The sequence below is a fragment of the Equus quagga genome, chromosome 1, assembly GCF_021613505.1.
Source record: "Equus quagga isolate Etosha38 chromosome 1, UCLA_HA_Equagga_1.0, whole genome shotgun sequence".
NCBI lineage: Eukaryota > Metazoa > Chordata > Mammalia > Perissodactyla > Equidae > Equus > Equus quagga.
In genome coordinates this window covers 28,337,940-28,482,118 of record NC_060267.1, presented here as the reverse complement: position 1 = coordinate 28,482,118, position 144,179 = coordinate 28,337,940, and the positions used below count along the sequence as shown (strand labels likewise).

Genomic DNA, 144,179 nt, shown 5'->3' with positions numbered 1-144,179 from the left:
TTAGGAGCATGCCTCTGAGTTGTAACGCAAAGCTTCTAGAAGAATTTAAGTAATTCAGGATGCACTACATCTGAAGTTGTCCAATTATTTCCTTGTTCTTTCAAGTGCTGTCATCCCTTCTTTGCCTTTCTGTTCACTGTGAACTGCCCACATAAAAGAGAAATTCTTTACAAGTGGGGGTGGGGAGGAGAAGCAGATAGGAGAATTTTGGCAACGAGCCTGAAGAGAACTCCGACACACTGCCATGTTAGAGACCCTCAGATAAGGTCCATTTCTTTGTAATCTGCTTTGCTGGCTTTGCTCATTGTATTGGTTAGAATACATGAGACTATTCTGCAGTAACAATTAAATACCCCAGATTTCAATGGCTGAACACAACAAAGATTTATTTCTTGCTGATAGCACAGTTCAGTGAAGACTGGCCTTCACCTTTAGACCAAATTTTCCTGGCATGTCCTGGTTTTGAACATTGCCTGAAGCTGCTTTTAAAATTTACCATCGTTTGCCACCTGGAGAGGCTGAGAAATTTCATCACCAGCATATAACATTGGGTACATTTTCTACCTTTCACATGACGGAAAGTGACAGTGTTCCTAAACTTTTTGCCACAGCAGAAATCTTCTTTTCTCCAATATCCAATAACATCCCTTTAAGCCCTTACCCAGAGCCTCCTCAAAGTCCATTGATATGTCCTAATAGTTTCTTTAAAGCTTTTCAGTCTTTCACTAACTCTTTCTTCAAAGTCCTTCTATCTTCTACTCACTGCCTGATTCCAAAGCCCACTCCCAAATTTTAAGTTTTTCTTGTAGCAGGAACCTCCTTCTAGGTATCAAAATCTGCATTAATTTTCTATCCTCGCACAGCAAGTTACCTGAAAACTTGAAATAGCAATGGGTAGTTCCTGTGTGTCAGGAATTTGGGAGGGGTTGTTCTGGCTTGGGGTCTCTCATGAGGTTGCAGTCAAGACGTTGGTTAGTGCTACTGTCATCTGAAGGCTTGGCTAGGGTTGCAGAATACACTTCCATCCAATTAGGTCCACTCATATGGCTGGCAAGTCATGTGACTGTCAGTAGGAGACCTTAGTTTGTTGCCACATAGTCTTCTCTGTACAATTGATTGTCTTCACAAAATGGAAGCTGGATTATTACAGAGCAAGTGGTGTAAGAGAGTAAGATGGAAGTCACAATGTCTTTTATAACCTTGTCTCACCATCTCACTCTGTCGTTTCTGCAATATATCCTACTGGTCACATAGGTCAGCTCTATTCACTGTGGGAGAGGACTACACAGAGACTTACAATGAAGTCAAGAATCCATGGGGCCCATCTTGAAAGATGGCTACTATGGAGGAGAGAAACATTATGATAATGTAATCATCTATAAATGCTACAGAAGAAGTTTGTCCAAAGATCTGTAGTGCTATGGAAGATGGAGTATGCAACTACCATGATGTAGATGAAGATCAGGAAATTCTTCTAAGAGAAGGTTAACATTTGAGGTGAATCATTGCAAATGAGTGGGAATCCAGTAGCCAGAGAGAAAGAAAATGACTTCAAGGAGAAGAAGGAGATGTTGTAATACTTGGCTTTTAAGTATTAAAATATAACAGGGAAATCCATGGAGAAAGAGTAGGTGAAAACAATAATTACTCCTATCTATAAAGTTCTGTGCATTTTACAAAAAGAATCATAATCTTTAGAATAAACAATCTTATGTATAGCAAAAATTCTGAATTATTTTTATGTACTAAAAAGTTGTGGGAAGAACTGGCCATAATGACTAAACACAGATTATATAAAATATGCAGATAAATTAGCAAAAATTATTTTTTAAGTTATTTATCATACAAATGTATGTTGTGATGGCTTAGAAAATAGGATCGAATCTCATCTATTATCCAAAGAGCCATCGTTATTTCTACCTAGATTTAAAAAATTTTGATCTCAAAACTTTTCTAGATTTTATTCTCTATATATTTTTACATCTTCCTATAAGAATATACCAACGTTATTAAAACTCTTTGTGACGAAAGTAACATTTACCCAATAGTTCATTACGTAGATACACTAAAATTTAACTATATCTGTATCCCAACTTATATATATATAGTATATGTGGTCTCCACATAGTCTCTCCCAACTTCAGAACAAAAATGAAGAAAGAAAATCATCAATAATGAAAATAATAAAGACTTCAATCCAAGATTTCATTTATAATATATTGACTTTCCTTCATGAAAAGACAAAAAAACCTCCAAGTAAAAGGCAAGAAAATGTTCATTTTAGATCAGAATCCTGAGAAGCAGATCCTAAGACGGTGCAGTGGGTCATGTGATTGCTGACAGAGTGTTCTCGGGGGAAAGGGAATGAGGAATGCCGGATATTACAGATAGAACACGGGAGAAGAAGTTCATCAAGGCATTAGCCCAGCGAGAGAGTAACTTCAGCCTGAGCCAGTGGGGAGCTCTAGAGGATGCAGTGCACCATTGAGCTGGTCCCACAGAGGCAAGGGCGCCAGACTTCTGTACTTCAGATGCCCTTAGGGTGGAGGTGAAATGTCACCTCCAGGGCAAGAGGGGTTTTCTTCCCCTTCGTTCTAATATTTCTGTAGGCCTAGGTGGCTGACTTTGTTTTGTGCTGTAAAGCCTCATTCCTGAGGGTTGTGCGTCTTGATAACTATAAATTTATTAGTCTGTAGTCAAAACTGTAATATAAGTAATATAAGAAACAACCTAGTAGATTATTTGAGCGTTAAATATATTCCTACCTACCCCTGTATTTAGTAGCAGCCTTTCATCATGATGATCAAGATCAATTATCCCTGCCAGTGCCTACTAGTGAATTAGAGACTAGGTGGCCCAAATTAATGCTGATGCCTAGGAAACAAATTGCCATTATGGCCTCCTCTGTTAGAGAAGAGGCTTTTGGGGGTCAAGTTATAGACGAGATCCATCTCACAGTGGGTCCGCAGATACACCCAGTCGTCATTTCCACAATTCCCAAACTTATAACTGGAATGGTCATACTTAGAAGTTGGCAGAACCCTCACATCGGATTCATAACTTCTAGAGTAAGAGCTATTATAATAGGAAAGGCCAAATGGAAGCCTTTGAAACTCAGCCCACTTCCCCAGATCAATGTAAATCAAAAACATCCTGGAAGAAAAGGCAGAGGGTTTTAAGTGACATCACCAAAAACTTGAGGGATGAGGGATGACGAATGGTGGTCTCTGTTATATCTCCTTTTAATTCACTGGACTGACCCCTACAAAAACCATATGTCTCATAACATATGACAGTGGACTCCTGCATACTTAGTTATATAGTAGCTCCAAGTGCTAGATTGAAATAAGATGCTCATATCTCATTTACTCACGAACCCTAGACAATCTCTAACTCCCTGCTATGAAAGGGGAAATTTATCTCACCTACACCTTCTCCCTTTTCCTCCCTCAAATGTTTGTCATAATTTTGTTTGGGTTCTTCTTTTGGATACTTCTATAATTTTAAATAATAGATGTACCCCTATTTTGTATTTAGTCAACATTTCCCAATATTTTGCCTCAACTCACTCTAAAATGAGAATGATCAATTCTATGCTTCATGACATCTTTCCTTGGTTTTACCCCCTACCTTCTGTCAGCTGTGCTTTCATTTTCATGTTGCAAAGGCTCCCAATATTTATATTCTGTTCTGCAACCCCAACCAAGTGTTTGTGCACTGTCCACAGGTTGAGTTTAGATGTTGAAAACCGATAAACAGAATTTACTTTATTGTGATACCAGATATGGTTTACAGTCAGGCCAAGAAGTACACAGTGTTTATTCAACATTTACTAAGAATCAGGTACTGTTTTAGGCCCTGGAGATATTACAGTAAACAGAATAGGCAAAAATTCTATGCCCCTAGAATGCTTGTATTCTTCTGAGTTTTATACTTACCCAATTTCACTGTCACTTGCTTACTTGAAGGAGAATATTTCTAACATGAAGGTCTAAAAAATTTCTTCTAATTACACCCCATCAATTGCCTAGACTCATGCCATGTGTTATTTGTTTACTGTCTTACAGTAACACTGTACTGTTTTACAGTATGATGGAACTGATTGGTAACTCTAATTTGGCACTTAATGTGTGACAAGCATTCTGCTAAATATTTCACATATATTATGTCATTTTTCTTACAACATCTCTGTGAGATAGGTATTGATATCATTATTCTGTAGATAAGGAAAAGGGTATTTAGAAAGGCTAAATATGCCACAGAAGGGACTATGACTCTGTAGTTACCAAACAGAATCACACTCAAATACATAAAAGAAGAATATTTTCAGAATGCAATTATATGGAACACTTTTTCAAGCTTTAAAAATAAATCAATCAAAAATAATTACAGAAAACAGAGGAGTGAAATGATAAGGCTTATTTGAAATCTATAAAGAATAAACTCTTGTAATTTATAGATAGAGAATATAACCTTTTCCAAGTGGCAATGGAATGATTATAAATATTTTATGCAGTTTAAATAGTGATTTAAAATTGCAGAACTCACAAGAAATTTTTAAGTTCCCCAAATTCAGGAATTATTGAGACTATAGTGGTTGGCCTTTTTCTCGTTTTGCCTCCTTTCCTGCTGCTTCCTTCCTGGAATATTTAAATGATGACCAGTACTGCAACATCCGTGTTGGAACGTGAGGCAACCTTGAAGGTGAAAGTCATGCACTTAGAAGGGCTGAGTAGAAACACAAACACTGATGACAAAGGAACAGCAATACTAGCCCTGGACTCTCTGTTTCAGGAATTCTTTTAACTGAGAGGAAAAATAATTCCGCGTGCATCTAGCCAGTAGTATTGCTGGACTCTATTATTTCTGTGATGGGCAATGCACCTCATTCTCACTGATAGACAACGTTGCTGTCATTTTGACTCTATTTCCCAGCTCTGACTAAAATGGTCTAAAGATACATGGGCTATATCTAAAGATGATATTGTCTATTAAACAAGGTCTTGATATAGAAGATGAAAGACTATGCCGTCTACTACGTAACCACAGCCCCGGGTAGATTCACAAGGCAGATCACTTAGATACGTAATCCTTCATTTTCGCCCCAGTTGCAATCTCTTCCCACAGCTGTTGAAATGGCCCAACTTAACTTAGGCATTACCACTTCTTCCCGGCGACCTATTTGAAGTAAAAAGACTATAAATCAATTTTAAGGGATAGGAGGTGTAAGGAATCTCTGTGACTGTAAGTTATCTGATGTTTAAGGAGTTTCATAACATAACTTCAATTTAACTTGAAATAACTGTTTGGATTTCTATTGGAAGTTGCAGTCAATAGAAAAATATTTTTAAGAGGTAAATGGAAAAGAAATATATACTTATTTAGAACCCATTTTGGGGAAGGTCTATGTTGCCATCTGACTTAACAATGGGTATTTTGTTAGTCATTCAAATAGTCTCAGTATTTATGAGAGTTTAAATCTTCTGTTCTGTCCACACACAGCGCTCTTGAGTTTGACTGTCATAAAAACAAATATTACATGGATTACTCATGCATTTGATAAAAATATGCATTTTATATAATCTCTCTTACTTAACAAACTCAAACTACTGCAAGACAGATTTGAATGAGAATGATGAGAAATGAATAGATTTTTTGCTGTGATTTTTTTGACAGTGTTGCAATTAAGCTGCCAAAAGCTGAGAGAGAAAGAACCCATGTGCATACCGTATGTGACTGAAGAATGGCTGCTCAGGCAGAGAACATCATGTTCAACAGATTCCAGGAAGCGTCAGCTTATCTGACATAGAATAGCTGGGTGACGGGCAGTGAGATGTTAGTCACTGGAAACAGCTGTAATATACTCAGCTCACATGGTCTGCAGTCTTAGGCCTTTGTGTCTGAAAAGAATGAAAATACAAACACATCTCAAAATTAATACTGTAGTGAATACTGCTTTGGAGAGAGTGAAGATTTAAGCATTTGAACGATCTCCCTCTCAAATCTCGTGCACCTCGAGGTGTGTGGATAGGCACCAGAAGACTGAATCTCAGTTGACCCCTCTGGGTTGTTGAAGCAGCCATCTTTACTGGGGGTTAACTGTTCTCATGCTTCCGTGTTAGCATCTCTGTAGGCTCAGAGCCCAGCATAAGTTATAAAAAAAAGGGAATTTTAATGGTGGTGTTATCAGTTTTTATTATGTGAGAAGGATGCTTGATCTATATAGCTTATGTTCTGCAAATGCTCCTTCGCTTTGTCTAAGTCATAGATGTTTTTTAATGAATATAAAATTTCATGGACACTTGTGCCTAGTTTTTAATGCTAGAAGGGGAACTAAACTCACAAAGAAAATTCAGTGATCTAAGGAATGATAATATAGACAAAAGCACATGTTTTCACAAGTTTCTACCACTTTTGAAAAGATATAGATATAATTGTCAGCAAGTTGCAGCATCAAGAGATTCCTCTAACTTGTCGGAGAGAGGCAGAGGAACTGCAGGGGTTTGAATTACTTTAAAGTGGACCACAGCTCAATTTAACTGAGGTAGACTACTCTCATGTTCTCAGGAGTAATTCCTAAAATCTCTCCCCCAAAACAGATTTAAATAGATGATTGATTAAAATCCATGCCAGCGTCTTTTCAGAACATAGCAGAATACTTTAGCCTGGTTTTACCAATTCTTCTCACTCGTGTCTTAGCTCCGTTACAGCTCTAACAATACAGAAATGGTATCTGCAAATTTGGAAGCAACTAGCCTTAGCCGTTTTTAGCTTTTTAAATTTTTGACTAGATAATAAATAAGAATATGAAAAGATGTTCAATATCATCAGTCATCAGGGAAATTCAAATTGAAAATGCAGTGGGCTGTTACTACACACCTATAAAAATGTCTAAACATTTGAATATTAATAATAAAACTGACGATACCAAGTACTAGAGAGGATGGGGAGCAACTGAAACTCTGATCTATTGCTGGTGAAAATGCAACATGGTAGAGCCAAGAGCCAGTTTTAAAAACAGTTTGGCAACCTCTTTTAAAGTTAAATATTCACTTACCTTATAGTTTGGCAATCTCATTCCTAGGTATTTATCCCTCCCAAAATGAAAGCTTATATTCATGAAATAACCTATATGTAAGAATTTATAGTCACATTATTCATAATTGCCCCAAAGTAGGCACAACCCAGATGTTCTTCAACTGGTGAATGGTTAAAAACAACTGTAGTCGATCCATACAATAACATGGAGTATGTGTATATATATATTATAGAGAGAGAAAGAGAGAGAGAGAGGGAGGGAGGGGAGAGGGAGAGAATGAGAGGCAGTTCTTGTAATTAGTACCTAAGCCACGAATCCACTGAGATTTCAGATATTTACAAAAAATGTTAAAAGAGCAAGCAAAATAGGGCTGCTGAGATTTTTTTTGCACAGGGAACCTAAGATATTGGCACTGTAAGAGATGGTGACTAAAGCAGAAGTTACTATCAGAAGTCAAGACAGCAATTGGATTGTTATAAATCAGGATTAACAGAAAATGTGGGTAAAGGTAATCATAGGTCTTCATGAACTCACGTGAAACATAGTATCTCTTGAACTAGAGGGTGGAATTTGGGGATGAAATTTCCCTGAATTTTCTGGCAAGAGCTAAGCCAGGGGAAGCTACTTTATTCATTCATTCATTTATTCACTTGCTCATTGATTTATTCTCTCACATATTCATTCATTCTCTGCTTTGATGCACAAAAGGCTTGAAGTGGTTCTCAAAAATAGAAGTGCTGTACAAAATAAAAATTTTTAAAAAGTGAAATTGGAGAGTAGAGATGAGATAGCAGGGTTGGGGGAAAGTAAGAATGATTTTTATAATAGAATTATAAGTATATCTCTGACCTTTCCAGTTGCCAAAGCAAAAAAAGAACAAAACCAGTTACATAATTTGCATTGTCTGCCAAAGGAGGATGCTAATATTTCAGGAGAAGCAAAATGTTTTCTTGCCTTAAGAACTGAAAATAAATTTTTTTGGAGAATAGTTACATGAGATGTACCGAGTGATGTAATTCATTTCATACTTAAGTATAATCCAACAGTAAATAGAGCTGTCTGTTTCACACAGCAAGCTCTAATACCATTCTGCAACTTAAGCTAACTGCATAGCAAAGACTAAGTGAGAGAAAGGAAATCTGGGAGTGGCAAAGGATAAGTGGTTTCAGGTTACCTCTTTCTGATATTCTGGGTGTATCAGTTCAGACATCTTGGTTTAATCACTGGAAACCAAGTCAATGTAGAGTGACCAACTAAAAAATATATAACAAACAGAAGTAGGGAACTGATTATCATGATGCTGGACCTCTCAGCATTTCCTGGACAATCCAGGCCTTTTCAAACTCTGAGCCTTCATGCTTTTCCATCTGTCTGGAAAGATATGACTTTCCCAATTAACTTGGCAAACTTCTGATTGTCCTATTGTACAGCGTGGTGGTTTAGAGTGCTGAATTTCAACAAATAAACCTGGGTTTGGGTCCTGGCCCTGTAATTTACCAGTTTGTGACCTTTCGTAAGTAACTTCCCTAAGCCTCTGTTTTCTCATCTGGCAGATGGTCATAATAATAGCACCTGTCTCAATGCCCCCCAGAACACTTTGCATAGTGCTTAGTACACAGTAAGGCTCAATAAATGCTGGTTATTAATAATATTTGAGAATTTGGAGGATAAAATAGATCTTACAGAAAACTAGGAATAAAATCAATCTACCAAAAAGTCTGTCTTCAGTAAAACTTAGTCTTCTTTTTAAGTTTTTGTATTTTTCTGGATGACACGCCATTGCTCACCTTGTTTTGGCAGCCTGTGATTGACTCAATTTGAATAAATATGTGCAATGCCTTATTTTAGAAAGGTGTCAGCAAAGTAATTAAAAGACGTAGGTTCTCTTATTTCATAAAAGATGATCTTCAATTTTAAAGGTCTTGAGTTTAAAATATTTAAAAACTTTCTTAAGGCAACTTTGCTGTGAGAGGCTTTGGAAAAGGGGCAAGTGATGGTTAGTTTTATGTGTCAACCTGACTGTACCACGAGATGCCCAGATACTTGGTCAAACATTCTGGGTGTTTCTGTGAAGGTGATTCGGATGAGACTAGCATTTAAATTGATGGACTGAGTAAAGCAGATTGCCCTCCCTAATGTGGTGAGTCTCATCCAGTCAACTGAAGGCCTAAATAGAACAAAAGGCTGCCCCTCCCCCAAGTAAGAGAGAATCTTTTCTCCCCAACTGGGAGTTTGGTCTTCGAATTGGGACATCAGCTTTTTTCCCGCCTTTGGACTCAAACTGAAACATTGGCTCTTCCTGGGTCTTAAGCATATTGGTCTTCAGATTGAAACTACAGCACTGGCTTTCCTGGGTCTCTAACTTCTCAGTTCATGCTGCAGACTTTGGGACTTGGCAATCTCTATAACCGCACGAGCCAATTCCTGATTACAGTTTTCTTTGTATCATCCTATTGGTTGTATCTCTGGAGAACTCTGACTAATGCAGGGCACTTCATCCTTTTTCATGTTTGATTTCAGAATTGTTCTTGATCGCAGGTGGTCTGCATATACGTGAACTGAAGCAGTCATCGTGTATGGGGACTTCATTTAATCGGTTTGAACAAAGCTGAAGAGTTGCAACTCTTTTAGGTATGACCTTTTCCCCAATATTATCAGCTTCTATTCTGGATTTAGCCTTGAAACACTGCTTATACTGTCTCCAACCTTCTGCATCTGGTCTTGCACACACTCTGAAGTCTAAGCAAGACAAGAGTGTTCTGTTCATAAGAAGACTAGAAACCTGAATGTTGTGTGGCACCATGAGGGTCAAACCTCTTTTTTTGTTTTTGTTTTTTTTTTTAAGATTTTATTTTTTCCTTTTTCTCCCCAAAGCTCCCCCGGTACGTAGTTGTGTATTCTTCGTTGTGGGTTCTTCTAGTTGTGGCATGTGGGACGCTGCCTCAGCGTGGTCTGATGAGCAGTGCCATGTCCGCGCCCAGGATTCGAACTAACGAAACACTGGGCCGCCTGCAGCAGAGCGCGCGAACTTAACCACTCGGCCACGGGGCCAGCCCCCAAACCTCTTTTTTTGTCCAGTTCCATTTGTTCTCTGGACCAACGTCATATTCTCAGGCTTGTGGTTAATCTGGCTGCATGTTTGGAGTCTAGCAAGTGGGAAAAGGAGATCTTTTCTGCACCCACAATTCATTTTTGGACCCGCCTTCTTATATTCTTCCTCCCATTACCTAGGAACTGAGCCATATTCCCTACTTTTCCTATGCTTTTTTAGCTCTTGTAATTTGGTTAATCCTTAGAGTGCTCTTTTTTTCTATCAGACCAGGGACCAGAAATGTTAAAGGCACTTATTTCAAAGAAATCTTCACGAATTAAAATTAAATTCCTTAGTACATCAGGATATTATTACTCACAGATAATACATTCCAGTTCACATTGATGTCTCCTTTGAACTTCAAAAGAATTTATCTCTGCTATAGATTTTGGCATTAATGGGAATATGTTTTCATATTGTTTATTCAACAAACTCTTATTTTGATGAGAGGGATTATAATGCTTCTTTGGATTCTAATATAGCACAGATGATGACAAAATATGACATGCTTAATAAATACAATGTTGTTGGATTCAATTAGAGTGTTTTTTTTAATTGCCTTGTCTCTGCCGATCCTTTGCGAACAAAAGTTTATCAGAGGAATTTAGAAGGAGTTTTAAATATTGCTAATCTCTGCCTGGATTATGACCATATGTTGTTGCAAAATATCTAGAAGAAATTTTCTATGCTCACTCATAATGGAGAGTAAAATCACTACTGCCTGCCAAGAAAGATGAGTCATATTCAATAAGACTGTTTGCACCACCCTCATGGGTTTTACATATGGGCGGGAGGGCCTGAGCCTAGTTTAGGGGTGGGCTGGAGAGAACTGAATTACTCTGTAAAAAAAGAGTAAGAAACAGTACAAATTCTCTAGACCATCCAAGAGAGAAGGGGTGACGTGGGGATTTGAGTTACAGAAAGGGAAAAATAAGATGATGTGAGATTGGAGCAGTCCATGGAGTAAGTCGTCAGAGAAAAATATCTGCCGCAGTGGAATGGTGAATTGAAGATATTTTGAGTAGAGATATCTACTCTTCAATTTAATTCTCTTGAGCAAAAAAATGTCTTCTACACATATTGACACCTTATGTAAGTGTGGAAATTGAGGCATAGACTGCATTTCATGACTTGGTACAAATGATGCGGGAAAAACATTGTTCATGTGGGCAATGAAATAACTCATAACCTGAACTGAGTAAATGGAAGAAGAACTTAGGAAAGACGTAACTTTGGACATATGAGCCCTCTAAGAAACTGCAGAAGTCTTGGGAAGAGTTCTAGGCTTCCAGATATCAAGCATTGGGAGTTTGAGTCAATTTTATTTATATCCCAGGAAGCATGAGCCCTGATTTCTGGGTCATATACATTTAAAGAAGTATGGGCCCTCTCTCCCTTATCTATTATTTTTGCTGATTTTTGAGCTTTTAGTATTTTATCCCAATGGCCACCGTTGTGTCTACAACAAAGAGCAAAGGTATTAATAAAATAACACATGTTGGCCTAAAATGAAACATATAAAAATATTTTCCATGTGTAGGGGAGGAAGACTTTTCGTCTACCTAAATGTGGGTTCGTCTGGCTGGAGAACGAATTAAATTCACATGAGACAGAATAGCAAGAGAAAATTAAACAAAGCTTTATGAGGACCATGGCCCGGGGCCTTTCTTCCTGAAGGAAGAAAGGGCACTGAAGAAGTGGGGTGCACAGAGTGGTTATATAACCCCAAATAGGATATGTCACATATGATTGAAATATCCCTCCCACAATAGTCACAAGATTGCCCTGTTGGCACAGCACTTGATGGACACAGCAGATAGTGGGTCTGCTATCTCCGTGGGCATAGCAGGACGCAATTCTATTGTCTGGAGCTGGGTGGTCACAGGTGAGCACAGCAATCAGTTCCTAGCCTAAGGAAAGATGCTTAATCCTTAAATAAAAGCCAACAGTGGGAGGGGGAGGGATTCGGTTACAGGAGGTTACCAGACTAGCACAATAAAATGCAGATTTAAGTCATTGCCTTTGGCATTGATGAAGAGTTTCTAGAGAGAAGGTCATCTCCCCTTCCTGGTACAGAGAGGGAGATATCTTTACAGATGGAGAGTTCCTTTACAATGTAAATGTACCCTAACAAAGGGCAAGCAAGTTCTACTTTTCAGTTGCTTTCCTGTCTGCAAAGAAACCAGCCTCAAATAATCATGCTAAAGAGATGTATCTTGGGGTGGCCATTTCCAGGTCCCCACACATGTTATATGGGAAAAGTAGATCCTATACCCACAGCCATGCATTTATTTTTCAGCAATAATTTATTCAGTGGAGGTAATGGAATTTCAGACATTGTCTTGTACTAATGTGACAACAACAGGAACATCAGGTAAATTCCATTGGAAAGAGTCATTACCTTAAGCTAACAGATATTTATTATGACCTTAGATTACTCTTGGATTTTCTGCGGACAGATAAAATTGATGGGGTTCAGGGCACACTACCCCAAAATATGACACTTTGGCATATTGAATATCTTAAACTGGAGGAATTTGAGACTTTCTGACTTTCCCCTGAAGCAGGTCATGAGACCCATGTGAGAGATGCCTTCCCTATGCCCAGAAGAAAGGAGCATCCTTATCTCCAAAGATGAAGGGACACCAAGAGGAATCTGAACAAACAGCCCTTGCTAAGTTTACCACACTTGGTTCATGCCCTTTGTTCTATCATATTTCCCCACGACTTTCTACTCTTCATCAAGCCTAGTATAAAAATACTCAGGTTTAACCTTTACTTCAGGTCTTTATTTCCATATGAATGCTCCCATGTCGCATAAAACTTAAATTAAAAAGTTGTATGCTTTTCTCTTGTTAATCTGTCCTTTGTTACAGAGACCCAGCTGAGAATTTAGAAGGGTAGAGGAAATTATATTTTCTCTCCCCTACAAAATGTATAGGTCAGTGTTTGAGGGCCGTAGCTTTAACCTTTGCAGAAAATAAAGCATATGTTTATAAATTCTGTTAAATTTGGTCTCATTTTAAAATTTTCTTAAATTAGAATGCTTACAACAAGAATATCAAGGAAAGGAGAACTTACATTCACAAGAAAATTGCTTTTTGATGTTAATAATAGGTTCATAGTGCATAGATGATTGGTTGAAAAAAAACAAACTGCCAGTAAATGTGTAAAGCAATGAAAGTTTCCCTACTCACTCTCAGATTATGTAGGTGAGAGATAGCAGAATGTGCCACCCCAAAATATGCCTCTTTGGTGTAAAGATTATTTTGAGAAACAGTGGATACTGGAGAAGCTCTGGAAACACAGTGGAAGTGACCCTTTTGTAAGGCGAATTTACACTTATAAAGGAAATCTCCATTTGTAAGACTATGTCCTTCTCTGTGCCAGGAAGAGAAGGATGAGTAAATCACAAGAGAATATTATCAATGGACAAAGAAACAACTTAAGTCTTCAAAGCAAACTTTATCCTTGATTACCAAGCTTTTCCTGGTAACTTCCCCATAACTGCACCCCCACTCCCCGACGCCTTTATTCTCTTGTCTTTAGTTGAAGATGGTATTTAGACTGGAGTTCTAAGCCACCTCCTTGAATTATTCAGTTTTTCCTGGATTTCTCCCATGTATGCATAAAGAATACAGGTTATGAAATTCTGTTTGTTTTTCTCTTATTCATATCACAGGAGTCTTAGCTAAGAACTCAGGTTAGAGGGAAAATTATTTTTCCTCTACTATAATATGGTAGTTCTAGCTTTAATTTTTTGAGGTGCCTCCATACTGTTTTCCTTAGCAGCTACACCATTTTGCATTCCCACCAACAATGTACAAAGTTTTCAATTTCTCCAGGTGCCTGCCGACACTTGTTATCTTTTGTTTGTTTGGTAACAGCCATCTTAATTGGTGTGAAGTGACAGCTCACTGTGGTTTTGATTTACATTTCCTGAATGATTAGCAAGGTTGAGCATCTTTTTATATACCTCTTGCCCATTGTAAGTTTTCTTTGGAGAAATGTCTATTCAAGTCCTGTACCTTTTTCTTTTTTTTTACTGAGGTTATGATAGTTTACAATATTGTGAAATTTCAGTTGTCCTGTAGCATTTTTAAATCAGATTATTTGAGCATTTTTTTTTGCTTTTGAGTTGTAGGAGTTCAGTGTCACATTTTAAGCAGTCAGCTATACCTTCTGCAAAAAGGCATATGGTGCTTTTGATTTGTTTTGAAATCAAGAGGTTAATTTTTAGTTTATACTTTCACACCAAGGTTCATTGTCTCCATGATTTTAAATGGCAGTTTACTCTAGGGTGAAACTAACCCGAATTATATTTTTTGTTTTTCCAAGTAATTTTATTGCACTTATAATGGTTTATAACATTGTGTAATTTCTGGTGTACATTACTGTTTATCAATTCCTGAGTACACTTCATCATGTTCATCTGGAGTAGTCCAATTTTTATCCATCACCATACATATGTGCCCCTTTATCCCTTTCACCCACTCCCCAACCCCCTCCCATGTAGTAACCACTAATCTGTTCTCTTTATCCATGTATTTGTTATCTTCCACATATGAGGAAAGTCATGCTGTATCTGTCTTTCTCTGTCTGACTTATTTCACTTAACCTCATACCCTCAAGTTCCATGTTGCTGCAAACGGGATGGTTTTGTCTTTTTTCATGGCTGAGTAGTATTCCATTGTATATATATATACACCACATCTTCTTTATCTATTCATCTGTAGAAGGACACTTGGGTTGTTTCCACATCTTGGCTATGGTGAATAATGCTGCAATGAACATAGGGGTGCATAAATCTCTCTGGATCATTGATTTCAAGTTCTTTGGATAAATACCCAGTAATGGGAGAGCTGATCGTAGAGTATTTCTAATTTTTTGAGAAAGCTCCATACTGTTTTCTATAGTGGCTGTGCCAGTTTGCATTCCCACCAGCAGTGTATGAGTGTTCCTTTTTGTCCGCATCCTCTCCAACATTTGTTGTTTTTGTCTTGCTAATTATAGACATTCTGAGGTATAAGGTGATATCTCATTGTAGTTTTGATTTGCCTTTCTCTAATAATTAGTAATGTTGAGCTTCGTTTCATGTGTCTGTTGACCGTCTGTATATCTTCCTTGGAAAAATGTCTGCTCATGTCCTCTGCCCATTTTTTGATCGAGTTGTTTGGTTTTTTTGTTGAATTATGTGAGTCTTTATACATTTTGGAGATCAACCCCTTAACTGATAAATGATTTGCAAACATTTTGTCCCAGTTGGTGGGTTGTCTTTCTATTTTGTTCATGGTTTCCTTTGCCTTGCAGAAGGTTTTTAGTCTGATGTAGTCCCATTTGTTAACTTTTTCTTTTGTTTCCCTTACCTGAGTCGACATGGTATTCAAAAGATGTGGCTAAGACCAATGCCAAAGAGTATACTGCCTATGTTTTCTTGTAGAAGTTTTATGGTTTCAGGTCTTACATTCAAATCTTTAATCGATTTGGAGTTAATTTTTGTGTATGGTTCAAGATAATGATCTACTTTCATTCTTTTGCATGTAGCTGTCCAGTTTTCCTAACACCATTTATTGAAGAGACTTTCCTTTCTCCGTTGTATGTTCTTGGCTCCTTTGTCAAAGATTAACTGTCCATAGATGTGTGGTTTTATTTCTGGGCTTTCAATTCTAATCCACTGATCTGTGTGTCTGTTTTTGTGCCAGTAGCCAGTTGTTTTGATTACTATAGCTTTGTAGTATGCTTTGAAGTCAGGGATTGTGATGCCTCCAGCTTTGTTCTTTTTTCTCAGGATTGCTTTGGCTATTCAGTGTCTTTTGTTGTTCCATATACATTTTTGGATTCTTTGTTCTATTTCTATGAAGAATGTCATTGGGATTTTGATTGGGATTGCATTGAACCTGCAGATTGCTTTAGGTAGTATGGACATTTTAACTATGTTTATTCTTCCGACCCATGAACATGGAATATCTCTCCATTTCTTTATGTCTTCTTCAGTTTCTTTCAATAATGTCTTATAGTTTTCAGTGTACAGGTCTTTCAACTCTTTGGTTAAGTTTATTCCTAGGTATTTTTTTCTTTTTGTTGTGATTGTAAACGGGATTGTATTCTTGATTTCTCTTTCTGCTAGTTCATTGTTAGTATATAGGAATGCAACTGATTTTTTAAATTGGTTTGTACCCTGAAACTTTGCTGTAGTTATTATTTCTAATAGTTTTCTGTTGGATTCTTTAGGGTTTTCTATATATATAGAATCGTGTCATCTGCAAATAGTGAAAGTTTCACTTCTTCCTTTCCCATTTGGATTCCTTTTATTTCTTTTTCTTGCCTAATTGCTCTGGTGAATACCTCCAGTACTATGTTGAATAGGAGTGGCAAGAGTGGGCACCCTTGTCTTGTTCCTGGTCTCAGAGGGATGGCTTTCAGTTTTTCGCCATTAAGTATGATATTGTCTGTGAGTTTGTTGTATATGGTCTTTATTATGTTGAGGTACTTTCCTTCTATACCCATGTTTTGAGAGTTTTTATCATAAATGGATGTTGGGTCTTGTCAAATGCTTTCTCTGCATCTATTGAGATGATCATGTGATTCTTATTGCTCCTTTTGTTAATGTGGTATATCACGTTGATTTGCGGATGTTGAGCCACGCCTGTATCCCTGGAATGAATCCCCACTTGACTTGTGGTGTATGATCCTTAATGTATTGCTGTATTCAGTTTTCCAATGTTTTGTTGAGGATATTTACATTTAAGTTCATCAGTGATATTTGCCTGCAGTTTTCCTTCTTTTCGTTGTCCTTGTCTGGTTTTGGTATCAGGGTAATGTTGGCCTCATAGAATGTGTTAGGAAGCATTCCATCTTCTTCAATTTTTTGGAATAGTTTGAGAAGGATAGGTAATAAATCTTTGAATGTTCGGTAAAATTCTCCGGAGAAGCCATCTGGTCCTGGGCTTTTGTTTTTTGGGAGGTTTTTGATTACTGTTTTAATCTTTGTACTTGTGGTTTGTCTATTCAGATTTGCTATTTCTTTTTGATTCAGTTTTGGGTGGTTGTATGGGTCTAGGAATTCATCCATTTCTTCTAGGTTATCGAATTTGTGGGCATGTAGTTTTTCATAGTATTCTCTTATAATCCTTTGTATTTCTGCAGTATCTGTTGTAATTTCTCCTCTTTCATTTCTAATTTTATTTATTTGAGATTTATCTCTTTTTTCTTGGTGAGTCTGGCTGAGGGTTTGTCAATTTTGTTTATCTTCTCAAAGAACCAGTTCTTAGCTTCATTAATCCTTTCTACTGTTTTTTTTAAGTCTCTATTTCATTTATTTCTGCTCTGATTTTTATTATTTTTCTCCTTCTGCTTACTTTGGGTTTTGTCTGTTCTTCTTTTTGTAGCTCTGTTAGGTGCATTTTAAGATTATTTATTTGAGATTTTTCTTGGTGGTTGTGGTGGGCCTGTATTGCTATCAATTTCCCTCTTATGACTGCTTTTGCTGCATTCCATAAGAGTTGGTATGTTGTATTTTCATTTTCACTTGTCTCCAGGTATTTTTTAATTTCCCCTTTGATTTCTTCAATGATCCAATGGTTGTTCAATAGCATGTTATTTAGTCTCCACATATTTCTAACTATCCCAGTTTTGTTCTTGTGATTGATTTCTAGCTCCATGGCATTGTGGTCAGAAAAGATGATTGGGATGATTTCAATCTTCTTAAATTTATTGAGGCTTACCTTGTTTCCAAACATATGGTCTATCTTTCAGAATGATCCATGTGCACTTGAGAAGAATGTATATTCTGCTCTTTTTGGGTGGAATGCTCTCTATATATCTATTAAGTCGATCTGATCATGTGTTTCATTTAAATTGACTATTTCCTTGTTGACTTTTTGTCTGGATGATCTGTCCATTGATGTGAGTGGGGTGTTGAGGTCCCCTACTATTGTTGTGTTGCTGTTAATTTCTCCCTTTAGATCTGTTAATAATTGCTTTATGTACTTTCGTGCCCCTGTGTTAGGTGCATATATATTAATAAGTGTTATGTCTTCTTGGTGGAAAGTCCTTTTTATCATTATATACCGCCCCCCTTTGTCTGTCATTGTCTTTTTTAACTTGAAGTCTTCTTTGCCTAATAAAAGTATGGCAACGCCTGCTTTCTTTTGTTGACAATTAGCTTGGAGTATTGTCTTCATCCCTTCACTCTAAGCCTATGTTTGTCTTTGGAGTTGAGGTGCATTTCCTGGAGGCAGCATTTTATTGTGTCTTCTTTTTTAATCCATCCAGCTACTCCATGTCTTTTTATTGGAGAATTCAATCCATTTACATTTAGAGTGATTATTGATATATGAGGACTTAAAGCTGCCATTTTATGTCTTTTTTTCTGGTTCTATGTTTCCATTGTTTCTCTTCCTTTGTATTTCTGAGTGCCATTTCATTTTGGTGGTTTTCTGAGGGGGATTTCTCAGTTTCCTCTCTTTTTCTAAATTGTGGCTCTGCTCTGATTTTTTGTTTAGTGGTTACCATGAGGATTGTATGAAAGATATTGGAGATGAGATGGTCCATTTTCTCATAGCCTCTTATCTCCATTAACCTAAGCAGTTTACTTCCCTTTCCTCTCCCTTTCTGAGTAATTGCTGTTATGAATTGTTCTGTTTTTAATTTTGTGAGTTTAATTTTGTGGCTAAGTTGAAGTGTTTATCATTACTTTTGATGCTTTCTTTCCCTTTCTCTTTTAAGTTGTAACTGAGTCTTTGCCTCCCTATTCTAGTAGAGAGCTGCAGGTTTCTGATCATGGCTGTCTATTTATCTCCTTGCTCAGAGCTTTGTAGACTTTTGCCTTTTTATTGCTGATGTGAGGGCATCTTTATTTCTTGTTGGGGAGATCTAGTGACAATGAACTCCCTCAGCTTCTGTTTATCTGGGAGAGCTTTTATTTCTCCATCATATCTGAAGGAAAGTTTCACTGAATAGAGTATTCTTGGCTGAAAGTTTTTGTCTTTCAGTATTTTGAATATGTCATTCCATTCTCTTCAGGTTGTAGGGTTTCTGCTGAGAAATCTGCTGAAAGTCTGATAGGGTTTCCTTTGTAGATTACTTTCTTCTGCCTTGCTGCTCCTAATATTTTTTCTTTATCATTAACTTTTGCCATTTTTACTATTATATGCCTTGGAGAAGGTCTTTTGGCATTGATGAAGTTGGGTGTTCTATTATCTTCATTTATCTGTAAATCTGGAACCATCCCCAGGTTTGGGAAGTTCTCAGCAATTATTTCTTTGAACAAGGTCTCTGCTCCTTTCTTCCTCTCTTCTCCCTCTGGAATGCCTGTAATCCTTATGTTGTTTTTTCCCAATTGAGTTGGATATTTCTTGAAGAATTCCTTCATTTTTTAAAATCTTAGTTCTGTCTCCTCCTCCACCTGTAGAATTTCTACATTTTTATCCTCTGGAAGGCTAATTTTTTCCTTCATAAGATCAGTTCTATTTTTTAATGATTCTAGATTATTTTTTGTTTCATTAACTATGTTTTTTTAAAGATTTTTATTTTTTCCTTTTTCTCCCCAAAGCCCCCCGGTACATAGTTGTGTATTCTTCGTTGTGGGTCCTTCTAGTTGTGGCATGTGGGACGCCGCCTCAGCGTGGTTTGACGAGCAGTGCCATGTCCGTGCCCAGGATTCGAACCAACGAAACACTGGGCTGCGTGCAGCGGAGCGCGCGAACTTAACCACTCGGCCACGGGGCCAGCCCCTAACTATGTTTTTTTATGTCCAGAATTTCTGCTTGATTTTTTTTATAGTTTCAATCTCTTTGGTGAAAAGATTCTTTTATTGCTGAGCTCCTTGAGTTATCTTTCTGTGTTTTCTTGTAAGTTGTTGAGTTTCCTTATGATGGTTATTTTGAATTCTCTGTTATTTAGGTTTTAAATTTCTGTGTGTTCAGTGTTGGTTTCTGGAGAATTGTCATTTTCCTTCTGGTAGGAATTGTTGCTGCAGTTTCTTATGGTGTTTGACAAGCTAATCTTTTGTCAGGGCATTTGTGGTATTCTTAGGATGCAGATTCCCCCTGTTATTGCTAGGGGGAAGCAGGAGCAGAGTTTTTGGCCCCACCTTGTCAGCTGGAAGCTATGGGGGTATTATGAGTGCTTGCCCTGGCCTGGGGTGTGCTCAGGCACTTGTGTGGACTGTCCTTGCTGGGTGGGGCTTCCTTTCTGGTCTGAGTTAGGGCCACTCTTTGGTGCCTCAGGGTCACCCTGAGCTCCCCCTCCCCACCAGAAAGTGATTGATAGTGGGCTAAAAACTGCTGCTGCCTCTTCCCACAGCTGCCCAAGACATGTTCTCTCTTTGGGGGCTCAGCAGCACTACAAGCACTTGTGTGCAGGCCTGAGCTGTGTTTGCCATAGCTGTAGATCTGCTGCAGTCTCTGTTTACAGTCCACAGGTCTGCTGTGCTTGGTGGGCAAGGTTTCCTTGCTGGACTGAGATAGGGCCACACCTTGGTGGCACAGGGGCAGAGTGGGCTCCCCCTTCCTGCCGGAAGAGTGGTCACAAGCATAGGCTAAGGGTTACTGCCGTCTCTTATGGTCACCCTGGTGCATGTTCCCACTTTTCCAGGCACTTGCACCAGGCTGGAAAGCATTCATGTGTGTTCACAAGGGTACCAGGGGAGAGCAGGGCATGCTCACCTATCTCTGCCACTTCCCAGGGGGCCAGTCCATCCACCCTCAGATGTATAGCTGTGTGTGTCTCTCAGGCATCCTGTTGTGCTGTGTGGGCTTCCTCCATTGGTCAGTGAACGCCCATTTAGTTGTAGATCAAAATGGGGAGAGACAAAGGGAACAGTTCACTCCACCCTGTTGCTGACGTCCTATACTTCGTTTTGAAAAAAAAAAGTTTCCTTGTTTTCTCCAGTCTTGCTGGCACTCTTCTGGAAGACCTCGCATGGCAAGAACAATGCTGCATGTTTATCAAGTCTCATTTCATTTTCTTCTTTCTGGGTAAATAGGAATACAACATTTTCCAGGCTCCCTTGTAGTTAAATTTGGGCCAAATAACTGGGTCCTGGCCCATTGCCAAGGTAAGTCACACCTAAACCTGTCCCTTAAAACCAGTTGTTGAAATAATTCTTCTATTCTCTTTTCTGAGGTGGGGACTTTGGAAGCCATACATTACAGAGACAGCTGCAAGATGGAGGAGGCGTTGTGAACTCACATTGGACTTAATGTGAACAAGAAATAATCTTTCTTGGATTAAACCATTAAGATTTCAGGTTTCTTTTTTTTCTTTTTACTAAAGTATACCCTAGCTTATCATGGCTAATTGAACTCTCAATAAACATTGTGCTAAACCTCTACAAAAATTGATGCAAAAACGATTTATTAAAAGTTAAAAAAAGTTTTTATAAAGTCATTTCACAATATAAATCAAAATTTCTCCAGTAGTCTTATATCTTTAAAAAAATGATACTTTCTCAGATAAATGATAATGAATTAATGCCAGGAAAAAAAAAATTGTTTTTGAAATTCCAAAATGCAGATTGGAGAAGCTAAATATATTTAAGAACATTGAATAAGGCAACATTAGCTGTAATTGTATTTAATTATATGGTAACGATTTTTGGGTTAATGAATTTAAGAAAATAAATCTTTGACAGTTGGAGCATTGTTTCTTCTTTTTTTAAAAAAAATCTCTTTAACCAGAGGATGAAAAGAATAATACTGTTATATTAGACAGTTAAATTCAAAGTTCTAATAGGCTGAGGCAGGAATCTGAGGAATACCCCTAAACCTAGTAAAACTAAATGAATCTATCGGCAATGAAGTTCATGATAAGTAAATTGATGACATTTTGTAATTTTTTTCCTTCATAAAAGTCATCTGCAGAGCCTGTAAACTGAAAAAATTGAGGAAGCAATAAGGCAGCCATCAACTTTAGTACACAGATCATTCTGACATTAAAAAGCAAGGAGCTACAAGCCATTAGAGTGTGTAAAGATCAGTGAAGGGTACCAGAATATGCTACCCCAGTGAATTATTTGGCATATGGATTATTTTGAGTCAAAGGACATGGAGAACCAGCAGGTGCAAGAAGAGCTCTAAAAAATAGGGCAGAAGTTTTCCTTTTGAAAGGAAATTTACAATTATAAAGGAAATTTCCATTTTTAGAGATGTCTCCCTCTCTTACCAGGAAGAGAAGGACTCAACTCAGCAATGGAAAAGGCATGAACTTAATTCTGCACAATAAACCTTACTAAAAAATTCTTGTTTACCACCCTTTTTCTGGTCACCTTCCCGTAATTTGTCTCCTCCACCTAGAAGCCCAAAATCCCTTTTCCTTTGTTTTAGCCTTAAGCTATAAAGACGGTTTATAAGCCCAAGTTCTAACTACCCCTTGGAGTTACTCATCTCTGGGTGCTCTCATCTGTAAGTGCAATGCACATGCTAATAAACTTCTCTTTGTTTTTATCTTGTTAATCTGCCTTTGGCCAGTCTAATTTATAGGTCTCCAGGTGGAAAACCTGGGAGGTAGTATGAAAAAGAATTTTTCTTCACCTATATCAGTATCACCATTATGGTCATCTTCAAATATGTAAAATATACATTTTAAGGTCTATGAATAATTTGCTCCATTTAAAGGACTACAGACATGTTTTCCTACAGAAAAATGAATGCCAGTCTATTGTAGGAGACAAGAATATGCCAGCCCAGAATATGCCTCTTTGGAATAAGGATTATGTATATGAGATATACATGTTAATAAACTTCTGTTTGTTTTATTCCTGCCAATCTATCTTTTGTTACAGGGGCCTCAGCTGAGAACTTATAAGGATAGATAGAAAAAATTATTATTTCCTCCCCTACATTGACAAGTTCATCCTTGTCAATTTGTAGGGACTGTACACCATGTATATTTCTATGTTCGTATAGTTTTATGTAACACACGTACACACACGACTCATCAATTTTCAATGAACCAGATCAACTTTGGTTATGTTCTTATTCTGCTATCACCAATTATATTCAGCCAACCTTGATTTTTGGCAGCTGGTCTTAGAACAATGTGTACTTTACCATAATTAAATAAAGATTGCTCAATTATATGACCTATCTTCCCACTATAGTGACATTTATAGTTTTTTGAGTTAAAAATTTTTAAAGAGAAGGCTGACATAATTATAGACAAAATATTGAAGAATCAATATTATATGAGCATTATTCTCTAAGTTTTCATTCCTAAAAAATCACAGAGAATTAACTTATTCTCTGCTGGGAAATTTTTCCTACACATGAATAAATGAGTGATACATAGAATATGCTTGGCATAGTATATTGTGGCTACATGGTATGGGTATAAAGAGATGTCAGTATCTTAAATGATAAGTCACAAATTAGAAATCATTAGAATTCAAGTACTATATTTTCCTCATAACTAAATGTTATTGACAAACATCAATACTACAATGATAGGAGTCAGACATTTGTAAAATAGGTCTCCTCTTTGCCCTTCTAATCCTTATGAAGGTATGTATTTTGCATTGTTTTATATTATGTAAAGAGCTAGAGACGAAACAAGTATGACCAACTAAAACCAAAAATGTTAAGACATTTGCCATGAAGACCTTTGCTATGTCATGCAAGACAAAACATAGAATAATTCAATTTTTAGAACTGGAAAATATCTTTGAAATCAGCAAATTTTTGTCTTGGCTATCCCTTCTCAGCAATCTGATTCTCATCTTTTTCCCGTTGATAGATTGAGATAGTCAGTGGTGTGCTTGGTGATGGAGGCTGCCCACACAGCCTGTACAATTGCATTACAAAAAGGTGCCTAGGTGCTGGAGAGCAGAAGGTGGGCCCTGCCAACCCAGGCTGGGTGGCCAGAATTATAAACTCTTGCTTTTGCTCAACCTGTACCAGTCAATCTCTAGATAGCCATCAAACTTTCCTTAATTTCCCCTCAGAATTAATGTCCTCTTTCTTTAAATGAGCTAATGAATATGCCAAAGTCATACAGAGAGACGGGTAAATAGTAGAAGCTTTTAAAATGTTTTTACCAGAAATGATTGCACTTTGTACTTCTGATAAACCCCATAGGATATTCTACTTAGTATTAGTACCAGTAGGAAGTTAGTCTCTGCCAGGAAATCATAAACTTTTCTGGAGTGAGACTTCATTTCATCATCTCACAACTCCGTGATTATACTGTAGGGGATGAAGAACATTTCCTCTACCCACTCTAGGTTCTTCTGGCTGGGCTACGAATTAAATTGACATGAGACAGAATAACAGGAGAAAATCAAACAAAGCTTTATAACATGTACACCTGGGAGACATCAGGAAAACTGAGCAACTTGCCAAAATGGCGGATGTTCTCATCTTAAATACCATCTTCAGCTTAAGACAAAGGAGGATGTTGGGAGTGGGGAGGGTCAGTTATGGGCAATTAACAGAAAAGTACAGTAAACAAGAGTAAGGTTATTATGCAGATTTAAGTCCTTGCTTTCCATGTTGATAAGAGTTTCTACAGACAAGGTCATCCCCCCTTCTTCCTGGTACAGAGAGGTTGTACATTTAAGATGGAGATTTCCCTTACAAATGTTGATGTCTCTTAAAAAGGGTAACTTCTATTTTTACTTGGTTTTCAGAGCTTCTCCCATGTCTGAAGTTTTAAAAGTAATCAGCCCAAAATAAACCTTATGCCAAAGAAACACCTTTTGGGGTGGCCTATTCTGATCCCCCACAGTACCTTATTGTGTGCATTATGGAGTCTATCTTGCATGGTTTGTTTATGTTTCTTCCCATCCACTAGATTACGAGTTCCTGGAGGACTAAGCTGTGTCATCTTCATTTGTGTGTCCCTCACAGCACCTAACACTGATTCATAAATAAGTGTTCAAAAATTCTTTGTTGAATTTGACTGATATCTCCTCTGGGTAATCTAATTTACAAGACATTCACGTTTGGATGGAGTTTATTTTGTCAAAATGATTTATTCTGAAAATTAAAGTGATAGTGAATTAAGTTAGAAAACATGCAAAACTGTAGAGTACTGCTTCAAACTTCATTAGGTATTTAATAGGATCAGTACAGTTTGGCAAAATGTACAGATGCCATTTGGTACCTAGTCATCTTCAGATTGTGTTTCTGTGAGAAGGTAAGGCACCACTTCCGGGAGACTTTGTTAAAAATGGGGCAAAGAGGCCCCAAAAACTATGTCTTTAAAAGGCTCATATTCTTTGTACACAAATTTTGGCATTTAGCAACTTAAATTTGTACCTTTCAACAGAAAAGAATAGCTAAGAAGCTAGCTAAGCTAGACATTCCAATCAGTCAAATCATTGAGCTTTTTGAATTCTCAAAGAGGAATGTTTGTTCATTTAATTGGTTGCCTATAGCTGATGTCTGAGGCAGGAAATCTGTCAGCCAAATGTAGAAGGACAATGGAAGAATTTCTAAGAATTACTTATTTTTTCTTCTTTGACTTCTATTTTTAAAAAGTGCAAATATTCAGTTCTATAAAGATTTTGTAAAATGCCTACCTGTTATGTAAAATGGGTTCACATGTATAGAGTATGCTCTTTTCTGATTTGGAAGCTTTGCTTTCAAAAGGCTCAATCTGTACTAGTCAGTTTCTAGGTATGTCTGAAGCCTTTCTGAATTTCACTTCAGAGTCAATCGTTGGTTTGTTTGATCATTCTATTAAGATTATTTGACATCATTGGAATTATTGAGATTAGTCCTTGAAGTTGGCGAGGATCAGGGCTGAAGTCTTGTGCTTCAATGTCTCATCCAGGGACTAGCTAGTCTCCTGAGTATCAGGACAGGCACAGCACAAAACACCCTCAGTGACTGACTGCTCTAAACTCAGAATAATGGAGGGTTTAGGTGTTTGAACAGGTTAGGGTGCAAGCAGTTTTCCCCAGACACTAACTAATATTACAATTTAAAGGCAACTCCTTTTAAAGTAGCAGCCTGAGGTTAGCAGACATCTCTCCTGAAGAATTTCTCTAGCGAAAATCTAGTTATTATGAGTTCCAATGGATATAGGTCAACTCTGTCTTTGAAAAGGCACTTCTCCAATATTAAAGTTATACCTCACTCTACTTTGCAGATAGATATGGCAAACATAATTTTTCATCCAAATTGAGACAAGTAAGAGTGAAGGGCACCCTGTTAATAAACACACAGGGATCCCAGTCATAAACCAGTACTATCTCTGGGCACACATGGTCACCAAACGAATAGAAATGCTTATGTTATACTTGATTCTATTACTACATGAATAAAATTTCTTTTTATTTGCTTGTTTTCTTATTTAGAGTCTAGACTGGATAACAGATTGAGAATTTCTTAGGTAAAGAGACTATCTTTATTTCATTTTGAAGAAATAGCAGCATAGTCTTTTTTCTTTATTCCACATACGTTGATATGACAGGAATAAAGGAAAAATATATAATTATTGGAAGTCTTTCCCTTTCCTTTTCACTTTCTTCCCCTCTCCAAAATCCCTCTCTGCTCTGCCCAGGTTTCTAAGGAGGAAGAATGCCTTGTAGCTGGGTCAGCTAAAAGTCTCTGTTGTGCCTAAGAGACCCTGAATGTGCTGGGTACAGGAGTAGGGGCAGTGGAAGAACCTGAGAAGATCTGAAATCACTGCTATGGAAAATGGTACAAAGAAACTTAGAAACTGGAAAAGCTTGGTCAAACAGGGGAAAGGGAAGTAAGAAGAAAGTCAGGAGCTTTGTTAAATTTTGCCAGTAGGAATGATTGAAGAGATGTGAGTAGCTGCTATTTAAAGTGAAACTTAGGGGGCGTTTGGAAAGTTTTACTGTCTAACGTGGAAAGTAATTCCACTACATCTTCAAGAGAACGGCAATAAAGGCCAGCAATAGTCTCAATATTTCATGGACCTGGACTTCTATATCTTTTAATGTAATAAGATACCCTAGTTTTATGTGTCTTATACCTGTTAAGCACGTATCGAATGGCAGGCATTCTATTTGGAGAGGTAATGGTGAACAAGGCATGTATAACAGGTGACGCTTATTGAATGAATGAGCAATGAATGCGTGAATGAACGACCACACTAGGAAGATCAGGAAGTTTTTCTCCTCTGAAAACTTTAAGGGCAAGTTACGTACATCATGGCCCTTTACCCCTAAATATTTTAATTATATTTTGTCACAATAGGAAATCACGAGATTGTTATATACTCTCTTGATTTTATGGGTTTTAGAGAGAGTATAGGGACATTCGGAATCAGGCAGTTGCTATTCTTCTCCCGAGGATTTATTAGTCATGTATTTTCTCACACAGATATGACTCCTGATCGTTATTGCAGTGCCAAACACTGGACACGCACCTGTGAGCCCTTTCATTCTCTCTGCCGCAATCACGATGTTCGAGAGTGCAGGCCCTCATGTTCACCATATTCTTTCAAATGTGTCACTTGCAAGAGTGGACCATGACCATAGTTCACAAAAATTTTTTTCTACTACAACATCAACAATAGCAACTGTTCCCTTCAAGTCTCAAGTCCTTCTAGCAGACATATACTCTCATTTAGCTGTTCTCAACAAGTCTGTTACCATTACTTTCAGTTTATCACACCTGCCACTCCCTCCTATCAGGACCCCCTATTATGTTCCCATGGGCCTGCTCTTCAGTTTCACATATAAAATCACTGTGGCATAGGAATTCTATATCCTCTTCCCTCTTTTCTCTCCTGCATGTGTTGCGAGGACATTGTGTGAGATTTTTTTCATCCTGCATTTCCCATGTATTAATTTTAAATGCATACTTTTCAGTTTCTACTTTTCTACTTTCCATGATCTTATTGCTTAGTCCCCTACTTTATTTTTTCATTTCAGTTCTGATTTTGACTCTCTTTCAATCTTTTATTTTTCCTTTGTTATTCTTACCGCAGTCTTCAAGAAAAATGCTTAATATGAATATTCCTGGGTCCACCAATGTCTTGTTTCCTGCATTTTCTGAGAAGTTGGTCTAAATCTTAGTAGACTCTGTTGGTGACTCAGGAAACAGTAGGAGGTCTGGATAGATTTAAACAGGTGTGAGCTTACAAAAGTTCTTGAAGGGACAATTTACAAACTTGTTACTGACAGATCAGATCCAAGCTGCAGGACCGCAATTTGTTTTCTTTTTTAAAAAATTTGACCCATATGGTGATTTAAACAATTTGCAATTAGTTACTAGGATGTAACATAGAGATTTTGGCTTCTCTTTAAAATATGGAAGATTCTCTTTAAAATAGGGATTTATAAGGCAACAACCTGCGGTAGCTAAGTAGCTGCTGACCTCTTTAGGTGGGGTATATGATTTGGAGTTTGCCATAGTTCCCACCACACCTGTTTCAATCATTTATAGTCCCAGCCTGGCTCCTGTAGGTATCTGAGTTTTTGACGTCTATATTAAAGGCTGGGAAGCAGGGTCATGTCAAGGTAACAACTGCCCTCAAAGGACACGTGGAACCCAGAGTGTTTCCTCTGTGGCTCCTTCTCCTTATTCCCTGCTGTGTGGTGTTATTTTGTTGAAAAATGACTGATTGATTGAACTTCTCAAGAATCATTGTGATAGTTTGACTTTATAATCCTCTGAAAGGGCTAGTGAGGCATTTGCCATCCTTTCAGCCCTAGGGATTAACAGCTCAGATGGAGGAGGCAGTGTCCTCGCTTAGGTACCGGATTCACCCATGAGGCCCAGGCCAAGGGCAGACTCATGGAGCTTACAGTGTGTCTTCAACTGTCAATGCTCCTGTCTTCTCATTGCTTTGGATTGGCCATTTCCCAACAGCAGGGCCGTTAGAGGAAAGGAAGAAATATAGAGGCCATTGCGATTGATCAAAAATAGAAATGACTTCATTTACATTCATGATCTTGATGAATACCCTTCTCAGGATTCCTGCTGCACTTGAGTAATACCTAAACTCCTTATTAGGTACTCCCATTGCTCCTCACCCTCCCATATCATAGCTCCAGTATGATCTTATATTACTTTATCCCATTCACTTTGCTTCAGGCACAAGCGTAGGTCTCCTTCAGGTTTTAGATGTCTGCACTAAAGGTTTGGAAGCAGTCCCTTTTGGGAGGTGGAGATTACGGCCATTTCAAGGTAATAATTTTCCCTTAACGGAGAACCCAGAATATCTCCTTCAGCTTCCTCCAGCACATCAGTCTCTTTGTTGCCTAGGGGATTGGCTTTTGCTGTCTGTCTGCTTTCATCTTAGGTGCCTCTTGACTTGTTCTCTTCTCATCTTTTAGGTTTCAGCTTAAATGTGCCATCTTCTAAAAGATCTTCTTGGACTGTCTTATTCAGAGGAGACCCACTCATTTACTCTTCATCACATCACCTTATTTATTTTTATCTTAGCGTTTATCACAATCTGGCATTATCTTTTTACTTATTTATTTTGATTGTCTTTCTCTCTACCTCAGACATGAATATAAACTCTCTGACCACAGCAACTTTGCGTATTTCCTGACTGATATATTCCTAGCATCAAAGCAGTGTGTGGCCCAGAGCAGTCATTTTGACAGAGATAATAGAATAAATAAATGTCTACCATATGTTGAGTCTCTTTTGTTACTTTGTAGTTTCTGCCACCAATTTCTAGAAACAAATTATATTATTGGAGATCTTATATTAATTATTCTCACTATAAGTGTAAACTAACCTGAGAGTGCCAAAGTACTGAAAAGAGTAAATTTACTCTAATTAAATATTGATTTAATTTTCTTAAAATATGAATCAGCAGTACCATACACTTCTATTTCTAATCATCTTCTCCCATGATTCCTTTTGAAGGTGATAAGTTTAAAAACATGAGAGTAAACTTTGAGGATAAGATTGTGTCAAGGTAATTTAATTTGAAGCATGTTTATTTGAGGGGTGTGATTATTGTGTTAGTCACATGAACAGTATGATTATCAAATAGGTTTTAAAATATAACTAAAATTATTTTAAGTCAATGTACCCTGAGATTGTAATCGCCAATGCTTTATTTTCCTGTTTTCACTGGCATTTTGTATTCTATAGTTCTCAAATATCAAATTAATTTTTTAAAAAAAATCTAGCCAACTTGACTGTTCAAGAATGTATTAGTTCTCAGAACTCTCACCTTTACATTTCTCTAAGCACTGAATCTAAGACTGTTCAACCTCCTCTGTAGGTGTAGACATACTCCATATTTAAATGTAGATCGTTGTCCAAGGCAAGAGAAACTTAGCAATCTATGCCAGTTTCATGTCTACTCAGTACGGAGTCAGCTGTTGCTGCTTCTGATATAGCCTGAGATCTCCAAACAGTATTTTGAGATTTGTTGCCCTAAGGCCATAGAACCCAACATCCACGTCAATCAGGCCCCTTCTTGGCTATCTGTCTGTATTTTTGGACTCTCCATCAATTAATTGCCTTCCCCATCATTGTTCTAGATCATGGGTTTTACTCCAATTTATATTAATGTTCAACTTATTTTATCCCCATTTGGACATGCAGCCAGGTATATAAGAAAGATTGGTTTTTTATATTGGTCCACTTTTATTGCGTTTCACACGATTTTAGTCACTACGTCATGCTTGGAATTTCTCTTACAAATAACCCCAAATGAAAAATACTAGATATCATTACATTTATATGATTCACTTTGATTTTTGAGTCTCCTTTAGAATTAGAGTATTGAAGTTTTCAGGCATCCTTATTGTGATTATGGTTCTCTTGATGAGTTACTCCATAGTCATCTCATCTCTTATTGACTTACCCTCTAATTTCTAATTTTCTGAGGTCTGCAGATATGTCATTACTATCCTTATTTAAATTCACAGCACAGTCCAATACAAGTTTCACGGGGGGTCTGATCTAAAATCAGACCAAACACCAGTGGTATCCTGTCTCAAACTATCTATTTCCCTTCACTTCACTACTAGTTGCCTTTGATTTCTAGTCTTAGCAAATCTCTATTCCCTGTGAGAAAGCTCACTATCAAGCTGAGAGGGTTATTTCTGTGATTAAAATTTCATGGTTTCTTACAACTAAATTCTTTGTTAGAGAGACCATTGAATATTCTCTAGAGGAAAGAAAAAATACAGCATAACAATTTTTTTGTTGCAGAAATTTACCATTACAAATTCTAGGGAGCGCCCTTCCATTAGTTCTCTCCAGGGGAAATAGAGTAATGGTAATCAGCTGCCCAGCTGAAATCAGGTTTGACAATTTATGTTTATAATAATAAAATAATAATATCTTTGATATATTCAGGATGATTTTTTTCACCTAGATTTTTATTTTCAAGACCAAATAGAAATACAACAACTGAGACAATTAAAACAAGAATATACTATATGAAAATCTTGGTCCTATATTATGCTATTTCCAGGCCCTTTATAGCTTATCAATTCTGCTAATCATGTTCCACAGCAAGCTTTTTTTTTTTAAAAAAAAAATAAGCCTTAATTTTTGTGCAATTAAGGATTCAGAGGGGCGAATCTTAATTGAATTAAGTATTGACTGTTTCAAATCAGGTAAAAATCATTTCTTATAATCTTGATATGTGCCTAGTTCTGTGTTGTTACCTTAAAGGAATATATGGTCTTTGTTGCTGAAAATTTTATAATCTTGACAAGGAAACAATTAGAAAGAGCAATCCAATATATATGTCATCAAGTTTTGGTTTTTATAGTACAAAAGCTGAGATATTAAAAAAAAATCTGCATATTGGAATCTTAAAGGGACACTAACTGAGGGGTGTGGGCTTTTGCTGGCCCTTAAAGGGAGCGTAGGAATTAAATTAATGGCTGGGTGAGGAGGAAAGAGGAGAGGACATCAAAGAAAGGTCAGTTTCCATGGGAGTGTGGGCAAACTCCTCTCTGGGGATGTAAATTTTTATCTAACCTCCAAATTTCAGAGGACTAATTCTCCGCAATATAAATCGTCTTTTCTTTTGAACTTCAGGATTTTCAGGGTTCTTCGTGTTCATAGAAATGGACCGGCTTGCTGAGATGGTTTACAACAAGTGAGTTAGAACGAGTTCAGTGATGTTCAATTCTGCCGCATGTGTTTAGACACAGCCTCAGCTCTGAAAGCTATTCAGGTTTTATTGCAATAATAGGAGGTTAACTGGTAAGGTCACTTGGTGATGCAGAGTAGAAAGACAAAATGTTCTGCGCCAGATAATACAATATAGCTGGACATGTGACCCAAACTGTTCTTAGGTACTGGAATCTGAGACATATTTTATGTTGGAGAAAAACAACATAATTTGGTGAAATATGGACAGGAATTAACATGTGATAATTTCATCCGTGTATAGTAGGCATCAGATTTCAAGTAGCTGCAAAGAGGAGGGGACTGTTAATATTGAATGGAAATATTCAAGATTCAGTGACTTCTGCAGTTAGGGAAAATTGTTTCAGACTCTATTCAACTTGGAACGTGTACTCTTTTTTTAACCCCAACCCAGGAGCTATAGACCCTTCCCAGGGCTACAGTGTAGATGAGAAAAAAATGGAAAAATAGGAACAGAGAGGTACAAAGAGGATGCAGCTAGAGAGAAAGAGACATGCACAGAGACAGAGAGAAACCAAGAGAGAATAAGGCCAAGGGAAGGAGAGAGACTGGATGATGAATAGAGTATGGCTTATCAGCTCCCTGCAGTAATCCAATACTCAGCGTTATGGACTGAACTGTGTCCCCCTGCAAATTCCTATGCAGAAGCCTTAACCCTCAATGTGTATTTAGAGATAGGGCCTTTAAGGAGGTAATTAAGATAAATGAGATCACAGGATAGGACCTTAATCCAATGGGACTAGTATCTTTATAAGAAGAGAAAGAGATACCAGAAGTCTCTCTCTCTTTCTCTCTGTGCGTGCACAAAGGAAAGGCCATATAAGGACACAGTGAGGAGGTGGCCATCTGCGAGCCAGGAAGAGAAGCCTAATCAGAAACCAACCCTGCTGGCACCTTCCTCATGGACTTCCAGCCTTCAGAACCATGAGAAAATAAATGTCTGCTGTTGAAGCCACTCAGTGTGTGGTATTTTGTCATGGCAGCCTAAGATGAGTAATATACTTGGTGTGCTTGGCAGAAGTGGGAGTCATGTCCATAGGGGGAAGTACATAATGAGAGGCACCAAAGGGCAGAATATAGTTAGGAAGAGAGGTTGGGGGTATAGCTTGGAGATTGGCAGTTGAACTCTTTTTCTATTCCCTGTACCATACTCAGCAGGCGCACTTGGGAGTTTCGGTCTGGGAAGTGAAGCTCAGAAGGAGGTGGGAGGTGTTCCTCCATTACATTTACATGGTTTTGCTTATGCCTGTTGGTGGGTGAGCATAAAATTCAAATACAAAATATCGCTATTTGCTCCTCTCCCCAAAACAAAACTCCAAATCAAAAACCCTGTGGGAACATGGACACATGACTATGAATCCTGGGTTCCTTGGGTATACCCTGTCCGAGTCATGGGGCTGAAAAACACAGAACACAATACTAACCTGAGATCAGACAGCACCAGCATCTCCCTGGGGTGGTGAGCCAGCAGCATGGGGGCCAGAAGCCAGGTTTGCTAGGTCTCAAGTGTTGATCTACCTACAAGAATCTTGTTTGTTTTCTTTAATGTAATACTATCATTGTTTAGACAGGTCACTATGACCAAGCCTTGCAAGAATTTTAAAATCACAAACATATTATTAAGAAAAAGTTGCTTCAATATATATTAAGTTATTCCAGTCTTGTTCTGTTGCACTGGTGTCATCCAGCTGCCCAGTGTGATGCTTCCAAGTTGCTTGCAGGGTCTCTTCATGAGATTACTGGGCAGGAGGCTCTGAGCAGTGGTTCACTCAGCATATGCCCCTTGTGTTCTGACGTCGGGACTTTGAGGTCCTTGAGAGGCACCCACACTGCATTCAGGGTGAGTCTCTCCTGGCAAACTTACACCAAAACAAGCTCCATCTGGAGCAGGAGCCACAGTAGCTACTTCTTATCTTACACTTTTTAGAATGCCAGAAAATGCTCGAAGGTGAAGATTGGGAAAGAGGAGAAAATGAGAAACAGGGAGAGTGAAGGGAAGTGAGGGGTAATCAAGATTAAGCAGGAAAAACAGCCTTAATTGCCCAAAGCCAATCTATTGTCCTTCAAAAGACAATGAGTCAATGGCCAACAGGAGCTCAGTTTTGCACATCCTTGCACATCCAGGGAAGTCTCCAGATCTATAGAAATGAGCTGATTTCTCTGCTGTCACTATTTGTGTGCTTCCAAAGCCAAACTAAAAGAAACACAGAATCAAAAGAAAAAAACCCAAACTTCTTCCTCTACCCCTTGCCTCCTCACACCAAAACAAAATCTCATCCTTGAATAGCCAAACCACTTTCTCTGCTGTAAGGAGAAATGAGGTGAGCATCATTCTTTGTATCTGAGTTTAAGGTGACACCACACTTGAGTTAGCTCCAATTTTGCTATCATAATGAATATGTATTAGGCCACCCATCAGCTCAGGAAGATCTTGAGCTGTATCCCCACCCAAAAACAATTACAGTGACTTTCCCTAAATTCAGTTCTATTACAAATCTAATCTCTACCCCTTCTTCCAGCCTGGGATAGAGCAAAGAGATCAAAGTGAGTCAGCAGTGGTTGGAATACATCAGAAAGAGTTCAAGCAGCACTACAGCATGAGACATTGCTCCCTGCTAGGTGGCACTCAGCTTAGATTTGGCTGTGTCCCACGGGAAGTCCTCTAATGGATCTGGGGAAGGTCAACTTTCCTCTAGCTGCCAGGCCCTTGAATAAAACGCTCCCTGAGAGACATCCTTTGCTTTAAAATCCCTTGTTCCTGTCCATATGATTCATTCATGTCAGGCCTTCTCACCCTGGCTCATCTCGCTACCACCCAGCCTGTAGAAACTTATTCTAGTCTCATAGGCTTTGAAGTGGAGGAAAGCTGTGCCTCGATTTGACTAAGTCACCTCCATGCCCCAATGACCACTGGCTTTTAAAATGAAAAGACCAGGAAGAAACTTTCTTTCCTTTGTCATATTTCCCCCCTGCAAAAACAATCATGGAAAATCTAGCTGCTTTGATGGTGGAAAGGAGAAGAAGGAAGAGGTAGAAAAAAGTCAACTCCAAGGAGGGAAGGAAGACAAAGCAACAACATTGGTGAACATTTAAAAATGTCCTGCCACGCTTGTTATGCCACTAGCTGTGTGCATGCATGCATATAAACGGCTCTAAGCCCTACTTTCTAGTTCCTTAAACAAGAATTTAGGAAACTAGTGACCAATAGAAGCAAGTTTAGAAATGTCTGATAGATTTAAACTGTGGAGAAAGAAGTAATATCATTAGATCCATAGCTATCAACAGGAATGACACTGCCCCCAGGGAGGTGCTTTCGGGTGTCACAGTCCTGTCTCATTTAATGAGACCAGAAATGCTAGATGTCCTCCATATTCAGGGCAGTCTGCCCAAGAAAGAATTGTCCATCACTCTGCCTGACTTTTGACTGATCCACAGAATCCATGCAGATTAAGATCTTCTCATAATTATCGGAACCTAGAACTTACCTCTGTTTTACATATAAACACAAAGTACTTTTTGCATTATGTTGAAATATATTTACTTTTCCAGGAATAGTGACATTGAGGGACAATTATACTTTCTTTGGAAGTTTACCAAGAATTGTTAATCATTTGAAAAGTCATGCCTCCAATGGTAAATGCTACCAGTTAGCTTTAGTTGCAAGTCCAAGTATCTGACTACATTATATATTATAGCCATGCCCCAACAATTCTGTATTAAATGTCTATTATTTTATTACTTTATTACTTTATAACTTTCCTTTCGTGTGTTTTTTATATTGTAGTAAAGATCTTGTGTGTATAGGGCAGCGTTCTCAGTTGTCCTCTACCAGCGGAGTCACATAGACAGTGCTTAATTTTTCCGGCAATAATATGTGACAACATGTATGAAGTATTGCCAACCGGGGAAGCTCACTTTAGCCATGGTGTCCAGGATTTTTATTGCGGGTCAGTCACGTAGCCGTGGAGTGTCCATGTGGCTGACCTTACTTACTCAGTCTCCAGCCCCTCCAGAGATCATATTGATATTATGTGGCCCAAAGTCACCACCAGAAATCACTTTGTTATCATAAACTGTCTGATGTGGTCCAAGCCCTCAGGTAAACAAAGACACTCCTTTCAGGCATGATATTCTAAGGGCTTAGAGATTATCTTTCAGGAGCTGGTCAAGGGCCAAATCTTTGGTTGAAATGTGCAGGGTTTGGACAACCCAGGCCTGCTGAGTGAATCCTTTATTGCACCCTATGAATTTTATTGCAGAATATGAAAGATAGTTTTACAAAACTTTTGTTATAAAAAACATTGGGTGTGCTAGGGTTATAATCTCTGTATTAAACATAGAAGGAGATAGGAGACAATAGAACAAAACCTCAGACTCTGGGAGGAAAGGTAGCTGATGCCATTTCAGTCCACTCCTTCTTCCAGCCTCTTTCAGGGAGTAGAGCCCAATTTTCAAGATATAAGTCTTTGGAGCTGGGCTTCCTGAATAAAAACCTGGCCCTACTGTTGTTTACAAATGGTGTGATTCAGGCCAGGCTACTGAAAAGTTCCATGACTCAGTTTCTACACCTGTTAGTAAACTAGAGTTGCAAATGCCCTGACCAAGAACACAGCCAGTGCTGATAAGTGGTTCTTAGTAAATCCTCAGTGTCCTTTAGGATTACTGATATTATTGGTTTTCCTCAGAGAAGAAATGAGATTGCCAAGTTCAGAAAGCAAGGGAAGGCTCCTGGTCATTTGAATCTTTGGATGTGGTGCCCTTCAGGTTGTGGTTTTGGAGAGCTCTTGCCCTCAGTCTTTCTCCAAATTAATGAAGGGAACACATGCTATTATTTGAATGAGGAACCAGGAAGGAGAAGTGTCATTTGTCTCTGGAGGGCTTCTCAGTGCTTTTGGTTCAAAAAAGAGAGAGCTCAAAGCAAACTTCTTTTTTATTCCTGAATTGTCCAAACTATTCCCTAAGGTACAAATGAGGCAGAGGACTCAGAACAGCTCAAGTGGTAAACATCTGGTTGAAGCTTTCTTTTGGTGCTGCTTCCCTCGAGAAGCTCAGAATAGAGCCCGCGTATGGCCCCCGCCACACACAGCAGTTAACGAACAGCCTGAACTCTCAAAACTTTTCTTCCCCAGGGTGAACAAATCACATTATGTAAAGAGATTTTGAAGAGCTTTAGTCATTGCTTTCATGATATAGATACAACTTAAAAGAGTATACAAATGATTCATTTAGCCAAAATGGGTTGCATAAATTTAATTTTATCAGAAACAACTTAGAATAAGAGAATCAGTTAATTGAACACTGTATGATACCTCAGCTGAAGAGCCTCCATTTATGGTGGAGTTACATACCACTTTATCAGAAGTTGAGTGCCATCAAGCAGCAGATAATAAAAATACATACTTTACATTAGAGAGCTTGCTTTCTAGATCAGCCCACAGGGCATGGGGGTGGTCCTTGGGGATGAAGTGACTCATGTTCCCAACCCTCACTAAAAGTTACTAAGCTTCCTTCTTTTTGGGAAAATTGTTAACTTTTCAGAGGATTAAACATTTTTTCAGAGAATTGGAGTACTATCGAGCTCTTGGATAGTGCAATTTAATAAAAGGAACATTCTCTAGGAGCTTCCCATAGCTGTCACCCAAAAAGACCTAGAAAGCTTGCCCCCTGCCCCATCTCAAAACACTGGGCATCTTTTCTAGACTTCAGCAATCCTAGGAAGCTGAGAGACCACCACCCTCCAGGGACTACTGAAGTGAACTCTGCTGCTTGGCATTCCTGCTCTCCTCAGACACTCCAGTCATCCAACTACTCCCAAGTTCACATTCTCCTAACCCCCTAGGGCTTCTCTCCACTGATCCAGCCTCTCACCCCTTTTACACTTCTCTAAACCCTTTGACTGTGCCATTGTTTATTCCTGATCCATAATCAGCAAACTTTTATATCACCTCAGCATCTTCCACAAGTTTGCCTTAACCTAACCTCCTCCTGCAGCATCTCTCAAGCTCACACCCTACTCATCTCCAGGTGAGATCATATGAAACACCTAGGCTATGAATGCCTTGACCACCTGCCTGAAATGCTGTTCTCCCATCCACCTGAGATTCTCACTTCAAGGTATGCAGCCTGTACCTTTTGCCCTCCTGAACCGTTCCACCTTAAACTTCCCAATTCAGACATTCCACTAAAAGACCACAAACTTTCATATTTCTTGTCAGCTTATATAACCTATTGGTATAATTGGTTTTTTATTTTCCTGCTTTATTGAGATATAATTGACAGATAATGTTGTGTAAGTTTAAGGCGTACAATGCGACAATTTGATACACATATATATTGCAAAATGTTTACCACAATAAGGCTAGTTAACACATCTTTTACCTCATGTAATTGCCATTTTGTTGTTGTTGTTATGGTGAGAACATCAAAGCTCTACTCTCATAGCAACTTTCAAGTATACAATTCAGTATTGTTAACTATAGTCCCCGTGCTGTACATTAGATCCCAGAACTTATTCGTCTCATAGCTGGGAGTCTACACACTGACCAACATCTCCCCATTTTCCCTACCCTCTACCCCTGGCAGCCGCTGTACTACCATCTGTTTCTATGAGTTCAATATTTTTAGTTTCCACATACAAGTGAGGTCATACAGTATTTGTCTTTCTCTGTCTGACTTAGTTCACTTAGCATAATGCCCTTAAGGTCCATCCATGCTGTGGCATAATTGTTTTATTTTTATCTCAGCCCCCAGCATCAACATTAATTCATGTAGCTTTATGGTGCTCTTCAATAACTATTTCAGAATTTTCCTCTCTATCCTTAGAGATCTTTTTCTTTATTTCTCTCACAAAATCATTTGGACCACTTGACACTGACATTTAGATGTTTCAGTCACCTCAAACTCAGTGTGTGGAAAATATTTTTGAACACCCCATCTCCATTAAAAATGCTCCTCCTTTGATGTTCTCTATCTCTGTTTCACTCTTGTACAGTTCCAATCTATGCTCTCAATATTTAGAACATGTAAACCTGGAACTCTCCCGTCTGCAAAGATTCCGTTTCCCTGTTGGAAAGTCCAAATGGTTAGTAGTCATACTACTGCATGGGCAGGCTCCTCCCTAACTGTCTCTCCAGCCTCATCGTGTACTACTTCTCACTCTGCCAATCTTTCCACCCATCTTTCGTTACTTCTGATTACCCAGGGTCTTTGCACAGGCAGTTTTGTCTGTTTTCCATCACACCCATCTAACATCTTTTCATTCTTCTTTTCTTAACTAAAATATCCCTTCGTCCAATGAAATCTCCACTGACTGCTCTCCAACAGACTAGGTTGGGTCTTCCTGTTACACAGGATAAAAAAGTTGCAGGTCTCAATTAGAATTATTGATTAACATCTCTTTCCTACCCTCAAATTAGGCTCCATAATGATAGTGTCTGGGTCCATTTTGTCCACTCATAGATTCACAATAACATCCATGGAAAAAAGTGAATGAATGACTTTCAATCAGCCTGTTTGCTATGTTTTACAAACTGTAATTATTGCATCTTTACTGTGACTTACAGTGGTAGGATTTTCTTTCCTCAGAGAAGACATAAATAACTGCTACCCTTCTATTATCTCAGTTTCATGCACTCTGCTCTTGGATCATTATCTCCTATCTTTCCAGCTCACTCCCTCTATTAATCCCATTCCATCAAAATTTTGTCCTTGTACCCTGAAGCTGAATGTGACCAAAGAAAATCACTGACTGTTCCTACTTTAAATTCAGGACCACAAACCTCAAAGTAGACCCTTAATTCCGGCCAGCAATCACAGTACATTTCCCAAGGCTCCTCACCCTCCACTCTCCTGGAAGATTTTCTCACCTCTTCCTTTCTCAGACTTTGAATATTTCCCCTGTGGCCTTCCCTCTCAGCTGACACCCTTGCTTCCTTCTCCATTAGGAACACTGAAGCATTCAAAGGAGAACTTCCCTAGATCTGATCACCACATCTACCAACCTACCAGCACTTGGCCCTAGAAGCTCTGAGTAGATTGATCCATGAACTGCCTGTGCACTGGATTCAAGCCACCCTTCCACTGATGCATTTGACCTCAGCTCCTCCCACTCACTTAAAGACATTGCTCCCAAAGTTCCGCACCCTCCATTATTATATTTTCCTTGTTTACATTATTGTTTCCAATGATACACAAGCATGATGTTATTTTTCTCATCTTAAAAAAAATTAAAACTTTTCTTGACCCTACTTTCCCCACCAAATACAGTCCCATTCTTCTGCTCTTTGCAGCTGTCGTCTTCACCATCTCCAGTTCCTCACCTCTAATCATGTCTTACCCTCCCTGCTTTCCCCTTCCCAGCCAGACTTTGGATGGTCCTTCCATTGCCACTCTGCTTATTCAGGTCACAAGTCACTTCCATGTTACTAAATCTATTGGTCAATTATCAGTCCTTGTCTTACTTGATCTTCTCTGCAACAGTTGACGCAGTGGATGACATCCTTCTCCTTAATACCCTTTCCTCACCTGACTTGTAGAAATCTGCACCCTCCTGATTTTCTTCCCCCATCCCTGCACTCCATCTTAGTCTCCTTTACTGCTTCCTCCACCTGATCTATGCCTCTTATTGTTGGAATGCCCTTGGGCTCTGTCCTTTGTTCCCTTTTATACCTTTATTCACTCCTTTGATGAACCCATGGCCTTAAATTCCAATTACATGCTGTTGACTTTCAAATTTATATCCTTAGCCTGGTCTTCTTTCATATATGCAACTGCCCACTCAACAGCAACATGATACTCCAAACTTAAACTTGTCCCAAACTGACCTTCTGTCCTTCGGCTTCTAAATCCACTCTTTCTACGTTGTTTCCCATTTCAGTTAAGGGCAGCTTAGTCCTACTTGTTTAGACCAACAGACTTTTAGTCATTCTTGAATCTGCCAGAAATTTTGGTTCAAACTCTAAAATATATTAAAAACAATCAATTCTCTTCATCTCTCACTGCTATTTTTCTGGTGTGAATGGCCATCATCCTTCACCTAGATTGTTGCTATAGTGTTTTCACTGGTCTCTCTGCCTCCCTATAATACAGAGTCTATACCTGACACAATAGCTGGGCTGACATTTGGTGAAACAATTAGATTTTGTCAGTCATCTTCTGAAACCCCTGTAATGGCTCCCTAACTTACTTAGAAGGAAGCCGAAGTCCTTACATAATAGCCCACAAAATCCTCTATCATCTGCCTCCACTTACACTCTGACCTCTTCTCTGGCTACTCTCTTCTCACTCACTCCATTGAAGCCCAGTGACCAGCTTGCTTTTCTTTGAACATCTAAGAACGCTCCGTTTTAGGGTCTTTCACTGGCTATTCCCTTTGCCTGGGACATTCTTCTCTCCAGATAGTTTCACGTTTAACTCCTTCCCTCCTTCAAGTCTTTGATTAAATGTGACCTCCCACTGGCTTATCCTATTTATTTCTTTATTACCTCTTTTAAAATTACAACCCACCCTTCCTCACACCAGTGATTCCTCTTAATCTAGTCTCTTTATTTATACCATTATCAGATACTGCCATACATATTTTATCTATTTACTTAGTATAGTTTATTGTCCGGCTCTCTGATTAGAATTTAATCACCATAAGATCACAGATTTTGATTATTTTTGATCATTGATGAATTTTACGTCTCTAGACGAACGGCTGCGACAGTAGATATTTATTGAATGAACTAGTGACTAAAGGATTGCTTTTTTTTTCCTTGTTAGAAAATCATTGGCTTTTATAGTAAAATGTGTTCCCTATCTTAAATGAATTAAAATATACATAAAGAAAAAACCAATCACAGCAAAACGTACGGTTCTGAAACAGTCATAGTTTTCTCTACTTTTAAACTTCTTTCTGTGCATCTAGATGTAATGGAGATGGCAGTTGAGACCATCCCACCTCTCCTCTCCTGCACGGCTGTGTGCCCTCTCTCCTCCCACCAGCATCACTTTGACATGGAACTCAGCACATTTACACGTTCCCTAATGGATCTGCTCACACAAATGTCGGTGTGAGCAATGAAGCCTTTAAAAGGAAGAATGCTAAGGGAGTCACAATAGAATCTCAAAATCTCTTTACACACGTCTATTCTTTGATGCTCCTTCTAGGCTTCAGTTGTCACCAGAAATTTCTCTTTTGTACTTTTCCTATAGCACCCGGTCTTGTCGGCTGCAATCTATCACTTACCTCCCGTTAAGTTCAAATTCTTTTTTCCTTAATTTTGCAAAACAATCCAGGTCTGTTCTATTTTTTATGTTGAAGTTGATATATCAAAACCCAAGGAAAATATCAGCGAAACAAAAGACACTTTGATTAAAGGGCCCATTCTCTTCAGAAGGCAGCTGGTTTTATATACCAAATCTTTCCCTTGCAATCTCTCTTTAAAATTTACAAAAATAATTTTCTGATATCATGTGTTCTTCTAAAATATGAATTTTTTAATGCAGTATGTGATGCAACTTATTTTGCTAAAGTCCTATTGTTGGACACTTATGCTATTTGCCTACACTGACAGTTTTTGATATGAGTATGTGAGGTTTCCTATTTGCTTTGATTATCTTAACTGATATTTGATATTACGTTATCTATATGCTATATAGTATATTGTTTTTAAGTGGTTATTGTTTTCCTTCTTTTTTGGTCTTTTGCTGTATTGGCTACTTTTCATTTTTTTCTATTCATTTAGAAGACATATACTTTGTTCTCATTTTAGTAACATCTCTTTTTAGATAACTAAAACTTGACTATTATTTTCTTCAAATATTTGTCATATATTAACTACCTCCATGTATTATAGTAAATTCAACTTGCCTTTTTTCTTCCATCTCTTCCCCATTTCATTTCCAATTTTTGTTACTAAAATCTGAACTTTGTCTATCATTTCATATTTTTATATCATATCTTGTCTTTTGAGATATTTTTGTATTTTATTAAATTTTTATAATGAATTAATATTTATTCAGTTTTTTATTTAAATAGTTTTATTTCTAAGAGACAATTCCTTTATACTATGCTCAGCTAGGAAAATTCTTGTACCTATCTCGTAATCCACATGGGTGAAGGTTTTTCCGGGTATATACTTAGGGGTGGAATTGCTCTATCCTGAGTATATGAATGTTTAATGGATACTCTCAATTATTTTCTTAATATTACATTCCTATCAGAAAGGTACTAACAATTCTATTGGCTATCACATCTTCAGAATTGGTATTGTGAGACTTTGTGAGTTTGTCAATTAATGCTAATATCATTATCTCATTATAGGCTTGATTTGCATTTCCTTGACTAATGAAGTGGAGCATTGGTTTATATATTTGTTGCCCATATGCATTTCCTCCTCCATGAAATACCTTTTATAGTTTTTGTGTTTTTCCCCATTTTAACTTGGGTTATTTAAGCTCTTCTTATTGGTTTGTAAGATTTACTTATATAACTTGCTACTAACACTCTGTTCGTCATATATGTTGTAAATATCTCCAATTTATAGCTTACCTTTTCACTTTTTAAAGACTTTTTTTGATAATAAGTTATTTAACATAGTACAAAATACAATTTATTTGTCCTTTTTTTTTAATGTGGAGCATATTTTATGTCTTAAGAAACCATTTCCTCTCTCTAAATCATTTGTACTTTATAATAGAATTTTGAAAGTTTTTGTTCAACATTTAATGACATTTAAAGTTGAATTTATTATGTGGACTGAAAAGGAAATCCTTATTTGTACTTTTCCTTATGACTAACCATTCTTACAGCTGAAATTAAACAGTCACATTTTCCCCCTAAGCCTAGCATGCCTCCTCTGTCATGTATCTAATTTCCGTATCTACTTGACATATTTTTACTTTATTTTACCAATTTGTCTATCTTCCCACTAGTATCATACTGTCCTAATTAACTTCAGAATAAGTCATGACGTTTTTAGAGTAAGTCTCACCTCTTCTGATCCTTCCTTCTTTTTCAGTAGAATGGCTGTTCACAGACTTTCACTTTTCCATTTGCATTTAAGAATCAAGTTCCATTAAAACAAAACTTGTCAAGTTCCATTAAAACAAAAATGAAAAACTCATTGGGGTTTTGATTGGAGTTGCTTTGAAACTTTGAGCTGCTTTCGATTAATTTGAAGGCAATTTAAATCTTGGTATTTTTAAGATATTCTAAAATTGTGGTGGGCAATTTCTAAGAAAGTAGAAAGTCTTGGCCTGGTGTGCCTACCCTAAGGTCATGCAGATATCCCGTTTGGTCTTCTAGAGCTTTATAGGCTTAAGATTTACATTTAGGTCTGATGTATCTGAAATTAATTTTTATGTATGATATGAGGTACAGGCCAAATTATGGTTTTTTTTCTTATGGATTTCCAGTTGTTTGGGTACCATTATTTTCCCCTTTAAGATTCATTTATGCTTACTGTGTAGGATATGAGATGTATAGAGATGCATTTTCCAGAAGTGGATCTAACAGCACCGTGTAGTAGAGAGTGGCTTCGATAAGAATCTGGAGGCTTTTAAACCAGTTAGCAAGATTTATAAAATGCACACAAGAGGTTTCATGGCCTGAACTAGGGTAGTGACAATCGAACAATAATTTAAAATGAGATATGATTAGCAGGAGTCTTTAGAAGTTGAGCTTATGTACTGTGCTCCTTCTCGTCTCTTCCTTTCTTTGCTCTTTTTTGTCAGGTTAGTGTCAATTTGGCATCTAACTCCTTTCTTCTTAGCAAGTTGTTCTGCACACATACTTATCTTATGGCTTTAAAAAATATTTATCCCATCCATGGACTTCAGCTATTAATGATGGGAATGATGTTGACGACAAAAACTAGTAGCTACTATTTGCTTAGTGGTTTACATATTACAAAAATGGCACGTACATTAACTAAGTGGTAGGTCAGGCAGATACAATGAGTTTGAACTAATAGATGAGTAAAGATTACTGAGGGTTATATGTCTTCATCTTGATGATTTGACGAAAGAGACAAAAAAGCCCTGAAGTCCTCCTATGTTTCATAGCATGTTGAGTGTGTTCTACTAAAAAGCATCATGTGCTGACTTGAGCATGTAATTTGAGGGCCAAAGACCTAGATTTGAGCCAGTCCCACTGTCTCCTCTATGACCTTGGGCTTTCATTTAACCTCTTTTAACCACAATCACCATCTCTGTAAAATGGGAGTGATAAAACCCACAAGCCTTGTGGTAAGAATTAAGAAACAGTAAATGTGAAAATATTTTATAATTGTATAAATATTAGTTTTTATGTTGTATGACATATAGGGAATAAAAGTGCAGACTTTGGAATGAGTTAACCACGTGGTCAAAACTGCTCTACCATTAACTACATGTATATCCACTTTGGTCAGACCCTCAATTTCTCCAGCTTTAAAATTGTCATTACAAAACATCATAGGAATTTTGTACAGATTAGGGATAAGGTATGTAATGAGCATAGTGCTTGGTGCATTGTACATTTTCTGTATGTTTTTGGCATTAAGCCCAATTAAAAAAAAACCTTCTTCAATTCTTTTCTTTTTGAGGAAGATTAGTCCTGAGCTAACATCTGTTGCCAATCTTCCTCTTCTTTTGCTTGAGGAAGATTAGTAGCCCTGAGCTAGTATCTGTGCCAATTTTCCTCCACTTTATATGTGGGTTGATGAGTGGTGTAGGTCTGTGCCTGGGATCGGAACTTGCAAACCTGGGTCGCGGAAGAGGAGCATGCTGAACTTAATCGCTGTGCCACAGGGCTGACCCGGCTCCTTCAATTCTTGACTCTAGCCTTCAACAGCTTTTGGTTGAGCTAACTGTAGCTTTCGGTACCGCTTCTTTCTCGTTATTCAGTAATTTAAGGTGGTTCGATTTGTGAGCTCCTGGTGGCACCATTTACACAGACGACAGTGTGATCGGTGCCTTCTGTGTTGTGCAATTTGGTAGGCTGTTCATATCTTGTGTTCTCAATATGATTCTTATCTATCAGCTCCTTCACTTTCTGGTTTGAGTTTCTGTCACTGACTCAGGTCTGGCTTCTCATTTAAAGTAAAATTTTAAGTCATGTATGTTCTAAAATTTATTACAAAAACAAAAACAAAACTGCTCATGATAAAACACACAAGCTGAACATTCAGATTCACTAAGTGCATTCACAGTGGGAATTGATTTCATTCACATGATTTATACTCATATTTGGAAGTTTGGATGATTTTCTCATTTGGAAGAAAGGTGGATTTAAAAAAAATCTGCAACTGCAGCATGAAAATGGAAACTGTCTGTCAAGTGTCCTATTTGTGGTTACTATTTAGATTTTTGGTTTTGTTCTCTGTTGACACTGATGGACATATCTTTCATTTGTTATGTATCATTTTATGAGAGTGGACAGAATCAAAACTGTTCAAATTTTGTACAAAAAAGAATTTCAAACAATAGCATAAATAGTGGCTTATTCGTGAAGAGGATGTTTTCAAATTCTTTCAGATACATCAGTGGTGACAGCCCAAAATTATCTAGAAAATTGTCAAGATAACGCATGCTTTTCAAGAGACGATAACTTTTGATTGCTCTTTGCTTTATATTTCTCACATATATATTTCAATATATATTTTTCCTTCATATATGTTGTATAAATTGCTTTTACCAATTATAATCTAACATTAGGCTTTCTGCTTTGTACATGGAGATCAGTTTGAGACATAGTCATAAGAAAAATTTGTCTGCATTAAAAAAAATGGAATAAAACCCTCTAAAAATCAATATGGAAAAAAATTCCAACAGAAGAATAGGAAAAGACTTAAACAATGAAATCCAAATTGCCAATCAATATATGAAAAGTGATCAAGACCACTAGATGAAAAAAATTAAAACATTCATAAGATAGCATTTTTTGTAACGTTCAAAATGGCAAAGATTCCAATAATCACGATGCCAAGCATCAGCTAGGGTACTTGAAAACTCTCATATATTGTACCCGGGAATAATAAATTTTAAACCAGTGTGAATATAAATATGAACACTTTCTGGGGAGATATTTGGAAATACAAATAAAAAATCTTTAAAGGTACCATTTCACTGCTTTTTTTCAGAAGCAACTTAGATTTCATTCAGGCTTCCCACACTTTTAGGATGTGGGGACTTAGAAAAGGCCAAAAGAGTCAAATCATCGACTTTTCTTTATCCTGCATTCTATGCAGAGGCATAGACTTATTTACTTGCTGTTTCTTATGAGTTGTATTTTTTTTAAACAATGACTCTAGGTACAGACATCTGGTTTGTCAATGGTTGTGATTTCCTTTGAGTGAGTGCGGTGTTGACTGCCTAAAACTAGTTGCTACACTTACACTCCTCATGAAAATCTTTTTGAAAATTTGAGGCAAATCAGAAAGAAACAAAATAACTGGCCTATCCCAACCACTGAATGACCCGCTAAGGTATTTACAGGGACCTTTTGCAGATGAAACAAATGTGGTTAATATGTGTAAGTGGCACTTTCCTCTTTTAACACTTGACTAATAATTGTTTCATTATTCCTTAGTGGGAGTAATCCAGGACCTTAAATTGATAATTTTGTGAAAAAAAGGTATGCATTAAATGAGGTTTTTAAGATATATTCAGTTGCTCGAATTATTGAATTGTTGATAAATAAATTACCCTGCTCTCTAATGAGTGCCATAAATAACGACTATTAAAGAAAAACTTCACAACATAAAGTTCTCAAAATTAAATCTGTAAAAGCTATTGTCTTCAAAGACAGACAAAAGTAATTTATAATCACTTTATTTATTTTTCAAAATACATATGAAACAGTAAAATTATATTTCAAGTGCTTTTCCATTTTCTTTTACAAAAGTAATCATAAACTGTACACTTCATAACAGCATTGAGGTTTCATTGTTACATAATTCATCTGAACCTGACAAATATGTTCACACGTTCTAAAGAAGACATTGTAAAAATACTGAAATGTGTAACATCTTTTAAAGGTGGCTGCAAAACATTTTTTCTAAGTAATACAATTATATGCTGTCAAGTTTCACAAATGGCTGGTTACCATGTACAAAAGCCAGAAACACGAATTTCAAAAGATTGTAAAACTTTTGTTCTATAATACGGAAGTCAAAGATATTGATTTGAACAATGGCTACGTATTACATCACAAACTTCATTTAAAAAGTCACCTTATGAACAATGACCGAAGGATACAAAAGAAGATCGAATATGATGGATCCAAATTATTCAACATCATGTATGAAATGAAAAATTTTGGTGGTTTCTGCCAGTTTAGAACAATTGGCAAATATCTTGGACTACTTGTTAGCAGAATCACCACATTTACAGTGTGAGGCTGTTCTTTCCTATCTTGTCTTCTTCATTCTGAAATGAAAGTCTTGCTTCATGGTGTCCATAATTTATCCACATTTTGCAGGTGGACCCGATCACTTCTCTCAGTTGGAAGGGTCAATAAGAAGTTAATGTGAATGACTTGAACTTGGATTGGACTTTTGGTTTTTAAAAAACTATAAATGCAAATATTTTGTATATTAGAGTTGGTATACCTGCTTCTTTCTTATAATTTATGAAGCTATTCACACTGGAGATTACTGTGTTTTTTACATGAGAGGCTTAAATGGCCTTTCCAAAGAAAAAATAAAAAAATAATAAAACCCACATAACAATCTATATAGACATAAATAGAATAAACCATGCAATTTTTATAGAGAATGATTCTGTGACCATTTTGTATACAGCCTTAGGGATTTTAGCTTTTTATTTTGGTTCACAAACTTTACTCTACAGCAAAATCATAACCAGACATATGTCCCTGTGTTGATGTTCAGACTGGGAAAATAAAAACCAATTTTGAAAGAGATAACAAAAACAAAAATCCACTGCATTAAGCTTCCAACATTGAGACTTAACTTCTCTTAACAATTTTTGACCCATTTTTATAATATGCATTGTTATCCAATAAATTGTTCTTGAGGGAACAAAAACAGGAAATTGAATAATTGAAGTCCAACACCCTGTACAGTAAATGAGGATTCTGTGCACAGCAGATGCAAATCACAACAAAATTTCCAAAGAAATGGCCAATTTTTACCCTTTCATGACAAGATCAGGCATGATTTTCTCTTTGGAGAGGGCTCTCATGACACAAGTGAGCTTAGAAAAAATTATTGCCAGTTTGAGATGGAAACATTTCCATATAAATACCTTCTGCATCGCTAGCTCTATCAATAGCAAGTCATTTCCGGTGTCTCAGTATAGACAAAAAATAGGATTATCAATTCTTCCCTGCAGGAGTTTATTTAAATCATTTCAGGCATGAAGCAGCTTATCTTTTCTCTTAAACATCTTATTTTTTCAATCACCATTTCTAGCATTCAAAATGTTTGCATTCAATAAATCCTTAAGTCCCACCTCAGCTCTTAATTTAGAGCTTTCTTTTTGAAGTCTCTATAACATGATACAGACTTTTTAGGTCATCAAGTCAAACCCTGCTTACCTAGCTTCATGATGAACAGGGTGAAAAGGAAAACAAGGTTTTACTTTGATGAGAAAACACTTGAACTGAATATTAGTTAACTGCCACTGTTCAAATATACATCTTTTTGGTTAACTGTTAATGGCAGATGACAAATATTACCAAGGCATCTTTTATTAAATTACCATTCACTTTAATTAACACAAGATGGAATCAAAGTAGGAAAAGTCTTCTAATGAAATAGGAAATTCTTACCTTAAAGAGTTCACTGAATAACACATTGGAAACAGCATTTAGTTTAATTAGCTCTATTTCCCATGTAAAATATAAACTCACTATTTTCTTTTAAATAATGGGTTTTAATAGGTTCAGATGAATCTTATCCTGAGCGATGTCATTGGGTAAGTACTAAAATGCTGTGTCATGGGTTCTTTATTAGAGAATTTAGTTTCCACTAAAAGTTAAAACACAAAGGAGTTCTTTTTTAATTTTGCATCCAATATCTGTATTTCCATATGTTTTAACATCTCTTTTTGACTACCGTTTAGTTACGTAGATTCTTACTTTAAATTATTTTACTTTTCTGTGTTTTTGTATCGTTTCTTATTGGCAGCAATAAATTCTTAGCCTAAAAGCTATAGAAGTTTAGATCAATTTAAGTACATCAGGACAACCAGAGTTGCTTTAAGACCAAATTGTCAAGGAAACAGGTCTCCAAATTTTCTTTAGATTTAGTAGAAGTTGAATGACTTTCTTAAATCCTTATCAACTTTAGCTTTTTCTTTTTAAATAATCAAGTAATTAAATTACCTGGTCTTAATTGCAACTAAGGTGGCAAGAAATATCAGCTGGAGCTCCCTGAAAACAGACGTTCCGAGATAATATCAAGTGTTCTTTTTAAAGGAGTAAAGAAATGCTCATACGTTCGATGTTGAGATTTTGTGTCCCTTTATTTGTAATAGTCTTTGGCTCTTTTGCTAACTCATTCTGAAATACGTTACATTTTGTTTTATGAATGGTGAAAGTTGAGAAAGGAGTGGAAGTTTGGCTTTTTCATTTCTGAAGTGATTAATCATTAAATAAAAGCCTTATGAAATGGATAGTCCTTTATGGAGTCTGCAAAGTTTAAAATAATAAATATTTTAGGAGAATAAACACAGGTGAAAATGTCAGTTAAATATCACAACCAAACAGGTTCAAATATATTTGCTTTTATCGAAAACCTGAGCGAGTATTGATGGGTCTGGTCTCCCTGCAGTAACTGGAACACACACACGCTCCCCAAAACTGTGTGGGGAAGGGTGCGCTCGCCTCTGGGTGCCCATCTCTAGTTCCCTGACATAGTCCTCATGATATCTTTTACGGGACTGTGAATGTATTAAAATCACGAGTTTTGCATGTAAAGTTAAGTACCAGAAACAGGGCTGGCCTGACAAAGAAAATTAAAATGGTCAAGAAAAATACTAGTCAGAAACCAGTGTAAAAACAGCATCAACCGTTCAGATTTTTGTGAGAAGATGATATACTTCACAAACACAAATGTTCTTTTCAAATTCAGTTTCCTCATTCCCCTGATTACTTAGTGAATCGTGTAAAATAAAAATGTTAATTAATTAATTAATTAAAAAACCCAAAAGAACACCAGTGTTATTATGCTAATGAGTCAACACTGGCTCCTTTTTCCTAGACTAATGTTTGGCAAGTCCCTGGATAAGTCCCTGAAATTAGGTATTCACTAGATACCTAAGCTGCGACTTCATGATGTGCCAGTGCTGTCATTAAAATGTGGTGTCCCACACAATGAATGGAGGAGATCTATAACATTAAACCTTATTTTAAAGACTGAAGTAAAAACATTCCACCTTCAATCACAAGTAGAAAGAGGATCAGTCATGCTTGTATGGATGTGTGGCTGTGTAGAGTGAGGGTGTGTTGTACTGAAAGTGGTAGGATTCCCTTTTTATAACATGAACTATTGTTTTAAATGATCATGCTTTATCAATATGAGGGTAAATGTCCCTCATGTATTGCATGAAAGATGGGTGGTGGTGAATTTTCTCTCCTTGATCTCTCTCACAGGATTAACAAATACTCTCGCGTAATGAGTTTATTCTAATCCCTAGGAAACTTTTTTTTTTTTGAGGAAGATTAGCCCTGAGCTAACATCTGCTGCCAGTCTTCCTCTTTTTGCTGAGGAAGACTGGCCCTGAGCTTACATCCCTGCCCATCTTCCTCTACTTTATATGTGGGACACCTGCCACAGCATGGCATGCCTAGCGGTGCAATGTCCACACCCGGGATCAGAATCGGCAACCCCTGGGCTGCTGAAGCAGAACATGTGAAGTCAACTGCTGTGCCACTGGTCAGGCCCCCCTGGGAAACATTTTTAAAAAATTACCTTAAAAACTTACTTTAATCTACAATCCCCGTATTAAAATCTCCTGGCTGGCTAGTCATTTGCATTTTTTCATCACATATTGGCTTTTTCTCCATAGGAGGCAAAGAAAACACGAGGTTCTAAGAATGAATAAAAAGTCCTTAAAATATGTTTTCAGGTGAAAATAATTATTATACTCACTTAGGAAACATAGTTGCTAATGAAATATAACCTGCAGCTATATCTACTAATAAAACAATTGACTCCAATAATGCCATTTTATTAAGAGTATAACTTTTGTCTTCCCATTTGACAATTTTTATTTCCCAGTAAAACAAATAATTCCAAAATAGAAGTGTTATCTGAAGTCACTCTGTCTACAGTAAATGGTTCTTCTAGGCTTGATAAGGTAGCCAGGTATTTTCAAACAGTTTTCTTCTATTATTTCTAAATTAGAAAATGTTAGCTAGAAATACTTGTTTTCATTAGGATGGTACAAGCATTTTTGAAAAATTTTAGGGAATTGTGTTGCTTTTAAAATATTAATGTGGAAAATATTTACATCTTAATTAACAGTAATACCATCATTATGAGAGAGGCCAGCAAACTAAATGTCAAGGCTTTTAAAAATTTTTTTTTAATATTTAGAAATAAGAGATATTACTAAAATCAAAATTTTATAATTGTTGATAAAATTTTCTCATTCTGATGAATGTGTTTTTATAGTCTAAGTGCATATTTTCTTGCCTTTCTTTGCTTCTTTTAACCTCTTATCTTGGAATAAGCTTGAAATATGCACTATCCATAATACACATCTCAAAAGTAAGGTTGGGGTCATTCAATATAGTTTAGATATAGATATAGGGCCCGGAAATGAGACAATAAAAAGTTCACCTGATTTAAAAGAAAGTTCCATCATGTAAAAACATTTGCATAGTTTTTAGGACTAGTGGCCTGATCCTTGATCCTTATGAAGGGAAATGCCTTTCATGAAAGGACTGTGGGTCTGGGCCTTTAGAATTCTTTGTTTATTTTTATTAAATGTTGAAGTTATATTATTTATGGTATATTTCTATAATTTGCTGAAAAATAAGTCATCCTTTCTTGAAGAAAATACCTAATTCTAATGATTAACTTCTGATTTGGTTTAAAAGTCACCATTACTGTGTACAATCTAAATGACAATGAGCACAGACATTTATTGTACCTTTGGTGTCTATTAGTATCATCTATCAGAAATACAAGATCTACGTCATAGCTTCATGTCACAAAATATATGCCACAGTACTTAACCTTACGAACACTTAAAAAAATGAATGACTTCTGACTCTATTCTTTCAGGAATACTAATGCTACATTTGAGATTAAGATTATTAGAATTTTAAAAATGTCAGTAAAACAGTGCAACAGATGTTTGAACTAATGTAACATTAAGACAGTATAAAATGGTAGCCCAAATGGCTCAACCTCCATTTTCCAGCTACTAAATATTACTTCTTAAATTTATATTCAAAATGGTTCTTTAAATTATAGTTCCATCTGTATGTTTTAAAGAACAAGCTTGAGAGACAAAGTTTTGAGTTTGGCAGAGCCAAGCCTTACCAAGAAAAGAATTTGCTGAGAATGAAAGAATATATTATCAGATGGGTAACATTAATTTGATAGCACAAATATTTTAATGTTGTGTAAGTTAAGTCTGAAATTTCTGTTAAAGTTTTTATAGAACCATGTGCACACCTAGAAATAAACATCATTGTAACAAAATCAAAACCATACATATGTGACATGTGCTCCTGTATACAATAGCAGCATACACTATATTCAATTTCAGATTAGTATGGGTTCTTTCTAAAAAACATATTTCTTTGCTTATGAAAACAATTACAACTTATTAAAACACTCTTTGTGCTAATAGGCATATGACACGAAGAATAAAATGCCTTCTATAAGTAAGGACTATTTGTATTCAAGTAAAATATATCAAGATGTCCAAAGTTAATAAACAGACAAAAAAAGTAAATGAAAAATTGCACAAGTTTGTTCATTATCAAGATGTATTTTAAATGAGGAAATCAAACCGTCCGCTTTTTTTCTGATCTGATGAGCACATGATCCTGGGTCCTGATTATAATGGTCTTATTTTGGAGGCATTACGGTGTGGGAGGTGGTTTGGGAGATGGACAGGATCCTTGACTATCAAAACTGGTCGCCCGGCCAGGTAGCTGAAAGACAGTAATTTCATAACGTATGATCTAGTGTAAAAAAAATAATAAAGAAGGTAATTGTTCCTACTTTTTACTAGTGAATATTCACCCACAATATGTAAGTCTCTGAAGAAAAGATAAATGTAACTCTTCCTGCCCTTCAAATTCACCTTCTTAGGTAGCATGAGGGGGCACAAACGTGTCACAGAGATGTCAGCAGAGCATGGTACACAGATGGCATGCAGAGCGGCACTGTACAGGTAACGATTCATGACTGCAGATTCATGTCACATTGTAGGAGAGGCTTTTAGTTCTTACCATAGTGGGAGGAATTACTCGGTAAAGGCAATAAGAGGTTCTAGACACAAGAGAACGCATTCCACTTACTCTAAGACAGGAGGTGATTTTTATAGGAGCAATTAATGAGACGAGAGGGGCTGAATTTGGCAAATGGGAGCCAGAAATGATGAAGAATAATTTCTCACAGTCCCTAAATATTATTAGTATTTAAAAAATTTAATTACAACAGAATAAACTTTTGATTATTTAGGTAGAAGTAATAAGATTTTCTAAATGATGCTTCAGTCTCTGTCCCACTAATTTACCCAGCTCTTGAATAATTGTTCCCTTCTCATTTTAATCCCTTCTCTGGCAACAAAACACATAATTACACACCCATCACTTTCCTACAATGCAAACTCCACCCAGTTCTTAGGTCTCCAGTCCACATGTTCCGTTTGACCAACGAGTGTAGGTGCAAGAGTTGGAAAAAAGGAGCTATTTGCTGAGGAAAGCACATTTACATAATCTTTTAGTCCCACTTGTCCTCAGATACCTAGCTGCTAGAAAAATACCTGGAATCTTCTTCTGACATTCATATTGTAGCTTATTCTTCCTTTAGATCCTATAATGACTGAAAAGTGTTCACATATTCTCAGACACAAACACATGGCTATTCCAATGCTTCCTTTCATCAGATAAATGTGTAACTGCTTATTAAACAGTCATAAGTAATTATAATATGGTTTGGGTCATATAACCCTTGCCCTTTCATTAGTTAAAAGTCCTAGCACACATTGTCTCATTTTCCCCTATATATCACTCCTATATATCCCTGTATATCACGCATTTCTATTTTCATTAAATATGGACAAATGTAGTTATAGACAGAGTAAGTGGTCTTCCCAGGATTAGACAGCCAGAGGAGCAAGAATTAGAACTCACGTCTCCCTTCAGTGTGGTTCTCTGCCCAGCAAACTTTACTCTCATGTCTAGATTCTTAGAATTAATATTCACTTTTCAAAGTTTGAAGAAAAACAAAGATGAGAACCAGGAAAAGGATAGTAATTGATTAATAGGCAGTAGAGTATACTTTATAATTCAGACAATACACACTATTGAAATGAAAGACAACCTTCCCAAGGCTCGTTGAACTGTTTAGAGAATACACCTGTCTATACTGCTGAAGCACTCGAGGGGGAAGTGCTGTGTGAATGTGCATTGCGTATGTGTCTGTCTTTTATGATCCACAGTAAATGATGAAGTGAGGTAAAGATTTGGAACATGTATATATATATATATATATATATATACACACACATATGTATATATATGTATATATATATACACACACACACACACACATATATATATATATATATATATAAGCAGATATCTTCTCTCTGATGACAGTTCATCTCTGTTGTCTGAGCATGCAATATTTATCCAATGTTCACCAAATTTTCCCTGTAACATTCTGAGTAACACAGACAGGTCACATTTTTGTCACTAAGCTAAGATTAGAACCTGGGCCCACTAACATTTAGTTGTTTACACTGTACCGTGTCTTCCACTCAACCCAGTGCCTGGTGCCAGAACAAGAAGGAGATCTTACCCGTGGAGAGACAGCAATGCATCATCACTTACTATGTGGTTATCTTAACTATTTTTTTATTGAATTGCATCCTCTACTACACATCGTTTTGTCAACCCGCATTACCTCTCAATTAGTCAAGTCCTATGAATGATCTACTTTGTGATTCTTCAAGGGGCTCCAGCAATTGTCTTTGGGAAATAACTCATTCCATCTAGCAACATTCAGTGTATCGAGTAGACTACAACTACATCATGGCTAAAAATCCCGATAGAAACTGGTATTGATGCTTCTTCTGGTTACTAAAAGCATTAATATTAGTTTAATGAGAGCTAACATTGTGCCACACTCTGTGCTAAGCACTTAATATTCACCACTTTATTTAGTTTTACTCTATGGGTTTACTCTGAATACAGAGTAATAGCAGACATTTAGAGAGATGAAAGCAACCTGTGCAAGGGTCTCCACTATGTAGTCAGATGGCAGAGCCAGGCTTCAAACTCAGGCAAGCTGATGCCGCAATATTTTAAAAATCTGTGAGCACTGTACTTCCTGACCAGAGTTGGGGGAGATTCACTTGTCCCCTTACATAGATGAGTTATATTAGGTGACAGTGCCTCTATTTAGATATTCTGGGGAACTTCAGGTGATGTGGCTGTTTTCACAAAAGACAGGCATCAAAATTTAGTTTCCAGTTAGTAGTAGATTTGCTCAATTTCTCCAGCACCCATTGATGTACGTTTTCAGGCTATGCAAAGAAAATAATAGACTTGCAGTTTTTATGGGCTTATTGTCCATAAAATCCATTTCCCTAAAATTGTCTGGGTGACAAATGCTCAATGGTATCTACCAGAAACCCAGAAAGTTTATGGGTTTTTAAAATCTAACAAGGCACACAGAACTTTGAATACTGGGTGACAGAATCTGCAGGACAAAACCAAGAGAAATGTCTGTCTTGAAAAAATAGGTGAACACGTAAAACGCCAGAGAAATGTTAGCAGACAAATAGTATCTAACCAAAAGAGATAAAAAAGAGAGCAGATGTCAGGGAACCACAGAGCTTACCTCCAGCAAGGGGTGCCAGTGTGTTATTGGTTTTCGGTGGTAGGCCAGCATTTCATTCCAGTGGTCTCGCCCAAGACCCTCAGCATCCAGGCCTGTTCTACACACTCCAATGACCTCATTGTGTCCTACCCTATGATTAGGAGAATATTATACTTTCATTCCACCATTCAAAGAAAAATGGGGTTTCACGCATCTTAGCAGAACTTTAAGCATATGATTAAAACACTAGACTTTGTGACAGGTTCTAGATGATCCTGAAGATTCAACTACTTCAGGTCAAATGAAAAACCTTAGTAAACTAAGATTTATTAAACAGGAGCAGCATTCAAAAATGAATCTGTAAAAGGAGCACACACAAAACATTTCAGTGCTCTGTCACTTGAGCACATTTCACAATCATAAGAATAGTGTGAATGAGAAATGACCTATATGATGAGTTTCTTTCTTGGAAGCAGTCTTAAGTGTAAGTGATGTAAATCCAATCTTGTTCTTTCCACAGGGCTTCATGTTTTATAGTGACGCTCACATTTCTCACCAAGAGCTCAATACCCACCTTCTTGTATAAATGACCACATTTAATTGACTCTAAATGGTAGGTCAGTGAACATTACTTCTTGCACTGCAATTAAACCGGGCAGGGCTATGTTCAGCACCATGGCATCTGATTTATTATCGCATAGCACCAGAGTACACTGAACCACATTCCCATTTTCTCTTCATGGCCTGTTTTCACAGCAACAAATCAAAATAATAATGATAGTTAATATTTTTGAGAGCTTATCATCTACCAGACAGTGTTCTAAGTAATTTAAATGTATTGAGTCACGTAATCCTCACACCATGACCATGAGCATCATTATCATCTCATTTTACAGATAAAGAATTTAAACACCCAAAAGTTAAGGGACCCGCCTGCCTTGATACGTTTAATAAGAAGCTGAAGCAGGATTTGAATCAAGACAGCTGACTCAAGCGCACATGTGGTAAATTGCTTCTGAAGAAGGAAATGTAATTTAAAGGCATTTCTATAGGTTATTTTGATAGACATCTCTAAGGAGACTTTTGAGGTGATTTTGGGACATTTCATTACTTTCTTCCTGTCACTGATGTAGATATGTATGTTTAGTATCATTTTTCTCTATATGAAGTTTCCCAAACAAGCATATTTTTAGAAATAAGTGGGGCATATTTTGTTGTTTATTTTTACCTTCCTGTTTTATATATTGTCAGAATCCATTTCCCTAAAATTGTCTGGGTGACAAATGCTCAATGGTATCTCCCAGTCACTCATAGGAGAAATCAACAGGAGTAATTTTTGGCAAAGACAACAAGGGCTTCTGATGAAAACATTACAACAGTTTTAGAGTTTGAAATTTGAACTAATTTACCATTTCTTTCTCTCTGGACAGTGACAGCTTTTTTTTTTTTTTTAAATTGTGATATACACTAATTTCAAATAGATGGTACAAATCACTTTATTTTTTAGTGCTTCATTTTGCTAGCTCTGAGCCAGAGGATAGCATATTCATTTCTCTAGGTTATACAATCCTGGTTACTACTACTTTATGATACTATAAAATGGACACTCTTTGATTATTTGTATACATATGTTCTGTACCACTTGTATTACCAGTAGAACAAAAAATGTGGTAAGGCACTGTTGACTTTGTTGACAATTTTTCAGGTTAAACATACAGTATTCCTTTCCAAAAAGTTTATAAATATAAAAAGCAAAAACTAACAAGAAGAGTTTAGCAAGGATCAAATAAGAGATATGAACCTTTAGCAGGACAAGAGTTCAGATGAAGAGGTTGGTTAGCTGAGAAAGACACAGAATGTTAACTTGAGCAGGGCTGTAAAGCATGGTTGGGATGAGATACACAGAGCAGGGAGACAGCGTGACAGACAAGGGAAGAGTGGGAGGGTACAGGTAGGAGCTGCAGCAGTAAGAACTTTCCAAGCTGCACTTGGGAGCTGGCAATTAATTTTATGAAAGAAGTGAATCAAAGTGTGTGCGCTGGAAGAACGATCCACAAAGCAATGTTTAAAGATCGATGTGAAAGCATAAAGGCTGCGTCCCTACGGCCACTATTCACCTTCCACTCTTAACACTCAACTGTTCACAGTTCCATATCATGTCAGTATTTTACCAATGGGAAAAGTGAATCCCAAAAAGATTACATACCTTGCCCTTTCACACAGCTCGTTGATGACAGAGCTTGGATAAGAATCATGGTATCATATTCTATCCCAGTTGGGAAAACAAACTCTGTTGATTGTAATTTCAGTTGTTACTCTAAAGACTTCACAGTAGTGCTTTCTCTAATACATTCCATACTACTTCTGCACCCATCCTTTTACCATCCCCAGGGGTCCTGTCCTTCAACTTAAGAATGACTTCTTGGGGCTGGCTTGGTGGCACAAAGGTTAAGTGCGCACATTCCGCTTTGGCGGCCCCGGGGTTTGCCAGTTTGGATCCCTGGTGTGGACATGACATCACTTGGCAAGCCATGCTGTGGTAGGCGTCCCACATATAAAGCAGAGGAAGATGGGCATGGATGTTAGCTCAGGGCCAGTCTTCCTCAGCAAAAAAGAGGAGGACTGGCAGTAGTTAGCTCAGGGCTAATCTTCCTCCAAAAAAAGAGGAGGATTGGCAGCAGTTAGCTCAGGGCTAATCTTCCTCAGGAGAGAAAAAAAAAAGAATGACTTCTTTTGGAAAATAAATAATAAATATTATCACATGGAAAAAAATGAATTTTGAATGAATAATTCTTCCCTCTTATAATTCACTCTTTTTTTCTTTTTGCAGGGGAAGATTTGCCCTAAGCTAACATCTATGGCCAATCTTCCTCCTTTTTTCTCCTTTCTCCCCCAAATCCCCAGTACGTAGTTGTGTGTAAGTTCTTCTGGGTCTTCTATGTGAACTACTGCCACAGCACGGCTACTGACAGACAAGTGGTGTGGTTTTGTGCCCAGGAACTGAATCCATGCCGTTGGAGTGGAGTGTGCTGAACTTTAACCACTAGGCCATCAGGTCTGGCTCTTCCCTCTTCCGATTTAAACTGTTGTAGCAGTAAACAACCTAAAAAGCTAAATTTGGTCTGCAAATGACTAAACATGGCTGCTCTTCAGCGAGTAGAGAGATACACATACCTATCATAATCCATGACGGCAATGGAGAGGCTGACCTGGTCCACATTCTCCGGAGGGATGTCAAAAATAATGGCCTCATTGTACACAGGGTTTAGAGTGTTTTTCTTTGTAGTTGTTTTCCTCTTTTTTAATCTTCGACCCTCACACATCAGAGACACTTTGACATAAGGATCTAGGAGCGGGAAGGTAATTTATTCAAATGAAAGTAACAGTAAAAAGCATAAACAAAACTGTAGTGAATTGTTACTAAGTAAGAAAAGCGGTATATTAAGCCCTTTAGTAGTACCAGTTTTAAATTCAAATGACTTATCTGAGGGAATAGACTGTCTAAGACTTCTCGCTTTAAAAGGAAGCACTTACCTTCAATGAACTAGACAGGAATTAACTTGATCCCACTGTTTTTAATACAACGGAGAAAACTCACTAGTTTATCATGAGCCAGTCCAGAACTATAATGTGTCTTTTAGTCACAGCTATTTGAGGACACATTTTGTTAGAAGTGATTTCTAGGGAATGTCAACCCAACAAGCCAGAATAATTGTACTAAAGTTAATTTCTTTCAAAATGATTTAGAATAAGAAGACTAAAACTTGTGAAAGAGCAACACCGAATATGAACAAGTATACATAACCACAGTGAGTAGAAATTAGAAAGCAAAAACTATGCTAGAATTTTCTTCAGTTGTTGGAAAGGTACCAAAATGAGATGTTTCATTTTATAGTCACAGCATCAGCATTGATTCTCGATCAAGAGCTCAGACTAAAGAAATGATCACTACAAATAATTTATTAAACGCTCAACAGTATACAATAAAAAAGGCAATATTTGGCTTAAAGATGGCCACAAAGAAGTTTCCTGATATGACACTGTCTATATGATGCCAATGGAAAGAGAAAAATGTAGTTGGGCTATATTTTCATGGGTAAAAGGGATCAAATAATTGTGAACAAGTTCTGCCCCACCTGACTGATCTCTACTGCCTTAAGTAGGAAAAGTGTTAGAGTATTACAGAAAATTACATAGTATTATACAAAAGTTTCTTAAAGCCTTATTTTTTGTACCTTTATTAAAAAGGAGGCATAGCTTTGGGAGGGGGTGTTAGCATTGGGGTGAGTATGGTAGACGGTTAAAACAATCAATGTCTGCTCCATCCTCATTCATTTTTTTTTTTCTCATTCTGGTCACCCTCCAACTCTAGCACCACTCCCTCTTTCTCTCTCTTTCCATTGATGTAGTAATAAATCTATTTCTTTAGAATAAGCCAAAATCATGGCAATATTGATTTCTTTGAGCAAATGAATGCTTTTTAAGCTCTAGAAAAATGTATCTGTATATTTCATGAGCATTTCCACCAAGGGGCAAAAACATATTTTGTGGGTAGGAAGAGGGTATGGACAGGAAAACAAGGTGAAAAGGCAATGTTCAATGGCTGTTTCTCATTTATTTTTCAATTTTTTAAGAATAGAAAGTATGTTCTAAGGAAGAAGCTCACTTTTGTGATCCATCTTTGCGTATGAGCCCCAGGTCTAGGTCCCTTATGAACAATGGGAATGAGGCCTGCTTTATCCTTTGCTGCCCCCATCTTATCTCTCAGGACATCTCTCTTCTCGTGACAAGGATAATTTACGAGCCTGTTGTGAGAATTAATGAGGCAGTGTTCTCAAAGCATGCACTCCTCTGATGAAAAGTTTGATATAAATAAAAAGTAATCTTGCACTTAATTACAACTTTGATGCTGTTTGCTTGTCTCAAAATCTGATCTCTTTTGGTACATGGTAGGAAGAGTAGAATAAACAATAATTTGCAGAGTACACTGTTTATCTTAATTTCTTCAACATTGTTGACCCAAGACTTTTTCACCAACATAAATGTGGAATTTACTTGCTTTCTTTCCACCTTTATATATCAACTATGTATTGCAAATTTTAAAAAAATGAACTGGTAAAACATGACATAGTTCAAGAATTGAGATGGTAAAGATGTAGAATGAGAAGTCTCCCTCCCGTCTGTCCCCACACTGCTCCACTCTTTAGTTTTTGCATATCACTCCAGTATTTCTTTATGCAAATATTACAACATAAACACGTATTCTAAAAATCCCCATTCTTACACAGAAGGGAACATGATATCTATACTTATTTTTGTACTGCATTTTCTTGTTCATTAGTATATCCTGAAGCTCTCTCCACACTGGAACTTAGAGTTGTCTGATGTTTTTTGTAATACAAATTTAGTTTATTTTTTTTGTTCCGAAGAACCACAAAGTTACAGATGGTGGCCATGTCATCCTTTACTATACCTCCACTACTATTTCTTACTTCTGTTTAATTCAACAAATGTTTGCTGACCTCTCGACTCTGCCCTCATCATTTTTTCTTCCACAGAGCTATGCCAAAGTGCACATACTAAGTTATAATCATTCAGAACTGTAGTGATTTAAATGAAGGGATAAAAGAGCATATGTGGCTTTATCTCTTTATCAAAGTTAGCACAAGAGGAATTTCCTTCGAGAATGTCTTTAAGAAACTTTAGGAAGCATTCATTTACTTTATTATTTCTTTCAGTCCCTAGAGTTGGCCCAGTGAAAGGTGGCAAGAATGTAAGTGCAAATGTTGATGTTAGAACATGGATGGTTCTCTGCAGATTAGGTGAGAAAAATAAATTCAGTCTAAATATATCTTCATACGGCCCTCACACGTAGAGTAATGCAAGTTTGAAGTGAATGGCTTAAAGTCCAAAAATCTTCCTTTATAAGCAACAGACTACATAGCAATAGAGAAGTGGATGGAAAATTATACATTTTTGAGAAAGAAAGAAATCTGTAGAGAAAGAAAGAAAAACCCAAGTTCAGAGTCAATCTATTTGACACATTACATGATAATGTAAATAAAAGAGGTGATCTAAAGAACTTCATTTGGCAATCTCTTTTTCTACTTTTATTGTACCCCACTACAGACAAATGAACTCAAGAATTCAGTAGCCAAATAATCTTGGAGACATGGAATATTTTATTTGGGAATGTATTCTTGACACACTAGCGAATTGTGCACATACCTGATGAGCCAGTAATATCCATAGCCTTCAGATTTCTGCACTTGATGACTGTCAAGGTCATACGTCCAGCAGTTGGCAAATAACAAAGGGAAAACATGATTTCACCCAGGTCTATGCTTTCCTAGAAAGGCAATCGGTAGTTTAGTAATTCCAAGTATCAGATAGTTAAAACAAAATATAATTGAAGATGAGTGAAAAAATCACTTTAATAGAGTATTTGAATGTCATTTTTAAATTGTTTTATTGAGGATACAGATAATGTTGCAAGAAAGCTGTTCTAAACAGAGTAAGAAAAAAAGAACATATCCCAGCTGCTTATTTGACGTCTCCACTTGTATTTCTAACAAGAATCTCAAACTTAATATAAGCACCAGACTGCTGATTCCACTCATTCCCCATCATCTTCCAAAACCAATTCCTTTGTCAGTCTTTCCAAAATCAGCAAATGGTATCATAATTCACTCAGAGGATGGAGCAAAAACCTAGCAGTCACTTTTACTCTTCTCTTGCCCTCACCCCTACATTGAACCCTTATTTTGTCTATACTCTCTACGAAATATATCCCAACTTAGTCCCCTTCTCTTTAGCTCTATTATTATCATTCAAGCCACTATCATCTCCTGCCAAGATTTCTTCATTAGCCTCTAAAAATGATCTCCCATCTCAGAAGCAGCCAAAGTGATGGTTTATGAAATGCAGATTAAGTTATTTCATTCTCCTGCTTAAAACCATCTAAGGGCTCACAATTATACTGGAATAAAATTCAAACGTTTTACCCTAGCATATAAGTGGGGTAACTATAAATTCTGGTGTATCTGGAAAATTCCAGATTTATATCTATTGTCCTGGTGAATTACTAAGAACATTTCCTTCCATTCTTAAATATGTCTTTTGGACAACACATTACAAGGTTGTACATATAAGACCCCACATGATCTTGACCCTACCTATTTCTCTAACTTTATGTCTTGCCTCTCCCCTTCAGCTCATCAGATGCAGACACAAAAAAGCCTTTTTTCTGTTATTCAAACAAGTGAAATTTGTTCTTGCTTTTGGCCTTTGCATTTTCTTTCTTCTCTTATATCTTTACATGGCTGACTCCTTGTCACCATGCAGCACTCAGCTAAAACAGCACTTCCTCAGTGACGCCTTCCCCCTTCCTATCTTACTCCACTTACAGATCCTTCACATTTTTTCATAGGACTTATCATTGTCAGAAATTATCTTTCAAATTTATTTTTTGCTTCCCTGACTCCCATATATAAGGCCCAGAAGAGCAGGCTTTTTGTCTTATTTTTACATCCTCCTGAAGTGTCTGGTACATAGCTGGCTCTCAGCGCATATTTTTTAAGGAACAAAAAGATTATTAATTAATCTGAATAAAAGCTGACCTGATTTGATTCACTTGTAAAGTTGAACCCTTCATAGTGCCCTGATATAGATATACTTGCTGTCATTGGCTCCATAGATGGTAGACAAATGAAAATAACTGTGAACAAGGCAGATTTAAAATGCTTCTCAAAGAGTTGTTTACAGGATTCAATCAAATCATTCCTAGTAAGACAATCTGTGGTAGATTTAATTTGGGGGGAAATAAGTTGAAGTCTGTAGGACTAGATTCTTAAAATTTCTTCATAACGAACTAACATTTATCGGACTTACTCTTACAACTCATATTCCGATTATGTAATTCCCCTTTCTTGATTGATGGTCTAAAAGTAATAGAGCCTAGTAATTCAGAGTACAAACTTTAGAGCCAGTTAGGCTTGGCTTTGACTACTGTTTTCTACTCCCTAGCTATGAGATCCTAGGAAATTTAATTAAGCTTTGAATCTCTCAAACTTTATTATCAAGTTGAGGAAAATAGCCACTTCACAGGAGTTGTAAGTAAGCATTAAGTGAGATAACGTAAATAAATCCCAAGGCACTTAACACAGTGTCGGGCATACAATAAAGGATGCTGTTTTGTTCATTGCTGTATTCTAGCACATGGAGCAGTGGCTTACACATATCAGGTGCTCAGTAAGTACTGGATAAATGAAAAAAACAATCAAGGGAAGCAATTACTATTTTACAAGAAAATTTAGAAAAAAATAAATATTTTAAAACAAATGTATATCCAACTGAGTCTCCTCTGGGTTACCGGATTGCTGCAGACCCAAAATAGTGAGCAAGATTCAACAGGAGAGGCCAGAGGAAAAACAGGAAGAGACCAAACTCCTACTGAGGATTCCTTCTTTTTCCTACCACGCAATTATTGAGTATTATTTGCTGGGTGCGGTGGTAGTACTGCAGACCTGGGGGTAGACATGGCATGAGTCTGCCCTTGAAGATCTAGGTTGAGAAGGAAGATAGTAGGCTGTCAAGAGCTAAGAAAATAAGTCTGAATCCCACATTTATTGATGATTTTCTCCTTGTTTCTCTTTCTATCACTTTTTCCAAGTGCTTCTTTAGGCTCAGTCTATGAGCTGAAGTTTTCTGTCTGGCAGCCATCCCCCATTCCCTCACGGGGAGCTATCAATAAGAGTAGGTGTATTTTGATGCCAGCTGGTAAAAATTAAGAAATCCTTGGGGCCGGCCCAGTGGTGTTGTGGTTAAGTTTGTGCACTCTGCTTCAGAGGCCTGAGGTTCGCCAGTTTGGATCCCGGGTGTGGACCTACACACTGCTTATCAAACCGTGCTGTGGCAGGCATCCCACATATAAAATAGAAGATGATGGGCACAGATGTTAGCTCAGGGACATTCTTCCTTAGCAAAAAGAGCAGGATTGGTGGCAGATGTTAACTCAGGGCTAATCTTTCTCAAAAAAAAAAAAATTAAGAAATCCTTTTATGAATGTAGAACAAGATACCAAGTTCCACCAAGAAACAGAGTAGGGGTGGTGATGGAGAAGGTAGGGAAAAGATAGGAGACAGCATTTCAGGCATGAAATGCTTAGAATCCAACAGGAACTGAAACACACGCAAACAAAAAAAGTACACAAACAGGCAGGTAAAGGGATTAGGCAATAAAACATACTTTCGTTTGTCTGACTAATATGGTTTTACTTCACACATCAAGAATCTCTGGAAGGAATTTTTCTGCTTCTCTAAACACATCACATGCTTCCTGGCTGGGACAAAGAAAGCTTCCTGTTTGGTCCCATCTCTCAAAGACCCTTTCTGCGGATCCAGTTGCAACATAATTTTGACCATCTGTTATTAATATTTACTGGTAAATATAAAGAGGCTAAACTGAGGAGTTAACTAAAGTGCTAGATCAAATAAAACTGAAAGCAAAGAACATGTTTAAAGGACATTTCGGAGCAGCTCTGAATGACACGCTAGTTGCCATAGGCTTTTTGCCTATTGCAGCAGTAAAAAAATCTACTTAAATATTCACACTCTGTGTAGTCAGGAATTTTAATGAAACGGGAAGAACTAGGGGGTGAAAATAATGTATAGTATGCATGCGTAATAACCGCACAAAAGTTTGATTCTTCATTAGACTAAATTTTTCCTTTAGGCAGTACGAATGTGAAAGAATTAAAACTGCCTACATACTGAAAAGGGCAGGATACTCTCTAAGGTAAATACCAATATTCTTCAACTTTTTAAATCTGGAAGCGATCTAAGAGATAGCCATGAGAAATGAACTTAATGAAGGTAAATGGCTGTATGACCTTAAAATAGGTCCTATAACAGATGTAACAGCAGAACTCTAGGTTTTGGCTGCAATGCTCTGTGCGACATTGTACACTAATTCTCGTTACCCACCACGGAGTCTGTCCCTGTATTGATGGCCCAACTCCAGGGGGCAGGTTGAGTTTTAATTGCTGCCTCTTCTCTGTCTGCCCCAGACCACTGTGGTTTAGAAGACCACACTCAGCCTCCATAATCTGAACTCTCTGGTGCCCGTGAAAGAACCAGGAAATAAGCTGAAAGGTCTCTGAACATCCAGAATAAATATTAAAAGTCATGCAGTAAAATTCTCTTATATAAGGAGACTACATCATATCTTATTAACACCCATTTACTATTATTTTAGACAAAATTCTAACAAGAATATTTACTTGGTACATCAATCTACAGCAGGTTGAGACTCACACATGACATGTGGAGATGGGGAAACTGACAGCAGCAGGTCTAGTGAAGGCTCTAATAAATGATAGCTGAAAAGACACGACATACGAAAAAGAAGCAAATATTCTAAAAAGGACAGCAGTCTAGAACCTTTCTGTACTAAGAGGAACTAACACTAATAATGTCTCAGTAACTTAAAAACTTATTTTATTACGGACTTGAACAGTAATTAATATTCTTTTTTTTTTCTGCTTTATCTCCCCAAACCCCGCCTGTACATAGTTGTATATCCTAGTTGCAGGTCTAATTAATATTCAAAATGATGACTCTGAGTCATCAAGATAAGGAAAAATATCCTGTATGTTCTTTTTAAGAAGGTAGAGAAGCGTACACTATGTTTTAGAGTTATTTTCATTCAAAATACTTACAATGTTTGAAGTGGTAATTTTGGCTTAAAATGAGAATGGCTTTGAGTTTTTGAAAATTTTATTGATTTTCAGAGACTGCACATTTGATTTCTTCATCCTGGCTCCACTGACAGAGTTGGATAGATAAAGATCATTTTCTGATGATTGGGTATTGTCAACAGTTATAAAGTTTTTTCCAGGTATTGTTTCTCCAAAATAAAAATAAAAGTCCTTGGAAAGATAAATTGATATGCATTAGTTGCATAGCACATTCTATTTCAGGACTAACTGAACTAATAGTAAATCAAGCCATAGAAACTGAGTGTAAGCGATGGAGAGGAGGCAGATTAGAGGCTCTACAACTAGAGGGTAGGATAACCAAGGGAAGGACTCCTGGATGAAATAACCATTACACTGGGGCTTGAAGGACTAGAGAAATGGGATTTCACAGGGAAGAAGAGGAATAACGTAAGTGAGCACTATGATTAATACTCAGATATAAGAATGAGCAGTTTATGTTGAGAAATATGGAGCTGGTGACTGTTGGAGGAGGTTTAAGGCCAAGTGTAGTTTTTTTGGCGGCTTCTACGGGCAATAGGGATCCAAAGGTGTTGGTGACATGAAGAGTGGAAGCTTGGCAGAGTGCAAAGGGCATAGGTTTCTGGATCAGAAAAATCGGAGTTAAAATCCTAAATCTTCCATGTACTAGTTCCCAAGTACATGGCAAAGATATGTGATCTCCTTGAACTTCAATTTAATCACAAGTAAAATGGAGATAACCACAGCTACTTTGCAAGGTAAGTATCATGCATGTAAAGTGCCTGGCCTAATCAGATATTCAAATAATGATAATGATGGCAATGAAAATAATATTTGAAAAACATTTCTTTATTTTGAGTAGGCTAGATAAGCATGGAATAAAAAGAAGAAAGAGACCAATGAAGTAAACAGGTGTGGGAAGGTGTTGGCTGAAGAAAGGTTTGAATTCAGAGATACATTAGGAAGTAAGAATCATTAAGACTTATTGAAAAAAAATTTAAACAAACAATTGGTTGCCATGGTGACAGCAGTCATCACATCCACTTCACACCCTAAAGGCAGCCCGTATTCCACATTTCCTGGTTGGTAAGAAAACGGATGGTTCTCCTCACACTGTTAAAAGATGTGTTACTCGATCCAATGATTTTCTTCATCAAGTTACTAGTCTTTCATCCATCTGTTCACAAAACAAAGCTACAGTGAAATGCAGACCCAGAGTGGGTCTACTAGATTCAAATTGTCATAAAATGTTTATTTTTCTCTAACCCATACCTCCCATTCAGCTGAGAAAATCATGGAACGTAACCTTGAGCAATCCACTTAACCTCAATGGACCTCAGTTTCTTTGATATAACATGAGGGTGTTCAAAGAGATGAACTAGTTTATTTTCTAGCTCTAAAATTTTGTAATTTTAAGCACCAATAAAATGAGGACTAAATACTATGCATAGTTCAGGCATGTTCAGGAATGTATGGACAGGCTCTTTTAGGCCTTGTTTGCTACAGAGCTGGCAGAGCTTCATTGGAAAGACCACAAAAGATCAATTGGTGCCAATAGCTCCATTTCAGGTTCGAGAACAAGTGGTCTTAAAAGATGGCTATCACTTAAATTTCCAGACAATGTGCTAGGTGAGGAAGGATGTAATCCTTAAGGCAGAGAGCATCAAGGTTGATCTGTTGGGGATTCATGAGGAAAGACCATATAGGATGATGAATGTGCATTGTCATTTATATTGTCCCCTGGATCTGCTAAAAATCTCAAGGTGATTGTGTTTGACTCTCTGATACATGTTGGACACACGGGGCCTAAAATATAGACTCCATACTCCTCAACATGACACATATGGTCCCTAAAAATCTGGTTCCTAAATTTTGTCCTGCTTTCATCTTACAAATTTCTCGTTATCCTCCCACAACCCTAACGCTCTGCACTCCAGCTGTATTAAATACCTTGTCAATCTCTAAATGGTCATTCACTTGTTAGCATTCTCGTGCTTACTGAAAACATCCCAAATGCCAGGCCCTCTACTGGTCACTGGGGCAACACTGATGACTAAGACAAAATTTTTCTTCTCATAGGACTTATATGTGATTTTGGACAAGTCACCCAACCTCTCAGATCATCACACTATTAATTAGGAGACAAGCTGGAATACAAGCATAGGTCTACATAATTTTAAAGCACATGCTCATTTTTTTGGATCCAGTGTTGTAAATGCTTTCTAGAGGGAATCTTGGGTTTTAATTGTAGGAATAGAGAAGAAAAGTACCTGATTCTTCCCAGGAGGGTTTAGAGGACTTCAGAGATGTGTGACATTTAATCTGAATATTGAAGAATAAGTAAAAGTAAAGAGAATTAAAAACAGAGGGAGATGCATATAAAGAGGCTGTGGGGTGAGGCTTGGAGTGTCTAACTATGACCAGCAGGTAAACAGAGACCACTGGCTCTGGTAATGCAAGAGGATAATTTGAATGTCAACACACTGACCTTATTCTAAATAACCCCTCCTCAGGAATCCTTACTCAGATCAAGCCTGGTTATAGTCTGACACATAATAGATGCTCCAAAATATACTATTTTTTTTCTGGTTCATAACAATTTTTCTGGGGTCAGTCAACTGGCATAAGGTTGATGCTCAATAAAAAGCTTATTAAATGAATAAGTCATGAAAGCATCAGGTTAGGTCATGACTTCTGTGGCAGCAGGGACATCTACTGTACGAAGGAACGAAGACCACTCCTCAACGAAAGATTAAGTGAGCAAATTGCAACATTTTTTTGATGTTGTGGGTTTTGTGGGTGGAACCTCCTATAGCTGTGCAAGGGCACGTCCATATATGGTGGCCCTGAGAGTACAATAAACTACTATCCGAACAGTTTGAGCCATTTAAAGATACACTAAGAGTTTGGAGAGCTAAAGTTAGAAGTTGCTTATCTATGTTTTATTGAACTTTATTTCTAGATCTCTAGAGATCCCTCTAGTCTAGTGTGATCTGGGACCACATTTGCTATAATTCTATAGCACATCGGCATTTCATAATCAAACGTATCTCTAAGGTGTATATATTGCTTTTTTCTTTGCACATCTGGTCATCTCCTGCAACTTGCCAGCATAAGCAGTCTAGTGGCTCTGGGAGACAAACAAGGAGGAAGAAGCTGTTTGATAGAATACAATTAGGAAATATAATTAACCTATAACCCTTCTCCAGTTTCTTAGCACATTTCCCTCCTTTTCTTTCAAAGAACCACAATTTTCACATAGCACTTCTTCCCTGCCCTTCCTCGTTATCCCTGGAATTCTGATTAAACCAGATTTCATCATGTTCAATGAAGGTGGGGAGGGAATGGGGAAAAGAGGGTTCTACCACAAAGCCTAGTTAGATTGCTGGATTCTTATGTCACATTTTCGTTATTGATTCTTTCCCACCATCTCCACTTGAAGACAGAGAAAATGCTCACTAGATGCCTTTTAGCTGGACCTGCTTACATTTCTACAAGAAGGAAGGAATGCACTTTGTATTAAGCAGATAATATTAAGCATTATGCTTGGCCATGGCACAAAGTCCAGGTGAAACTTTGCTAAAATCAGGGCAGAAACAGGCAGAGAACACGGTAGTGTTGGAGATGTGATAATTACAAACCCCACTGAGCATTAGGTGATTAAAGGTCACAACCCAAAGCTACTGCCAGGGATGCTATTTAACAGTGTCATGTTTTTGTTCAGTTAGAGAACCATTTTCAGCTCCCAATCCAAGTGGGAAATAAGTCCACCTGCCAGAAGGGTTTAGCTCTTATCCCATCCAACACAGCCATAGACTTAGCGACCAGGAGGCAGGAAGTGCTCATTTTATAGAGGCAGAGCTGAGGCCATAAAACAGCCTTTCCTGGATTTAACGAATCAAGTCTCACAACTACCTGTGTAGTAAGGACCCTGACGCAAAGAGGGCATAGCCCAATATAGACACTAGGACAGGAGTAACCTGGGATGTAAGAAAAGGATACGAATTTGGTTAGAACTCTTCTCTTTATCATACTCATTAAGAGAAATCTTAAGGTTCTTGGTAAGAAGAACAGGAGACTTATTCTCAAACCTTAATCATTATTTATAGCTAGAGTCTAGAAACTTGTGTAATAATCTGTATACCCCTCTCCTTAGCGTGTTTGATGCTTTTAAATATCTTTACACATTTCCTAATTAAAAGAATCCCTCTCTGTATTGCTGTAGGTAGACACTTGGATGGGATGACCTTGGCTTCACTATTTTAGGGTCTACTTTAAATTGGTTTATATGTTTTACCCCTGACCCCCAAAGTCTATTCTCCACATAGTAGCCAGAGATCTTATTGATACTAAGTGAGACCATGGCTCACTTCTGATCAAAAGCCATCAGTGGTCTCACATGTCGCTCAGAATAAAACTCAAAGCCCCTTCCATGGCTTAAAGGTTCTAGAGGATCTGACCCTCAGCTGTCTCTCTGATCTTGTCTCCTATCAGGCCCGTCAGAAGGGCCTTATCTGACCTCCCTATCTAGGGTGGTCCCATCCCACTGCCACTTCTTATCCCTTACCCTGCCTCATGTTTCATATAACACTTGTCTTTATTGGATATATTATATATTTCCTTTGTTATTGCCTGTCTCCCTTTTCTACAAAGTAGGCCTTATAGAGTGGAGACATTTAAAGTCCTAAAACATCAGAAGAGTGCTTGGTAAATAGGAGAAATAAATAGAAGTTGGTTGAATTGATGGATTTAAGATCCCTGGTCTACGAGTGGGCACAGCAGGTAACTCTATAACAAAATTTTATCCTAGTTATTATTTTTTTTTGGATGGGCAATATATCACAATTGCTCTGCTATACATAATTAGATTATAAATTAAAATGTGTAGTCTACTTGGTATGACAACAGCCTGTTTGTGCATAATTTTCTGTTTCTGGTTATCCTAGTTCTTCCGTAGACCGGTATTTATTTGATAGGTGCCTGCACTTGTAAAGCATCCCTTTACTTCCCATGGGGTGTGGGATTGTGCATAGAGTACTTAAAAATTTAGAAGCACTCCAAAAACAGGAATAAAATTGATATTAAGTCAGCAAGATCTCTGGTTTAGTGAGTTAAATTTATGGAAAGACAATGCAATATACGCCATGGCATAGTATTTTATAGCATTGTCATATTTCATTCAATTTCAAGATGGAGGAAAAGAATTAAGAATAAGTATCTCTAATTCACTGTTATAAAAATATGAGGGTCAGGCCAGCCTGGTGGTGTAGTGGTTAAGTTCACACGCTACGCTTTGGTAGCCCAGGGTTTGCAGGTTCGGATCCCGGATGCGGAAATACACACCACTCGTCAGGCCATGCTGTGGTGGCGTCCCACATTCAAAATAGAGGAATATTGGCACAGATCTTAGCTCAGGGACAATCTTCCTCACACACAAAAAGATGAGGGTTATATATTTAAGAAATTGAAATATTAGGGTAAGAAGTTAAGGACATGAAAAGAAATGGGATTTCCGTAATCGAGTGGATAACAGTTGTTTTCTTTGTGTGCAAGACTATAGTGTGATGGGGATAACCAAGGCTTGACAACTTTAAATTTTACAAGAACTTCACATTTATTATTTTATTTTATTTTCAAAATATTCCTATGGGGTAGCTATTTTCACAAAGCTCTTTTTGTGGATGAGGAAACAAGTTCAGAAACGTTAAGCAACTTACTCAGAGTGATAGAGCTGGAAGGTAGCAAAGCCAAGATTCTAATTAAGGGATACTCACTTTGGTTCCTGTAGTTTTCTGCATTTCTCTGTGACTTTCCCTAGTGGAAATATTGTTTCACATTTTACCAGCCAGAAAAACAAACTTAAATTGTTTTCATGGCCTCAGATTTCAAAGCTAGCAGAGGAAATACCATATTTCTTTGAAAAAATTTTCTAGAAATGAGAAAATCATTTACCTGATTCATAGGAAATTGTTTAATGCTGTCTATTATAGAGCAGGAGGAGAACATTTTGAAAATTCACATTTAAAAATCAACTGCATATTCTTTTCACTATATAAGAGCATGTTAATAATTAATAATTAAATTAGTTAAATGCAAGAAAGAAAGTAACAACTTTAACTCAGCAGCATCTTTAGAACTAAATTCCTAAAACTTACAACAGATCCAGATATATTGCTAGAACATCGTGGGGCTAAAAAGCTTCTCCTTATCTCCTACAACCTCCAAATTAAAATACAGAAAGACACAAATGATACAATTTAAATTATACTTCGATATGGAATTTTCACCAATTACATCCAAGAGAAAAATTGCTTAGAAATTTCCTGAAATAACACTGATTCTGACCACCCTTTTGAATAAAGTTAAGAGAGTCACTGCTTAGTTCTTCATGTATTTTGATAAAAGTTGTTAAAAAGATAGAATTGACAGGACTATAAACTTTAAAGGATGTATACATATATTTTTTGTCATAAGTACCATATGAAAAATTTCTTTAATTTAAACTATATAAGCATTTTGAGATTTCAACTCTGTAAGCCAAAAGTTGAACTTCCATGTTAAAAAAAATCAATTCTTTTCAGTATATTCTGAGTTGAGCATGGTAATACTCTAATGTAATTCAAGGCAAACAGCACTGAACTAAGAGTTAATTAAAGATTTAAAATCTAGTTCTGCGTCTTCTATTAATCAGCTGTGTGAATTTAAGTGATTTTCTTAACATCACTGGGTCTCCATTTTCTAACCCATAAAATGAAAGCATCACCCTTGAGCTCTCTATCAAGTCTAAAATAATATGATCATATGTTCTAGACATGAGAGTTCTCAAAATTCTACTGAAAACATACTCATGAACTTTGAAGTTAAATGAGAAGACTTCTGACCTATTACAAGTTCATGCACTTTACTCTCAGAATGAGATCTTAGGTCATTATTTAAAAGTTATTGATTTTATTTATATACAATTCTTCCAACTTAGGTATTTTATTATACAATCTAAAAGCAACAAATTGGAGAGGTAAGGAATGCAGGAAGCAGGTATACTTATAATGGTGATGAAATGGTATAATAGAAGAGCAATGGACAGAAATAAATAACTGCTTTTTAAACGTGTTATAAAAATTATTGATCATAAAGATCACCACTATTTAAAAAAGGCTCAGTTATCTTCAGTAGATTCTACTGAAAAAGCACAGACAGGTATAATATTTTATAAATGTTTTTATTTTAAACTTCTAAAGTAAGAAATTAGGCACATAAATATATGTTTTGAAACCTAAAATTAACAGTTATTTTTCCAAATTATTCTAAATAAATGATACATTATTCCTGTCTGAAATCTTGATTTTTAAGAGGCAGAAATTCTGACTTTTTCAATTGTGATGAACAATTTAAGGAGTTCCTTTGAAATTCTCTGCGTAATAGATTAGCAAATTTTAGCAATAGTCATGGTTCTTTCTCACTTTCTGTGGTTGAAGCCCTCGTCTTATTATCAAGCTTTTAAAGGACAAATTTGCCTCCTCCAAAGCTAATGAACATCTCAGACACATGGCGTGGTCCAAGAAGGTTACAGGAAATTAACCTGTTTATAGTCAGGAATCATTTTCTTTCTTTAGGATATCAGTGAAGGATCCAGAAGGAAACAGATGGCACACACGAATTAGAGTAATTCCAGAGGGCTTAATCAAGGAACTATCTACAGAGATGTAAGCAGGGAGTAGGAAAACCACGAGAGATGGACCAGAGGCTGTAAGACCTCTAGGTCTAAAAAGGCAAGAGATGGTGGATAGTTACCTGGATTCAGAAGGAAAGTGTCAAGAAGAAAAGCCTGCTTTGAGAGGACTGTACCCTCAGGTGAAGGACACAGCCAGCCTGAGGCAATCTTGCAGAGAAAGATCTAAAGAGAATATATATCCAAATGTCATCCTCCTCCTGCCTTAACATCTCTTGCCAGAACGCAGAGAGTAGAGAGTGTGTGAAGAAATAGGCCAGCCTCTTGAGGCATCAAACAGGGTGGAGAATAGTGGAGAGTGAACCAAAAGAACACACAGAAGATATCCAGCACCTTTACCTCCTGAAGTTTTCTAAGATGCACTTTATAAGTATATGCACAGGTTGGTGAGGGAACAAAGAGGAGGATCTGCCCAGCAGAGAGGGAAAAGTCAAGTGGGAGATGAAGGGCATGCTCGGTGACATTATGCATACACACGTCATAAAAAGAAAAAATAGTATCTACTCATGGAATCATAGCATACAGTAACTAAAAAGATTTAAATCATCTCTCACACAAAACTTTCCAACCTAAATAGAAAAACATCCTCCCTAAAACTATCTCCTACCATAATAACAGGACATAGCCCTTTCTTTTTTTTGAGGAATATTAGCCCTGAGCTAACATCTGCAGGCAAGCCTCCTCTTTTTGCTGAGGAAGACTGGCCCTGAGCTAACATCCGTGTCCATCTTCCTCTGCTTTATATGTGGGATGCCTACCATAGCATGGCTTGCCAAGAGGTGCCATGTCTACACCTGGGATCTGAACTGGTGAACCCCGGGCCACCGAAGCAGAATGTGTGCACTTAACCACTGTGCCACAGGGCCGGCCCCAAGACACAGCCATTTTTAACACCAAGATCTTTATTCTTATTTAATATGTAAGCTACATCAACAACACCAAAACCATATCCTGATGATATCATTCTGCTAAAACTTCTTGGCAGCTAACATATATCGAGCATTTACAAACAGCTATCTCTGTGCTATGCACTTATCTTACTTAGTCTATTCAACAAACTATGGTTCCCCTTCTCATAATCTTCATTTTACATTTTAAACGTGACATAATTAAGGCTTAGAGAGACTTAGTAACTTGCTGAAAGCTATACAAATAAGTGACACAGAAGAAATGTAAACCCTGTTAGTTTGTTCCTGAGCTTAAGTTCTTTAGTGATTAGGCTACACTGTCTTTGAACTATAGCCAGAAAGAGAGAGAGACAGAGAGACAGAGAGACAAAGACAGACAGAGACAGAAACAGAGAGAGACTCAGGGATGACAGAGAAGCTAGATGTCAATTATAATCTGTACAACAGTGTAGGAATTTAAATCAGAAATTATGTGGGTGCAATGAATCAATGAATTTAGGCAAAAAATCATCTTGATTTTCAAACACCCCAAATATTATGATTAAAATACGGTTGGTAGACATTCCTCAAGTGGCTGCTTTGAGTAATGATTTTTGAGTGATATTCTTTCAATCAATCAAAATATCATACTATGTTTACCCAACAATTCTGTCTTTATTAAAAGAGTGTGGCATCTGTGTTGAATTAAGTCTAAAACTGGTGGCACACATTTAAGTTTTAGATATGCATCAACTTTGATTTCTTATTTTGTGAAACAGAATGCTGCAATCAATATTGCAAGAACCTACTGTGTAAACTGCTAACAAAAGGCCAATGCAATCATTGCTGTGGGCTATTTTAAAGGCAATTTACCTGCAATCTTTCACATGAAGTGCAAAAGGTGATCAAAATAGACTGATTAGACACTGAAGCTTTGTCCTTTAAATGTACATAGATGTGATTTAACCATAAAAATTATGCAATAAACCATGGTGATTTATTGAATACCAAATATTTATGTGACAAAGGTCCTTTTAACAGTCTGCTGTTAAAAGTTGGGCAGGTGTTAAGGCCAAGAAGCATCATGCTTTGGGAATGTTCAGAGCCTTGTGATAGCCCATGACAGACTCTACTATTTTCAACTTAATTTTAATTTAATTTTATATTGCAACATACATGTTTTCTATCAATTCTTGCAAAATGACCAAAAGACCTTACGGGGAGGTTCATGGAATTTATTTGCATCATTTGAGTTAATAATCAATTAATGGCAGCCGATTAGCACATGTGATATCTGTGACACTCCAGGGTCAAGTTTACTGCAGAGATGAAACAGAAAATTAGGAGGGCTAAAAGAAGAGCAGATGTGGGTTCACTGCCCCAGTCTGCAGGCCTATGGTGACAACACTGCTGTCACTGCTGCATCCCAGGAGATCTAGCAAGACAGTCCTTGTCCAAAAAGGTTTATTCCCTACTGCCCCATCTTCCACCACATCTTTTTTCTTATATTGAGATTGGAATTTTGCCACTCTTTAAAATGTAATTCGCTAACACATTATTCCATAGTTAACAAACTTTAGAAGAGAATTCATTGATAGTTAAATGCAAATAAATACAGTATTTTTCCGATCCTGGGATAGATCCAGGACGGTTGGGGGTATAATTAAAAATATATTACTAGGAATAAGAAAACAAATTGAAAATTCTTTTAAACATTTAAAGAAATTTTAATGTGTAATGAAATACATTACTTCAAACCAAAGCTCAGCATAGTACATTCAGTACATGTACACGATCCTTCTGCATGGTTGGTACAATGAACACAACAGTTTCTTTGTATTTGTCATGTCAAGGCTTACTCTTTCAAATAATACTTGACAGGTCCTTAGAAAATAATAGATTCAAGCACTTTATAGTTGTAAACCTGGTCAGTGTGCTTATGCACACACCCTCTCCTTTCCTGTGAGAATTCCTAAGTGTCTAGAACATGGTTAGTGCTGAAAAAATGTTCATTGAATAGATGAGTAAATAAATAAGCATGCAAAATGAAGTTGGTTTTGTTCAAAAAAAGGAAAGCGTCTCTTTATCTACTTATACTTTCAATGGCCTCTTGAAAGAGCATGAGAAAACTACATTAATATTGAAAATATGTTAGTCTTTATAATGATTGACTTTTTAAAAAAGTTAATTAAAATTTGAATAATATACATGTACGGTTTAGAAATAAAATGTATATAGAGTAATATGTTGCAAATCACTCCTTTTCCATAGTCATCCTGTTTCTACCATTGTTGCTAATAGGTAACTACTAATATTAAATTCTTGTGTGTCCTTCCATAGACTTTTTTGGTATGTATATGAATGAAAATATATTTCTCCTTCCCATTACAGAAATAGTGGCATCGGGTACACAGTGCTTTTCAATGTGAACTCTCCCTACGCTGGAGATATTTCTATGTTAGTGCAAGAGGTGACTGGCTTGCAATATTTCTGATATATAGTTGGATGATCTCTTAACGGAAAATATTTTTTGCACAGAATAAAGACACATCTTTATTGTTTCCCTTGTCATTCAAGCTCAAGTTTTTAAAAACCTTGCTAATTCCTGATAAAAATATTAATCCTTTTTGTATAGATATAATTTATTAATAATAAAATTCTGAATGCAAAATATGTAGTTCTTGTTTCAACCTGATAAGATTTTTGACAATAAATTTAAAATATTTCTGATTTATTTTACATATTAACTTGTGCTATACACTGAAAAATTAGCTCCTTCAAATTCCCATTGCTACCAGCTTCTATCAGACTTTATCTCTAGACTCCTGTGTTAGACCCCTACCTGGCCCCGTACATTTTCCAATTCCCCACTCCTATCCACTGTACAAACTAAATTGTCATATGAGATAATAGCTCCAGTAGTTTCACTTTTCTGATAAAGACAAAATAAATATAAACCTCTACAGCATTAAAGGTCCTACTGATTGTAGTTTAAATACAACATTCTGCTTTGGATTTCCGTTAGTCTCTTCTTCATGTCATATTCCCATTCACAAGTCTACTCTTTTCCCCTAAAAACATTCTAGTTTTGATTTATCTCCTTTTTCCTCATGCTGTTTTCTCAAGAAACATCCAAATCCTCTTTTCAGAATTCTATCACTATCCAAAGATGATTGCAAATACTATTTTTATATGAAATACAATTTGTACCAAAAAGTGTGAAAAAGTATGTGTATGTGAAGACAAGACTACATTTGTGGAGGTTATCAGGAAAATATTATATAGTATTACTTATATGCTGGCATATTCTTTATTTCCTTGTTTACTCGTTTCTTCCATTAGACTAAAGTTCTTGACTAAAGCTTGTATCTTACTAGTCTTTCTTTCCACTTTAGAATGAAGTATAAACTTTGTACTAGAAAGTTCTCAGGAAATATTTATGTAATCAAACTGAAGCTATTTGAACCAAACGCTGGAAAAAAGTGATAGAAATCAAATAATAGAAAAAAAAAATCCATTTCATTTACAAAACTGGCCTAGGAAGACTTTTTGAATAAGGCCTTCGACGGGCCTTTGGACATATGAAAAAATGTGACAGAGACTCTATGACGAAAATTTGTTGGAATGAGACACCTCAAACAACTAAAGACAACAATCACAAAAAAGCAGCAACTCTGATTTCCATAGAAATCGACAATATTAAGATATAACCGGCCTGAAGAAAGAAAAAGAGTTCCATGGCACTTATATCAATATGACTGTAAAGTAGACAACGACACTACAGAGATTCATTAAAAATTAAGGATATATCAACTATTGCTTTTCAAATTGATAAAACGTTCTTTTTTCCACTAAATTTTGGGTTAAAGTAAACTGGAGATTTGCAATATATAAAGGCACTCATTAAAACTCATAAATATTTTAAATGAGAATCTTAAATTATAAGAATGGTTTTTCGAGGTCTATGCTTAACTAGCTAGTTATTTATCTCTACTTGTCATCAGTGTCTGCTAATATAAAGATGGCTAATAGATGTTTTATCTGTTACATAAACGCTTTTATGTTGATGTCTGCATAGCTGGGTCACCTTCGCTGGTTTCTACAGGATTTGGGTGAGTGAGGGCATATGACTACATTTCTTTCTATTCCTTTCCTCCTTCTTTCTAGAAAACTCTATATTTCTACATGAAATTATTTAAAATTAAAGATGGATGAATAGGAAGAGAAAGTTTCTTAAGCAAATTTCAACCCACATCATTTTCTTTTCATTAATCTGAAAATATAAAATTGCTTAAAGATTTTTCAAAAGCTGAAGAGAAGTTTTAATTAAATACTACACTAACCATAAAGATGATACTAGTGTGTACTATGAACTCTGGTCCCAGAGTCAAGAAATTTAGGTTTCATTACTATCTTCCCAACAAAAAAGCCATATGCAGTATATAACTTTCAGATGTACATCATAATATATTTCAAATTCTGTGTAGATTACATCATGTTCACCACCCAGAGACTAATTATAATCCATCACCACACATGTGTGCCTAATCACCCCTTTCACCCTCCTCCTTCCCCGCATCCCCTCTGGTAACCACCAATCCAATCTCTGTTTCTATGTATTTGTTTGTCGCTGTTTTCATCTTCTACTTATGAGTGATGCCTACTTCTTTTTATATCCAGAATAATGAAATGAAAATATCTACAGGTGTGGTAGGCAGAACAAAGGCGCCCCCAAAGATGGCCATGGCTTAATTCCTGGAATCTGTGAGTATGTTACTTACATGGCAAAAGGGACTTCACAGATGGGAATCAGATCACAAACCTTGAGATGAGGACATTATCCTAGATTACCCACTGAGGCCCAATATAAACCAAGGAATGCTGTGGCCTCTAGAAGATGGAAAAGGCAAGGAAATGTATCTCCCCTATAGCCTCCAGAAAGGAACACAGGCCTGCCAACACCTTGATTTTAGTCCAATAAGACCAACATTGGACTTCTTACCTACAGAACTGTAAGGTGACAAATTTTTGCTGTTTTAAGACACTAAATTTGTGGTAATTTTTACAGCAGAAACAGAAAATTAATACTTCAGGCACATGGGAGAATTGAAAATAAAACAGAAGAACTTATTAATATTTACCAAAAATCAAGTACATATTTTTAGCAGTCAAAATTTGAAGTTTCCACAGGAATTCCTACTTTTTTGAAGGACCAATTCGGAACACAAAAATTTATGAATATAAAAAAAAAATCCACTGTCAATATGCTAGAAAATTATACTAGTTTTTAGACTTCACTTAGGGTTACTTATCTCTGAACCCAAATATATGAACAGAACATGCTTCAAAACAATTTTTTACAGCAATGTTTTTGTTGCATCCCTAGTACTGAGAGCATGCAAAACACACAGTAGGCGCTCAGCAAATATTTGAGGAATGAATAAAAGAAGAAATAATACAAGACTGAGAAATCAAGAGAAATAACCTAACAATTAATTATTACATGCATTTATAGAATTCTATAACGTGGAAGGTAGAAGGTGGAAGATAGAAGATACCACATTTTTTAAGACAGTAAAACTCATTGCTCACTAATTTTTTTCCCACTAGGAATATAAGTAATAAGTTGAAAAACAATATGAAATCAAAAGAACCCCAATATGCCTTTAAAACATGATCCCGTTGCAGAATTTCTTCTTTGTTCCCTTATAGATATATCACAATGGAGACCATGAAATAAAAATCCAACAACTGAACATATTGTGATGACACAATGCAATAAATTGGTGGTATAAATTTTTAAATTAACTTATTGACACAATTTATAATGAATATATAAGGACCTCCTCAAACTGATTGTAATTAGTGAAACATTGACAAGGGTAAAAATACAAAAGGAGCTACTTTGAATTAAAAAGCAATTTTCTAATTCTTTAAATAATCCCTTGTCTCTATTCAAAACTTCAACATTTTAAGCTTATAAATTTTGGTAAAACTTAGACAAAAGATGGTAAATACATAAAGACAACCTGGTGGTAAAAAATTAAATGCCTCCATTTGAAAACTAATAAATCAAAACAATTTAGCAATCTCACCTAGGAGACCAGTTCTGTAATCCCACTTCTATATTTCTATCCTGGACAAATAATCTTAAATAATAAAAATACCCCATAATTTTTGGTATAACAAAATTTATGCCTAACTAAAATGTCCAACAATAAGGAATGGTTAGGTAGATGGATCATATATTTATTTATTTATTTATTTTTTGAGGAATATTAGTCCTGAGCTAACTACTGCCAATCCTCCTCTTTTTGCTGAGGAAGACTTGGCCTGAGCTAACATCCACGCCCATCTTCCTCTACTTTATATGTGGGACGCCTACCACAGCATGGTGTGCCAAGTGGTGCCATGTCTGCACCCGGGATCCGAACAGGCGAACCCTGGGCCACCGAAGTGGAACGTGCGCACTTAACCACTACGCCACTGGGCTGGCCAAGATCATATATTTAAATATCATATCATGCACCAAAACAAATATAGCATGAAAGGAAATCAGTGTGAAAAAATTTTAAATTTAGTATGACATTATTTTAAAATATGCATAGAAAAAAATTAGAAAGCAATATGCCAAGATATTATAGATAATTGGTAGCATTATAGATTATTTTAATTATGTTTTTTACTGTTTTCCAAATTTTCAATATTAAAATTATTTTATAATCAGAAAAAGCATTTTGTAATGAAAATGAAAAGTTCTGATGTAAACAGTCACTTCTTGATCGTTTAGCATTTCAAATACTGTAATTGTACCTATTCCATGAAAACTTGTGAAGGAATGGGTGGTTTTAGACCAAACCAAGGACTTTACCAAATAGCATCAAAATACATTTTAGGTTTGATCTGAAGAATGAAACCACCAGAAATAATGAAAGTCAATATTAACTGTGAGGAAATTGAGTATTGAGAATAGGTTATAGACAAATATTTCACAAGAGAAAAGACCATTTATGGTAACTTAGAAGAGTTAGTTCTTTATTTTACAATCTCTAGTGCTATCTATATAGTCTTAGGTGTCTGAATTATTATTACATACATAATCAAATTCTACATTTGCAGGCTCCAATAAGCTGGGTAATAATTAATTTCAGATACAACTGCAGGTCAAAGAAAAAGCAATATATTGGTGGAATTGTTACTTACTGTGGTAGCACAATGAATATCTTTCCATATTGTGGCTTCCCTGGAGAGATCGGAGACTTCAAATAAATTGTCAAGAATCACTTCTCCAATCATATCATGTCTAGAAAATCTGTCAAAATCATATACACTGAAATGTAGTTTTCGGTTGCTTAGTTGATCGTATGCTACAGGAAACTGAAAAGTTTCATCAAATAGAGGATTTAAAGTCTTTCTGTGGACGCGGGTCTGAAATTTCTTTTTCCTGTCTGGAAGAAGATACATCTTCACATAAGGGTCTGAAGTTCCTGTGAAGTCTTTAGCAGGGAGATCTAAGGCTTTGATAATTTTAACAACTAGAAGTTCATTTTCGTAATCATACTGCAGGGTAAAGTTAAATTTCCCACAGGTTTTGACATCTTCTTTCGTGTTGCCCTCAGAGTCAACTGATTTCTGTTTGTAGAGCTCTGGTTTTATCCTGCCAATGCTGGTTGTTGTTTCTCCTCTTTGTAAAATAGGTTCCGTGCCCGTGCTAAAATCAACACTGGAAATCTGCATTTGCCTTGGTAGGTGTCTCCTGAAGGAATTGTGGCTGTACACACACATATAAACAAAAATCATTTAGGTAGATCTTACCGATGACGATGCTATATATACAGTGGCTGCCCCCTCCCCCCGGGATGATGAAATCATTATATCAGTAGACACACACACACACACACACACACACACACACACACATAATCAAAGAGCTACACTTGAAAAATCAGAAGTGCAATATTCAAAGGAAAATTCTCCTAAAATTATAAAAACACTTGAAACACACGAATGTGCATTTCTATGAGCTTTTGGAATTTTGTACACTCAATCTTAAGCACATAATTAAATACAATTATAAAGAAATATGACTACCAACAAAGTTCAATATTCCACAAAGTAGTACAAATGTTATCAATCATCTGGGTATATCTAGAGGTAAGCATTATGTAGACAAATCATTTAGATGGTGGTTTCTTTTCATCTGGAGATTTGGGTCTCGTGAATTTCACGTTTTAGTGACTACAGCATTAAAATAAAAAACGTAAGTCCACATATTCTTATACTGTGTTAATTATTTCCAATACTTAAGATAACTAAATGAATATTTACTTTTAAAAAGAACATATAGTGTGACAGCCAAAATGAGTACATTTTCCTTTTTTTCAACATGGAGTGGGTTCAGAAACCCTAAGGATAAAAAAAAATGTAGAATTTTAGAATTTGGGACCAAAATAATAGGGTTTTTAAAATTCAAACAATTTCCTAAAGTCACTGTTACTATTCATCTAGTCAGCATGTCCAGAACATTAGACATATCAGCTTACTAGTGTCTTATATACGTGACGTCATTAAGATCTTCTCTTACACTTCCTCTATAAGTTCTGGCATGATCTGTCAACTTAAGCGTCCCTTCAAGGCTTGGTACTAGGTCTTATGTTCTTTCCTCTCCTCAGTCTTTCCATCAGACCAATCATCAATTCTTGGACTATAATTATTATCATGAATCTGATGGTTTCCTAGATATATCTCAGATACATAAACTTCTGGTCCCACATTTCTATATCTATCTCCAAGGAAGACTTCTGAATGGATGTCCTAACTTTGCCATTAGTTTGTCTCTTTTCCTTTCAAATCAGTTATCTCTGCCACAATCTCTGACAATAGCTCTAACATTTTTATCAGCCGTTCATGCTTGGAAATTTGCAGTATGCTTTGAATCACCTTTCTTTTAGCCACAGGATTTACTCAATTTTCTAAATCCTGGTGATGTTTGCTTTGAAACATCTCATATAATTGTCCATTCTGCTCCATTTCTATTGCTACTCAGTCCAGATCCTCATCACCTCCTACTTTGCTTTCTACACTAGCCTTCAGTTGACTTTTCTTTCTTCAGCTCTCTCTGAAAATTAATTTCTATCCAGCCCTTACTTCAAAATTCTTTGCTCACTTCTGTGTCTGTTACATCAGGTCTACATCTTTTACAGCACTAAGTAATACTGAGGGCATTGCTTAATTAATACTTGATTTATAGATACACATATAAGATTGACGTAAGAGGTATAAAAAGTTAGTGAATATCCAGAAGTGATATTCAGAATAGATACCTAGGGATGGTACCATTTGAGAAGCAGTTAGAGGAACTGAGGATGTTGAACCTACAAAGGAGGGGAAGAAGCTGGGGCAAAGAGCAAAGATGGATTAATGCTAGCTGTCTTCTAATATCTGAGGGACTGTCATGACATAGTTAATAAAAAGTTATAAAAGTTATAGATAGATAGACTTCAGCTTAATATAAGGGAATGTTTAGAAATATCTAGAGCTGTCTAATGTGGTGAAGTAATGAACTTCTCAAACAGGAAGTGTAGAAACAAAGGTTAGATGCTGAAGAAGAAGACTCTGCCTCAGATGAGATGCCAGACCTCTAAGTGTTTTTTAACACTTAATTTCTATGATTCTCTGCCATTCTACAGTTCTTTGATAATTTCGTGGGTCTAAAAATACAAGATATCATTATTATGTGTGTTAATAAAGTGGAATTTGTTAAAATCAGAATTATAATCTTAGGTGTTCCAAGTTCACTCTCTTACATTTAATTGGCTTACTTTCTGTAAATGGATTGAAATACTGAACAATTATTTAAACACCATAAAAAATGCTTAGAGCTGTACTGAAAGTAATTCAGCCTCTCTGTAGTCTCCTTTTATACAAATAAGGAAGACAAACCAAAATGAGCTGTGAAAGCATCAGTAACTCTTTGCCTGTTACTGTATTACTTACAGACTTCCCAAACACTTTTTAAAAGCCAACATAGTTCAGTTTATATATTGCAAATCAAAATAAAGGTTGAGCCTGGGGAAGTGGCAGAACAGTGCCACAGGGGAAAATACACTGTGGCATTTTTGGATGATCTCTTCCTTAACATTCTGCTTAACCTCAGGACCCAAAAGAGAAGCTGTCAGTGTGAGGTCATAGAGAATTATATGGAAGAAGGGAGAAGGCTTGGGGAAAAATGATATTCCAGTCTCAGATTAGTGCTAAAGAACATCAAGAACGAGAATGGGAGAAAATGATATCCAATGACAATTTGGAATGAGATAAAAGAAGAATAATAAAAGACAGGGAAAAAAATGAAGAAAATTTCACAAGAAAACATTAAAGTGTGACCTTCTTCTTCAGATTTTGCTAGAAAAGCCTAATATATTGAGTGCTTACTATGTGGCAGGTACAGTTGTAAATTCTTTGTCTTCTCACCTGATCCTCATGTAACCCTATGAGATACTTACCATTATGTTCCCAATTTTACAAATGAGAACACTGAAGCACAAGAGGTAACTTATTCAAAAGTCATATAACTAGGCAGGTGCTAAAAGTGAAGTATGACCAAGGCAGTCTGGGTCCAGTGTCTCCACTCTTTTTCTTTTTCTTTTTTTTTTTGAGGAAGATTAGCACTGAGCTAACATTTGCCATCAATCCTCCTCTTTTTGCTGAGGAAGACTGGCCCTGAGCTAACATCCCTGCCCACCTTCTTTAACTTTATATGTGGGATGCCTGCCACAGCATCGCTTGACAAGCGGTGTGTAGGTCTGCAACCGGGATCCGAACTGGCGAACCCCAGGCCGCTGAAGTGGAATGTGCGAACTTAACCACTGTTCCACTGGGCCGGCCCCTAGTGTCTCCACTCTTTACCACCATGCTATACTGCCAAATTTGATTAAATTATTCCCAAGTTTAATCATTCCAGTAAGTAACCATATAAAATATTTAAAAATTATTTATTTTGCTTTTATACAACTTTTTCCACTTAAACATTATAAATAATATAATTATATAATCCACTAAGATCCAAAGTTTACTTGGTTGAAAGAGCTTGAAATATATTTTTAGAGATCTTTTTAACTTCTTTGGCTAGTTACCAGAAATTAAAAAGGAGCAAGGATGCTTAAGTTGTAAGTAAAATTATGATCAGACACGTACAGAATTCTTATAAAGTCTATAGTTATGGTACATTTTATAACCAATAATGTGTTTTGAAAATACTATGTAGCAAAGTGAAATTTGCTAGGCAATTTATGCAATATATTTTCAAAATGATTAAGTTAAAATTTGTTTATAATCAAAAAGCTATTTCTATGTAAAGAAACATACTAGGACTACTTTATCTCAGATGAAGGAATTAGCTGCTAATTAAAACTACACTGAATTTGACCCAATATTTTAGCTTCTGTGTCTAAGGGAGGATATATGTAAAAATCTATATTAATTTAAAGCTTGAAGTGAACTGTTTCCTAGGTCAATTCCATTTTCATGCATTGAGAACACTCTGAAATGCATTTTGACGCTGAATTCATGCCAGATATACAGGATCAGGGTTTTAAATTAGACTCAGAGAACTGTCAGAGAGCATTTATGAAAAGAAGAATAAAGAAAAGAATACAAGTAGCATATTTTGTTGTGAATTATGAAAGGTGTCTAGTATAATCCAGTTTATATATTCAAAGTTTCTAAGAGATTTAGAATATTTTATTAAATCATCTAATGTTTCTGCCAAAATTACTTTCACTTATGCAACGATTTTTCAGTTTTTGATTTTTGTGAGCAAAATCCCCTGAGAAGTTAATTCCTTATTTTTTATAGATTGATTCGATAATTTCCCACTCACTTATGCCTTTCAATATAATAAATTTTAAATCCTATATCCTTCTCCTAAAAATCAGTAATTTCTTTCTTATGCCTCTGAATATAATCGCGCAGCTGTAAAGCCCCTTCTAAGAGGAATCAAAGAGTAGTAACGTTTTGTTTGAGTAAGCCAGTGCCCTAATTACAGGGTAAATAGTGCATATTCTAAGTCACAGTTTAGCTCGTCAGTTAAGAGAAGCTTTAATTATTACAATGTTAAACTATTGCCATGACAACACAGATCTTCTTTTTCTTCTTGCTTTTTTTCCTTCTTCCTTTTCTCTTTTGGAATGACAGTGATAAATGGCTATTTAGTCTCACACAAATATCCAACTAGTCAAAGTACAGGCCACCTGACTATTACTGATCCCATTCTTGTCCTTCCAACCTAGAAGGGCACCCCCCAGTACTCTTCCAGATGGAGAAGGGAAAACTTTCCCCATCTTACCTGGAACAGTTGAGTAATACCCCATATTACTTGATGCCACAGGAATAAAATGTATTCATATAGAGATTTTCAAATATTTATCACCAACAGAACCTTCTTTCAAGCAAAATCAGAGGCCAGAGTTGAACGTGTGAACACAGAGCTACTGTGGTTGATGTGTGGGTAGAGTCCTGGAATCTCACTGGAAAATGAGACAATTTTTTCCCACCACTGAGAAGAAAGTGCTTGAAGATCACGACATTGAGATGAGGTGGAAAAAGTACTGGACTGGGATCAGCCCGCAGATTGGCCCCAGCTTCCCTGCATATTGAGGGCCACTCTGGGCAAGTGACCTAACTTGTTTGAGCTCTGCTTTCCTCATCTATAAAACAGTTCTTTCACAGTTGTGAAGATCAAATGAGCTATTACAGAGATGACTTGGAAACCTACAATTTTTCATACTGATATTAGTTATTATCATTAGAATTCAGGACACAAGGAGCTGAAGGGCAAATGCTATAATGAGCTCTCTGATTCTGACAATCTCAAAGCTGGGTTGGCTGAGTTTGGGATGCACAGGTGACATAAAGTCATCCCTGCATGAGTGTGCCCTAGACTACCACCCTGGACAACAGAGACCCTCTGAGTAACTCACTTCCAAGCACCCAGCAGTTTTCTTCTCCTTTAGGGGGAAACTATATCGCCCTACCAGTGTCTTCACCATCTATTAAATTTACCTTAAATATTGCCTGAGAAATCAGATAGGAATAGCAAAAAAAACACTTAGCAGAATTTTACTGATTTATTCAATATTTTTAAAAGGAATTCATCTCTCCTTGTTCTAAAATTGAAATTGGTATCGGAAACTATCACCCTATATTAAAAGTTATAGCCCAGTTTCACAGGTAAGGAGGCTCAAATAGGAAGACTAAATCAATTTTCTGGTAAACAAAGCTTTCATCTTTATTTGTTTCCTATTTTCTTCCATTTGATTTGAAACAAGGACAAGAGTGATTCATTCAGTACACAAATATCTGAGCATGTACCATGCAAGGCACTATAAATCTGAAGGCAGACTGATTTGCATAATATACCATGATGAATTTTTAAAAATAATTCATTCTCTAATGTCTATATTCTGAATCTCTGTATCCTGAATCTCTTCTTAGAATGTTCTTCTCACTTTATTGCTCAGTGGAAACTTGGCTCTTCCCCAAGGATACTTCTGGGCCCTTCTCATATGGTGGCTGATATTTCCCCCACAGTCCTTGTTTCACTGGGCCTGGAGGTGGAGTATTTGTCTATTTCTCTTGTCATCCATTACCAATTTCACAACATTCACCCTTACTGCACCCCTCCCAGCTCTGAAGCTCAAATCGACACATCATATCTACATTACTACTTATTGTTAGTCATCCACTGATACCCAAATCACTTCCTTTAAAGTCTTCATTATTTAAACCTCTTGGTTCACTAACACTTTCTGACAACGTTTTTGTTCCAATTCCTCGCAATGCACATGTTTCTTTCAACCAACTGTCCTCCAAATTCCTTAAACTCCTCTCCTCCAATGATGTCCTTAACTTACCTCAGATACTACTAAAATGTGCATCGCCAGATTTTGTCACTATCATTAACTTCAAACTTGCCACAACCCCAACTTCATGCATGCCTCTGTCTGATCAACATCTTTTATCTTTCTAACTCAGACTCTTTCAAATTCCAACTCAGACAACCTTTCCAACTCACCAGAACCTCCCCTCCACAGATTCTATCACCATTTCATAATCCTTAATTCCTTGAGATCATTTTTCCCTCTTTACCCATGGTTAATCATTTCCCTCTTTACTCAACCATGCTTAATCATTAAAGCCACTCTCATACATACATCCTCAACTCCCTTGCTGCTCTCCATCTTCTTAGTTGCAGGGGAAACCACAGGCCTCGTTGAATTCAACTCTCCATCATCTCTACACCAGCACATGTGCAAGTGCATACAACTGGAGAGAAACATAAAACAACTCTCACTGTTTCACTTTAAATTCATGACCACATTCCTCAGGCCCAATTCATGACCACATTCCTCAGCCCCAATACTGCACAGTAATCCATTCTCCCTCTCAGTCTCCTGGATTCACAAGACTATTTCACACCTCCTCACTTTTCTTCAAACCTCTATCACCTTCTTCCTCATTCCCCATCTCAGTTAATGAATTTACTTCCCATTTCACTAAGCAAATTGAAGCAAAGAGCAGAAAGCTCCCCAAGACTGCCATCAACTCATCACCATCCTGTCAGCATCTGTACCCATATATTTTGTCTTCCTGATTGATATTAGGTTAACTACCCATGCTCCTATCCCTCTAAAGCCAGTCCCTCCACTTATAAACTAAATCCCATTTTCTCTCATGTCACCTTCAAGCATGCTCCTCCCTGATTCCTGCATTGCTAACCCTCCCTCTTTGCTGGATCATTACCATCAGTGTAAGAGCACACTCTTATTTCTCCTGTCTTAAAGGAAACTTCTATTCATCCCACTTCCTCTCTGTGTACTGCTCTGTTTCTCTAACACATTTGCAGCAAAACTCCTTGAAAGAGTTGAGGACAGTATGTTTCCTGTGCAATTTATCTCCTCCCATTTTATTTAAACTCACTCTAATTAGCTTTTCACATACCCAACTCCAGCATAACCACTCTTGAAAATGTCAACAATGTCTCCCCTACATTGCTAAGCTCACAGATCAATCCATGCTCCTCATCCCATCTGACCTTATCAGAGTCACTTGACAGTTAATCACTCCTGGTTGTTTATGTACTCTCTTCTCTTGGCTTCCAGATTATACCCTCCTGGCTTTCCGCCTGCTTTACTAGTCTCTACTTCTCAGTCTACCATGCTATTCCTCATGTCTTAATGCTAGAGCATCTCAGGGATTCATCTCTGCTTTTCTCTTTCCTATCTACACTCAACTCTTTGATGATATCATCTCCTGGCTTTGGACACCACCTATATGTGGAACCCAAATTTATATATATAACACAGATTCTCTCCAGAATTCCAGAGTCATTATCCACTTGCCTACTCGACTTCTCCACTTAGATTTCTAATAGAAACCTTAACAACAACAGGTCCAGATCTCCTCTTCTCACCTCTTAAACTCATTCTATTCACAGTCTCATCTATCTCAACTTGATCTTTCCAGATGCTTAGGCCAAAACCTTGGAGTCATCCTTGACTCCTCTCTTTTTACTCATATGCTCCAGCTAACCTGGATATTCTAACAGGATATTCTGTTTGTTCTACCTTCAAAGCATATCTTGAATCCAGCCAGTTCTCACCATCATTAACTACCATCTCCTGAGTCTGAACCACCATCACCTCTGGCCTGGAGTATAACCTCCTTTAGTGGTCTTTCTGCTTCTATCCTTGTGCCTCCCTCAATGTTCATTCTCAAAATAACAGACAGAGTAGTCTTTTCAAAATGTAAGTCAGATCGTGCCACTCCTCTGATTAAAAACCCTCCAGAGGCTTCCCATGTTACTCAGAGTAAAAGTCAAAAATGGTTTAGCCCCTGATACCTCTCAGATTTTCCCCCTACTATTCTCCACCTTGCTCTCTTTGCTACAGCCACTCTGGCCTCCTTGCTGCAGTTGGAACACAAAAAGCAGGTTCTGGCTCCAGGGCCTTTGCAGTGGCTGCCTTCTCTACACGGAAAGCTCTCCCTCGACACCCTCATGGCTCACCCTTCCACCTCTCCAAGTTTTCTCTTAAATGTTATCTTCTCAGCAAGCTTTAACCTGAATATCATAACTAAAATTCCAACTCTGCCCCACATTCAGACCTACCAATCCTTCTATTTTGCACTGTTATTTTCTATAGAACTTATTAGCTTCTAGTATATCATGTAATTTACTTAGTTACGTCGTCTGGTTCCTCTCCACAGAATGCAGGTGGGGATTTTTTGATAGTTTCAGTTCCTAATGTATACCAAATGTCTAGAAAAATGCCCGACACATAAAAAGTGTTCAATAAATAATGTTGAATAAATAATTATCTTTCCCTGAAAAATTCAGCCATATGATTAACTAACAATCCAATAATAGTAAAAGCTGTTTGGAGGAAAAAACTAGTTCTTTTCTCAATTATGTAATGTAATGGTCGAAATTCATTTAAGTAACTTATCTTTATTCTGTTCAAAGAATTTACAGGCAACTTGCTCCTTAACAAAAATTAAAGAAATAAATGTTAGACTATTCTGAAAATATTTTTCCCTTGACTTTTCCCCATGTTAAAAAAAAAGTCTAAAAGTCATAACAAGGGCTGATAAGCAATTGCTTTTGATCCAGCACATATTTGAAGGAATGCATAAGAAGTAATTAGGTTGGAAAATATTTTTTGGTGCTGTTGATCTACATGTAAATTTCCGAGGACATAATATTTTATATTACAAGAAAAGAAGTGATACAGAACGAAACCTTAAATATTAAAAAAAAATCTTTCAATAAATTTGTCAAAATAATCAACCCAAGAACATTCTATTTAGTACTACTAGAACCCTGTAAGATCTTTTGATCTTAGTTTTGCATTCTAGCTCTAAATTTCTGTGCTCAGTGTGTTATTTACGTCTTCCCTGACTTGGGAGTATGTTGCTGGCTATCATGAGCCTACCTCCTGGTTCACCTACCATCCTGAGTGACTCTTCTCCTGCGTCTCCATATCTCCTTGAGCATACTGCAAATAGTGTACTGAAATTACCTGTTCTTAGATCTGTCTTCCATCCCTCAGCCCTTTTACTAGATTGTAGTCTTTATAATGGCAGAGATTAAGTATTATTCACCTCTTTAAGAATTTCATAACAAACACATGCTGGGATTCGGATGTTGGAGTTTGTATGAAAATAAATTTATCCTAAGATTCCTGTGACTAATAGAATCAAACTTCCCAGGCATTATTGGTATTATGAAGAAGGAAGTCTCAATCAATTTATAATTAGTACTAAAGAGGAGATAATATTTCTCAGTACTAGAAAACAAACTCTCCAAGTGTGAAACTATTTTGCAAAGTTTTCTCTCTGACCTTGGTTCAAAGATTCATCCATTTCGGAAAAGAATTTAGTGTATATACCAAATACATATGCTTCATGAAGGGGATTATTTAACCCCTCAAGCACTTGCACAGCATGTTCTATGAACTTTTATTCCAAGGAGATAGACCTCAGGACCTCCTGTTGTTCTGGGCAAACACTACTTTTTGTATACGAGCTGGCTACACATCTTTAAAACTCTCCCCATGTGTAACATCTTGCTTTCCATTCCTCTTAGTATCCTGAATGGATAACTGCCACCTTTGCTATCTTTTGAGAGGAATTTAATTAAATTAAAAAAATATCTTAAAGAAACACTATGCAATCCAGTATTAGGTATTTTTACATAATTCTTAATTTCTCCTATAACAGTGTACATTGAGTGTTCTTTCTGACATTTTCTGTGATGATTTGGAGTTACTTTTCTAAGAAACCATAGCTAATTGTAAATCCATCAGCACACGTGAGTCAACGATTACCTCGCGTGTACATTTTCCTGCTTTTGCTCATGTTCAACTAGATCTGCCATTAGATTTCCTAACTATTTTTTAGGAGGTACTTAGAATCCTCTCCAAAAGTGGCCAGCCTATACAATGCCTCATCCTCAATAAATTACTTTGCCACTTATGATTCACCTCGTTTTTACACCACTAATGAATGCACAGAAAATTGGTCCTCATAGTCATCCCCGGGAGGATACCATCATTAACCTCTTTCTAATATGAGCACAGTTTATCTCTCCACCTGATGCTGTCTTTGAAAGAGCAAAGTGAAGAGGGGAGATGATCAATCAATCAAAAGTATTCACTTGATGCTTACTATGCACCTACACAGTGACGGAAATGACGAGTGACGGAATTACTAAAATAGGTTACACGGCCTTGTTCTTGAGAACTTAGCATCTAGTTTGCCAAACAGCTCGAGCTCACTATTAAGACAATACATAATTAATTGCTAGACTGTAATCTTGTCTTTAAATAATAAAGGATAATAGCTTATAATTGGGCATAGAAAGTAGACTGTCAGATGCATTTTCTTTAAATATCTTATAGTAGACAAAAAAGAGGTCATTATTCTGCACAAGGGAAACAGCATGAGCAAAAGCATTGAGGCTGAGAGCTGAGGTCAACAGAAGGGGGATAAAAAGACCAGGCACTCGCCTAGTGGGCACCCATGAAATATCCATTAGGATAGATAAGATGAGGTCATTAAATTTACTTATTGATTTTTTTTATTCAATAAATAAACTCTGAGTTCCTATAGTGTTTTGTCTAGGTGTCAAGAGCAATACGGAAGTGACCTCGGCAGATTTTCTTTAGCAGCATAGAGCTATATGCGTGTGTTGGGGAGGGTATGGACCCAAATGCTTTAATGGTAGCTTGGTATATGAGACTGTAACAGTTTGAATGTCAGGCTTCTAAGAGCTTTGGACTAGACTTGGAATGGCTGAAGTGTCACCTAATGTTTTTTTATAAGGGATCTTAGATTCTTCTTTTACAGCTTTTCTCAGGTTTCTGCCTTTTTGCTGTTGTCTCCTACTTCCTGATTTTTATCACACCTGAACTACTATCTTAGTTTCAAAATAGATGTCTCTTTCTACAGTCTTGTCCTATAAACTGTTGCCAAATAACTGTTGCAAATTAATTTGTCGTTCTTACAACATAGCTCTTTATTCAAGTGACTCTTCTGTTGCAAACATTTTTGACAGGACAGACCTTGAACATCTTGGCCATGATTTCAAGGCCTCTCCATACTTTAAGTCCAGCTGACTGTAGCTTCCATTATTCCTCCACTGAATTCTATTTTCTGATCAAGGTAACTTACAGCTGTATTCATAGCAAGATTTCCTGTTCTATGTCTTTTCACATAAAATGTTTCCATTTGGGATGTACATCTTCTCCCAGTGGCCATTTATGTGAATTCCTAGTTTCCTTTAGCCTCAGCTGGAAATAAGTTTTCTCTTCTCTGAATTCTGCATTCTCCCCCTCACAGTTTGCACTTGTAATTCCTTATATTGCAGTTGGTATTACATGTCTTATCTCTGCATTATGTTGTAAATTTTCTTCCAGCTCCCTACAGTTTGCAGACTAAACAGAGTGTGCAGAATACACTGACTACACTGATAAGTACATATCTACTGAATAAGGCTATTGGATGAATGAACAATCAATCAAGATAGATCCTAGAAGAATGTTAGTAATGAAGAAATACAAGATGTCTGCTGGCTTGTTTGGTTGTTTGGCAGGCTGGTGGGGCCAAATGTCCAGGTAGTTGAAAAGGGAGATGAGAACTTAAGGAAATGTGGCAGTTCCCAGAAATATTAACTTCTGAACCAATCAGGATGTTATTTAAGTATAGAGACAAATAAAACTTGAAAGAGTATGGGGTTTGTCATCTATTGTCTGAGCCAAATAAAAGGGAGTTCCAATAGCAGTCGAGGGCTGGGCTATCCTAACAGGGTGGGGACACCAAGCATTCAAGTTAAATTCGGTGTGTGTGTGGTTTGATTTTGCTACATCTCAGTGAAAAGTCAGCATTTGAGCAGAATAACCGGATTTATAATAATGTACCCTGCATCTATGTGCCCAAGTGGACCGCATAATAAACTCAGCAATTTCATCTTCCTCTCCAGATAAAGGTAATTTCTAGTATGATGAAGTAATTAATGTAGATGAGGGTTTTTGAGAACTAGGAATAATCAAGTTTTTTTCAAGGAATTCATTCCAAGACCAAACAGATTAAAATCATGACTCTAGTCATTCACAAGAACCAAATATAATTCCAGATTTCTAACTGAGTAGAACGAGCAGGAAGATGCCCCCATTCTGCAACCTCTAAACTACCTGCCCTCAGCAGACTTGTAACCAACATGTGTGACTGCAAAAACTATATCCCCTGGCTCTCTCTAATACTTAAAATGTGTTCCATCAATCTGGATAAATTTCACTTCTAACTCTAGCCAGCTGCATGATTTTAGGCAAATTTTTTAATCTCTCTGGGCTTCAGTTAACTCACAAGTAATGGAGATAATTAATAATACTTACTTCATGCAGGTTGGCAGAGAATTAGCAGGAAGGTGCCTGGCATAGTGACTAAACTGCAAGCTAAATTGCAAGCTGTTAAGAAATACTTTTTTTCTTCCTTCCCCAGCCACTCATGTAAACAAGGAAATTCAAAGAAGGAGATGAAATGACGCCAACTTCTAGCAAAACTTCGAATTTGTATTCCACTTTTTCTCTTAGAAAACATGAGATATGGGGGCCAGCCTGGTGGGGTAGTGGTTAAGTTCCACAATCTGCTTTGGCAGCCCGGCATTTGTGGGTTTGGATCCCAGGCACGGACCTACACACTACTTGTCAAGCTATGCAGTGGCAGTGTCCCACATACAAAATACAGGAAGATTGGCAGAGATGTTAGCTCAGTGACAATGTTCCTCAAGCAAAAAGAGGAAGCTTGGCAAGAGATATTAGCTCAGGGCCAATCTTCCTCACCAAAAGAAAAAAAAAGAGAGAGAGAAGTTCAATGCTATTTTTAGGTTTTTTAAGTGGAGAGAAAAAGTTTTTCCTGATTTATTCAACTTTACATAAATACTGAGAAATCCAGGGCTAGAATGATGTGTCTTTATTCCTATTGTAGATTATTTCTAGAAACAAATTCTGCATCCAAAACCAAGTCTTCACACATGTGTTTTCAGTATGCATTTTTTCATTCTCCTGTGCTAGATAAGCAGCCTTTCTACATTCAACAGATAATATTTTATTTTTCTGAGTCCTCAAGGAAACATTCTGGCAGAGAAAGTTAAGCTATTTTCATAGCTTATCTCAGTTTGTCTTCATTAATTGAATGTCCTTTTGCAGGGTGCACTTATCAAATAAAAGAGTTGAATAATTCCAAATGCCAAGCTGATATATTTTCATAGCTGTTGTTAATATTTTAAAAATGTTTTCTAGATTAATGGAATATTTTTACCCTGAAATCTCTGAGTGTCTTAAGGCTTTATTAAATATCACATTGGCCACAGTTTGCAGTAATGATTGCAGTGATAATCCAGTGACTACATGAAATAATTTTAAAACACTTTTTCCTATAGATATAAAAAAAAGTGGCACATGGGATAATTATTTTATAGTTAAATATCCATAATAAATAAATTTAAATTAACATATATTGAGTCATATTACATAAAAATCATAAAAACTTTTAAATAGCCCAAATGCCACTGCTCAGGAAAACTTGTCAAAATAATAACCAAATATGAGGCATACCTGGCTTATAAAATTTAAATAGCACAGCAAAGTATGACACAGAAAAGATACTTCCATCCATCCTCTTATCCCATGTTCCTCATCCCCAAAGTAACAATTATTCTTACTTATCCCTCTGGAATTTATTTCAGAAATAAGAGGATTTATTTATAGATACAATCCTTTTTTATTTCATAAAAGATATGATTATTCTTTTAGTCCTAATAGCAAATATGACCCATGCATAGTTTTTGGATGTACCTTCGATTTAGAGAGGCAGGAAGGTAAGATGAGGAAGTGAGTTAGTTAGCAGGAAACAACACTTACTTCCCAATACCACTGATTTTACCCTGCCCTAGAGTGAAACTTGTTGCTACTTCTGGGAACCAGAGGAAAACTGCTATTGTCACGTTGTCATTCATTTTAATGACTGAAGACCCTACTTAGTAGAAAAAAATGACTCTTCACAGGAATCCCTTTCCTTTACAGTTAACACAATTTGAAATACAAATAACAAATTATTTTCAATCAAGCAAACTTTTGCTGACTTTTCCAGGCTTAGTTAAAATATATCTCCTTAAGGAGGTTTCCCTCTTCCTTCCTTTCGTGTATACTCCTTGGTATGCTCATGATATTGAGCAAAGCCCTTGCGGAACTTATCATACTCTGCCCAGTAGAAGAGTTTGGTTTATGTGAGTTCAAATAAGCAATGACATTTTCCAGCAGTTCCATATTTATGGCGTAGGTGCTAAACAACTGTAGACTAAAGATTAGTCTCTGTTACTTGGTTTTGATTGTGAACTTCTAGAAGATTTCATGAGATGCATTGCAAATGGTTGTTTTCTTGATATTTATGGGTTGAATTAAACTAAATTGAAAGACTTCAAGTAGCAGCTATCAACCAATGATACTTCAAGGGAAAGAGTCGATATAATAATCTGTAGTTAGATGATTTTCCTGAGACCTCAAATCCCACTAGGCCCCTTTCATGGTACTGCTTCCTATTTGGCTTCTTTGTCCTCAGTTTCTTTCTTTGCCCCATTTACTCTGTCCTACTCATTCTCTCTTTATTCAGTTATCTCTTTCCTATGTCTTTCCCATTTCTCCTGTTTGTCTTTTCTGCTTTCCCATCTCAGTTTTTCTCCCTTATGAAATCATACAACACACACACACACCACACAAACATCAATAGCTTTATATATTTGATCTTTCCTTACCGGGATGAAGACGTAGGCTCAGTAGTTTGTCTTTGCACACGTGCATGTTTAATTAAATGTTCTTTTAAAGCAGTCTGGACTTCTGCTGGGATATCAGGGGAAGTGTGGCTGATTTTTATCGCAGGCTCAAGAGCTTTCAGTGCTGGCTTTGCATTTTCTTTAACCTCCTTTTTCTCTTCAGTCTCAAAAACTTCAGTAGGAGCACTTGACATGCTCTGTGGAATGGTACTAACGTTGGGAGTCACGGGTTTGCTCTTCCAGCAAGGCCAGCACAACTTCCAGAAGACAAAAAGTGAGACAACCAACAAGGCCAGGCCACAAAAGCTGACAACGACTGCTAACAAGCTGACTGAAATATCTGGAAAAAATTACAATGCAAAGAAATATTAATTCTTGTAGTGTACGTAAAAGAGCAGAAATGTGAGATAATTTTACATTTTGATTATTATTAATAGCTTCCTGATTTAGCGTTTCAAAAATTACTTTTAAGTTATCTTTGTAGGGAGGAAGATTAATAATTACAACTGGAAATTCTCAAAGGAGATATTTGAAAAATTCCACTCCAGGAAAAGTTTCCAGTTGCATAAAGGAAAAGCATGACATATGCATATCATTTCCAAGGACACTACGAGGGGTCCAAGAGTTTCCAAAATTAAGGTTGGCAACTTGCAATGTGCCATGAAGTCATAAAGCTTAAGAAACTCAGAAACTGAAAATATAGGAAAGGCTTCTGTTTGCTTCGTCTTTGATCTAAAAATGCAAGCTTCTCATTCTCTAAACAGGGAATAATGTCAAATATTTGTATAAGCCACTTTCTATAGTCTAAATGAGAGTAACATCTTACTGAGAAAATGGGTACACTATCAACTATAGTTTCAAACTCCATAAGTCTTTTCTGATAATCTTGCATGACTCTAATTTCTAAAGTCCAAAATTAGTTAATGATTTGTTATCTAAGTATCTCTAAAATATTATTTCAAAATAATTACTAAATTAATATATATTTATATATATTAGTATATAAATATATATAATGTAAAATGATTTAAAAATATAGTAAAATAGTTAACAAGATTGAATAAATAAATAAATGGGAGAGAAGGAAAAATCTCCCAGCCAGAAAAATTCCAAACAATGTGCAGATTCTCTGCCCTCAAGGAGGTGGAACACAGCTCCCCACTCCTTAAATGTGTGCTGCGCATGGTAACTTTGCTCCAAAGAGTACAGTACAGAAAGGGGTATAAAGGGGGTAACTTTACAGTGGAGAAACCTCACCCCAGTGTTCAAGGGGAACATCAACAGTGATGAAGCGTGTTGATGGTATGTACCCTTGATATGATGTGATGAAAATGGCACTTGACCCCTGTGGTCTTCCTCCCCTAAACCCGTAACCCAAGTCTAATCATGAGACAAACATAAGACACATTCCAGTAGAAGGGCATTCTACAAAATACCTGACCAGTACTCTTCAACTGTCAAGGTCATCAAAAAAAAGAAAGTCTGAGACACTGTCACAGCCAAAAGGAGACTAAGGAGACATGACAACTAAATGTAATGTGGTACCCAAGATGGAATCCTAGAATAGAAAAAGGATATTAGGTAAAAACTAAGGAAATCTGAATGAAGTATGGATTTTAGTTAACAATGTAACAATACTGGTTCATTAATTATAACAAATGTCCCATATTAATGTAAAACATTACTAATAGAAGAAATTGGGTGTGGAGTATATGACAACTCTGTACTATCTTCCCAATTTTTATGTATATCTAAAACTGTTCTAAATAGGAAAGTCTATAAAAAAAGCTAATAATATGCCTTATGCACTTCCATTTTCACCTTCCTAGGATAACCAATGCTAGCAATCTGGTGTTATAGCACTCTTTAAGTTTTGAAAAGCAAATAGATTTCCTGTGAAGGGAAATTTTTCTAGATTTAAATAACCTTGTAATTTTCTTTTAATATTTTGTTTTTCAATGTCAAATACGTCATCCAATGTCTTTTGTTTGTTTTAAATAAAAATGTTAGGAACACGTTATAGGCTGATTTATGTCTGTCCTTCCACTCCTTCCAAATTCATATTTTGAAGTCCTAACTTCCAATTTCATGCCTCAGAATGTGACTGTATTTGGAGACAGGGCCTTTAAATTAGTAATTAAGGCAAGTGAGGCACAGGGATGGGCCCTAGTCCAGTATGACTGGTGTCCTTATAAGAAGAGATTAGGCAAGGACACTCACAGAGGGAAAACCATGTAAAGACACAGGGAGAAGGTGGCCATCTATAAGCCAAAGGGGGGTGGCCTCAGAAGAAACCAACCTTCATGACACCCTGATCTCAGACTTCTAGCTTCCACAACTGTGAGGAAATAAGTTTCTGTGGTTTGAGCCCCCCAGTCGCTTTGTTAGGGCAGACCTAGCAAACTCATACAGAATAAATCTAATTTTCTTTAACCCCCACTGTAGGTGGTCCCATCCCTCCCCAGAAGCAACCAGTAATCCCAGGTTGGTATGTATCTGTCCAGGTCAAGCACTAATAAACAAAAATATCTCTTAAAATATCATAAAAATGTAGAATTGTTTATAATACAATAAATAATACAAAATAATGTACTTTTTTATATAAATGGCTTACAGTATATTTCTTTCTTCAATTTGCCTTATTTTTGTATTCAACAACACTTCATGTCATGTAGAATTCCACAATACTTCATCATGATGGATATTTAGATTATCCCCAGTGTTCTTCTATTACAACATAGCTACAATGGGCATCCTTGCACCCTTCTCCTTGTGCATATTTGTGAATGCTTCTCTAAGGTAAATATCTAGAAATAGAATTGCAGAGTCATAGGTTATGCACATATTTAGTTTTACTAGATATTTTCAAAATGAATCCCAGAGTGGCTGTAACAATAACATCATATGAGTTTACCAGTTCCTACAATCTCAGAGAAATATTGTTGTACTTTAATTTTCACTGATTTCTTGGGGAAATGATACCTTGTTTTAATTTACATTTCCCTGATTAGTAAGCTAAAATGATTGTGTTTAAACTCCAAATTTGTAGCTAATGGAAATTCATTCATAAACTGAAATAATTCCAAGTATTTATTGCTAATTAATTATAAGAATAAAAATTAATTTTGACATGCTTTGATACATAGACATTAATATTTTCCTTCTTATTCCAGTTGCTTACTAAAGCAACCATCGAATATATTTCTCATTAATATTCCATTGGTGAGGAATTGTGACCATATTTTATAGTTTGTGCTTTACTTTTTTTATTGTTCATAAGCACCATAACTTGAGGAAAAGAAAAAAGGATAAAATTAATGTGAGTCCTGATTAGTAACTATGGTTTTAAAATGGAGAAATAAATACTACAATTATGGCTTCATAATCTTCATGCATTTTCAGCTCCATTTACACTATATTCTTCTGGATATTTTAACTCAATTAACTTCTTCAACAGGCTGACTTCTACCCAGCTGGGCCCTAAAACCAAGATACAAGGAAACTGCAGGACAAAGTGAGGTGAGGAAAGGATGGGAGTAATTTTCAGTTCATAACTGAAAACACCTCCCTTTGTAACAATGCAGGTCAGGCATTAGAGAACTTTTTATACTCTATCCACAAAGATTTTCTGAAATTCTTTTATGCCACTGCTTCTAAGTGATGAGCTTTTGCATGCATAAGGTTGTTCTGATCTTAGGAAAAAGCCCTGTGGAAATCTTTGACCCTAGTTCCATTTTCCCACTGCCGACAATTTCTTTTTAAAATCAACATCTGGTTGTATCATTTAGTGGACCATAAAATATTCCATCCAAACCAAGTCACTTTTGAAAGCAAAAGGTTGCGTTATCAATAATGCCAGGGTAGCAGGAAGAAACCAAGTCATGTCCTGGCAACTGAAATGTATGCTCACTGTCCCTCTCTTAGCCTAACATCCCTCCAGGCCACCCCTTAGCCATCTGGGGCAAACCCAAAATTTGCAAGGCATTCCACAGCATCTCTGTGATTTGACCTCTAGCTATTGATCCAACTTCATTCTCCAGCCACTCTCCTACCTATTGCTCCATCCCCTGACCACACATTATTCTCTCATGATTTTGTTCAGGCTGTCTCATGTAGCTTTAACGCATTTTCTCCTCCCATTTGGCTGTCTGGCAAATTTGTACTCATCCTTCAGTAATCAGATGCAATAGTAGCTCTTCCCTGAAGCTCTCTCTGCCTCTTCTATTCTTAAGGGCTTTTAATGCACACCCACCACTGTAACACGGCTACTGTAATAATTGGTCTATAATCCTTTACCCCAAACTCTCAGGACATGATGTGTTTCAAAAATTTTTATTATTTTCTTTTGGATATTACAAAAGTAATATGGTACACATTACCTAGGATAACATTCAGCAACCAAACACATTAATATATCTGTAATGAAATGTATGAATTAGTCACATCAGGTGGGATTATTGAAGGCCATAAGTAACTTAATGCCAATTCAGGTAAGGTGTTGGCACCGAATTGCCACAATTTTAAAATAATTTTCAGTTTTCAGAGGTTCTGAGGTTTAATGGTGGGTAAGGGATTGTGGATCTGTACTTATTTTGCTTCTCCAAATGTTCCCACCCAATCAATACACTCACTCCCTGATCCTTCAAAGCAGAAACCAAATTTATTCACGTTTTTATTTTTAGCATCTAGGATATATCAAATGGTCAAAAAATGTTTATGGAGCTAATAAATACATACTTTGAGAGTTATCTGAAAAGGTACTCAAATGTCTGTGAATTTCCAGGTGGCTGAGTGACTAAAAGTTGAGTGATTTGGAGAGAATATACAGAAAACCTTCTACTAGGAAGAAAGTATAATATAGTTTTACTGTGGAACCATTTAGATCTGGGTTGAAATGTCAACTGCACCACTATGTGACCAGGCAAGTTGTTTAGGCTTTAAGAACCTCTGTAAAATAGAGGTATTTATATTTATTTCATAGGAATGCTGTGAGGTTTAAATAAGAAAACTTATGTAAAGTATTTAGCATTGTAACTTGCATAATAAGTGCAAGAATGGGTTTCTATCATTACCAACTATTTATTTTTCTTTAAACAAGAGTACATAGGGGGAAAGGAAAAGGTATGAATTGGGTGTGAATTGAATGGTAGTTCACAGATTAGTAAGGAGAGGAGAAACTCATCTTCTGATGATATTTGGCACTGAAAGGAGTGAATTTGTTTATAATAGAGACAAAAATTTCTAAGTAAATATTAATGCTTCAGGAAGCTAATAAAAAACATTACCTTTTCCTACTCCTTTGTGCTCAGAACAACTGAGAGGCAGACACAGTGTTCAAGCAGGTGGCAATTAAAATACTAGGGAATATCAGCTCAGGTCTATCAGAGAGTGGAGGTGCCAATATATCACCTTGAATTAATCAGACCTGCCCACCTAGTCACAAGCCTGGCTGGACAACCACAGGTATTCCTCATGGGGACCTGACCCTGTGAACTTTACCACATGGGAGAGTAGAGAATATTTGTTTCCTGAGGATATGAGGCTACCCCACAAAGAAGGGGGAAACATGTGAGTCATTTCTCAGGGATGCGGACAGGCTATGATTTCGTGATTATTCCTATCTTGTATCTCCTTCCATTAAGAGAAATAAAGCAAGGGGGAAGGGGATAGTCCCCTAATGGCAAAAAGTGAAAGAAGTTGGATTAATTAGAATTTTATCCTGAAAAGTTACGAGACAAGTTTATTGTATTTTATATATTTTTACATTGTTGACTATTAAAATTATGACTAATTATTAAAAGTATCAAAAAACAAAATCAAGTGCTTAATACTTAGGTCTCTACGACTTTTTTTCAACAAAATTTACAAAATAAAAAAGAATCTATCAAAAGATTAAGGGAGGATCTGGGAGAATTTATAAAGTCATTTAAGTGTTTTAAGTGATTCTTTATGATTGTGATTCAATATTTAACCATGACATGATGGACATTAAGAGTTTGAACTTACTTCAAACAAAAATAAGTAGCCCCAGAAACATTTTTAAGTCAAGGTTTTGAAATGGTTGGATATGCATTTCAGAAATAACACTCTGGCTAGGGAGAAGGTAAGAGAGGAGGCTAGATGAGAAGAGGAAAAACTAGTTAACAGATTACAATAGTCATCCACATGAGAGATTCTAGTGGTTCTGAATGACAGGTGCTGAAATGGGAAAAAGAGTAGATTGAGGAGATAATTGGGAAGTTAACGCTCTAATGAAGAAGTCTCCAGACTGAAGGACAAGAATGCCAACTAGACTTTTGATGGTGAGCACAATGCAGTCTATGAAGAAGCTGAAATATAATGATGCATACCAGAAATTTATATAATGTTATAAACCAACATTACCTCAACAAAAAATTAATTTAAAAAAATGTGACACATTGGGAGACCAACAGGGTGACGAAGTAAGGAAACCATGACTTCAGCCTTGGTCACACTGAGTTTGAAGTACTTGTGGTCATGCAAGTAGAAATTTTGAGTAAGCTATTGGTCATGCATGACTGCAACTTAAGAGTAAACTGAAGGACTTCCTTAAATTGTGGAATTGGAATCCACGAAAGAGAAGATAAAAGCTCCTTAACAGAATCCTGAGTACACCAATATTGAAAGAAAGGGAACTTTAAAGAACAAACAGCCTGCATGCATAGAAGACTAAGAAAGAGTAGAAGGAGCAGTATGAAGAAAAATTAAGTCAATGTGTTTTCATACAAGTTTGGAGAAGAACATTTCAGGAAGTGGTCAATACTGTAAAAAATCAAAACACAATAAGCTCAGTTAATACAAGGGTTGACAAGTAACTATTAACTTTAACAAGCAGGTCTTTAGTGAATTCAGTGAGCGAATTCTTCACTTCAACTAGTGAAGAAGCAGCTATGTTAACTAGATTAATATAGTTTAATAAATTAATGGAAGTGAGGGAGTGGATTCTATGAGTAGATAATTCCTTCAGGAAACTGGATTTAGGAAAGGAGGAGAGAGACAGCAATAACTAGAGCAGCACATGGAGTTTATAAAGGTGTTTTTATTGTATTAATATTATTTATTAATTACATTATAATTAATATTAATTTTATTTTACTAGGATGTGCAATACACAAGTAAGTCTTAAAACTTACAGGAAGCAATCAGCAGATAGAAGAGATAGAAAATTAAACAGAGTAAAAAACTAATAGTGAAGTCCCATAAAACATGACGATGGATGGGGTCTGAAGCAAAGGTAAGAGGACTGGATTACATCTTCCTTTGTGAAAAAAAAAAAGAGGATGATTCTGGAATCACGTAAGTTTATAGGTCTTTGCACAGGAAGTCAAGTGAATTCTTGTTTATAAATACTACTTTTCTCTCCAAAGTGGAAGTTAGGGTCAACCGTCAGTTGCTTTTGGATATTTGTGAATAGTTTGGAATATTTAAGTAGAGTGGGAAACATTTGACATAGGAACTGTAGAGAACAGCAGAAAATTGAACAGGAAAACATCAGATGTCTGGTCAGAATTGAGGGTTCTTTTGAAAATACTAATAGAGTAATACTAGTCTGCCTGGTTTTAAAATCTCCTAAATATTCTGTTGCTTTGGTGTGGGGACAGACAAACAGTTGAATTTATCCATGAATGAGGTCTCCTCCACAATGTGCCCCTTGCCACGCAGGAGGATGTGATAAACCTCAAAGGAAAAAGTGATTGCAATGATGAAATGATGCATCATAAAGGTGACACCATATTTTTTGACAAGAAAATTCACAGAGAAGTGGAAATGTGAATGGATTGGAGTTTCCAAATGAGAAAGATGAAAGCATAGGAGCTTTTGGTTGGGGATTAGGAAGGTAGGGTGGGGAAGAGGAGTCGATCACTGAGGGAAAGGAGCCAACCATAGGAGACCAGGGTGGCGAATACGAATGACTTGCCTTCTCCACACAGACTCTGAAGTAACCCATTGCAGTGGGCCAACTTGATGAGTAGGATAGGATCTCTCTAGCTCAAATTTTCAATGTCTCTGGATAACTGAAAAGAATCCATTATATGGCATTACGTCTTGGTAAGACCAGGAGTTAATGAAACTTACAGAAATTAGATTAGGCTCTAAGATAATCAGGTTTAACATTGCTCAAACTCCAGTTTGATTACATACGTATCCATAACCATTGCTCTACTCTATCTACTATCTGTATGTCTGACTGTATATTTCTGACTCATTTTTGCTATAAAGATTTTACTATTTTATCATGTCTTAATATCTCAAAATAAAGTGCCACAGTTCTGAAAAAGCGAGAAAAGACAACTCTCATTAGAAAACAGAGTAAGCCAAAAAATGCTAGCTCTTCAGAAACTTTTAGTAAAGCAGAACTTTGCTAAAGTCTATGTAACCAGACCATAACATTTGCACAGTCCTCTTCACTAAGGATTGTGAATACTGTTAGGTCTAATTACCTCCTACCCATGCAGATGGCTATGATTAGAGAAAAGCATAGACCGACTGGCATGTTCTCAACGCCAATTACCAGTGTCTTAGTTGATTTATTTGTCTTTCTGTATCATTATTTTAAATTTAAAAATTCTAGTTAATTTTCAAAATGTACAAAAATGTGATTTCTTATAATTAATTTCTTATTTGTATATTTCTTATAATTTCTTATAATTTCTTATAATTAATTTCTTTATAATTGATTTCTTATAATTAATCAGAAATTACAATTTACTTCATAGATATAAGTCTTTTGTTTCTTTGGTTGCTCGTCATTGTTGTCTGACCACAGACTGTTTATGGCATCATTCTGTAGAGAAAGAAGAGGAATAACACTGAGATCAGCAACTCTTATTCACAGAAAGTTGTGGCCACTTCCTCAGGAAAGTTGAGGAAAGCTACCTCTGAGATGAACGTTTGGAATTATCTTTGAAGTTAACCTATTTATACTATTCACATGGTATAACTATTCTAATAGGGCATAATTCTGATCTCCCTAAGAAGAAACCAAATTATTAGTGACCTAAATAAGACAGAAGTTTATTTCTCTCTCATGTACACAACTGTCTCAGCATAAGCAGGTCAGGGCAGATACATCAACTTCAAGGTGTCTAGAATCCTGGTTTCTTCTATATTTTTGCTTTGCTATTCAAAAGCTTTTGCCTTCTCCTTATAAAGTCCAAGACGGCAAGCTACCATGTCCACATTCCAGGCAGCTGGATGGAGGAAGAATACCGAGGGAAAAGGGAAGGTGAGGGTATGTCCTTTCATTTAAGGGCACAACCTGGAAATAGCGCACATCACTGCTGCCAACACTCCAGGGCTCAGAACCTAGTCATGTGGCTGCACCAGCCTGCAAGGGAGGCTGAGAAAGGTTGTCCTTTTAATAAATTGTAATGCTGCCACATACCCAGCTAAAAATAGAGAAAAGCAGGGGGAAAGGAATACTGGGCAACAACTAGCAGTCTCTCCCTCATCTATAAATCCAATATATAATGGTTCAACGTACTTATCCTTGTAACAATGCCTGTTATAATTTCCATTTTAATTGTACTAACTTTTGCCTATCTATCTCTTGAATTTCAGTAATCGATAAAAAAATTTATAGTAATACCATATTTAATCAATTATAAAATGCATATTTTTAAGTATTTTCATTTTCTGAAATCAGAACGTAGCTTTGCGTTGATGGCTGGTTACCATCACTGACAGGCAGGAAGTAACTGTGTTATAGTTTTCTCTGTCTGTGAATGCTCTAAAGCAAAAGCATCAGCACTGAAAGTCCTAGAATGAGTCGAAGTGGCTTGAAAGAAAATAGCGAAGCTCACCCTTAACCCTTAAAGCCCAAACTTTTGTTGGAAGTAGGTGGGGGAAGGTAATGAGTCAGAAGAGTTCGGCAAAATTGCCAACATTCCACACTGAACAGCTAGCTTTAGAGCACAACACTAATGCCCTTTATATCTTTTATGAATTCTTCTAAGGAAAAAGAATGCATCATTCACACTCTTGACAGCAATCTTGATGGCATAAAGTCCAATAATAAGTGGAAAAACAAAGGCATCACCAATTCTTAATTAAAGCCATTCAGAAGAACCAGACTCAGAACTTTAATTTTAAAATTATTTCAACCCTTTTATGTCTTTTATATTTTCCTTTTTATGTCTGTACAAGAGTGACATGTGACTCAAAAAATCTATGCCTAAGTTTTAAAAGAAGTCTTTCCGTAAATATGAAATAAAAATTCTATGTGATAAGAAAGCATCATCATAATTTAATTAGCAACATTCATTTTCCTTTTTTGGTACCATATAAAATAATTGTGCATCTTATAATCCATAGCATCTTAGAGTCAATGAAATATAGTACCAAATAATCTATTAAAATATACAAATTTATTTAAAAAATCTTTACCTGCGTTCATAATTGAGTAAATAATTTACAATCATGATTGTATACTAATTCTACATTTACATTAACTTAAATTATGCACAGCATTTAATTAATGGTACCAGTACATTTTAATGTCAGGCACAATGGCTCTCACATAGTATAGTGCTCAATAAATATTTGTTGAATAAAAGCATAATGCTAAAAACACCTCAGATATAATAACAACTCACACTGTACCATATTAGAAATGATAATAAGCTTCTCAATATTGTTTTGTCCATTATTCTTGTAAATCTATGACTACTGAAACAGAACCAAAAGAATAATAAAGACTGGAGGGAAAACAACAGTCCTCACAATTTGATTAAAATAATTCTGCATTATGAACAAATTGACATTTATAAGGTTTTTTAAATTGACTGTAATGTTCTCTATTCAATAATAGAATGTTAAATTAAACAGTAGATCATAACACACTTCAGGATCCACCTGAATTTTTTTTTAAAAGTTAGTATCAGTTCCTTTTTCCTTCATGCCCCATAGTATATACACAGACATATATATATATATATATGTCTATATATATATAGTGTTTTGTTTTCTGATACTCTACCTAAGCCATGCTAATATCAGCTCCTACAGCTTCAGTGGACATTTAGGATATTTAACATTATGAGGAAAAAGAAAACTACCTTATTATATAATAACAAGAAGCCATCTCTTCAGTCAATGGATTCTGTTTCCAAACTTGGCCAGTATTGGATATTTCACAAACAGAAGAAATTGATATTGTACAAATTAGAAACAAGAAAAATACTTGATTGACCTTTAATAATAACACTCCTTATTAGGAAGTCTAGTTTTAACACATTCATACTAATTATACTTTAGGGTCTTTGAATAGATGACTCTCAGCTTTTTTCCACTGTAATATTTTGTCTCCAATGCCTCATAGTACTGAATTTTAATAAAAATATGAACTGTTCATTACTTAGATACCCAAAATATGGTATGCAATTTTTCTAATTGCAAAACAACCTCCCAATTTAAGTGGTAATTTAATAGGTTTCACTGTAGACTTATTTATGAACATATAAAATGAATTATATTTATAATTATATGAGTGCAAGATTGTGCATTTCTAGCACACTAAAATATTTTACATGATTGTACTGTTGAAACAAATCAATTATATTTGGCCAAAAGTATGAGTAAACAGTTACTTGTGCACACTTAATTGCACATGCATGCATATACTCAAGTAAGAAAAATGAACATTGTGTCTCATATTTGGACGACAGAAAATCTAATAAAAAGAAAGTTTGGGATTTGGGTCATAATCACACACTGAGAAATCTTACTGATACCTTCCAATATGTCACTAATTATAGCCAAGAGTATAATAATAGTTAAGAGCCTATCTTTACAAACACGGGTTTAGAGCCCTTTAGCACCAAGGATGCCCCAGGATCTTCTTATTCTTACTGTTTCTTGAACCTAAGATAGGCTCTAAGGAGCCCTGGGTTCTTATCCTAGCTCCATCACTAACTAGTGATTTGAGAGGAAGCGGCTAACTTTTCCTGCATTAGCTTCCACGACTGCAAAATGATGCTTTCTAGTTCTAACCGAAATTATTAACAGCAATTTTAATACTGATACGATTATTTCTCATGTTACTATCTACGTAAGCAAACTAACAGGCTTTCCTTTTACCATCGTAAATGGACATATCAAACAGATATTCCCACTTTTCTAGAACTTCAACAAACTCAATACATTTATTATGCAACACTTACAAATTTAGCCATTGGATCATAGCTCTACCTGAACACACTGAGGAAAGTCAATGGACATCCATGTGATGTTCAATTGCTTTTTCATGAGTATGTGACTCATTATATTCAAGCTTTTAAGTGCTTCAAGTGCTCTAATTTCTGTCATTACCATAAACTAAATATTTTGTATGCCTATCTACATAAGATACTGTATTGGACACTGGAGGCAGAAAGACACAAATATATACAACTTAGTTTCAGCAGGGATTTGGAGATTATTAAATAGCACTCATCATTTTACAAATAAGGAAATTGAGGCTTCTTGAGAATATATTCATTAATTCAATTATTCATTCTTTTGTTCATTCAGCAACTATTTATTGAGACTCTAGTAGGAGGCACAGATTTTTCTAGGCACTGATGATAAAACAGTAAACCACTGTCCTTCAAGAGCTTACATTCTATTAACTTAACATGTGCACCACTAGTAGAATACAATGTAGATCAGGAAGAACACAATTACATTTCCAAAATGTAGATCATTTGACTTGGCACTAGAGATCCCATCAAACATTTATGATAATGTTTATCTTCTGCCAGAATTTTGTACAAAAAAAGCTTGTAAATGAATGCAGATGCATCCAAAATAATGACCAATTTTTTTCACAAAACAAAATTACAATGATGATTAGCTTTTAAAGAAAATGGGATTTGAATGAAAATCCCTATATACTTTGTATATAAAGTTTATGCTTTATATACTTTGTATATAAAATCACTCTTGTAAGAATCAGATTTCAGATTCACAGCTCATATAAAGAGCAAATACAGATCTTAATTTGTCTCAAGAAAACAAATGTTACGTAAAAAGAAAAAAAATCCTGTCCATACCGCCAAAATATCGATGTCTCAGAATTAGGAAAAATAGATGTTTGCTGAGGTCTGCTTGGCCTTTGAAGATCCATTTCCCTTTGGAGCAAATGAGATCAAGCACAATATGTATTGATGATTATGTAAAAATGAGACTAGAAATAGTAGAACCTGGCCATTTTTAAGTGGAGTAACAATACGGAGGAAGGAGAAAAATCCTTTCTTATATTCTTCTTTAAGCAGGCTTATAGCTCTGAATTCATTGTGTCAATAATTCTTTTTCAGACGTACAAGTCTCAAGGAAAAATTACCACTATGTTTCTAAATTGTTAATTCTTTACACAATCATTAGAATGTGTAAAACTCAGCAGTATAGTGATATAAAAATTATACCTAAATTAATTGAGTAATCATTTACTTCGTGTCTGTAGGGAAAACCTATGAAGTCCTCTTACTCATTTTAAGCCCTAAGGATAGACTTACAATGCCCTAATATCAGAAGAAAATCATGATGCAACTTTTAAAATTTTACTTAGCCTTCTCTTTTCTTATTTGTCAAGTGACTTCTTTGCCATATACCTACTTGTCCCCACATCTAAGAAAGTCAAGAACACATGCATGAATTTAGAAGAATTTGTTTAAAATTGATTTTAGAATTTTCAGAACAAAAATAAAAGTGTAAAAAGCTCAAAATGAAAACATTGATGAATTAAATGTTTATTTAAAGTACTTAAATTAAAGTTAGGTCTATACAATTGTGATGTGACTGTGAGCTTAAGTGGGTTTTATCAGTTATGATTTATGAAGTCTACCTTTCAAGCAACATAGTTTCCTAAAACCTCATAAGCATTTGGCTATAGAGCAGCAATTAAAGACTGACCAGAGATGAACCTAAATCCAGTTTAAAAACCATTATGTATAGTCAGTCACAGTATAACTGAAAACAACACTTAAGGCCAATGTATTGTTTTGTACTTTCCCTAAGAATTCTAGCATTAAATCATATTGTGCATTAAAATGAATTTAGTGGGTGACATCTATTCGGGGGAGGGGAAGAATAAGTGGTAAAAAGACTGAAGAAATCTGATTTTCTAAAAATTGCACATGATGAACTTTCTAATGGGCTAGTATTGTTGACATCAATAACATCTCTAATAAACTATTTCAAAAGAGTAAGTTAACTAGTGCTGGCCACTGCAGTCTAAGTCTCCACAAATTTTACGAAAATAGCGTATTGGTCAACTTGATCAGCAGATCCTCAATGTCAATCACACTGCTAGTGCTGTTATGGTAAAAAGGATGGTGAAGGTTGCTCTTTATGGGCATTTAAAAAATCAGTAGGGTAATATCTTATTTACTTATGTGATTCATAACTTTAATGCAGAATCACTTTAATTGGGATTACCTGAATTTCTCTCCCTCTACCCCTATGTGAAGGAATCTAAAAATATACACAATCTGGAAGCTTGCAACTGTCACTGCAACCTGAGAACAACTAACACCATCTGGGCAGTGCTCATTAACATTCAAAGTAAATAACCACCATACCATTCAACATCGATGTCCTTCTGCCAATAATGTGCTTCTCCCTAAACAAACAGTGAGTAGAAAGATTGTCTACTGGAAGTATTTTTATTAAGGGATCTATAATAAAAGGTACAAGTGCATAACTCATTAGAAAATCTACTTTAAAGAACAATGTGAAGCTGAGTGGCTCATTAATATAAAGATTGGTTAAATAATCTTTGAATCCACTTCATAGATATCTATCATATTTGGGAGTTTGAGAATTAAAGTATTTTACTACTAATTGTTGCATAGATCTGCAATGGGAAATGGAAAGAAATCTTGTGCATCTTTGTATCTCATACCAACCTAGTAGAATGTCTTCTCTCGTGTTAGTCATTCAATATATATTCATATATTAAACCAAATATCCTATTTGAAATAGTATATGTTTTCCTTTAAGGGGAGAAAAATATCCATATAATCGTTTTAGATTACTTTCCCTCACACTTTTTGTTCCCAAGGGAAAGTGCAAAAGGAATTAGGATTACCACTACTTCTTGTAGTGCTTAGAACAAGCTCAGAGCCCTTTATTCATATACTCTGTTCTACCTTAAGCTCATGTAGTAGTGTATTTAGAAAGATTTAGAAGCAATTTTCCTCATTACTAGCCAATCTGTGACCTAGGAAACTACTACTTCGTGTATGATCACCGAGGTGGGGGAGGGAAGGTGGGAAATTAGTAGTTTTATCCACAGCATCAATTGTTAAATGACTAAAATATAGGTCTTTAAACTTAAATACTTTCATTTCTTCCACTGTCCCCCCCTTCTCTGAGTCTTCTCTCTAGCATGTGTCTCATTAAAGACATTTCAGAAGAGCTTAGCCAATATCACACAAAGGATTGTAAGGTCATACTATTTTGAGTGTTTATCTCCTGCTTAGCAGCCATACACATGACAGGCATACGGACCGGATGTTCACCCAGTGCCATCCACTAATAGTTGAGTTTCCTACATTCCCGGGAGTTTAACATCTCCTGGACAAACGGAAAAGCCTCTGCTGTGTTTATACAGTCACAGAGTCTCTAAGTTTCCAGCATGTGGACAGCAGCAATTATGCATCACTCTGCTCCCTGGGCCAAGTAGCAGCATCTCCTCAGGTTCTGCAGGTGCAGACACAAGCCTCTCTGGTTCCTGTTGCCATGACCAGAGAATTCCAAAATCCTGCAGATATCCCATTTACATAATGGCATGTAAAAGCTAAAGCACATCTATTCCCACCTCCATCCCGTCTCCCTTTGTCTTCGGTGGTAGGGGGTGGGAATTCACCAAGTGTGCCCTCCTTGCCTCCTCCCCAGCACGCAGGGCTGTCTACCGTCGTGCTGCGCTCAGAGCACAGCGGTCCATCTCCTGTTGCCCTGGCTACCCTCAACCCAGGAAGCCCCAGCAGGAGGCACAAATGATGGGAAAGCAAAGGGAAAGAAACAAGACCCTACAGAGGGAATGGCAACCTTTCTTCCAGCCTGATGCCCCCAATCCCGAAACCAGTGTTTGTCTCCCAAAGCAACAAGTGACCCACACAAGGGACTCTGGAGACCACGCGGCTGCAACTCCGGGAGTCCATCTCGTGCGCGTGAACAGCACCACAGGCTGCACAAACCAACCACTGCGCAGGTGGTTAAAACCCTTTACCCCAAGCGGGAGCAAAACAGTGGTTCTGGTTCTGATACGCGCCCCCATCCCGAGAAAAATCTGTCACCTGAGACTACTTTCCACCTCCAGATTTCTGGCGGTGGATGTCCTTCTCCATCCCCCACCCCCCATTTCTTTCCAAATTTCCTGAAGGGGTAGGGAGGATGCCTGTGTGTTAGGGCGCGTATGAGAACGCGTGTGTGGAAGGGATTTATGACCTTTTTCATCTCTTCCACTTATTCTGTACGTGCCCTGAGCCTTCGCTGTCGCCTCCAAAAACTGGGATCTATAATCCTTGCTGTTTTGCCAACGTTGTCATGAAGCCCTGGAAAATCATACCTATTGAAGGGCTTTGGACACTAAACTGCTCGACAGGTTGCGGCTGCGGGTTACCGCTACCGGGACCCTTTCTGCTCTCGGAGGCTAAGGCAGCCCCATTTGCGCTCAAGCACAGATTCTCCAGACCGGCCTCTTCCCCAGACTCGCGACTCGCCACCCGCGGGACGAGCGAGGGCAGGCGGGCGTCTCGCGGGCAGCCTCTCCCCTCCGGGAGCGAGCCCGGAGGCGTGGGAGAGCGCGGAGAGAGGGGGCGCGGGCGCCAGGGAGCGAGACACGGCGCCTGCGGGCGAGCAGCAGCCCAGAGAAGTGGGAGAAACCTGGCAGGTGCACACGAGGAGACCAAACCCGAACAAACAGACCGCGCTCGAAGTCACCTGCAGCCGAACGGAAGGAGGGAGCGAGGTAGGCAGGCGCGGCGTCCCAAAGATGCCCCTGGTGCCGCGCGGGAGGCGCAGGACCGGGCGCTGGAAGCTCAGCGCGCGGGGTCCCGGCTGAGCGCGAGGACGCGAACGGAGCCCTCCCCTGGTTACCTGTGCTGCCTCCTCCCTGGCTGCCCCTGTCCGCGGGGAAGATGCCCGAGCACTTCTCCCACTCCACCTGGCCCGCGAAGCACAGCTCGGTGACGATGTGCAGCGCCTTCTGGCACAGGCTGCTCACTCCGTCCTCCTTGTGGAAACTCATCGTTTGGTCTCTTTTTCCCCAGTTAGCCGTCCTTTCCCCTTCTCGTTATCTCCAGGCTAGCCCCTCGTGCGCCCTAAGCCATAGCCCGCCCGCGGGGACTTTGGCCGGAGAGCGCGTTGCTAAGAAGCGGCAACTCCTAGGAGTCCCAAGTTGGCCCCATGGCGGGAGCGGCGGGCGCGGGGAAAGGCGGCGAGGCTGGGGCGGGAGCCCGCGCGAGGCGGCGGCGGCGAGGTTTGCGCCAACTCTTCGGGCGCGCGAGCGAGCCCAGGCGAGCTGGAGAGACAGAGCCGGCATGGAGCGCGCCGGGGAGGGGGAGACGTACAAAAGCAGAAGCCCTCGACTCGCAGGAACGCCCCCCCCTTCCCAGAGCGTTCACGCTTCTGGCGGGTGCCTGGCGGCGGCGCGTCCAATCGCAGCCCGGCGCGGCCCCGGACGACCCGCGGCGGAACGCGCAGCCCCGCTCCCCACGCGGCTGGGGAGGGGGTTGGCACCGCAGGGGGGGCGGCCTGGCACCCGCGCTGGCCCCCCTGGTAAGGCCGGGGTGCTCATCTCGGCGCGCAGCGGGGCAGAGAAATCTTTTTCTCTGTGGTTCTCCCAGCCTCAGACCCCCGCCCCCATCCCCTTGTCTCTCCAACTTTACTCCAGATGTGTGCTACTCTCTGTGCTCGATCCGGTGCTACTTGTCAGAAAAGTCACTCCAACTGAAGGCAAACTGGAAAAGTTAAATTTAAAAAAACGAGTAGATGAATAATCAAAGCAGACGTGTATAGAAAGAAGAGAGACGTCCCTAGAAAACATTTTAAAAATAATTTCTAACCATGATCATTTAGAGAGAGAATATTTAACCCGAGAGGTCTTTTTATTACTACTAGTGAAATTCACCATAAGGTACATTTACTGTTTCCCCAGGCAGTTTTCCTTTCTTTCTATATTTACTTATAAATACTGTGAATAGGCAAATTTAAGTTTATTGCCTTTTTTTTTCTTTTTCAACCGTCTTAGGAGATCACAAAAGGAAATATGTTATTTGTATTAATATTCAGTTAGTATTCTGTCGATTATTCCGTAATTGGCAATTGAGAATGCACAACTTGACTCTACCACATTTGCAAGTGACTTAAATGCTGAAAAAGACAAGGAAGGCATGGGTATTAAAGAGGAGGAGGGTTAAGTTCAAATCTGTCACACACACCTCTGCTTAACCTTGAAGAAATTGCTTTCAGGTCTTTATCTCAGTCTGTAAAATGAGGCACGTGGACTCCCTTGTTCTCATAATTCTCCGGGTGCGAATCGCTGATGGAGCTAAAGCTACGAAATAATGTTAATTAACAGGTGCCACAAGGTTACAGTAAATGGGTTTACAATGTTTTAAAATTGTTTTCAGGCAGAGTTTGATCCCGTATTATAACCTGAGGATTGATTTAACCTTTATTATGTGGAGAGTCATTTTTTGGAGTGGAATATCCTTAACTTGTTAGCATATTTGAACTAGTAGAATAGGTAGTCTTATTTTAAACTGCTAGACAGTTCATGATAAATTGCTTCCTCTGTAAGGACACTATGGTAAAGCTTGCTATAAATATTAGGCATAGCATCTCAGTAGGTAAGCATTCATTAGTTGAATCATTTTGACCTGATTCATCGGACAATTGGTATCACTAGGACTATTTTTATCATGAATTAAGACAAACTAAAATCTGCAGGCTTCATTTGCTTTTTGTTTTTATGCGCATTGATTTGGGTGGCTTTTAGATCAGATTGACTAAAGAAATAACTTCACTATCAATTAAGAAATACTGAATACTGTATGTTTGAAGTGAAGTAACACACTTTAATAAGGCCCTTTCAATTGTCCTTGCCCTGGAGTCCTCCACCATCTAGACAGACAGACCCATATCAAACAACCTGCAATGCAATGCTGTGCTTTCATATTTGCTGTAGGAACAAACTGTTGTTTGGGAGGACCAAATGAGTAATGTATCTTTATGCTACTTACCGACTCTAACTGCTTAAGTGGAGTAATGCAGAACATCTCTCTAATGACCCTCTTAGGTTTGAGTTCAGTGTTAAATATTAAGTAAACAAATTCTGAAAATAATTTTCCTGGTGTTTGTTTACGCTGTTCCTGGCTCCTTGCTGGCCCTCTTACTGCTGTGTTTCCACAACAAGCAGAGTTAATTTCACTTGGATATTCATTTTTCTGAATTCATTTGTCTGAAGTATTTTTGCTTTCATCTAAAATTAATACCATAAGGTTTTGATTTTTTTTTCTTTGTTCTTTAGACCATCTCATAGCTCATTAGCAGGTGAATCAAACCAGTTTTTCTTGTCACTTATTAACAGCTCCAGTAAGAGTCTTGGGGAAAGTAGAAACTGCATTCAGGGTCACTTTTGTTTTCAATGCTGAAGGATAAAATGACAAGAATTTTAATTCACAATGTTTAAAAAATTTTTTTCCAACTATTTCAACTAACAGGAGCCTAACAAGTAAACCACACAATACAGATTTGCATATACTCCCCCACCCATGCTCTGAAGGAGTTGCTGAAACCGTAAAGGAGGGGAGAGCAGGTTAGACTGAAATTTACTGAGCACCATTTGCTGTGTGAAGTGCTATAGGAGGCATTGATAGTCAAAAAATACAGGCTGTAAGGGTCTCTGTCACAGCTTCCTTCTGATGACCTCTGCATTGAGTAGAGGAGGAACTGGTTTGGAGGTGAAGAGCATGACAGTTCTTGTGTGAGCTAAGCCAGCCTCTTGAGTGGTTGTTTGGAACCTTCTACACTCTGCTTTTCCTGTTTGCTCAACCCTCTTCCACGTCTTTCCTTTCCCTTTCCCATTCCTCTTTCAAAATCTGGAGGGGAGAGAGTTATCTTTTTAGGCAGAGATCCCCCTGAGGTAAGTGGAATTTGGGAATGATTCCTGAGACTACAATTTCAAATATTACTTGACCCCCAAGAGAGGAGCTAAGAGGATGGGTAAATGAGGAAATCTCAGAACAGCTGAGGTCAATCTGAATGAAGATCAGAGACAAATAATAAATTTTAACTTGCTTAAAGCTTTCCTACCTTCCTTTTCTGTGTTCTACAGGTAGCTCAGATTCCTAAGAGCTCAATTCTAACTTCTTGTACAGCCTTGGGCCTGCTCCTGTGTTCCTTCATTCGGACAATGGCGTCACCACTCACTCCCAATGGGGATGATGATGACCAGACTTCTGGGTCGGAAGGATGGGTATTGCTATTGAGAAGTCCAGTTCTATTCTGACTCCAGATCCTTTTAATCAACTTGATTCATCACTCTGGAAGGTTTGGTGTCTTCTCTTTTTCCATTGTGTTCACTTTGGTCATTCATCCTGACAGATACTCAGCATTTCAAACAGAGACTCAGTTTTGAGTCTATCAATTTTGAGAAATTCTATTGATTTATTCCTTCAATAATTCTCTGCCTTCCATTTTTCCATGGAGTCCCTCTCTGGGACTCCATTATGTTGGATTTTTGACCACTAGGATTGACTCTCCAATTTTTGGTTTTCTTCTGTTTTCCGTCTCTACCACTCCCAACTCCTTGTCCTCAAATTTTTTGGAGATTCCTTTGACTTTCTCTTCTGAGCCTTCTGTTAAATTACTACAATATTAGCTATTATAGTTTTAAGATGTGCATACTTTTTTGTTTACTGTTTTTGTTTCTTATTTCATGGATACACAGTGCTTATTTCTCTGACCATATTAATTATGTCCTATTTTTATTGTTTAGTTGTTGTTCCTCATGTTGTAGGATTTTCTCAGGTGTCTGCTGACGTAAATGACTAAACAGAAATGCTCTTCATTCATATTTAAGAGCACTCAATATGGACTTGAAGCCCCAACTGAGTTAGTAAGGCGTATAACCAGCAGCTTCTGGGAAGGGTGATTCCGAGTATTTTGAATTGGAGCACCTCCAAATATCAGAAGGGACTATCTAATCTTTCATCAGGGACGTGGAGAAATAATGAAAGTCTGCCTGCTTTTACTTAACCCTCCTGTTTCAATCTGGGGCCTCATTCTGACCTCTTGTAGTTCTGGTGTTTCGGTCTGGAGCCCTTCTAGTTTAATATTTCCAGGGAAAAACTCTTTGGTTTGCAAGTTTGAGGAAGGGTAATAACCTAACCACAAGAGTTTGTGGGTGGAGACTTGAGCCCCAACATACTTTAAGAATTACACTAACTCCCAACTTTGCCGTTTTTAGCCTTTCACTCTACCCCCATCTTCTGCAGAATCAGTACAAGGTACTTGCATTTCTGTTTTGTTTTGTGTGGCTCTGTGAGGTGAAGCACTCGCTTCTCATTGCTGTCGGCCTCTGGAGGTTAAGTTCCCTTTGCTCAGCAAGGCAGTTACCGCTGCATCACCTGCTTCCATCTCATAAACCTATTGATATTTTTTGTCCCTTTGACATCTTCTGTGTCCTCTCCTGTTCCTTTCGTCCTCTTCGATTTATAGCTTTTTATTGCTCTATTGTCATTTCGGTGTCATTTCAGGAGAGGCAGCAACACATGCACGTCTTCCATCCGTCATGTTTAAATGTTTAAAAAGGCAGTCTCATTGTGTCACTCCCTTTAGAGACATCGAATACTGTGAATACTGACCAGGCCTATGCTTATTTTCTTTGTTCTTTTCTTAATTCTTCAACTTTATGCTTTCTTTTCAATCACTGTTTCTCTTTCATATAGCACATACCATAATTTAAATCAAGTAATTCATTTGATATAAACTCTGGTAGGTAGAGAGGCTTGCTTTCTTTGTCACTGCTGTTTTCCAGGTGCCTGGCACTGTGCCAGTGGTAACAGTCAGTCAATAAATATTTGCTGAATAAATAATTTAAGGTATGTCATTTGTTAACCCTATCTTTTCCCCTCTAGTTATCAGCAATAAAAGACTTTACTTGTTTTAGAAACACCAGGATATAGTAGAAAATGATAAACTCTTCTATTCCAGGGAAGTTGGGAGAAGAGCAAGTGATAGTAATGGAATATGCCCTTTGAGAAGGAAGAAGACGGTCATTTGTATCTCAGGCACAGACACTAACTTTTGAGCACCTGCTTTGTGTAAGGTCTGTTATATTTTATAGATATGTTTTAATAATAATGATAATTTGTATTTGCTATACAAAACTAACTACTTTGTAAGCTCACTGTTATAGTAATGCATATATTAAGTCATTTAGAAGAGTGATAGGCATAGGCCTAAGCTTTTTACATGTGTTAGCTCACTTAATTCTCACAACAAACTTGTGAGACAGGTACTATTATTTTCCCATTTTACCGGTGAGAAAATGGAGCCAGAGAGCGGTGAAGTAGCCTTTCTTAGGCCATACTTAGCCATCGGTAGTAGAACCTGGATCTGGAGTAAGGCTTTAAGATTGGAGAATTTGGGTTTTTAACTATTGCAGCATGCTGCTGCTTCCCATGTGTTCTTCTGAGATGCTTATAGGGTAGGCAGAACGAGATTGCAGGGCTGTTCAGCCAGGCAGCTGTAATTGATAAAAGCATATAATGATCAAAGTTTGGCCTCTATCTGTTTCTCTGTTCATGTTAGCAACCAATCCCTGCCTCTAATAGTCATGCCATTTAAGAACTGAGCAGGCATCTTGTCATAGTCTTCTTTTCTCTCATGTAATTAAGCATATGGATAAACGTGTATATAAATAGGTGTTGTTCTGTCACTGTCTGTTTTCCAAAAAGGTGCAGTTCCTACCCAACTGTAATTAATGAAAATCCCTCCAGTTCAACTGAATAACTTTAACTACTCATTTTAAATGACTATATATTTTTCGATGCCGTGATATACCATAATTTATTCAACTATCTTGCTATTGATGGGAATTCACTTTGTTTTAGTCATTCACCACTACAGATCCCCCAGTAGTGCAGTAGCACATGTTGTAGTAGTGAATAGTGTGTGTTATAGTAAACCTCCTTGTAATATTTACTTACATACTGAGAATTTTATTTATATGATCTAGAGTCCCAAGGAAGAGAATTCTGCTATATGAAATCGTATATAAATTCACATATCTACCAGAAATATATAAGAATGTAACTTTCTTTTCATCCCCTGCTTACAAAAATAGATATTACCACTTTTAAATTCTTACCACTATTTTGAGTGCATCTTTTCAAAGACTACAATAAAAAACCATGAATAATAGCATCACATTTATACATTTTTGTAAATGTTTACCTACATAATGTGTATGAGTATAAATGAAGTTAAAATTAAAGTTTAATCATATTTATTTTTAATAAAAAAACAAGGAATATGGGGCAGTCATTACTTATCTTTTAAATTAGTGATCTCAAACTTTAGCAGGTGTCAGGATCAGCTGGAGGGCTTGTTAAAACACGAACTCTGGGGCCCCACTCCCAGAGGTTCTGATTCAGTAGGTCTGAGGTGAGGTCTGAGAATTTGCCTTTCCAACAAGTTCCCAGGTGACAATGCTGCTGGTACAGGGACCATCGTCTGAGGGCCACTGTTCTATGTCACCTCTTTAAAACCAAGGAGTATTCCTAAGAATTTACACCAGAAGTAAGTACCCCAACATTCATACCTGGTCAATTCAAGATACCAATCTAAAATGATGAAAGATTGAGGGCATTAGTTAAATTAGCTAGAAAACTTTAGTTCTGGTCTAAGTTCCATCATTTTCCAGCTGTGTGATATATGACTTCCTCAAACTCTTTGAACTTAGTTTTCCTTTTTTAGTATTAGAATAATATTGTTTTTTCACTTTCATCAAAAGATTGTCCTGAGGCTCAAAAGAGGCAATGAATATGAAAGAGCTGAAAAACCTATCAAACACTATGCAAATATGAATGATCATCAGCATTCTTTGGATTAGGATTATTCGCTATGTAAACCAGTCATAACTCAGCCTTATTACTCCTCCTGTCAAGACTTTTCTCAAATTGACATCTCATTCATAAGTAAAGCAACTGAAACTCACAAAAACCTTAAAAAGTAGCAATGTACCTTTCTCAAGAGACAAATGATGAATTACCTCTCCCAGCATATCATTAACCTCCCTAAAATTCCTCTTTAGACAGTGTACTCTAATTTCCACTAGTTGAGGAGGTTCCAGTTGTTCTAAGTTATATTAGAATATTCTATTATCTTTATAGGACTAGCCTCTCTCTGAAATTGTGTTGCTTGTTTATGGGTTTACAATCTATCTTCCTCATGCTAGAGGACAAACTCTGTGAGAGCTGGATCTCACCGACTTTTCCGCCTTCTGTATCCCCAGAACTGAGAACAATGATGGGCATAGAGTAGGAATGAAACAATTTAGCATTTTAGTGACTACATGAAACTGTGGAATAGTTTATAAGTAGAGTTTATCTGGGACTGATCAGCTTAGAATGTACTATGCCAGTTTTTAAACATCAAAAAATTTAAACATTACTGGTTATTTTGGGAAGTTCTGTAGGGAGAATGTATTGATCAAATGCTTTGTAAATCATTATGATTACAATTTATTGGTTCATTGAACAAATATTCATGGAATTTATATATGATACAATAAACAGTATGTAAGTTTCAACAGCTTTTTAATTCCAAGTTCCATTCTTGGAAGAAAGCTAGCCTAGAAAAAAGTAATTCTAACTTGGCAGACTAGAACCAATTCTCCTATTATTAAGTGCACTTTTCCCATCAGAAGAGATGATAAAGTTGTTGTGTCTACTCTTTAAAGCACAACCAGGATAAATGGTGTAAATTCCAGGAAGGCAACTTTGACTTAATATGAGAAACAGCTTTCTGATAATGATTATTATTCTCACAATATTTCAATTTTTATTTGTTGAGGAAGTTTTCTGCCGAAGCATTTGTAAGATTTTTGGCTCCAAACATTAAAGAGTAAGTGCTAGAACATAGAATGTGCCTGTAAAATAAGGAGTCTATCGTTTTTGCAAATAGTTGTTTGTATAGGATTACCACTGATTTCCATAACGCTACATTTACTCAAAATATTTTTGGGATTGCTTCTTTTGGAATTGACTTCAAAGTCAATTCACATGCTACCAAGAAAACCAGAGAACTTCAAGATAACGCCAATTTTTGAAATCAAAATCATAATAGTGTAATTTGATTCGATATTTTATTTATTTGTCTTGAATACTGGCTGCTAAATCTTGTCTTTAAAAACAAGTAGATCCAAAATCCTTTCATGATAAAAATATTCAATAAACTAGGAATGGGAGGGGACTTCCTCAACCTGATAAGGGGCATCTATGGAAAACCCCAGCTAACATCATACTTGATGGTGAAAAGACTGAAAATTTTCCTAAGATCAGGAAAAGATAAGAAGCCCACTCTTGCCATTTCTATTCAGCATTGTACTGGAGGTTCTAGCCAGAGAAATTAGGTAAGAAAATGAAATAAAAGGCATCCAGATTGGAAAGGAAGAAGAAAAACTATGCCTGTTTGCAAAGGACATGGTCTTATATAGAGAGAATTCTAAGGAATCCGTGTCAAAACTATTACAGCTAATAAACAAGTTCAGCAAGTTTGCAGGATAGAAGACCAATATTTAAAAGATTGTGTTGCTATACACTGGTAATGAGCAATCCAAAATGAAATTTAAGTAAAAAGTTCCATTAATAATAGCATCAAAAGAATAAAATACCTAAGAATAAAGTTGACAAAAGAAGTACATGACTTGATCCCTGAAAACTACATAACATTGTTGAAAGAATTTAAAAACCTTAAAAAATGAAAAGTATCCCATGTTCATGAGTCAAAAAATTGATCTGCAGATTTAATGCATTCCATATAAAAATCACTGCTGCTTTTTTTGCAGAAATTGATGGGATGATCCTAAATTCATATGGAAATGTAAGATACTCCGAATAACCAGAACGATTTTGAAAAGGAAGAAAGTTGGAGGACGCAAACTTCCCATTTTCAAAGTTACTACAGAGCTCTACAGTAATTCAGACAATGAAGTACGGGTATAAGGATAAAAATAGAGATTAGAGGAATTGAATTGAGATTCCGGAAATTAATTCTTACCACAAACAAAACCATCGAGAAAGTGGAAAGGCAACCCACGCATTTGGAGAATATATCGCAAAACACATATATAATGAGGAACTTTTATCCAGAAAATATAAAGAACTCTTACAAGTCAACAATAAAAAGATGGATAATACAATTTAAAAGTGGGCAAAGGATTTGAATAGATATTTCTCCAAAGAAGACACACAAATGGTCACTACACATAGGAAAAGATGCTCAACATCATTAGTCACTAGTAAAATGTAAATTAAAATCACAATAACATACTACTTCAAATTAAGTAAGACAGTTATTACTAAAAAGACAAACATAGCATGTTGGAGACAATGTGGACTAATTAGAACTCTCACACATTTCTGGTAGGAATATAATGGTGCAGCCACTTTGGAAAACAGTTTGGAACTTCCTGGCAGGTATCTACTAATTCACTACTTGGTATCCACTCAAGAGACTTAGAAACATATTATTCACACAAAAAATTGTACACTGGTGTTCATAGCAGCAGTGTTCCTAATAGCCAAAAACTGGTAATATCCATCAGTTGATGAATGGATAAACAAAATGTGGTGTATTCATACAATGGAATATTATTTGGCAATAAAAAGGAATAAATTATTGATATATGCTACAATGTGGATGAACCCTGAAAAGATTGTGTTAAATGAAAGAAGCCAGTCACAAAGAATATATATTGTGTGATCTCATTTATATGAAATGTCCAGAACACAAAGACATAGAAGCAGAAAGTAGATGAGTGGCTTCCAGGGTCTGGATGGGTGGAGAGAACTGGGGAATGGAGAGTGGCTATTTAGAGATGAGGTTTCATTGTGGAGTGATGAAAATGTTCCAAAATTATATAGTGATGATGTTTGCACAACTGTAAAACCCATTGAATTATACATTTTAAAAGAGTGACTATTATGGTATGCAAATTATATCTCACTGAAGCGGTTATGTTAAAATCAATGCTGATTTATCAACATAGAGTTCATTTAATTTTGAATGCCTTAAACATTTAAAATTAATTAGAAAATGAAAATTCCTTTTAGAGAATTTTGAATTGTAAAAACTGAAACCATAACATACAGAAGGAAATATACTGGAAAGACACCATAAAAATTAAACTGAGAAAAATATAGCATATATGCAAAAAAAGGCAATAACAATATCTTAATAATAAAAGATCTTACTAATTAATTATAACAAAAGCCAAATTTTAATAATGAAGTAGGAAGCATGAACTTTTCAAAAATGAACACGTGACAAGTATATAAAAATAACCTTATTAATAGTCAAGTATCTTCAAATTTTAACAATATGATAATCTTTTAAAAGAATAATAAGACCCAGTGTAGGCCAGATTTGGGGGGAGACTGGGTAATTGTGTACACTGCTGGTAAGAAAATAGATTGATACTATATTTCTCTAAAGATTTAACAGCATTACGGTTTTGCATACTTTACTTAGAAATTCACTTCTAACAGTTTATCCTAAGGAAAATATCAAAATATCATAAACATATTCATTGATTTAGCAACAAAAATATTTATTGGAACATTTGTAATATTAAAAATGTTAGAACAATCTGCATTTACAAAATGGGGGATTTATTAGATCAATTGTGGTATATCTATAAAATGGAACACCACTCAGCTATTCAATAAAAAATAATCAGATTATACAGAAGTAGGTACAAACTTATTGATTTATAAATCATAAGAAAAAGCACCAAATGCTCACAGTGGTTATGTCAGATGTTGGGCTTAGTAGCTGTGACGGCTGGTGCTCGACCACTCTTCCAACCTCTTCGCAGATGCTTTCCTATACTGTAGAGACTAGAGAGTTAGAAATTCCATTTCTTAAACTCCATTACAACGTTGGTTCTGAATCTAACGTCAATGAACCCCATGTCATTGCAGGAGATTTGGAGGGTGCAAGTGAGACAGAAGCTATACTTTTGTTACTCCTGCCATTTCTGCTGGCAAGCATAGTCATAGAAGCATTTGATTTTTCACTGCAGCATCATTAGGGGTCCCAGTGTGGAGTCACTTGTAATGTGATTGTCATGAAGCTGTGCATGGGACATCTGTTTTGCTGTTGTGTAGTAGAGCAGGCACAGAGTAGATTGTGGAGCAGTTTCCTAGGATCGGTAGTGATGGCATGATTTTGAATCCTAACTTCTAATCATTGAAGAATCAGTAGTGATAACGGCTGGGGAATTTGCTTCTGAAAGCACAACCTAGAATCTCTCTCTTCACCCTTTACAATAATTATGTAAGGCATTTAGTGCTTAGTAAAATCTCCTTTGGTGTACACTGGTGGAAAGGATTCTGCCCTCTGCAACTGAACACTGATACAATTGGATTATTTTAATTTCATTTTTTGGCTCATTTGTGTTGTCTAAATTTTCTACAACCACCAGGTATAACTATTGTAATATGAAAAAATTATTTATATAATAATAATATTGTTTGAGATAAATCTAAAGTTTACAAAGATGCGTCTTTTAAATTTACAAGTTTTGGAACGAGGTATTATAGTTTAGTAGTTAAGAGTTTCGCATCTGGAAACATGTTAGGTTTAAGTTGCAACACTGCCACTTCCTCCCTGAGCATTCTTAAGCAATAGCCTTTCTAAAACCTCAGGGTCATTTTCTATAAACTGAGGATTATAACACTTTATGTATGATGTGAAGATTAAATAAGATAATGTATGTAAAGCTGAGATCCCAATGCTTAGTATTTTACAAGGATTCAATAATGGTGGCAGCCTCGTGGTTTCCCTTAAACTTTGAAGGGCTCACATTTCTTCATCTTGATCATAAGAATATCTACGAATATCTTTCTTGAATGCTTTGAACTGCATTTCATTATACTACATCGAAATAAATTTAGATAAATGTCCTAATCTCATTTAAATTACATGCAAGAAACATCATGAGACTATTAAATGAAAATTATTTTTCCATGTGAGCTTCGATTTCGTTATCATTGACGTTACTTAAGAAAGCAAATTCTACTTTAGATTTAAGTGAGTTTAGGATTCTTTCAGCTCACTGATTGTTTCAAATTGAAACAAGTGCAAGCCTGGTGTTCAGAATACAGCAACAAATCAATGTCTGATAATTAAGGAGTCTGTGCTTCCTTGGATTCAAATGCATAACTCTTAGCAGAGTTAATAGCAAATGAGGGAACACGATGAATTTTCTAGGAATTTAAAATAAGAACATACTTCCGAATTGTTTTTAACTTAAAAGTGTCCAGAGTACATGGGGTAAATATTACTCTTATCTATACACCTGAATATTGTGTGATTACAGATACATCTTTGAAACTGTCAACAGACTGAAAGCCCCTCATCTAGTAGAGCTATCGCTTTCTGCTCATGCAGTTACCGTCACTTTATTCTTTTGCAATGCTAAGTTGCGTAGGGAGAGGAATGCAGTATGTGGCCACTGCATAAACAAATAGAAAACCACCTTTTATGGGGTTCAAACTTATCACCTTGGTTTCAGTGGCATATTTACTAACCAACTTAGCTTATCTGCTAAGTTTTAATTATGAATAAATCATGATACATCTCTGTCAGTTACTTTGAATGTGCAATTCCTGTATTCTTGAGAAAAATGATGTTCGTGGGGGCTGTTCCTTGAGAGGTGTGCTCCTGAGTTGTGGATAACTGAGATTCCTTTCTGCTTTAACTAAAGAGAGTGAGATTAGGAATGCCTTCTTACAACCTCTTCTTTTAAATAAGTGCTTGGTGCTAATTTGTTGTAGTGAGAATTTGTTAGTAAGTACGAGCACTCTATTTGTTCATTCATTCATTCAATAAATATATATTTTTGAGACCTTCGAGGCAATGTTCTAAGTGCTGGAGATACAACAGTGAACAAAATAAGCAAGGAATATAAATGGAGCAGCCGCTTTAGAAAACAGTTTGGAAGTTTCTCAAAACGTTTAACATAGGGTTACCGTATGACCAGAAATTCCACTCCTAGGAGTCTACCAAAAGAATTGGAAGCATATGTTCTCACAATAAAATTGTACACTAATATTTATAGCATCATTATTCCTAGTAGCCAAACACTGGTAACCTCCACCAGCTGATGAATGGATAAACAAATGTGGTATACCCTTATACTGGAATATATTCGGCAATAAAATGAATGAAATGTTGATAAATACTACAGCATGGATGAACTCTGTAACATTGTGCTAAGTGAAAGAAGCCAGTCACAAAAGACCACATGTTGTGTGGTTCCACATATATGAAATGTCCAGAGTACACAAATCCATAGAGGCAGAAAGTGAATTAGTGGCTCTAAGAGTCTTGTGAGAGGAGAAAATGAAGGAATGGGGAACAGTTGCTAATGGATATGGGGTTTATTTTTGGTGTGACAAAAATGTTCTAAAGTTATATAGTGGTGATGTTTGCACAACTCTGTGACTATACCAAAAAACTCTACTGAATTATACTCTTTAAAAATTAAGGAGTGAATATTATGGCATGTGAATTATATCTCATAAAGTTGTTATATTAAAAAATTGAATAATTAATTATGAATCCTTTTTATGCCAGGTAATGTCTCAGAATCTTTGCATACTGCAGGTGTCAAAAAGTATAATTCTGCAGGGGCCGGCCCGGTGGCACAGCAGTTAAGTTCTCGCGTGCTGCTTTGGTGGCCCAGGGTTCGCTGGTTTGGATCCCGGGTGCAGACCTACGTACCACTTGTCAAGCCATGCTGTGGCAGGCATCCCACATATAAAGTAGAGGAAGATGGGCACTCAGGGCCCGTCTTCCTCAGCAAAAAAGAGGAGGATTGGTGGCAGATGTTAGCTCAGGGCTAATCTTCCTAAAAAAAAAAACTATAATTCTGCAGTCACAGTTTTAACCATTTTTCAATAAATGTTTGTTGAAATTGAAAGACCATGCTCTGTTTGAATAGAGGTTTATCCTAAATGAAATTATTACTGGATTTTATAGTTGGAGGACTACTATATAGAAGGGGTAGGATTCTTCCTCTTAAAATATTAGGTAAGGAGCTCAAAATAATCAGGATAAGTTTGAGCATGGCACAAATTATTACAAAAGAGATGGAGCATACTCTCCATTTAGGATGAAGCTTAAAACACCTATGAGCTTTTAGAAGCATATTTTCCTATACTTCTACATCAGAATTTCATGGAAGGTGGCTGTAACCTATAGGAAATTTTAGGAGGTGACAGTAATTAATATCACTTTGTGTCTATCCTCATATTGAAATATCAGTGTACTTACTGATGCCATTGTCTTGAGGTGTTTGTTTTGGAATAAAATGACCAACCAGTAGTGATTTTCATAAAATATGACTGTGGGAAAAGAGATGTAAATATTAATCATAGATTAGAGGTAACATAAAAGATAATTTAAACAGAATGATAATTATATGCAAAGAATTACATAATATTACATAATAAGGAAGACATAGGCCTCACAAAGACATTCAGGTTGATTTATGGTTTACCAGAAGTTGCTATTATCATTTCCATATAGGGAGGTCTGCAGTGGTTAGTTTTACATGTCAATTTGTCTAGGCTGTAGTACCCAGTTATTTAATTAAACACTAATCTAGTGTTGCTGTGAAGGTCTTATTGTAGATGTTAACATCTACAGTCAGTTGACATTAAGTACAGGAGATTATCCTCTATAGTCTGGTGTTGCCTCATCCAATCAGTTGAAAAGCCTTAAGAGCAAAATGCAGGTTTCCCTGAGGAGAGAGGAATTTCACCAAGGGACCACAACTTCAGCTCCTGCCCAAGAAGTTTCCAGGCTGCCATCCGTCTTTACAGATTTGAGACTTGCTAGCCCCCACAATTGTGTAACCTAATCCCTTGAAATAAATCTCTTTCTCTCTTCTATTCTTTATCTATCTATCTATCTATCTATCTATCTATCTATCTATCTATCTATCTATCTCTGTGTCTATCTACATCTATCTATACTATTGGTACTATTTCCCTCTTAGAATCATGACTAATATAGATTTTGGTACCAAGAGTTATTCTAGAAGAAGAGAATTTTAGGATGAGTTTTTAAAATCAGTTCTGGGTTTTCTGGAATTGGTTCTCTAGTCTCATCAAATTTAAAGGCCTTAATGATTCTGTTTTGAGCAGTAAAGAGAATGTTGCAGCCCATGGCATGATGCGGCTATAGAGAAATGCAAAATATTGCCATTGGGTGCTCCAAATAAAATACTTACAAAAGGCAAGGTTCTGGGTGACCTTGCACTTGATAACTTAGAACGTTTTAGTCAAACTAAGGAGTATAATGAGATTGAATGATTGTTCCTAGCTGCACTGGGGAAAGTGAGAAAGGAAAAGGATGAGCTCAGAGTTTTAAATTCCCAAGTCAGTTCCATCTAAATGATCTGAAAGTTTCTGTCTCTGCTCTGAAAGAAACCTTTAACTCCTATAGTCACAGGGTTGAGATTTCTGAAAACCAAACATGGAGTTTCATCTCATGAGTGGCTGGATTACAACATAAATAGAATTCCCAATCTTGGAAGTGTTCTTTATTAAAGTGAAAATATTGATGAGGAAGGAGTGGAATCTTGATAATTGGAATGAGGATATATAGAAAGATCTCAAAGAAGCTCCAAACATTGAGTCTTAAAATTTTTCTGAGTCTTCTTTTCCAGTAGAAGCAGCCCTTCCACCCGTCTGGGGATGTCTACTCTCCTTTGCCTGAAGAACCTGTAATGACTTCCCCTGATGTAGTTGCCTTATGAGACACCACTGATTCTCCTCTGGATCCACCCCCACTATGCCTTTGCTTGTAGAACTGTAACTACCTGCAAGTCCCAGCAGAGCCCAAAGTGTGAAGTGCAAAGTGTGACCCACAAGGAGATGCACAAAAGAACTGTATGATTTTTCCAATTTATATGGACAAATCTGGAGAATGTGTGCAGAAATGAATACTAAAGGTGTGGGATGAGGTTGGAAGCAAAATAAAGTTAGATCAGGCCATATTTATTGGTATGGACGCACAAAGAAGTGATTCTGGATTTAATGTTTAAAAGGTTAGAAAGGCCTCTCACAGTTTGTTTATTTGATTGGTTGAAATATGGACCAAAATATGGCATATAGTAAATGAGATTGAAATGCCAAACTGCCTTGTTACACTGTAGAGGAAGGTATCCAAAAATTTAGGGAGATTGAAATATTAGAGCAGATTTGTTAGGTAAGACTTGCTCAAACACCAGAGAGGTGGGAGAACACACCTTTCACTATTACTGTGAGAAATAAATTTGGGAGGAGAGCCTCAGCATCCTTGAAGAGCTCTATGCTCATTCTTCTCTGGAGAGAAGGTCAGAACGTAGAGTGGAAACTGCTGCTACTGAACAGGAATCTCTAAATGCAATGGAGGTAATTGGATTCTGGAGTGGCAGAGGCCAAATGATGGCACTTAATCATCAAAGACAAGGTGAACATAGTTATTGTAAAGAAGAGCAGAGTCCAATCACTAATCCTAATAGTCTCATAGAGACCTATCATGTTGGCTAGTAGATCATGATGTCTCTACTAAAGAGGAAGACGAACAATACTAAATTCTGAATCAACCTGTATAAGTGGAAGAGTTCAAGGCTGAGTAAACAAAATTAACACGAATCACCAAAACAGAGTTATGGCCCCTCAGTTAATTCCCAGACTTGAGTGAGTTTATAGACCCAGACTCTTCGAATGAAGGGAAGGCTGGGTACTCTTGAGGAAGGACCTCACTAATTGCCAAAAATTTATTCTGTTACTTTCTCCCAGCCTTCCCATAGGAACCTATAGTCTTTTACTGGGTGACTGTGCCCTGGGGAAAAGGAAATAATCAGACTTTTTAGAGATTAGTGAACACATGACCCCAATTCCAGGAGATACAAAATGTTATTGTGTTCTACCAGTCAGAGTAGGGGCTTATGGTCAGATAGGGTCAGGTGATCAATGGAATTTTAGCTCAGGTCTGTCTCACAGCAAGTCAATTAACCCATTCCAGTTCTGGAATGCATAATTGGGATAGCTGTACTCAGCAACGGGTAGAATCCCCATATTATTTGTCTGACCTGTGGAATAAAGCCTATTGTGGTAAGAAAGGCCAAGTGGAAGCCAGTAGAACTGCTTCTGTCTGAGAAAAATAGTAAGCCAAAAGCATTATGTCATTTCTGGAGGGACTGCAGAACTTAGAGCCACCATTGAGAATTTGAAAGATGTGGGAGTGGTGATTCCTACCACCTGCCCCATTCACCTACTTGGCCAGTGCAGAAAACAGATGCATCTTGTGAAATAGAGGCACAGAGAGGTTATGCAACTTGCCCTTTGCCCAAAGTTGCCCAGCTAGGAAGTACTGGCGCTGGAATATAAATGTAGTTTATTCAGACTCTAAAACCTGTGAAGTTCCCACTGCATGAACAATAGTTCAGTCTTCTAAGAGTAATAGATGCTTGTAAACTTTCTTTGGAAATCATCTCTTCTTGGGTGAAGAAAGCCTGTAATAGTCTACTCAGAGACAGTGGCTGTTACTTCACCATTGCCTTGATGCCCTTCCAAGCTTTCCAGAATTAAGGTTGCCCTTTCATCCCCAGAGTGGCTATACTCAAGGTGTTACCAAAGTCAAAACTCAGTTTTGTCATATTTATACTCTTATTTGTTATCAAGAGGAGTGAAGGTCCTGGTGCTTGTAATAACATTGTATGTACAGAGCAGGCTGTGAGAAAGGATGGACCAGACATTTTTTGCTTCCATGTTAGAAATAACAGGAAATGAATTAGATGCACATCAAGTTTTATTTGACTTTCTAGGCAAAGACTCTGAGGTTGGGGCAGGCAAAATTGGTAGTTTACCTTGAGCCGTTAAGGAATTTTAGGGCTTGAAGAGATGCATTTTCTGTTCTCTAGGGCTATAAAATATCTCCCAGTTGTCAACTTTTTATTTGATCATTAAATAAAAATTTAAGTAGCCTGTGAAATAAATTTATTTAAATTCTTGCATCTGTTACCATTGAGGAGTCCCAAAAAGAGTAGAGATTAGAAATTTGCCTAAAAAATGAGTACAGATATATGAAAATATAGTTATATATATATATGCATTAAACATTCAAACAGATGAATTAGTAGGTTGCACCCTTGGACATTCACCAGAGTTGCCCACAGAGCTTTCTAAAATATTCATGCCTGGATCATACCACAGACCCATGAATCAGAATCTCCAAGGGGAGATCCCAGAAGCCTGCATTTTTACAAAGTGCTGCAGGTGGCTTTGAATTCATGGCCAGGGTTGAAAAATACTGAGATAAGAAAAAAGAGACTTTAAAATTTGTGTCAGTTAATTGAATCGATTGATTTTATACCCTGCTCCTGCTTTATGAGCTCAATCCTCCATTCCACACATACCTTCCTAATCATTTTTATTAGATTCATTTTGCCACCACTTTAATTTTGGACTTCCTGTTTAACTCTACCCCCCCCCCCCCCCCCCCCAGGCTGACAGGGATATTTTCTTTAATTCTGGCTTCTTGTTTTGCTTAAGGACTTTGTAAAGCCCTGGCATGCATCAGTTCAATTCTGCTTTGGTAAATCTGTTCTTTTTTGTTTAATTGATTTTTTATTCATATATATGAGCATACAAATGGGTGAGCCCAGATTGTGTCCTTGAGTTAATTTGTTTGCTTGCATCCTTGGAGGAAAGGAACAAACAGCATTTTGAGAACAAATACAAATGGCTTATTTTCCATTAGCTGAATCCTGGAAGAGCATCAGAAATCAGTTGTGCAGAGCCACCGAACTGAAGAAACACACCTATTCTGAATGTTTTCATTTTAAACAAGAATATAATTAGTTTTGCATTGTATTTTTATTTTGTTGTGGGTAATCAAATTCAAAGATGGACAACATGTCTCTCATTTTTTTTTTTGTAATGTGAGTGTTGGTAAATGGACAAAATTTTATTTGCTATATATGTGCAATTTTCTAGTTAATATTTGAATAGCACTATAAACAAAAATAGAATTAATATTTTAAAAATTTAACACAAAATAAGTTCTCTTCTTAGGCTTATTTCTCATTTAAAATGAAATTAATATAGAGGAAAAAGAATTATCTGGTATGCTAGTCTGTGTAGTGTGATACCACTATTCCTCATGTGGGTTTCTCACATCCTCTGGGGAGCCCTATGATTTTTAAGGACAGGCCGTAGATATTTACAATCACGTATAGCCTAAAAATTTTAAGATATTCAGTCTTGATCTAACTAGATAAAAGCTTGCATTTATAATTATATTAAAATAAAATGGTAAATCCCTTTAAAATTTCCTTGCAATGTCTATATAATTGAATTTTTCTTGAATGTTTATGTAATACTATTTCCTTGAATTCCAATTAAATGTGCTAGAATACACAAGATTTCTTTAAAAGACATCTGCTTAAGAAATTTTACTACTTTGAAATACTACTGAATAGATTTTCAGAAAACATAATGGCCGGTATTAAAAGAGTATGCATGGAAAATAAGTCGATTACATTATAAGATTCAAAAGTTAGCAAAACTTGTCAATCATCTAGATCCTATAGGAAATATGTTCATAAGTAAGTTATGAATACAAATAAGATAATTATTTCCATTTTTACTTCATGAATTCTGTCTTAACAATTTGTTCCCCTCTTTTGTACAAAACATTTAAAAAATACACTTCAAGAGTGACAACATGGAAAATGGCAGAGTAGGGAGCTTGCTTCACTGAAACAACCATTAAGCTGGCAAAAACTGACATCATAAAGATTTCAGAACTCTCGAATCTAATGAAAAACTTAAAGCAGACAGGGAAGTGCTTAATGAGGAATAAGGCTGCTAAATTTCAGCATTTAAGGAAGTCTCTGTCAGGTCACTGGCTGAATGCTGAGATAACGGAACAGAGTTTAGTGACTGCACACAACAAGGAAAACAATTTTTGCTAAAATAGTTTGGAGAAATCACTAAACAAGTGGAAAACTGCAACTCTCCAAAAGCAACAACAGCAAACCTTGAGGAGGAAGCAGACTTCAATTTCCAGAGTTCCCACATTATATTACTCAAAATGTCAAGTTTTCAACAAAAAACTACAAGACATACAAAGAAACAAGAAGGTATGGCCCATTCACAGGAAGAAATAAATAAATGGACAGAAACAACCACTGAGGAAGCCCAGACATTGGACTTAGTAGACAATACTTTAAATAAACTGTCTTAAATATTCTCAAAGAGCTAAAAGAAACCATGGACAAAGAGCTAAATGAAACCAGGAATGGATGTCTCATGAAATAAAGAATATCAATAAGGACATAGAAATTGTAAAAAGGAGCCACATAGAAATTCTGAAGGTGAAAAAACCACAATAGCTAAAATGAAAGATTCATGAGTGGGGATAAACAGTATATTTGAGTAGGTAGAAAATAGAATCAATAAACTCAAAAATACAACATTGAAATTATCCACTCTGAGGAGTAGAGGGGAAATAAAAATGAAGAGAAATGAATAGAGCCTAAGGAATACTAAGATAGTATAGTGTACTAACATAACATTATGGCAGCTCTAGAAGGAGAAGAGCAAGATAAAGAGGAACAAAGAATATATGAAGAAATAATGGCTGAAAACCCTACAAATCTGATGATGAAATTTGCGAATCTACAAATCCAAGTGGTTCAGCAAACTCCTAGTAGGATAAACTCAAAGAGATTCACACCGAGATGCATTATAATCAAACTGTCAAAAGCCAAAGACAAGGAGAGAATCTTGAAAGTAGCAAGAAAGAAGTGAGTCATCACCTGCAAGTGATCTTCAATAAGATTAATAACTGATTTCCCATGAAATTTCATATAAGCCAGAAGACAGTGGGGTGACATATTTAAGGTGCTGAAAGAAAAAAAGCTGTCAACCAGGAATCTTATATCTGGTAAAACTATCCTTCAAAAATAAAAGAAATTAAGATATTCATAAAGAAACAAAAGCTGTAGACTGGCCCTACAAGAAATGTTAAGGGGAGTCCTTTATGTTGAAATGAAAAGATATTAGATAGTAACTTGAAGGCACACACAGAAATAAAGAACTCCGGTAAAGATAACTACATAAGTAAATATAAAGCAGATATTATTGTATTTTTGGTTTGTAATACCTTTTTTAAAAAAATATATGATTTGAAAGATAAATGTATAAAACAATAGTTGTGTTTATATACAAGAGCAATTAACAATCTGAAAGGAAATTAAGAAAATGATTCCATTTACGATATTACCCAAAGAATAAAACATCTACAAATAAAGTTAACTAATATCGTTAAAAACTTATACACTAAAAATTACAAAATCTTGCTAAAGAAATTAAAGAAGACCTAAATAAATGGAAAGATATCCTTTGTTCATGGACTGGAAGACCATATTGTGAAGATCGTAATATTACCCTAAATGGTCTACAGATTCAATGCAATCCCTATCAAAATTATAATATGTTTTTTGCAGAATTTTGAAATACCAATTCTCAAATTCGTATGGAACTGCAAGGAGCCCTGAAAAACCAAAACAATAGTGAAAAAGAAGAAAAAACCTGGAGGAATCACATTTTCTGGTTTTAAAACTTAGTACAAAGCTATGGTTAATAAAAGCAGTGAACACCAACAGAAGAATAGATATATAGACAGAAGGAATACAATGAAAGTTGAGAAGTAAACCCATATGTATGAGTCCAATTGATTTTAAACAAGGGTGCCAAATCATTCAATGGGGCAAATAATAGTCTCTTCAACAAATGGTGCTGGCACAACTGGATATCCACATGCAAAAGAATGAAGTTGATGCTTGCCTTCCACTGTATACAAAAATTAACTCACAATAGATCAATGACCTAAATATAAGGGCTAAAATTCTAAAACTTCACAAGAAAACATAGGAAGAAATATTCATGACATTGGATTTTTCAATGGATTCTTCAATATAACACCTAAATACAAAGAACACAAGGAAAAGTAGATAAATTAGACTACACAAAAATGCAAAACTTTTGTGCATCAAAAGACATTATCAAAAAAGCAAACAGACAACCTACACAATGGGAGAAAATATTTGTAAATCATGTATCTGATAAAGGTCTGTTATTCAGAATATATAAAGAACACTTCCAAATCAACAACTTAAAAATGGGCACCAACTTAAAAATGGGCAAAAGACTCGAAGAGATATTTCTCCAGAGCAGATATACAAGTGGCCAACAAGCACACAAGATGCTCAACATCATTTTTCATTAGGAAAATGCGAATTAGAACCACCATGAGATATTGCAGCACACCCACTAGGATGGCTATAATAAAAAAAGGAAAACAGCAGATGACAAGAATGTGGAAAAACTTGAACTCTCGTACATTGCTGGTGGGGATGTAATGCAGCCACTGTGGACAAGTTTGGTGGTTCCTCAAAGAGTTAAACAGAGAATTACCGTAAGGCCCAGAATTTTCTCTCCTAAGCGTATACCCGAAAGAACTGAAAACGAGTACTCATACCAATACTTGTACATGAATATTCATAGCTGCACTATTCACAATAGCTAAAAGATACAAATAACCCAAATGTCTTTCACTGCATGAATAGATAAGCAAATGTGGTATATTCATAGAATGGAATGTTACTCAGCTTAGAAAGGAATGAAGTACTGATACATGCTACAGTGTGGATGGAGCTTGAAGACATTATGAGAATGAAGCAAGGCACAAAAGATCACATATTATGTGGTTCCATTTATATGAAATAATTAGAATAGGTAAACCTATAAAGACAGAAAGCAGATAGGTGATTGCTAGAGGCTGAAGCAAAAGGGAGATGGGGAGTGACCACTTAATGAGTATGGGATTTTCTTTTGGGGGGTGACAGAAATGATTTGAAACTAGATAGAGGTAGGTGGTGTTTGAATAACATTGTGAATGTATTAAATGCACTGAATTACATACTTTAAATGGTTAATTTTATATTAAGTAAATTTCACCTCAATAAGAAAATATGTGAAGAACTCACTACATTCTGGTAAGTATAAAGAAACTGATGGGATGAAAGTGAAAATTGTACTAGTCAGGGTCCAATCAAGAGACAGAAACCACACAGTAATTTCAACAGGGAAGGTTTAATATAAAAAATTATTAATTATAACAGATTACCTGCTAATGGGAAATGAACTCTGAAGAATACAAGAAGAGCAGACATAGTGAGGAGCTCCTATCATTTAGGCTGAGACAGGGGACCCAAGGAAGGAACAATATGGGAGAACCTTCATCCTAAGGCTGAGACTCTAATCTTGTTCAAGAGGGTATGGCGGTGGCCCATAGGATGGCAGAAATGTTCACTGAGTTCCTCTGCTGTGGAACTTACTGGTAATCCTCCGGCAAGGATGATGACCTGGGATGCTGCCTTCTGGGGAACATATTCAAGGGGAAGTGCTATTGGCTGCTGTGCACTGCAGGAGTTTACCAAGAGGAGTGCCTTGAAACCAAGAAGACAAGACCCTTCCTCCTATTGGGTCTCTCCCGCACTCAACACTAACAAAGCTTAGCCTAGTGCCAACTGGCAAAGAAGAACTGTTTATATGGCTACATTATTATTTCCATTATTGCACAGCAGGAAATGAAAGAGGGTTTTCAGCTGGGAAACAAAAGATTGATACTGGCACAAAATTATTTTAACCAAGTCAATTCAGCTAAAATAAGGTACACAAAGGTCTCTAACTTTGGCAATAGCCTCCAATATTAATTTATGAGTCATGTAATAATCCATCTGTGATTACTTAGTTGTCATCTGAGTTTGTGATATTACCTCCCATCATCTGGTGGAAAGATATATTCCTTAGGAAAAAATGTAAGTCAATTAAAATAAGCATATTAAACTATAATGTTCAATTGAAGGTAGATAAAAATGTAACAATGAATTTAAAAACATTATCAATAGTGTTTATTATGCCCTTATTGATAATAAAGGGCATAATCTGCCATTTAGACTCTCAAATGCTAATCATTATTTTTAAGTAGAGTTTTTGCAAGGTACCTGTATAATAAATAAGATGATAACTAGTTGTACTGGAAAATACACTAAAATAAACATTTCTAAATTGTTAAAAATTCAGTCAGATTCTGATCAAGTTGAATATAACATAGAATGTGATAACAAATAACTGTTAAGACACAATTATAGCTTCCCTATTACAAAACAATTACATTTTTCTGGCATTTTTTTAGAGCAAGGTATAATGTATCAGAAATAAATTATTGCAATAGAACGTTACTTAAAGGTTATTATTTTATGGGCTGAAAATCCCCGTCTCAACTTTGACATTTGTTTTTGAAAAATGGGCTTCTCTTCAACATTTATATAGCAGCAGGAGACCATTATCTTGTGACAACACTTCAGTGCATTGACATTATATGTTAATTATCTTTGCCACCACTAATTTCTAACCTGGTGTGCTGTATATGCTGGCTCTTGCTAGTTGTGTGATTGCTCTTTCCTTCCTCGTTGATGAGTCTGGAAAATATACAAACTTTAATTAAAAGTGAAACTCACGTTATACTGACAAAGGTTATACTTTGCACAAATATTTCTGGCAACACTGTGATCATACAGAGTCATTCAAAAATAATCTTCATGTATTCAAAATTGCCTCTGATACACACTATCTATATTGGTATGGCCATGATGGCCTCTACAATTCCTCTCTCCTGTGTACATCCAACTCTTTCAAAAAACGTCTCAGTGCAATTCCACAGTGTCTTTACGTAAATGTCTCGGACTTCCTGAATATCCTGTATGGATATTTAATAAGCAGTTACTCTGTAAAAGCATAATCAATCGTACATCCTTTGTAGGACAACAGAAGGAGTAAGCAGAAGACCACATTAAAAATAGAAAAATGAATAAACAAGATTCTCTTCTCAGGCAAATTATGGTCTTGTAGAAGACATACACCTTTTCCAAACTATGTAAATAAATGTACATTTTCTTTAGAACTGTCATCTTGTTTCTGAAGGACTCTGCTTTCATTTCCCTGCCTTTGTCTTCCTGTCTTATAGAGAGATTTCATAGAGTTCCCCAGCCTATTAACTCAGATCTTGTGCTCCTTAGGAGAGGATACATTAACTCCTTTCACCAGTCGTGCTGTCCAAAATAGATTATGTTGTACTGTGCTCCTAGATTTTCTCCCTTAACCACTGCCTTTCCTATTCTTCTCTTCCTTAGATGGCCATTCTTGGTCTCCAGCTCCTAACTAAAGGACAGGAACGTAGTTTGGAGCCCCAGCCGTCTTGCCTGGCTTTGTATCCTGTTCTCCATGTTCACATGGTTGTCTCCTTATAGTTCCGTCTCAGTTCAAATGTCCCTTCTTGAAAGAGGCATTATCTAAACATCCCATCTTAGGTAGCCTCCTTTCTCAACTCCAAAATGTCAGTTACCCTGGATCCCGTTATTCTGATTTACATTCTTCATAACATTTATGATTCTCTGAAATGATAATGTTTTTATGTTTTTTTCAAATATTTACTGCTTAATGTCTGTGTCCCTCCATTATGATGTTGGTATCACAAAGTTGAGTACATTTTTAGTTGACTTCTCTATTCTCACCACCTAGAACAGTACCTGGTATATGGTAACAACTCAAAAAATATGTCAAATGTATGAATTAGTGAACCTCATCCAATCTCTTCTAAGGGAAATGCTTCAAATTTGGAACTAATTTGAAGTCCCAAATCTGAAGGAAGGGTGACTTTGCTCTCTCTCTGAGCTGGCACATCTGACACCTATCTTCTCCTCCCCTTGGATATCAGCACTCCTGATTCTCAGGCCTTCAGACTCGGACTGAATTACACCACTGACTTTCCCGCGTCTCAACTTGCAGATAGCAGGTTGTGGAACTTCTCAGCCTCCATAAACATACGAGCCAATTCTTATAATAAATCTCTCTCTCTTCCTCAATAACCTATATATATACATATATACATACATGTATATATATTTGTTAAGTGTATGAAAAAATACAATTGTATCTCTCTTTTATGTATGTAAATGAGAGAGATAAAAATGTATTTGTGTGTATATGGGGGTAGGGGAGAGACAGATCCATTGGTTCTGTTTCTCTTCCACACCTACCATCTGTGGACCTGTGGACTTACAGAATGCCTTTTCCACCATTCTGGTATTCAACACAACATTGCTTCTGATCATGGATTTCACTTCACAGCAAAAGAAGTGCAGCAATGGGTCCTTGCTCATGGAATTCACTGGTCATATCATGTTCCCCACCATCCTGAAGCAGCTGGCTTGATAGAATGGGGTTTCTGTAGGAAAGGCAAAGCAGGGCAGAGCAAAACAGTTTAGGACTGACTAGTTTGAATAACTCTGGTGGGCTTTGGGCCATAGGGGTAGTCTCTAGTTGCCTGCTGCCTGGCCCTGGGATGATTTAGGGCAGGGGAAATATTGGCTTGGTGTGTGAAAGTGAGATATGAGGGTGTTCGGGGCTGTAGATTAACATTGGCTGGTTTGTGTAGGAAATGAGGGCTCCTGGCTGTCTCTAAAAATTGACCAGCCCCAAGAGAATTAGAAGAAAAGCCATAGACTGGGATAAAATATTTGCAAAAGATACATTTGATAAAGAATTGTTATCCAAACTATAGAAAGAACTCAAACGCAACAGTAAGAAAACAAACAACCCAATTAAAAAAATGGGACAAAGATAGTACCTTAACAAACACCTCACCAAAGAAGATACACAGATGGAAAATTAGCATATGAAAAGATGTGCACATCATATGTCATTAGAGAAATGCAAATTAAAACAACAATAAGGGACTGCTACAAACCTATTAGAATGGCCAAAATCCAGAACACTGACAACACCACATGGTGCTGAGGATGTTATGTGGGACAACAGAAACTTTCATTCATTGCTGGTGGGAATGCAAAATGGTATGTCTACTTTGGAAGACAGTATGGTGATTTCTTACCAAACTGTACAAGCTCTTACACATGATCCAGCAATTGCGCCCCTTGGTATTTACCCAAAGGAGTTGAAAGCTTATGTCCACACAAAAACCTACACATGGATGTTCATAGCAGCTTTATTCATAAACTACCAAAACTTGGCAGCAACCAAGATTTCCTTTAGTAGGTGAATGGATAAACTGAGGTATATCCAGACAATGGGATATTATCCAGCACAAAAAGAAATGAGCTGTCAAGCTGTGAAAAGAAATGGAGGAAACTTAAATGCATTTACTAAATGAACCAAGGCAATGAAAAGGCTATATACTGTATGATTCCAACTATATGACATTTTGGAAAAGGTGAAACTATGGAGACAGTAAAACGATCAGAGTTGCCAAGGATTTAGGGGGAAGGAGAGATGAATAAGTAGAACACAGAGGATTTTTAGGGCAATGAAAATACTC

The 144,179-nt window shown here is 36.8% G+C and overlaps 1 protein-coding gene across 1 annotated transcript; it reads right to left on the bottom strand.

The window, feature by feature from the left end:
• Positions 1-53,532: 53,532 nt before the first annotated feature.
• SYT10 (synaptotagmin 10) lies at positions 53,533-116,670 on the bottom strand. Its single transcript, XM_046679151.1, has 7 exons — positions 116,520-116,670; positions 99,402-99,759; positions 83,741-84,308; positions 63,415-63,535; positions 60,361-60,532; positions 57,208-57,337; positions 53,533-54,287 (listed from the first exon to the last, which is right to left on the bottom strand). Exons 1-7 carry the CDS (start codon positions 116,668-116,670, stop codon positions 54,216-54,218), a joined length of 1,572 nt encoding a protein of 523 aa, XP_046535107.1. The 3' UTR covers positions 53,533-54,215.
• Positions 116,671-144,179: the final 27,509 nt, after the last annotated feature.

Coding starts and splice junctions, on each gene's coding strand:
- SYT10 (XM_046679151.1), bottom strand. CDS start 116,670: ATGAGTTTCCACAAGGAGGACGGAGTGAGCAGCCTGTGCCAGAAGGCG. Junction 84,309..99,401: donor GAGCCTACGTCTTCATCCCG/GTAAGGAAAGAT, acceptor GTGTGTGTACAG/CCACAATTCCTTCAGGAGAC. Junction 60,533..63,414: donor GGATATTACTGGCTCATCAG/GTATGTGCACAA, acceptor TCCCGCTCCTAG/ATCCTTATGTCAAAGTGTCT.